The sequence below is a fragment of the Melozone crissalis genome, unplaced genomic scaffold, assembly GCF_028551555.1.
Source record: "Melozone crissalis strain CALT ecotype California unplaced genomic scaffold, PUWL_Pcris_2 ptg000013l_1, whole genome shotgun sequence".
Taxonomy (NCBI): Eukaryota; Metazoa; Chordata; class Aves; order Passeriformes; family Passerellidae; genus Melozone; species Melozone crissalis.
The window spans coordinates 36,163,794-36,305,940 of record NW_026535791.1 but is presented as its reverse complement, the minus strand read 5'-3'; the positions used below and the strand labels follow the sequence as shown (position 1 = coordinate 36,305,940).

Genomic DNA, 142,147 nt, shown 5'->3' with positions numbered 1-142,147 from the left:
AGGACCCCCCTGGTGGGAAGGTGGCCTGAGCAGTCCCGTGCCTGGGCCACATAAAAAACTGGGCCAAGTTTTCCACATTTGGAGCACTTACCTGGGCTCAGCCCCTGCCTGCAAACACTGGGCTACGTGGCTGATTCCTGCCTCTCCCACTGGGGTCAGAGCAAGTGGTGCATGGCAGGAGACAACTGAAAAGGTCAGGAAACAAGCAGCTATCGACTGGTGACTTGTGCTGGGAGGCAGCAGGCGAGTAACCTTGCTCCATTTTATGGTAGCGCTTCACCTGCAAGTGCCCGCTGTGAGTGAAATTGCCTGGGCTGGTGCTGTCCTTTATCAATTTCACTCTCAGCAGGCTCTGCAGGTGAAGCATTTCATTGTAGGAGTCAGACTCTGCTTTCTCCTTGACAGCCTGAAATAGAAAGTGGAGAAAGGGAAAAAATAATAAGTGGAGAAAAGCAAGACAGAACCACAAAAAGCAGGATGTGTGTTAAATGGTAATGGTAATGCAGTGCAACTAGCCCTTTAAATTGGGGAGAATTTGACACTGAAAAGAGTTTTGCTTAGCTCTTGTAAGCTCGGCACTTAGAAGTAAAAGAAGTGAAAGGACATTGCAATTAGAAGTGAAAAATTACTGTGAATAATATTATGTTTAAAATATCACATAAGATGATGTGGGTAGAACTAAAAGATAATTTTCTTGATCATCAGCCCAGCAGAGAATTTTTGTGGCTGTTTCTGGGAGAAATCCAGACAAAAATTCTTTTTTCTTCTTTTTGTGAATTCTGCATTCCAGATTTATATGCCTTTCTTTTTGTGGATTTTGTTGAGGTTTTTTTTGTTGCCCTTTCTTAAGACAATGTGTGTGACTTGCAGCGTTGCTGGTTTCCTGATGCCACTTTCCTTGGCTTCAGAGAAAAATTCCGCATCCAGGATTAGAACTGCAAAATCGGTATCTGCATCTGAACATCTGACTGCCTGTTACTGGGGAAAGAAGTGCATTGGTTCAAGGACAAGGACGCCAACACAACTTTGAAGTTCCCAGACTCATCTCTTTCCAATCAGTTACATCCCAGGGCTTACTGGGAGTAGGGGACAGCACAGAGCCAAAGCACTGGAGCTGGTTCCTGGTTCCTAGTGGAACTGCTGGCATAGAGATGAGGAGTCTGATTGCAGAGCCACAACCATCCTTCTTTAACTGCAGTGAGCTTATACCTTCAACCAGATCCCTGTGTGCAGCAGGGAGCGTGGGAAACGTGATGCCTGTATTTCCTGTAGGAGTTCCACAGCACTGGAAACTCTGTCCTAGATATGTGTTCAGGAGGCAATTACAATGTCTAGCCCATCCCTGAAGTTTTGTGGATAAAGAGCAGCTTTTTGCTGCAGTGACATGAGGCATGTGCAGCTTTACCTAGTGACTTGTGGTTTGCTGCTGGTTAATGTGGGAAAACTGGATGAGTGGCTGCTGCTGCTGAGGAAGGTGTTCTGAGTGGGAAAGATCACAAATCAGCAGAGCTCTTGAGTTTCAGGAGCAGAAGCAGTGGACTAATGAACTTAAACCAGAAGACTTCAACCCACTCAAAGAATTGGTAAATGCAGTCTTGTGGAAAGGAATTTTAATGGGAAAGGGAGCCCTGGAGAACTCTCAGCTCCTAAAAGAGGCGCTGAAGATGGGATGAGAAACCACTCTGATGCAGGAGGCTCCCAGCAGGAATGGGGAGAGGCCAGTGTGGCCACCTAGGAAGATGGCCTGACAGTCAAAAAGATGCAATAAAAAGTGGCTTGCAGGCAGGCAGTACAAGAAAGGTTTCTGGTGCTGTCCCATAAAACACTCTGATGGGTAAACTGGGGGCATGTGGTCTTCGTTAAACTACTGCAGAGTGGGGCAAAAAGGAGGCAAGGATCAGACAAGTATGTGGAAGATGGAGGAGGAAGAAAGATGTGGAGAGAGAAGGTGGCACAAAATGGGGGAACTTTGTTTCCGCCAAGACTAACAAAATAATGTCCAGACTAAAAACTCAGCACAATATTACAGATCTACTGTTGTAGTTTCATGCAAATGCCTTTGCCTTCTTGGCAAAGTGTGTGACTGTAAACAGAACGGGATTTGCGGGATCAGTGAATACAAACCTGCCCTAAGCAGACAAAAATATTAAGATCCTTCGCATGAAGATTTTTGTTTTCCCAAGTGAGGGAGAAAAACAAGCAAACCTACTGCAACTCTTCCCATAATTAATTCCCTTTTATATTTTAGAGGGTGGGGTCTCTAAGCACCCAAATTTGAATTATTAGAAACAACCAAGAGATGCATTTTCCTACTGGGTAGACTGCAAGAGGTGGTTTTGCCAGCTCCCACACACAAACTGGTTTAATAAAGTTATGTGGCCTCATTTGCAAATAAACTTCTTTCTTAGGTGCCCTCATTACCCTTTTCAAAGTGATGTGTTAGGAGTGCTTCGATATTTCAGGGGACAGAGTGCACCAGGAGAGGTACGTCCCCCTATAGATTTTTGTATAAATTGTCTGCTGAGATAATGTTTAAAGAATCTTTAATGCTTTAATTTTTTTCTTGTAAATACATCCCAGTCAATAACAGGATGGAGGTTTGCGTAAAACTTAATTAAATTAGCAATCAATGGGTTTAGGATGACAAAAATTGATGTAAAACACTAGGTAGGGGAATTATTATCTCTGCTATTCTGTATTATTAATTCATTGTAAACCAGAGGAATGCTGGAAATTTTGAATTACATGCTGATTAATGTCTTCCATATCTCATAAAAAACAATACGATTATGTAAAATAGAGAAAAAAGCAAAACTGCCTCTTCGATTTATGACTGGTAGGTAGAACGTTGTTCAGATGTGAAAAAATCCATGCATGTTATTTACATGGGAAAGAGACAGAAATGCTTGGGAAGTCCTGGTGAAATGAAGATGGCTCTCTCTGTGGCCTTTTCTCTCTGGAAATTACAGTATGTTCACTGGGAGTTTTACTTACCATGAGACATTTGGATCACTGTGCAAATAGGCAGGAGCAGGAAACAGAGGCTGTAATGAAAGGAATCACACCTGACATGTGAATTTGCTAACAAATCAAGTATACCTGTAATGAAAATCATCTCTAAACACTCCTAGTGGTGGGTAGGTCTGAAAAGGTTACGTGGCACTGCTCAGAAAGAGGTGTTTGTTTGCCATTCTTGGCTTTGGATGAGCAGGAATACAGAGCAGTGCTGCAGAGAAAATGGAAAGTAACACAACCCAAAATCTGTCAACACCAAGAATTTTGCAAGCCAGCTTTCTTTTTCAGTTTCAATGGTCAAGTCAGCTTTCTTTTTCAGTTTCAATAGTGTGACTCTGCAACATGCAGAACAGTTGTAATCCTAGATTAAAATAATAGAAAATTTAAGTGTGGAAGTGGTAATTACTGTTGTGACATTACATGGTACTGCAGCTGTGTTCACAGATACTGAAGCTGGCTGCACTGGCTAGTATGCTGTACATTGGATGCTTCACAACACCGTTTCAGCAAGGATCAGCTTCTGCACTATTCCTCCTTCTTATAAATGGGTAAGGACAGAGTGGTAGTCTGGAAGGCTGACATCGCATTTGACACAGCAACCTATGGTTTGTAAGACCTCTTGGTCCTGTATTTGTGTCTGAAGCATGTTGAGTGCTTCAGGAGTTTTGCAAACCAAGGAAAGAAAGAAAGAACAATCTTTGCTGACTTGGCCTGCCAAAAATGGTGAATCTGGAAGCAATTACAGAAAACCAGCAGCTGAGCCTACTAGTGCCTCAACACCTTGGATGCAGTGGGAAAAGCTTCTTGAAGGACACAACTCTATTTGTGTGATCTGGCTGAATGGAAAATACATGCAGCTGAATATGCAGCCTGTGCATTCATTGATTCAGTTTGGGTGACATGTTTGGGTTGCAGCAAGCTGTCTATGTAGTGTTGCATTGATTGTTTGCAACCTTTCCTAAAATAACATCTGTGATAGTGAAGGAGGCAGTACCTACACTGATAGCTTTATGCCAAGAAATGAGATCATAGAAATGTGGGTTGGATGAGACCCTGAAGATCACCCCACTCAAAGCAGGACTGCCCCCACTGCTAGGTCAGCTGTGCCCTTATCCAGCCAAGCTGTGAAAACTCTCCAAGGCAGGAACTGCCACCTCTTACCTGGAGCATCTGGCAAAGAAACCTTTCCTAATTCCAAGCCTGAGCATCCCCACCTGCCATGTGTGCCTGTTGCCCCTTGTTACATTCTCTGAAACCACCAAGAATCTGGATCTGTCATATTTGTACCTTCTTTTCAGGCAGACATAGGCTGCTGTTCCATCACCATTTGGGCTCCCCTTCACTGGGAAAAACAAGCCCAGCTCCCTCTTCCCTCTCATGCTACATCTGCTCTCCAGACACTGGGCCATAGTGGCACCCTTAGCTGGACCTTTCCAGTTCATTTCACATCCTCCTTTAGACAAGAGTCCCAAAACTGGATGTTGCACTCCACCTGCAGACTTACCAGTGCCGTGCAGATATCCAGCTCAATCTGCTGGCCATCCTCCTCCCAGCACTCTGGCATGCAATCTGCAGTTAGTTATCTGCAATAAGATCACATTCTAGTCTCACACTCCTCTTGTCACCCACCATATCCCCCAGGTCCTTTCCAGCAGAGCTGTTACTTCACAGCTTGAGATTATAATGTCCCACATGCAGAACTTTTTAATGTCTCCTTGTTGAACTCCATAGGATTGCTGAGATTGCTGCTGTGGTAGAGGTACATAGTTCTTGCACTTGCTCTTCTAATTTTTCACATTTTTAGAGAATACTGGTGACACAGCAACATAGCTCCAGGCACAACCAACTCTTTCAGCTGCCCAGGGCCCCCAGAAGTCTCTTTGCTCCTATCAGTGAAACAACATACCTTGATCTCACAAGGACACTGAAAATCCCTCTTCTTTACTGTCTTGATTTCCACACCCACCTTTGTTTTTTTTAGCTCTCACATATTTATTCATTTCTTTTTTTTTATCCAGATGGGGTTTTTGTTCCTGAATGGTACCCACTTCTGCTGGCAAGCCAGTCCTGTCTTAGCATGGAGTATTAGTGCTGCAAGAGCAGCTCCTGTGGGTGGAGGAGTGTTGAAGCTTTAACCAAAATCCAACAGGGGAGTGCCTGTGGGAGGTCATGGCCATGGCCCACTGTCCTCACTCCTGCTCTTTGCTCCCTCTCCGAGCCAAATAACAAAGCATTTGTTCCTGACAAGCAGATGGAGAGGAATTGGCAAGGAGCCTGGATTCCTTATAACTTAATCTCTGTCTACTCAGCTGTAAGTAAAGAGAGTTTTGTCTCAAAAGAATATGATTTCTTTGGCTTTGCCACCAAATATTTGCTCACTGACAGATTTTTATTCTCACACTGTTTTCCCGAGAGAAGACATGGGTAGTTAGATTTCCAGCTACTGTGAAAAATGATCCTTGGCTAAGAGAGGATGGATAAGAGGCCATTCACTAGAAGGCAGGTTACTTCTGATGAGCATATTGTGCCCATTACAAGGTTTTTTTTCTCTGTACAAAATGCTATCCTACCTCAAATATTATAACAGAAGGAATTCAAGGCATAGAGAAGCATGGTCTTTCATTTACTCCAAGGAAATCCTGTTGAGCTAGACGAGTTGAGGAATTCACATAGAACGATTATGAAGTTTCATGGTAGGCTGCTCTGAGGAGTTTTGGAGACTTCCTAGAATTTTTACTGCATTGTAAAGGCCATTTTATTAGAAATGGACAAAAATTAACCTTAAGCTGTCAAGTGACAATATTTCAACATGCAAGAAATCATAATCATATTCCTTTACCTAGAATATAGCAACAAACCTTTAAACATCCATAACCTTTCTTTGTCAGACAAAGTGCAAATGGTCATTTAGTTTTTCTCCCCTGACTGTCTTTTTCAATTCTTACAGAACTGGAAGAAGAATTGGACACATGTAACTCCTGCAGAAGCTACAGGTGGAATGTAGCCCAAAATCCACACAGGAACATGAGATGTCTTCCCTCTTCCCCAACTGCCCACTTTTTGAATAAATTGCTGAGTGAAGGGGTAAGCATTGTCTGGCAGTGAGTAATTGGCAGGTACAGGGATTCTACTGCCTGCCATCAAGCCAAGGCTGAAGTCAGGAACCTAATCATACAAATATATCAGATATTCCCAATATGTCCTGAAAGTTCCCCAGCAAAGGCAATAGTTTAGTTTCCATTTTACCTGCCTGTATAAGATTCAATCCTTCCCTGCTAAGAACAGAGAGCTCCCAATAGACCCATCCTAGGTAATGAGTGACAACAACTGCAAAAGCAGTCAGGCTTTGAACTCATGGGTTTTACCCAGGTTGGCTCCACCAGGATCCTGGTTTCTCCTAGAGAGAGTGATATTTTTTGGTCAGTTGATTCAGGAATGAAGGGGAGGACAGCACAGGGCTGGCAGGAGCACAGGAGAAGCTGGCTCCATTCCTGGGACTGCATGCTTTTCCTGTGTGCAGCAGGAAACCTGTGGTGTAAATTATCCATGTGTCCCAGGGCTGAGAGCAGAGGGCACCAGACAAAGCACAGATCAGGTGCTGGTGCTGCAGGTAGGCAGACAGCAAAGGCCCAACCACAGAGGGCACCCCCCATCTCTTGCTACTGCTAGTCAGGGCTATATTTAGAAGCTTGGTTAATGAGTAAAAGATATATGAGGAAATAGCTGGTCCTGCTGTGCACAGGAATGGTGCTTGGTGGCACTCCCGAGGCCAAGGAGCCGTGCCTGAGGCTGTCATGCTCACAGGTGTGTGAGCTCCTTGAGCGCCGTGCCATGGCTGTTCCCTGGTCCTGCACAGCATCAGCAGCCCCCGCAGAAGGAGAAGGCTTCCCCAGCCAGCGAGCCACCATCCTGCTCTAAGCTCACCAGTGCCTGCTCGGAGCGGAGCAGCCGTGCGTGTCTGCCCCGTGCTACCAAACAAAAGGCTGCCAACCCGCTCTGGGCCTCGGGCTGGCCCCTGAAGTGGCTGCTGAACGCTCCCTCACTGCCAGCTGATCAGCTTTGGGGCTGTGCAATTCCCCTTTCCAATTACTGGCCCTGCTCCCGGCGCTGGCTGGGCCTGGTGTGTGCCAACAGCCAGGCAGCGAGGCAGGGACTGTGGGCTTAGGGTGGGAAGAGATGGGAGAAACGGTGAGCCAGAGCAGGGACCTGCATCAGCCACTGGGAGGGCATCACCTCCCAGCCACCTTCTCAGGAGCTCCTGGAGGTGCCTGCTCCACTGAGGATGGAGTGATCCGGAGGGGCCATGCAGAAGCAGCCCTGGTAAGTGTGGGACAGAAACTCGGTGGGAGGCAAGGGATGTCGTGGCATGGGGATGCTGAGGCCAGGGGACACACAAATAGCTTTCTGAAGTGGCTTGGGTATAATCGAACATTTGGGGGGCATGGAAACAGAGAGGGTGAGCCCTGCTACCCTTTTTTCTTTACCTGCATTGCCACATTGCTAAAAGAGGCTTGGGGGAATTGTCCATATAAATCTGAAGATTCAGCAGTTAAATACCAACACTGCTGTTCCAGGTACTGTGGATCTGATCTTTTCCCCTATCATAGGCACAGTGTAATTTCTATAATATCCATTTAAAGTGGCCTGAAGCTCCAGAACTGACCTTCTGTGACTCTGAGTCAACAAAAAAGTGATCCTGCAGTCATCAGGTATCTGCTGGCTCACGTCACAGAGGCACCAACATGAAGCAGTGTGCCCAGTGAGGATGTCTGGTGGAAATTCCAGCTGGCATAAGACTGGAACCCTCTTCTCATCTCCTTCTGAAGCAAGTAGAGTGCTGCTGTGTGCCAGACATCCCTATGGAGTATTTTGTACCTGAGACTGCTTTGCAAGCGGGACAAACCATGGTGGAGCTTGTGCAGCCAGAGTCGCTCACCAGGGATGGATGAGCAACCTGTGGAATGCGGAGGGCAAAGGTGGGGAGTTAGAATCTTCATTTCCCCACTTCCCCAAATTCTCTTTTCCTGGGAGCTGGGCTCCTCACCCAGCCTGGCACTGAGGTTTTATTGGTGTGAGACTGGAAGCCAGCTCAGACTGCCACTGCAGGGCCTGCTCTTCACAATTAGCTGAGAAGACAGGTCTCCAGAGGGACAAAGGGCTTCTCACCAGGAGAAAGAGCTCTCAAAGTGTCAGTTCAAAAGCAAATCCTATCTAAGTTGAGAACAAAGAGACTGCTGAGACTGTTGGATGGGTTATGATTTTTAATACTCCAAAGAGATGCCTTTCTGGAAAGACTTTTATGAAAAAAACCCAAACAACCACGAGTGTGAACAAATCATGAAGATTCAGTCTTGGCCTGGAAAGAAAAGAGGTAGCATGCATGGCCCAGCAACTATCCTAAAACCCCTGCGGCAAGCAATAATCTTGAAAAAGCCAGTGCAAGCTATGTTTTCAATTTATAAATTAAATGTGTTTAAAATTTATGAACTTTGACTGCACGAGTAACTACTTCATTAGACTTTAGGGCTGCATGTTTCCTTGACTTTTTTCACGGTAAAGTAAAACACATTTCTAATAAACATGGAAAGAGATTCCAGGCTAGAGTCACCACTTTTATGTAAAGGACCCTCCAGACTCATTAAAAAAGTTTACCACCTAAATAAAGCAAGCACATTGTAATTCTTTAACTCATAAAGTTGGTAATATACAAAGAATATTGGCCTACTCTTCCATGTACACTGCTTGGTATGGGTGAATGACATACAGTAAGGGGTTTACTGGGAGGAAATTAGCATATAAAACTATGTTTTGCTAAGTCTTAGACTGAAAGATCAACTTGAGGAACAAGAGGGAGTAAGTTGGGCTCTGCTCAGATTTGCTGAGTAAGCATGGAAAGTTATATACAGATACTGAGCCAAAGCTGTAACCAAAATCACTCTGTTTCTCCTAGTTTATATCAACTGTTTAGTCCTTTGACAGTCAGCAGTGGAAATAGGGATGGAGGTACAATGGTGACTGCACCATGCATTGGCCCACAACACAAGGCTGTGGCTCAAACATCTGGCACCAAGCACTTCCTTTTCCCAGCACTCATGCATCCACAGCTGGAGTTTTGGGACTTCTGCCTCAAGGGGAACATGGAAAAAAACTGGAAAGATCCAACTGAGGGCTGCCACCATGGCCCAGCATCTGGAGTGCAGATGCAGCGAGAGTGAGGTGGAAGGAGTTTGTTTTTCCCTGTGAAGGGAAACCCAAAGCAGATCTCCCTGAAGAGCAGGTACAAAAAGGACAAATCCAAAGCCTTCTTGGTCACGTCAGGGGACTTAACAAGGGGCAACAGGCACATGTGGCAGATGGAGATGTTCAGCTTGGCCTTTTCCATCAGATGCTCCAAGAGGTGATGGTGGCTCCTTGCTTGGAGGCTTTTTATGACTTAGCTAGATAAGGCTAATTTAATGTATGGTGATTGTGGTAGTCCTGTTCTGACAGAAGATTAGAATAGGTGAGCTCCAGCAGTCTCATCCAACCAACATTCCTGTGATTCTGTGGTTCTTTTTCCCAGAGCAACAGAGAAGCATGTCCCAAACCATCAGCCAGCTCACCTGGCCTGAAGGAGAGGGCAGCTCTCCCAGATTCCATCTCCTGAGGGCTGCTCTCAGCCTAGCACTTACAAGTGAGCATTAGTCTGTGTGGGGTTCAGAACCAAGATTGCAAACAAACCTGTCAGCCTTAGCTAGCCAGTGCCTTAAAGTCATTGATATCTGACTTCCATGTGGTTGTGCCTTGCAGTAGTCACAGCTCAGTGTATTTGTGCATGCCAAAGCAGCACACTGGCAGAATCTTGGGTTTTCAAAACTCATCTTTCAGCAAGAAGTCACTAAATTTTCAAGTCCAGTGATGAAAAATTCCTCATTGACTCTTACTCTGCTTTAGCAGACACTTTGGCCTTTATGTGAAGCTTTGTATGTGTCATTTGCATTCAATTCTCCTGCACTGGAATTAGTCAAATGAGAATCACAGGCTTAGCTTTTTTCTGGTTAAAACTCTCCTCTGCAGAAACCCTTTCCTGGGTGTCCTTAGAAAGTGTCCCTGACCCTTCCATGGTCTCACACAGCCAGTTCTCTCCCTACCTCACAGCTTCTTTCCTTTTAGGCTACAGGGGTGCTGAAAATAACACTGGAAATCTCAGTTCACAGTTTCTTGCATGACAGCAAGCAACAGAAACCACCCAAAAGAGCACCTTTTCCTGAGCCAGCTCTCACATGTTTGCAAAAAGGGTGGGACTGCTGAGCAAACAGACCTGTTCCCTCTCTGATTACTTTGATACTAAGACCATATGGGCCTCCGAGCTGGTTCCTACTCCCTGGAGTTTTGTTTGTGGATATTGCATGTTCCTTTGGAAGAAAAAACCAAAAAAACAACAAACCCAAACCCCAGTGATTTTACTAAGTGAAACAAGCAGGTACAGTAGTTCTGCATATGGTGCTAGTAAAATTGTAATAGTGAAAGTTGGCAAGAGTCAAGCAGCCTTTGTTTTAATTCTCTGGAGCTTCAGGTAGAGCCTAATGTAATTACTTGCTTTACTTTGTAGCATTTTAAGAGAGAAGTGTGTGTTTTAAAAAGTTATATTTCCAAATAAAGTGGTCAAGTCTGGAGAAGACAAAGTGCCTGATTCTGGTGCCTCTGAATTCAATAGCAAAACTCCCATTGACTTAGGGCAGGATTATGTCCCAAATCTAAGAAATAACAGCAAACAGACCTGTGCAGTTTTTTAATTCACTGTCCAGGCCACCAGTTTGTAACTTTTTCCTATTTTTTATCCACTTAAGTTCCAGAAGGTTTGTTTGTCCTCAGCTCCACTCTCTGCATCTGAATATTAGAGCTGAATTTTTTTTTTCACATGAAGACAGCTACTTTGCAGTATCTCAGTGTAAGTGGGTGAGTCCAGAGATGCTGAATCTCACCTACACAGACACAGTGACTTCACTGTCATTTTTTTCATGGAATAACAGAATATCCTGAGTTGGACAGGACCCACAAGGATCATAGAGTCCAAGTCCTGGCCCTGCACAGGACAACCCCAAGAATCACACCATGTGTATGAGAGCATTGTCCAAATGTTTCTTGGACTCTGTCAGGCTGCTGCTGTGACCACTCCCTAGAGAGCCCACTCTGGTGTTCCACCACTCTCTGGATGAAAAACCTTCCTAAAACCCAACCTAAACCTGCCCTGACACAGCTTCATTCCAGTCCCTTGAGTTCTGTCACTGGTCATCAGTGGGAAGAGATCAATGCCTGTCCCTCTGCTTCCCCTTTTAAAAATAATTCCCCTTTTTAAAATAATTTTGTAGACCACAAAAATGTCAATTATTTCAAAATTCTCCAATTTGTCAAAATGTCACAAATTTAATTTTCCTAGGTAGATTCAAAAGCCCTAAAATTGAAGTCATTGACATTGCACCAAGAAGAATAAAGTGTTTGAGTGACTTCTAGGAGGAGCTTTTGATTTTTTCTGACTGTTTATTTTTGTGATTGATTGAGGCATTAACTAGGATTAACTTTCTTGTTGATAGCAAGCCCATGAGCTTTAGAACCTGCCTGTAATTAATTGAAATCTGTCAATCTGTGTTGTTTACAAACTCTCATCAGAAGTCAGGCTGGAATAGGTCTTACAGCAGCCTAACCCAAGCTGCTGTTGATAATATCAGTAAAGACTGACCATTTGATCACCAAATTAGAAAATAACATGGATCTATTACTTTTATCTCTTGGGTTTAGTATGTAACATATAAAGACAGCACTAGTGGGAATAATTTTTAACTTGGATGTACAAAATCATCTCACTGTACATTTTTTTCTTTAACTAGCTTGTGATTTGAAACTTTTTCCACAGTAAACTCCTGAGTATATGTATGTCTTCCTGATTTTCACTTAATGCCTGAATAACAAGGCTGAAATGCACCAAGATCCTTACTCTGCCTTAATGTTGACTTAAGAATTAGTCTTCAGATCCCCCTGTACAATAAATAGTACATGAAGGAGCCTTCCATGGCCATCTGGTGCCAAACAGAGCCTTCTATCAGCTGCAGTTCACCTTCTCCTATGGTTCCTATGAGGAATGGATTTTCCAGCACCTTGGCTCACCCTGTGTTTTCTATTCAGGTGTTTATGGTCTCTAATCAGCACCTAACTTGCCTGTGCTGGAGTTTATCCCATACCTACAGTGGGGTTTTCCTCAGGGCTTCTCCTGGCCTGCTTTCAATCTCTGGGGTCACGTGCTTCCAGAGCGAGATGGAAAGCACCTTTTATTTATTAAATGGACAAAACCCCCAGTAAAGCTGCCCTGGCTTTGGGTAATTTCAGTCCAGTGAACCACAGGGTTTGTTATTGAGGTTTTCTTATAGATTCTCTGCAGCCTCTGTAGGAGATTCCTTTACAAGATGAGGGAAAGTGTCCTGAGCTTGAGGTGGCAGCTGCTCCAGCTGAGACTGGTGGGAGCCTTCCCCTGCCTTGGCTTTGTGTGCCCTGTCCACCAGACCTCCTCCACACCTTAGGAAATGCATCAGCCTTGACTCGGGGTGTGACACCTGGGGCTCTCCCACATCACAGGGGCTCTAGTGACAGAGGACACCTTTAAATCCCAGATACCCTTAGGTGTCCTCCAGGAGCCAGGGCCTCACTGCTCTCAGGGTGTTTTGCTTCCTGCCATTGGTTTGTTCCTCTCTCCTCCCCACACCTGGCCTTGTGTAAGGAGGACTGTGAAAATAAATTAAACTGCAGCACCTACACCAGTGCCTTTATTTTTACCAGGAAACAATATTCCCTCCCCTGACATGTGCCAAGTAGCTGCTGCAAGCTGGAAGGCTGCACAAGTCCTTGGGACTGCCTGTACAAACAAAAGTTGTTATGATGTGCCTGCAAAAACTTGTGAATATGCTTTGGGGACATGGAAATGCCTGCTGGCCCCTGGGGTTCAGAGGAGAACATAAGGGACATAAGGGTCCAAAAGCACCCTGCAGCAGCATCCTCCCATCCAAGCCTTCCACACTGCAGGGCCCTGAATCACTTTCTCCCTCTCCTCCTGCAAGCCCAGACAGCTGAGGAAGTATCTGGTAAATAGGAGTTTGGAGACCTTTTTACAGTGATAAGATAAAGAGCAATGGCTTTAAACTGAGAGTGGGCAGGTTTTGGTTAAATATCAGGAAGAAATTCTTCACTGTGGGGGTGGTGGGACACTAGAACTGTCCCCAGAGAAGCTGTGGATGTCCCATCCCTGGAAGTGTTCAAGGCCAGGTTGATGGGACTTTGAGTGACCTAGTGTAGCAGAAGGTGTCCCTTCCCATGGCAGGAGGGTGGAAATAAGATGAGCTTTAAGGTTCTTTTCATCCCAAACCATTGTGATTCACTCAGAGTTGTTTTACACACTGCTCTGAGTGAAAGGGAAGGATTTGCCTCCACCTGAGGTGCCCACCAGCATCATGGTATCTGCATACAGAGGCAACATCGGGGCAAAACATTTCTGTCAAACCCTTACAGCACAAGGAAAATGCATTTTTCTATGGAAAATTTCATGGGAAGAGCTCCTGAGGGCATCACCCTCACAGCTCTGCAGTGTGTTGTCTTTCATAAGGAAGGATATTTTATAGTGGCTGCACTATATTGACCGGGTTTTGCTTCCTGACACTGTACACCCATCACCTTCCACTGGCCAAAAATCCCAGTTCTCCTTATTGTGTGGCATTTCCCAGTGCAGTGCAGGGCTGGAGGTCCAAGTCCTCCCCAAAGTGTCCCCAGAGCAGCAGCTTGGCAGAGGGTGCGAGTGTGGAAAGTGAGAGTGAGTTTGCTTCGTGTACTGGTGAGTGCTACCAGCATTTCCGTCAGCTAAATTTGGGGGCAGCCACTAAAAACAAATCCCGAAACCACTGAAATTGAGGGGGTTTTGTCTGGTTTCTAACAGAAGAAATAATTGCCAGCATCAGCTCTGAATAATTTCACGCTAAGTCACGACGTGCAACAGTCCAAGGTTTGAGAACACAAGAGTTAGCCCAGAACTTTTTCTCAGTTTTGCTTTGAGGTAAGTTGGTGATTCAGAACGAAACCTGGCTAAAACCATGATGGTTACTTAGTTTTAAACGTTACCCTACCCTACCCAGGAATATTTGGGGCTCATAAATGAGAGCTCTCTGTGCCCAAAGAGGCTGAAGCACACTTCAGGCAGGAGAGCAAACATCCAAGGAAGGACATGGGGGAAGCTCTAGGGGGATTGTAAGTATTTCTCTCAGGCAAGTTTAACACCTCATTTTCTTAAATGTCTTTAATTCATACGCACTACGAAGCAAAGATTTTAAACCAAAAATTTTGGTGCAGCACCTGGGACCCCATTTCTTGCCCACATCTTCGCCGTTGGGTGGAGGTGAGGAAATGTGAAGAAGACGCGTTTGATGGAGGTGCCAGCGTGGGAAGACACTTGGCACCGAAGCTGTTGGAAAAAATCAGCTTCCAAGCGCCGTGGTAGGGAAGGTTTTGCATAGGATGCTGCGCACTTATCTAGAATTTCAAAACTCAAAAAAAAAAAAAAAGATAAAATATAAAAGAAAAAAGAAAATACAAATATGTATTTTTCACCTGATTTCTCCCTCCCTCCTTTACGTTAATTAAATTAGCGTAATTAACCGGCTGTTCTAACTCCGTGCCCTTGCACAGAGCGTTCCCGGGGCGCTGGCAGGGGCACGGCCCGGGCTCTGCCCCGCACACCCCGCACTGGGAGCGATGCGCGCCCGTCCCGCTCCGCTCCTCCCTCCCTCCCTCCCTCCCTCGCTGTGCCGGGGACCTCTAGCGGCACCGGGAGCCGCCTCTGGCCGCTCCTCCTGCGGGCACCCGCCCCGAGCTCCGCCATTCACCCTGCGGCCGAGGAGATGGAGGGGGAACCAGAACGGGCTCTGGCTCTGGGCTTTCTGCAGCCCGGTGCGCCCTCAGCCCGTCCCTGTAGTTTGTGCTGTCTGTGTAGTGAGGATATTGCCCCGATATTGAGCCTGCTTCCCAAGACAGTGGGCAGCAGATTTCACCTCTAGGTATCCTAAAATGTAGCTTCTGAGGATTAAAATCTATTTTTGCTTTCTCTCCTTTTTCCTAATTTCTTGTTGTAAATCGACATTTCTTTGGCATCGGTGACTATGGAGAGGATGTGGTTTAGAAGTTCAGTTTCCCTCCATGTCCCCTCCCTGCTCCAGATAGGCCCAGAAAGAGTCCCCTCCTTCTCCTGCACTTCTTCCCACCTTTTTCCAGCACCCTGCTGACGCTTTCACACAAGACCAGACCCCTGGACAAAACCAAGCTCCTGGGCCAAAATGGACTGATGAATTCAGCCTCATCTCCTATCTGGGCATCCTGGGGTGAGAAACAAGTCCCAGGTGCCCCTGTCCCATCATCTTCCACCCCGGGCAAGGAGGTTTCCTGTCCCCCAGGCCAGCTGCTGTCACCTCAGCAGCCCCTGTGGTCCCTGCTGCATGGAGGAATGCCTGAGTGGCCTTTGCCATGCTCCATGCTCCATCTGCACCAGGCAGGGCTTGTCTCAAACCCACAGGTAATGTGGGGTGACACATTCCCCTCCCCCCCCCTTACTGAAATCACGTTTCTTCCCTTAAATGTGGGGGTTTTTCACCAACTCCTCATCCTGCCTTGCCTGTGTGGGGCAGGCTCTGTCACGAGCCCCAAACACGGCTTCACAACTGGTGTGCAGCAGCAATCATGCAGACATGAGAGCAACCACTTCCTCCCTCCAGCAGCTCTGTGAATCCACACCAGGACCTGCAGACAGTTCTGCACACCCTCCTCAGCTCAAGCCTGGAGAAACATCTGCCTTCAGAAATTCAGAAGTCACTCAGCTCTCCTTCCCTGCTGCACCATGCACACACAGGAGTGACAGCAAAGTGGCTTTTCCCTTTGGAGCATCTTATATGGGGAGCGGCAGCATCACTGCAGCTGTGGTAGGCTGGGGTTCCTTCCTGTGCCTCCTGGAAGCCCTGGAGGTGTTAGATAACACATCACCCTGCTCAGGGCTGAGTGCCAGGGCCCTGCAGGCACCCTGCACCCTCAGGAGGCCAGAGAAAGTTCAACACCACCTGAGAAAGGGGAACTTGCCCCTTGGCAAACTCCCTTCAGCAGGAAAGGAAGGAAAGGAATCCCGATGTGCCATCCCACTGTGGCACTGCCCCGTGCCACCCGGCTCCTCAGCGGCAGGCAGGACAGCAATCTCACCCAGCTGCATTTCAGGGAAGGTTTCCCTGCAGGAAACAATCCTTAAGGAAACATTTAGATTGGCCTAAGGACGTGGTTTGCCACCTCTTGAGCTGGGTGGCTCAGCAGACATCCATTGAAGCTGCTCTCTGGACCTGGTCTCCAGTGGCCCAGCAGGGAGCATGGTCTGTCTGCTCTGGGCTATTTCTGTCACAGAGGCCCTCACTCCGTGCATGAATTTGCATCTAATTAGCATTTGCTTAGTGGACCTTACTCAAGGGCCTCAATGTGATGCCTTTCTTTTACCTTGGACTGGTTTTTGATGAAAACTGAGTCATCCAAGTGGTAAGCACTGTCAAGCTTAGTACATTTTACAAGACTTTCTCCTTTCACAAGAATTCCATGTGAAGGTACACGATCCCTTGGCCCAGCCAGCCAAGGGGAATCTACCCACAGATATGCTCCACCTCAAAGAACAGATGAAAACATTCACATCTCAAGAAGAAAACGTGTTTCTGAACATAAAACCACCTTCCCCCTCATCCTCACTTCAGTCAGCCACTAAAAACATTACAAATATTAATCACATTGTCAATACATATCACACCAGAAAAGGTGTTTGTGGTTTTTAAGTAACAAGTCAACCATACAAATCAAATACTGGGAACAACTTGTCTGCAAAATAAAAAGCATGCAAGCAGTGAAATAGAATGATGTGGGTGTTGGGTGATCCAGCAGCATGAAGCCTGTGGGCAATGCAGCTTTGGCAGCGGAGGGGCAGTGGGAGCTGTGTTGGGAAGCACTGGGAGCCCTGTCTGCCTGTGGGAGGATGGCAGGACCAGCCCCCAGCAGGCTTCCCTCTGGAGCCAGGCTGGCTTGGCTGTGACCAGACCTTTTGTTCCCTGGTAGGAGAAGGAGCTGAAGGCAGAAACTGCTTTCTCACCTCGAGGCATTCTGTCATGGCCAGGCCATTAATTCATGAACCAGTGTGGGAGGGGAGACTGTGCATGCCCTTATCTACACCTTCCGAGGAGGAGCAAAGTCAGGCAAGTGAAACTACACTGTCTCCATTTCTAGTAAATAACTAATTCTACTCTTCATAGGGGCTGGCATTTAAATCAAATTAGAATGATTACTCTATTGTCCCAGAGTAATTGAATGCATTAAAAAACACAATTAAAAAAAAAACCCCAAAAACCAAAAAGAAAACCCAGCCAAACAGAAAACCCCTCAGATAAGACCACTGCAAAGAAGTGCCTTTGCTCACTTTGTGAATTGTATAATTAATGGTCAAAGCCAGCTGAAGTCATCAGATGACTACCACACCAGAGAGATGGGAAATTACTGGTCTCCCTCAAATTTCCCCCAGCTCTTGAAAAAAAAAAAATCCCCTTTGTTTCTTGCCCTTTTAGAAATATTCTTCCTTATTCCCATTTGCTATCAGCCAAGCTTTAACTCATTCTGACACCAACCATTTGCAGCCACAGCAGTCACTTCCCCTCCTGAGCAGGGGCATTCACATGCTTACAGGGAGCCAGACACTGAAGACACACTTAGGAGGATTTCCTAAGAATCCTGAGCTGAATTCCTGCTCACCTGAGGGTAGCCAGCAGTAGATGATGTGATGGCAGCACTGCTGTAAGAGCTGGGTAAGGAAGGAGACCTGTTCTGCACTTGAAAATGATTTCAAAGTAGCAGGATTTTAGACATCTTGCTCAGACTTTGATTGTGGGTGTGAAGAACAAAACACTTCTGTCTGACTGCACTTCTCAAAATGACACATTTTAACAGCACCAAAGTGCCTGGGCTGCTGCAGACAATTAATGCTAGTTGAGAACCAAATAACAACAACAAATTAAAAAATAATAATTGTCACTGTCATATTTTCTGAAAAATTTGCCCAGGATTTTCTCCTAGGAAGCTGAAAAGCCTCAGAGAAAATTGAAAACAATAATGATCTGATTTGCTTCTCCTCTGCTTTGCTGCTTTAGAATGTAATTTAGAGATTGTTTATCCAACATGTGAATTGTTTTAACTTAAGGACCAATCACAGTCAAACTGTGTTGGGACTCTGGAAGGAGTCACAAGTTTTTCATTATTATCTTTTAGCCTTCTGTCTGTATCCTTTCTCTATTTTTTAGTATAGTTTAGTATAATATCCTTTAATATAATGTAGTATCATAAAATAATAAATTAGCCTTCTAAAAACATGGAGTCAGATTCATCATTTCCTCCCTTCATCTAGGAACCCTGAAAATACCACAAATAATTTGTTTCCATAACATGCAAGCATCACAAACAAAATACCAGGGGAATATTTTAACAGTCCCTAAATATTTCCAGCATGGCTCACAGGCAAGGTCCCTCTTTGGGATTTCTGGCTTCCTGGTGCTAAACTCTACAACTGCAATTTGTAAAGAAACCAATGTATACCACTTAATTCCCTCCCTTGGATCCCTGTCCGTGAGATGCAAATCATTCCTCTGTGTCTCCTGGCAGAGGTAAAATCTGTGCAAATGCTAGGGTGGTAAGCAGGGGGGATGCTTGGCCCCTGATGGAGAGGAATTATCCCTGCCTCTGCAAGGGGCTGCCTTGGAAGTGCTGGGGCTTCCCACTTGTGCAAAGCCTTCCCAACAGGAAGGAGCTTACAGCCATGGGGCCTTAAAAGGCAATTTTTTTTCCCTCTGTGCTGAGGTCAGGCGGGAGCCTCGTTTGGCCTGGCTGAGCTGTAGCTCATGGCTTTGGGGGGGTGGCTGAATGGGATGCTGAGCAGGCTGTACTTTTATGTGTAAAGAAGGGAGTTTGTTGTTTCATGGAAGCATCTTCCCTTAAGCTAAGATTTGATTCTGGTTTTTTCCTTAAAAAACTTTGTTTTGAGGCAAATTTTCTTTATCTCCCATGTACATAAAAAACTCCCCTGAAAAGGCAAAAAGCTTGTACCATTTCGTTTCTGGTTTTTATGGAGTGCTTAGAAGTCTCTCCACTTGCAATTATGCTGACAGATCAAACCCTTCATGATCATAAATCATTTAAAGCATGAAGCATCAGGTGTAGCTACAGTACAGCCCAGAGACTCAAGTGTTTTCAGTAAGCATTAGCAGCTAAAATGCTGCAGTCTTCATGAATACTTTACTAGTAAATGAAACCCCAAGAAGCAAAATTTCCTCTATGAATAAAGAATTTGGCAAATATATTCCCAGGCACGTAAGGGAGGAGACCAACCTCAACTTTGACTCAGGAGACAAGACTGGAGAAGCAATGGCATGTAATAAACATATTACAACAATATTTAGTCAGCAAAACTTGAAAGGTACTGTTTAAGGTGGAAAGGATCTGTCTGGTCTTACAGGTAAGCCCTAAAAGGTAAAATTTGATGGCTGCAAAAGAAATTCTTCCATATAATCCAGACCTTTACAGCATATCCAAAATTCAATCTCATTGAATGCTTTGGTTTAGATCAATCTGCCTTATGCAGTACATTTTCTTATGGAGACACACAGAGTTGCAACACAGCAAAGAGAAAAGGAGCAGAAGGTGTGGAGGGTTTGGTGAAGTCCCCTGCCCATGGCAAGTGGAACTCAGGGGAGATCTGCTAGGGAAGGGAGCTGCAGAGAAATGTGAACCCAGGCCCTACACAGGAGCAAAAACAACACCCAAGGGCCACATGAGAGGCAACTTAAACTTGAATATTTAAAGAGATTTATTAAACCTTAACAAAAATACAACAAAAGGACTACATAAGGAAAAAGCTGCAGCCCTGGGAACTGCCCCTTGTGCATACCACATGGCCAGTTCATCTTCAAGATGGATGCTCAGTCTTTTATACCCCTGGGGCTTGCACCAGCCAGGCCTGGCCTCTCCCAAAGTCTGTCAGTCAGCTCTCCTTTGCCATTTATCAATGGAGATTGCTTTCTTGTAACTGGATTGGAGCTCAGGTATTGCCATGCCTCACCCCCTAAGCACCAAGCTTTTCCATTCCCAGCTGCCCCATGCAAGGGACACATGTGCAGGCTTCTCTTTACCTGTCCTAGACAGCCCAGGCTGTCTGGTGGCAACAGTACAGGGGGGAAAAGGGAACTCTGGGGAGAATAGAGGGCATCTAAACCCCAATAACATAACTATACATTACTAAAACTTTTCTTAATATTCACACAATGGTCATCCCTAAATTGCAAGAGCCAATCATCTCATTATCCATCTATGATAGCCATGTAGAAGTTCTGGCCCTATAAATGAAGCCCTTCCTGCATGAGGAGTGTGTGTCCCAAGGCAGCCCAGGTCCATGCAGGCACACAGCACGTGCAGGGGTGTGTTGTCGCAGACATTTTTTCATAGAAATCCTTCCTTTGGGATTTGTTCATCTTCTGGGAAGCTGAGGCCCCAGAAGAAGAATGTAAACAATTGTTATCGGCTGCTGTGAAATGTAGCAGGTGCCCTGTGATTGGCTCATGTTCCATGTTTATAATTAAGGGCCAATCACAGGAGCAAGCTCGGGGATAGATTCCCTGGACACAGAACTTTGTTATTCATTCTTTTCTATGCTATTCTTAGCTTAGCAGCCTCTGCAACTTCTCTCCTTATTCTTTTTAGTATAGTTATAATGTATTATATATCGTATATCAATAAATCCAGCCTTCTGATCATAAACTAAGATTCTCGTCCACTTCTCTCACCCATGAAGACCTCATCAGGCCGCTGTAATAGTGTGTGGCAGCTCCGGCTGGGTGGCACCTCTGGCTGGGTGGCTGCTCTGGCTGGGTGGCACCTCTGGCTGGGTGGCACCTCTGGCTGGGTGGCTGCTCTGGCTGGGTGGCACCTCTGGCTGGTTGGCTGCTCTGGCTGGGTGACACCTCTGGCTGGATGACAGCTCTGGCTGGATGGCAGCTCCGGCTGGGTGGCAGCTCCGGCTGGGTGGCTGCTCTGGCTATGTGGCAGCTCTGTCTGGGTGGCAGCTCTGTCTGGGTGACACCTCTGGCTGGGTGGCAGCTCTGGCTGGGTGGCTGCTCTGGCTATGTGGCAGCTCTGGCTAGGTGGCTGCTCTGGCTATGTGGCAACTCTGGCTGGGTGACACCTCTGGCTGGGTGACACCTCTGGCTGGATGACAGCTCTGGCTGGATGGCAGCTCCGGCTGGGTGGCAGCTCCGGCTGGGTGGCTGCTCTGGCTATGTGGCAGCTCTGTCTGGGTGGCAGCTCTGTCTGGGTGACACCTCTGGCTGGGTGGCAGCTCTGGCTGGGTGGCTGCTCTGGCTATGTGGCAGCTCTGGCTGGGTGACAGCTCTGGCTGCTTCCTCCCGGCACTGCGTCCTGCTCGCGCTCAGCGCCGCGTGGGCCACTCTGCGGGTGAATCATTGCTGTGGGGCAAACAGATTTGTCTCTTGGCTCTGCCCTCACCCAGTCTAGGCTGCAATAGCCACAAAAGCCAGACTTCACTCTGATCCCCACCTTTGTTAAGAAAGGTTTTCATTAACAAATGTTTTTATTCCGCAACAAGCTGGTCCCACCCTCCCCCAAAAGCCACAGGACTCTGCAGGATCAGAGCTTGAGGAGGTGGAAATACACACACAGAGGGGCTGAGTGCTTGGGGCTGCCTCTGCACCTGTTGCAGGCACCCTTTGAGCAAGCAAGAACAAACCACTCTGAAAAAAAAATGAAGTGCCAAGATCTCCAGCTATTCACTGCTCACAGTAACTTCTCTGAGGTTTGTTTCCTTTCCCACAATAAAGCACAGAGCACCTTGCTCTCTCACATGCAAATGCTGGGTAGATAAATCAGCAGACAAAGCTGAGGTATTGGGGTGGGTTGGAAAGTGCACAGGCAGGCCCAGAGGGTGAGGGTGGGCAGGACAGGTTCTAGTTGGAGGCCAGGAACTCCTTGTGTGCCCCAGGGGTCAATATTGGCTCCAGTCCTGCTCAATATCCTCATTAATGACATGGACAGAGTGGCAGAGGGCACCCCCAGCACATTTTCTGAGGGCACCAAGCTGGGCAGAGTGGCTGATTTGGCACAGAGTCGTGCTGCCATCCAGAGGGACCCTCACAGGCTGGAGAAGTGGGCTGGCAGGAATTTCATCAAGTTCAGCAAGGAGAAACACAAAGAAGAACATCCCCAGGCACCAGTACAGGCTGGGGACTAACCTGCTGGAAAGCAGCTCTGCAGAGGAAAGGACCTCAGGATCCTGGTGGACACCAAGCTGAGCACCAGGCACCCATGTGCCTTTGTGGCATAGAAGGGAAATGACATCCTGGGGTCCCTTAGGCAAAGTGTTGCCAGCAGGTTTGGGAGATGATCCTTGCTCTGCTCAGCACTGGTGAGGCCACAGCTGGAATCCTGGTTTGGTTCTGGGCTCTCCTGTACACAGAGACATGGACATACTGGAGAGTCCAGCAAAGGGACACAGAGATGATGAAGAGACTGAAGCAGTCTCCTGAGGGGAAAGGCTGAGATCTGTGACTGTTCAGCCTGGAGAAGGCTCAGGGGGATCTCAGTGATGTGTATAAATTCCTGCAGGGAGGGTGCAAGCAGGACAGAGCCAGGCTCTGTGCAGTGCTGTGCAGTGACAGGATCAGAGACAACAGGCACAACCTGAAGCACAGGAGGATCTGTCTGAACATCAAGAAACACTTTTTCACAGTGAGGGCGAGGAGCACTGGCACAGGTTGCCCAGACAGGTTGTGTCTTGAAGATATTCACAAGATGTCTCAACACAGTCCTGGGCTATCAGGTCTGGCTGTCTGCTTTAGCAGTGTGGTCGGACCAGCTGCTCCGCAGAGATCCCATCCAGCCTTCCACTCTGTGATTCTCTGAGGCATTGGTGCATGGAACAGAGCACCCTGTGGCAATGCTCATGCAGATGCTAATTTTTGCCATAGGATTTCCCTGGTATGTGTTAAACACGGCCAAAACCTGGCCGTAACACGGCCTAAACATTGACCGCAAAGAATAAATGGAAAAGACTCACAAGTCACAGAATATGAGGGTGCCCTGCCTAAAAAATTGTTGTATAGGATCATAGAGATCCAGACTGAATGAAGATGTGCATTTTTGGCACATTTTCCATCACACACACTCATTTCTGTGGTTTGTGATCATCTTCTGTGTCGGTTGTGTTTTGCTCATGTTGTAGCTGTACGTTATGAATTTGTGTGCACATATAGCACTTGTGGCCCTGGAAAAAGAAAAAAACAGATAAAAATAGGACTTCAGTTCTCCAAATTTGCCTTATGATTGTGTTTTTTTAATAAGCATTTAAACGTTGTTTTTAACCACAGAAATCAGATACCAAGAAAACTTTCATCTTATTCCTGCAGAAGCAAAATGGAGTTTCTAAGTCATAGCCCAGCGTGGGAGAAAGTGTGTTTCATGCTCACTGGAGGAAGTTATTTTAGAATGTGAATTTCTCCTGCTAAGGTGCCCTTGCCCTCCTGACCAAGAGCTGCCCCTGTTAGCACAGCTACCCCCTCTGCAGCCAGGCTTAACAAAGCCACAGGCACATGGAAATAGTGGTGGTTGCAGGGCCCACCCCCAGGCTCCATGCCCACGTTTTGGGGCTGGAGTCAAGGGAATGTGGAAGGAAGCAGCTCCCAAAGCTCCTGCCATATTGTGCTCCACTGCTTGGGATGCTGAAATGAGCTGTGCCACCTCTCTGACTGCTGACTGTCATGACTTGGTGCTGCCCCATCATTTCCAGAGCTGGTGCTGCCTGTGCAAAACAAAATCAGTCATATCATGCAGAAGCAGATTTCAGCCGCTTTGTTATTCAGTATTTCCCACTTAGATTTAGGGCCAGATTAGGTCTCAAACATATCAAAACTCCAGTAATTGTTTTCTTCAGATTTTTATCACAAATTGGTAGGAATCAGATTTTTATTCATCTACAATTCCCATCATATCAAGTTAAAGCCTCTAAAACATTGTCCTCCCCATGCAGATGCTGTTACTGAATGAGTGAATGTCAAAATCAGGGATTCTCCTAATTTCTGCTCTTCTGCCAGATGAATAATGGTGACCTGGGATGCAGGGGCTGAGCTGTGGAAAATCCCTGCCTGTTGCACCAAAACTGAAAGCATCTGGAGATTTTTGTGTCTACACTCAAAGCTTCCTGAAAATGTTTTGCACTAGAAGACAGAAAATGTAACCAAAGCCAATGGGGAAAGCAAGAAGGGAGAGGAGATGATGATAGAATGGAAAGAGGAGGCGCAAACTTCCTGCTGTCTCTCTGTCAAGGGGCTCTTACCTCATTTGTTGTGCTGCCTTGCCCTCAGAAAGTCCAGCTCCAAATCATCTCTCAACTCTGGGAAATCCCAGCAGGTGTAAACAGCTACCTGAGGTGCTGAGTAGCAGCCCTGGAGGGAGCACAGTGATGGAGCCCCAGCACGTGCCTGCAGGTGCAGCTCCGGCTCCTCCTGAGCTTCCTTCGCCACCAGGGCCGGGCTCAGCTGTGGCCTCAAGGACCTGGTCCCAGAGGAGCTGCAGCCTGGCTTTTCTGCTGGGCTGGGAAGAACATCCATGGCAAGGTCTCCAGCAGCAAAAGGAGGCTGCAGGGAGCCTTTGTGAGATGGCAGAGAGCGGTGTGCTCTGAGCAGGGTGTGAGAAGAGCCACAGTGACTCTGAGGCGCACATCTGTTCTGAAATACACAACATCTGGCTCTGGAGGTAGCATGCAGAGGGTGCCAGGCTGGGACCTGGCTGGAGATATGCCATGGTTAAGGACCATGGTACACATTTCAGGAGAGACACCCTCCATGCCAAGTGTTTGGGCAGGACCCCCCAGAGGTGTCCCCTGTGCCCTGGCAGCAGGGACACCCCGGGACAGCAGGTCCTGCTCACCCTGGGATGGATACCTGGGCTGTGGGACTCTGCTTGCTCCCTGCCAGGCCCAGGGAGGTGTCTTTATGCAAACATGGACACAAGAAAGCCTAGACCCAGCTTTGAAGTTGAGCCTCACTCCTCCAATCCCACTGGGCTCAGTCAAGGGCAGAGTCTCCTAAATGAGAGGGCTGCAAACTGGGCTGGACAGGGCTTCTCTACCCTGTCTGAGGGGAGATCCCCTTTTGGCTCATCCAGGGCTGCAGAGGCAGGGAGTGGATCCCCACAGGTGGGAAGAGGATCCCCCAGTGCCCTGCCCCATGGAAAGGGCCTTGCTGCTGTGCAGGGCGGGGAGCTGCAGCCGTGCTGGAGCCGTGCAAACGGGTGGAGCTGGGCTGCGCTCCTGTAGCACAGCACCTGCTGCACACAGGGCAGGAGCGTGTTTTGCACAAAAGAAGAACCCACTTCCTTTGTTCTGCACTGCAAAAAGAAAAATAAAATCAGGTGGAGAGCATTGCTTTCCCTCTGTCTTATTCCCTGGGCCCTGGGCACAGTTGTCACCCTGGACACGGCTGTCACCCAGCAGTTTGGGCTCTTCCATCTGTTTTTGAGGCTGGTGATGCCACTTGGGCCATCTTCCCCCTCTGGGGAGGAGGGGCTGGGACCCCACCGACCCTCCTGTATCCAGGCCCCCTTTACACAGGGCCGGCACTTCCCGCTGCCGTGGGCTCCATGGGAAGCCCTCACGCCCAGGCAGGCCGCAGCTCTGGGCCAGCAGCACATGATTCCCCTCCTGGGGTCTGCAGCTCTCCTTTCAGAGCCCGGTGAGCCCAGGAGACAGGAGGGGCTGTACAAAGGGCCTTGTTTGACTGCTCGGAAAAGTCCCGGGCGCGAATTTGCATCGCAAACCTCCCCGTCCATCCCTGCCACGCTCGGGTGCTGCCGGCCCGAGGCGCTGCGGGCCCCTGGGTGGAAGCCAGCGGCATTTTGCTGAGCTTCATCCAAATGTATTTCCTCGACGGTGTTAATTTGTGGGGACAAAACTCTCCCGTAAGGAGGGTGGGCAGGAGCTTTGCAGCGGCGGTGCCGCAGTGAGCCCCGGATCGATGGGAGCGGTGTTTGTCTGTCTGAGCTGCAGCTGTTTGTCCTGTTTGTCCTGTTTGTCCTGTTTGTCCTGTTTGTCCTGTTTGTCCTGCAGTGCTTTTGGGAGGGGAAGGGACGGTCCTGGGCCCACCCGCTGGGGTGGGCTCAGCATTTCTGTAGAAGCAACACTTCTGTAATGTTAAATCCATTGGCTGCTTTCACCATCACAATGAAACAGCTCAAGAACATTAGTGCCCCACGCAAGTCTGATTAGCTTAACTCTTGACAGATGTGCAAGTAGAAAACCCCTATTTTACTCCTATTTTACTAGGGAATATTTTTAATAATTTACTCAGCAGTTATTCTGTTATTAGCTGACCTTTCCCTCTGTGTAATATAAACCCTCGAGCAACAAAAGAATCTTCATTAACAGATAAGCTTGTTAGCCAATTTTCACTATTACTCTTGCTAGGTACCTTCAACTTCTAGTAAATTCATGACCATAATGTGTAATTTCCATACAGATGACTCACAGTACATGAGTACACAGATTAGTACTGAGTTTAATGTCACTGTTTTAAAACATTAGAAATATTATGCAATTAAATAATTAGTGGAGCTTTACTGACCCAGAGGGAAATATGGAAGTTTAGCTTAACTGTAATCTTAATCTTTGTATTTCTTGGCTTCAGTTTTTCATTAGCATCCTGAATGCCCCATGATGGGAATTTCCTGGTTTATTAGGAATTTTTTTGAGGGATAAAACCAGACACTAGCAAGATCATCACCACCACCACAAAAAACCCCCAAACTCTAGAACCATTTAAAAAAGCATAAAAATTCCTCTTGGGATATGAAAACCCTAGTGGTCTCCGGTAAAAAAGCCACCATGGGGAAGGCCATCCTGCTGGCCACAGGGCAGGCTGCACTTCTGCAAACATTTGGGAAGTGCTGGGAAGGAAAGAGCTCTCTCCATGCTGTGGGACGCACACATACGGGGCTGAGGGGTAAATCACAGCCCTCCATGCTGCAGGACACACACATACAGGGCTGAGGGATAAATCACAGCCCTCCATGCTGCAGGACACACACATACAGGGCTGAGGGATAAATCACAGCCCTCCATGCTGCAGGACACACACATACAGGGCTGAGGGATAAATCACAGCCCTCCATGCTGTGAGATACACACATACAGGGCTGAGGGATAAATCACAGCCCTCCATGCTGCAGGACACACACATACAGGGCTGAGGGATAAATCACAGCCCTCCATGCTGCGGGACACACACATACAGGGCTGAGGGGTAAATCACAGCCCTCCATGCTGTGAGATACACACATACAGGGCTGAGGGATAAATCACAGCCCTCCATGCTGTGAGATACACACATACAGGGCTGAGGGATAAATCACAGCCCTCCTTGCTGTAACACACACACATACAGGGCTGAGGGATAAATCACAGCCCTCCTTGCTGTAACACACACACATACAGGGCTGAGGGATAAATCACAGCCCTCCTTGCTGTAACACACACACATACAGGGCTGAGGGATAAATCACAGCCCTCCACTGCTCAGCACTCTGTGGGTACAGAGCCCATCGTGAGAGTTCCAGCTGGGACAAGGGGCTTTGCCCCACTTTCACCGCACAATGTATCGTCTTAATAACAAAAATAGTTTTCCACTGAGGGCAAAGTGTTTCATTCAACTCGATCTCTGCGCTAAGGAGCCGTGCCTGGTGATGCCTGTGTGTGTGAGAGGCAAATCTGGGTTTCACCAGAGGCACAGCATGGCTTGCACTGGGCACAGGCACAATAAGCTCCTTCGAACATGTGCCACAATTTATTGTAAAAGCTGCCACGGTCCGACCGTGCTGCCGCGGCCATGTGCGTGTGCCCGGGCTGAGCGCTCCGCACCGCACGTGAACCAGGGCTGAAGATGTTTTTGTCGTTCGGTTGCATTTTGCATCCCTGTAGAAGTTTTCAGAGTAAAACCCCAAGTCGGCTCAGATGTCGGGAGCGATTGCCGCGCAGGTACAGTCATTTATCTTCTCCAGAACAGCCACTACTGAGAATATCCCCCGCGGCAGCAGCGTGCCTCTCACATACCGAAAGAAAAAAAAAAAAAAAGCCCCACCCAGAAAGAACACAGTTTTACTAACCCTAAGGAAAAAAACCCCAACAAAAAACAACAAACAAAAAACCCCCAAATCTCACGGTGCTTTTATAATGTGAGCGAATCCCGGGAGGCGCTCACACTGCCGGGGAGCCCCAGTGCCGGACGCGGGCGGGAGGCTCCGCGCTCGCTGCCCCCCAGAAGTCGGGCGGGAGGAGGAGGAGGAGGAGGAGGAGGAAGAGAAGAAGGCGGCGGCACCGCGGCACTCAGGTTGGAGCCTCTGACCTCCCTTTCGTGCTTGTGGGTTTGAGCATCCCAGCCCCTCGGGGTCCGCGCCGCCGGGGGAGAGAAGAGGCAGCGCTGCGCCCGTCCCGTCCTGTCCCGTCCTGTCCCGTCCCGTCCCATCCCGTCCCGTCCCGTCCCGTCCCGTCCCGTCCCATCCCATCCCGTCCCGTCCCGTCCCGTCCCGTCCCGTCCCGTCCCGTCCCGTCTCGTCCCGTCCCGGCGGTGCTGGCGGCGGGCGGCAGGCGCGTCCCGGGAGCTGCCGCAGCCCCGCAGCCCAGGGGACGCCGCTGTCACCAGGCGTGAGCGCGGACCCCGTGCCCAAAGCGGGGAGAGCGGCGGGAGGGCGTGCGGGGAGCGGGGCTCGGTGCCGGGCTGCTCCCAGCTCCCCGATCGGACTAGCACGGGTCACGGGATTTTTGGGGGAGGTTGGGGTGTTTTTTTGGTGGAAGGCTAGGTTTTTTCCTCTGAATTTCTTCAGTTTGGTTGCTGCTTTCGTCCTGCCCTAGGGTTGTGAAAGTGATCCTCAGCACTTCTGCCTGCCGGTGGGCATTTTCTCAATGAAGCTCCCCATTCCCCTGACAGTAATGAAAAAATGATATCATTGCCACCAGATGAGTTTGGGACCTTCCTTGTGTGACAGGCAATCCCCCCTCCCAGCACCTCCAGTCCTTTCTCATATTGATTGGACTTGTGAAGAAACAAAATTAAGAGTAGCTCGTGATAAGAAAAGGGGAATGAGTCACAGCCACTGTTGAGATGCTCTCACCAAAATCACAAGAGAAGCATTTTTCCAAATGACTCGAGCTGTGTGCTGCTGGGACGGAGCAGGGGACAGGGCTTTTGCTTTGTGATGAGGGCCAGCTCTAAGAGTGCCACTCCTGTTATCAATAAGCTGCAAGTTTCACGTCTGTTCTTATTCCAAGGGAGAGAGCAAGAGCTCGTGAGGCACCATGGAAATGGCTCTTGTGGAGGACGTGCTCCTGCCCACCAACCTCACCTCCAGCAACCAGAGCAGCTGCAACGTGCACAACCAACACTTCTCAACCAAAGTCATCTTCTCCCTTTTCTACACCGTCCTGCTGGTGTTCGGTGCCTGTGGGAATATCCTGGCCCTCTGTATCACCTTCCAGCGCAGGAAGAAGAAACTCAACTCCACCGACCTCTACCTGGTGAACCTGGCGCTCTCCGATGCCCTCTTCACCCTGGCACTGCCGGGCAGGATCACCTACTACATCCTGGAGTCTGACTGGCCCTTTGGGGACTGGTTCTGCCGGATCACAGCTTTCCTTTTCTACATGAACACCTACGTGAGCATCTACTTCATGACCTGCGTGAGCGTGGACCGCTACGTGGCCGTGGTGCGCACCCGGCACCCCGGCAGGATTCGGAAGATGAGCCGGGCCAGGGCCGTCTGCGTCCTCATCTGGGCCTTGGTGTTCCTGCAGACGGCTCCGCTGCTCCTGCGGCCCATGACGCGCAGGATGGGAGACAAGCTGACCTGCATGGAGTACTTCAACTTCGAGGAGATTCCCAATCTGCCCTACCTGCTCCTGGTGGCCTGCATGCTTGGCTTCTTCCTGCCTGTGGGAATCATCTTGGTGTGCTATGTGAGGATCAATCTCAAGCTCTGCCAGACAGCCAAGGAGAACCCGCTGACGGTGAAGAACGGGCACCACCACCGGGCCTTCACTGTCATCCTGGTGGTTCTGCTGGCTGTCCTGCTCTGCTTCAGCCCCTACCACCTCAACATTGTCCAGTTCATGGTCAGGAAGATCCTCTACCAGCCGTCCTGCCGTGAGCAGCAAGCCTTCAAGATGTCCCTGCAAATCACGGTGGCGTTCATGAACCTCAACTGCTGCATCGACCCCATCATCTACTTCTTCGCCTTCCGGGGCTACAAGCGGAGGCTGCTCCGCATCTTCAGGAACAGCGGCTCCCTGGCCACCTCCTCCACTGCCAAGACCCCCTCAGAGAGCAACAGCAACAGCCAGCCGCCCGCCTCCAGCTCCGTCTAGCAGCACCAGCCCTCCCTTTGCCCCGGCCTGTGGCTTATGGATCATTCCTGATGGCAGGAGGTGGAGTGGAGCTGCAGGACCAGCACCTTCAACAGGCCCATGGCTCCCCTGCCTGGAGCCAGGGGCTCTCACAAAGCCAAGCTGACAGGGACAAAGCCCTGCCTGGCTCTGTGTGCCTGGCTCTGTGCTCAGCGCTGCTGCACCTGCCAGCCTGGAGCACGGAGAGGCTCCTTTTCATCCCAACCCAGAGGGGCAGCTTGTGCAACTGCCCTGCCTGGCACACCCAGCTGGAGGTGTCCCAGCACTGCACTGCACCCCTCTCCCATGCCTGTCTGCACCCCCTGTGGGGCTGGGGCGGGCTGGTAACCACCATGGGTGTCCCTCTGCCCCCTTCCCTGCACTGCCCCTGGAGCACTACAGCAGCATCCCTGCAGGCTTCAGGGCAGGCAGCATGAGGAAATGGACTCAGGGCACTCCAGGGAAAGGCTGGGATATTATTTGCATGCAGAAGATGGCCTACAGCTCCTTCTCCACACTTACAAACAGCAGCTCTGCTCTCTGCCTGCCCAGCATCCTGCTCCTGCACCAGGGCTCTGCATGGGGCAAGCAGTAACTGTGGGGCATGTGGGAGATGCTGGAAAAGCCCTCTCTCGAGCAAGATGTGTGAGGATGTGAATTGTAGAGCTCCTGGATGTGCTGCTGCCTACATTCACCATTTGTGTGGCTGCTCCTTCCCCAGGGTGCCCTTCCTCGCACCTGACCGCACTGCAGTCACCCTGGGACCCACTGCCAGGAAGGGGATGGTGGGAATAGCCTGGATCCCAGCCCAGCTCTAAGGCTGCAAACCTGCCCTGCATGTGCTCATGGGGCAAACCTTCCCATTAGTCCTTAGCAGAGAAATAGGAACAAGAGCTGAGAGTGGCCTTTTGTGACCTTGACCGGCCTAGAAGCTCGTGTCCTGAGGAGTCTGAGAGCCCTTCTATGGGAGTGTACTTGTGACTATTGCCAGAGCAAGAGAAGGAACCCTGGGACATCAGGTTCCTGCTGAGGTTTGTGCCTCTCAGACAAGGAGAAAGTTGGCAGGAGCCTCCTCAGCTCTTTGCTGAAATCACTAGACTATGATAAAAAACCCACACAGAGCATTTCACAGTTCCTGGCATGTCTAGTCTTTTCTTTGAAGTTGGAAGGGACAGACACACACACAGACATGAAAGGAAAAAAAAAAGCTACTTATTTTACTGAAAAGTATACCTGAAAATGCTTCATGAACAGACACTTGATTAATACAAATCATTCTTTAAGGTAATAACCTTTTTTAGGCCTAGAAGGTTAATAATACTCACATGCAGCCCTTCATTGTTTTAAATGCACATGAATGAGCTTTTGGACAGGTTTTACTTATGGTATGGGTTTGAAGGCTGAAGGCATGCTGAAGGCTAACTAAGAGGGATGCCTAAAACAACTCAGGTGGGAAACAGACTCCACTAGGTCCTTTCTGGAGGCTGAGCCCTCCTCAAAGCAGGTTTAACCTCAGTGCTGACCTGCAGAGGGCCTTTGTCTGAAAAGCATATTACAGTGGACAAGAAAGAGCTGGGATGCAATAATATCAGGATGTCAGTGGTCTGAATACCCTTGAAGGAGTCTGGCTAGGTTGGTAGTTGCTGTACAGTTACATTGCCCTATTAATATGTCTGGGAAGTGGTGGCTGGAAGGGAATCTCTGCATCACCAACAACCATCATCCAGCAGCCCACCCAAAGCAGGACTGTGGTTGGCACAATGTCAGGCTGGACATGGCTTCATGCAGACAAGGCTTGGAAACTCCAGGCAAGGAGGGTCCCCTTGCTGAGGTGACAGTTCCCACTCTGCATTGCCCTCTGGATAAAACCATTTTTCCCACTGTCGTGTCTGAACTTCCCCATCCACATGTGGTGGCTGCTGCCCCTAACATCACCTACTCGTGCTATGAAGAGCTTGGCTCTGCCATCTTTGTAACTCAAATCCCACAGGACTGTGTTGGGGCTGCCAGTGGTTCGTAGCTGTTGGTTTCCATGTGAGCACCAGAGCAGTGGCCAGCCCTCCTACTCAAGGTGAAGATGTTGAGATGTTTTGCCAAGCTGCAGCCCACAGCTGAGCAAAAACCAGTCTATGACCAAGCCTTCTCAGGAGAAGGTGGAATATAAACATAACCTTGTTTGCTCCTTATTGGACTCTGCTTTTCTCAGACGTACTTTATCAAGAAAGGCACCTCCACCTCTTGCCACCAGTAGGAGCCTTTGGAGTAGGAAACAGCCGAAGAGTTGGGTGTAGTGATGCACAATACAGGAGGGATCCAGCCTTTCTCCTCTGGATGGACACCAGCCTCGGCTACTTTGCTTTTGAAAGTACAAATCCAGGGACAGCAGGCAATTAGCTGGAGCTGAGGGAACATCCATGACATGGAGAAGGAAAGGACTTGGCCAGAGTGGGTCAAGAGGAATCGGGGCAAAGAAGAACTCTGAAGAACCCTCTATTGCCCAGACTAGCTTACCCACCTGTGGGTGCTCCCAGTCTGCTTGCAAAAGGAGCATTTCTCTAAAACTGAAGAGAAACCATACACATTTTGTCTAGAGGCACAGTAACATTTTCCTACCCTTTGCTGTTCACCTGTTCAGTCCAAGCTCCTTGCATGGTTCTTGCTGTACGCTGCTAGCCCAGCGCTGCCATGCTCAGACCCACCAGCGATGCCTTGGAATCACAAAAACGCATTAGCACAGAATCTCATTTAGGTTGGAAAAGACCTCTGAGATCATTGGGACCAGCCATTAACCCAGCACTGCCAAGGCCACCGCTAAACCATGTCCACAAGTGCAGCACCTGCCTGTCTTTCAAATACCTCCCTACGGGCTCTGCCCGGCCGCTGCTCCTGCCCTGCCCCGGCTGGGGGTACCCGTGGCGGAGGGAGCCCCGACGGTGCCTCCGGGCGAGAGCAGCAGCGCCGGTTCCCTCCAAAAGAGGGAGTCGGAACCTTTGCTCGGCGATAGAAACACGCCCACGGGTCTAAGCAGACCGTGACAGACGGGGCTGTGCTTCCCCCACGCGTCCGCTGCCGCGCAGAGATGCGGCGCCGTTGCTGGTGGAGGCTACGGGAGACACACGGGGACCGAAGGCGTTCCGTGCAGAGAGGTGTAACTGCACACTGTGCAGGCAATTCCTGCTTCTCTGCAGCCTATTGGTGCTGCGCTGTCTTCTAAGAGAAGTGTGCACTTTTATCTGAGGGCAGAAAGTACCCTTTGTGGACACACAACAAATGGATAATACACGCACAGATATAGCATATAGAATGTACTGTCTGCATCAGAAGAATATCCTGGGCTGCGTCAAAAGCAGCAAGACCAGCAGGTCAAACGAGATGATTTTGTCCCTACATTCAACTGAGGTGCAATCCCACCTGGAATACTGCATCTGGAGTCCCCAGCACAGGAACAACATGGACCTGTTGGAGCAAGTCCAGAAGAGGGCCACCAAGATAATCCAGGCTGTGGAGCACCTCTCCTTTGATGACAGGATGAGAGCCTTGGGATTGTTCAGCCTGGAGAAGGATCCAAGGACACCTTAGAGCACTGAAAATCTAAATAGCTAAAGCCTCCAAGGCAGCTGGAGAGGGACTTTTGACAAGGGCCTGTTTTGACAAGAGCCTCTAACGACAGGACAAGGGGAAATGTCTTCAAAAAGAGGGCAGGTTTAGATGAGATATTAAGACAAAGTTCTTTACATGGGGGTGGTGAGACACTGGAACAGGTTGCCAAGAGAAGCTGTGGATGACCCATGCCTGGAAGTGTTCAGGGGCTGGGTTTGATGGAGCTTTGAGCAACCTGGTCTAGTGAGAGGTGTCCCTGCCCTTGGCAGGGGGGCTGGAGAGAGCTCAAACAGAACAGCTTTTTTCCCTTAGCAGTGGGTCCCAATTTACACACCTCTTCAGTCTGTGCTTCAAATTGTCCTGAACTGAAACTATTGCACGTTATACATGATATCTGTAAGCCATCTTTGTAAGCTAGTAAAATATTGCGATGTAATTACGCACAAATCTACTAAAAATAAAAGCTTCTCATGGCCAAGTAACAAGCCCTGGTGTGATTGATCAGGCCAGGAGATGTGGGCAACTGTTTTCTCCTAGAGGTGCGCCTGTGCCTCTGCCTGCCCCCAGGCAAATGCCCAGAAGCAGTGAGGGGCAAGCACAAGCTCTCAATCCACTTCCCTTACACAGGTGCTGTGCTCTCATGGAACAGGGAATTATAAATCACCTTCCATGGGGAAAGCTGCAGGACCTGCAAGGAGCTGTGTCCTTTCTGCTGCAGGTCTCTCCACATCTGGGATGGAGAGGTGCCAGGAGAAGTCAGGCTGGCAGGGATAACTGCTTTGGAAGCCAGAACCATCTGCATTCTCACATATGAGTGGCTCCTGGGTTTGCTGCACTGCCCAGCTGCTGGGATTACACTGCTTTCTCACTCGCCACATGTACCACCTCCTGCAAAACTCACCAAATAAAATGTGAGGATTTCCCCATCAGACAGCCCTAAACAAAAAAAAGAGTGGATTTTCAGTACGAGATTAGCCATAACCTTGCATATTTTCATTTTCCACATGAAATTCTGCAAATTCTTTTAAAACTGAACTAAGTGCAATGCAATATTCTGTCCCTTTTCTCTCAGCAGGCCTTCTCTTTCTGTCCTCAGTTCTACTTTGCTCCTCTTTCCTAAACTCAGTTCCACCTGCCTCAATCTTTCTCAAGTCCTTTCCTTTGCTAATCTTACATGACACTTATGGTCCCTACCCATCCTCAGTCAAAAGGTTGGATCCTGCTTTCACTTCAGCCAGGATCCTGCAATTTTTTACTCATTTTTGATGTGTATTCCTTTTGGAGTGCTTTCTCCACTGCAACCATTCAGGTGTAGAAACAGCCTCCTATAAACAGGTATGAGTCAAACTAACTTCTCCTTCCTCTTGACAGCTGAACTCCCAATGTGTTGAGTTTCTCAACAGTCACACCCATTTGTCCAGCTCCAACATTCCTCTGCTCCCACCGCTGGTGTCTCACGTCATATTTGCACCAAACACTGCTGGAAGCACACACCCTCTTTGAGTTTCAGAGTGCACTTTCTGTGGTGAAAGAATCCTTTTACATATGGAAACAAGAGGAATGTAATCCTACTAAAAATTAAACTAGTATTTTTTTAGTAAATGCACACACATTTTATATATATATATAAACACATACAGTGTTTGTGTATTCATGTGTCTCTCCTAGTAAAGCAGTTCATTTGCTCATTTATATAACATACTGATTACTGTGGCCACACAGTTAAAGAAAGCTGATCTCACTTGTGGAAGAATAAAGGAAAAAACAAGAATTTAATTGCAATTTTGTATCAAACCCCTCTATCAGTTCAAATGAATGCTGTGCATTTATTTATCCTCAAACAGATGCAGTTCCCCTCCTAGCATGGGAGTTGTAGTTGGGGTGTTTCCAAAGCTTGGTGCCATTGTAACTGCACAGATACTCCAAACACACACGTTTGAGAGGGGGGGGGTCTTTGAATACAGACTTTTAATTTCTTTTAACAAACTCTTAGCTCCACTAAAATTCATTGAACCAATACATAAATATTCTGACCCACTCTCTGTATATATACACATGCATACACACATATGCATATATATAATCATATATATACATATACACACAAACAGGAGAGCCAGAAACGCTGTCCTTTGCCCAGTGCCTTGCAGTAAGTTTTTCTGGCTTGTTCTTCTGTTCCAGACAAAAATAACAAGATCTTTTCTCCACCATATATTCCAAAAGGCACTGGCAAGTGCTAGACAGCACAGGCTGGTGTGTGAACCAGCTGCAACAGTCCCTGTGCTCTCTCAGCAACAGGCAGCCTTTAACGCTTGTTTTGAGGGAGAAAAATTGTTTGGTAGGTCTTGAGACAAATCAATCTCCATCTTGGCAAAAAGTTAAGGCTTGAGAACCTGAGCCTGGTGGCTTATCAGGTAGATTTACACACGTATCAACCTCACTGTGGGTGTGTTTCAAAGTGTCATGTAACTGTCTAGGAAAGTCCCCCAGTAAGTTACTCCAGTGCTGTCTCACGAGATGACATTCCCTGTCTAGTAGGGAAATTTTAACAGCAGCAACTACTTTTATTTCAAGATATCAAATCTTGGCTTTACTAGAACTAGAATGAATTTTCTAGAGACTTGAAATCCAATACGTAGAAAAGTATTCTGCCTTTTTCATGGTGCCAAAAAATATGACTTGTGTCACAGAGATTAGAAACTGTGTGATGAGACATTCAAAACTGTATCAGACAAACCCAGCGTAGGCTGTGAAGAACACGCTCCCCACATTCCCAGAAACAGTTCATGAAAATTTCACCATCAAATGGAAACTGAGTTGTTTTCCAGCTCTAACGTGTGAATCTTTCTTCTATGGTTCTTGCATGAAACAGGAACTGTTTTCAACAGTGTCTCAGACCCTTCTTTTACCACTTCTTTTTTTTTTTTAATTGGAAATCACAACCCTGGAAGAATTTTGAATACAAATTTTTCTCACAATCAACTGGACTTTTCAACTGACATCACCAGGACCTGCATTTTACCCCTTAGGTTTAACCATGTTTTGCAGAAGACCCAGCAAAATAGAATTTTCCAAGCAACCATGGCATTTGAATACCCCCTGTACAGGCAACAGTGAGAGAGGATTTAGACTTGGAGAATATCCACTTACATACCCCATATGCCACTCAACATGTTTTAAAATTCCAAGGAATACTCTTTGTGCTTGTCCCTACAGCAGGGCAATGTCTGAAAAGGGCAAGTTTATTTACTCTGGGATAGGTATTTTATTTCCTACAGACAAAATTTGACTTATGAATTAATTTAGCAGTCTTTATTGCTATTTTTGGATAAAATATTTGTGAAGGAAGAATCAGTATGTTTCAAAATTAAAACCTGTACTTCTTTCAAAAGATTTAAGTAGTCTGCATATACAGATTATGGTAGGACTTCTTTTTCTTACATGTATGCTTTGCTTTCTAAGACAGCAGGTTTCCAGAGTTCACTGGGCACAGAAGTGTCTGTGGTCTACACACACACATAGCTTCAGCTTCATACAAACAAAACCTTTCAACTGTTTTTAAAAAGCAGACCCTCCCTAAATAATATGATCACAGAAACAAGCTAAACCCTGAAGGAGATTGATCAAAGCCCAAGAAAATACACTGTCATTCCAAACACCCCTTACTTAACCCACTGCAAAATACCAAATAAATACATACAGAACACTGACTTAATTAAAAATTATGTCATGTACTGAAAGCTGCACAAATTTGATGCAATTTCTAGATAATGACTTGTATGCCCAAAGGACTTTTTTCAGTTTTATCAGTCAATTAAAAAAGGAAAGAGAAGTACCACTCTCTCCCCCTAAATCTTTTCCTGTAATTTCCTGCTATGTTTTCCAGGCCAAGTGAGACTGTAAAGGTCTGTGCTGTGGTACACAGTGTTCATCTGGATTTCCAAAACATCCCCTATGCACCTGTTATTGCCTCTGTTACACTTCTTATGCCCAATGCCTTATTCTAAATGTATACTTGTAATAAATATGCCTGTGTGTGTATAAACAGACACACATGCACATGCTGCACACACACACACAAGTACAGACAGAAACATACGTGAAATGTGTAAGATACACGTGTAGATTGGTTCATGGAGTTGCACTCTGGAATCCTGCATTCCTTCAGATTGCTTTTATAGAGATGTTCCCCTTTCTGCACCCCACCTCCAGCCACTCCTAAGGTGCTGATACTGAGCACTTCTGAGAGTCAAGCCCACAAAGCTGATTCAGGAATCAATCCAAGCTTCAAACCCAGCATGGCACAAACTTGGCACTTCTGTCCTGCTGCCTCTTGTGCCTGGATCACCCCTAATGTTAATGCTCCAGTGGTCAACACAAAGTTGACCAGACAGTGAGGATTCAGCAAATGCACGGCCATCCTCATCTCTGACACTAGAAAACTAGACTTATATGTAGAAAAGTTAGTTTTTTATAATTTCCTTTTAAGACAGTATGTAGCCTGCTGAAAAAACTGAAAGCAGCACATAGGACACCACATACATCCACTGTTCTAGAAGTCATCTCTGAGTTAGACATGGAAGTCATTCACATCATTCCAGTTCTGATCTTATTGCATCATTCAATTCACCTTTATTGCTTCCAGTGAGTGTCTTCATGACCCGTATTTGAACAGCAATTCACTCTGCTTGTAAAAATTCAAATTTACAGTGGTCACTTGCCATAGCTCACCATACACACACGAATCTTCTCTCACCTTATCTGTCTATGATGTGCTGAATGACAACTTTTATTCAAAAAGAAATTTGAGAAATAAAATATTACAGGCATTAACAAAACTTTGCAAAGAATGACATAATAGTCCCATAACCCTTTATTGAGTTGAAAATTAAGTGATCTTCAAACCTCTTATCACTGTAATAAAAAAATCAAGTACTGTAAAACAACATTTAAGCTAGAGAAATTAGACTTGTAAATGGAGAAAATATGATTTTTCTTGACAGGTAAATCTAGTTGTTGTAGTTGTTGGAGCTTTTTTTTCCTAGTCATTAATTCTGATAACGTCTAACAAAGATTTACAAGAAAAAAACCACCTATTTTATTTAAAAATAAATTTAGGTGATATCCAGCAACGAGTAGAAACTAAAGTTAATTTGAAAAGGATAACCAGACTAGAAACCACCAAGTGATCCAAAGGCTTGGGAACAGTTCACATCATTTCTTAACATGGCTCTGAGTCACCTGTCACATGGAGCTGTGTCTCTCTCGCTCTGCAGGCTGACCTTGGTGAGTCTGCCCAGCAGGTGGCTTTGATCCTCTCCCAGGCAGGTACAAACCCATCGGGTGAAGCTCCTTCACACACAAAACCATCAGTGCTGCAGTAGAAAATTAGTGGCTACATTTAAGTCATTATTTGAAGCCCTCAGAGCTTCTAGAGCATCTCCTCTGGAAAACCCCATTTCCATAAGTCGTGCAACCTGGAAAAGAAATGAAGTAACACCACTTTAAAACCAGAGTTTTGTTCACACTGTGTGCACATTAGTCAATAATGTCAGAAATCACTTTTCCACTGATCAAATACCTATCAGGGACAGCGTGCTTCAAAACCTTGCTTTCTACCACTTAATTCAAAGCTGATTGCAGAAAATGCCACACCTGCATTTTCCTGGCTGGTCCAATTTTGAAAGAAGAGTAAAATCTAGAGTCTGGTACCACACATGACAACTACAGTCTCACCTGGGGGCTTACTGCTCTCAACTAGAACAGGATCTCAAGAAACAACACTGACCAAAACACAGAATTATAGAGCAGATGAGAAAACCTATCCAGAATGCATCTTCAGCTCTTTTCCTTGAAAAGATCTACTTCTCCAGAGAGCATAAAAAAACCCCTCAAAACTATTAATTCCAGGTGTTGGGGTTTTTTAAATAAACCTTAAAGTTAGTTTTTTAATAAACCTAAAGTAGAGGAAGTACAATACTTAAACTGGTTTAGGAAAATTCTTGCAGGGCTTCTACATATACTCAAAAAAGCAATTTTTTTGTCAAAAACTTCTGCAAAGCAAAAATCAATGACATCTGACAGAAGAAAAGCATGGAAAAGGGCACATTAAGATAGTGATTTGTTAAATCAATAACCACTTGATCAGCCCTCTTTAAAATATCACATACTTGACACCTAACCTTTGTGCTCTGTGTTAACAGATATTTAAAGCACCACATGTAAAAAGACAATGCAAATTTAATTTGTGGTCAAATACCAATTTAAATTACATTTAAAATCTGTAAGTCTCACTTCGGTATGACTGAAAGTCACAATATAACTAATTCACTTTTATAATTAATCTTCCAGAAGTGGAAAAAAGGTGTGGGAGGGCAGGGAATGGCATGTCAAAGTAACTGTGGCTGCTGGCAGCATAAAGATTCCTATTCCTGCTTCAAAGGGTCTCATGGCCAGACACCACAACGCCTGAACCTGGAGATCCTGGGCTACAGAAGCTGTCAGAGAGCCACTGGCACTCCTCCTCCTCTGCCTGCAGTGAGCCTGCAGCAGCAGAGTGAAGCAGGAACGCAGAGGAGGCTGTACACATCTCGAGAGGAATTTTCCCAGGGTGCAAGACCAATGTGCAGCACTAGCACTGAAAGTATTTTTAAAAGAAAGTTGCCACCAAAAGCAGCTTTTCTTTCCTCTAAGACACCTCCAGAACTTTCAGTATTTTTAGTCATCCCTGCTTTGGTGACTTCCTGAGAAATATACAAGTGCCAAGTTTGCCCAGAGGCGCAGGTCCTCCTTTTCTTCATATAAATACACCCCCACAACACATTTGAGAACAGCTACCTTGGATGTCAGAACATCAACCTTACAATCCACTGCCACGTTTTTTCACCTTCTCATAGGGAGAGAAATGAATTGTTACTTTCAACACTTCTGCAGCAACAATTTAAGTCCAAACTCAGCTTTGTAATCTGTAACTCTTATTTTTCATCTAAGATTGTGGGTTTTTTATAAGAAAAAGGGCAGGCAGTGGAATGAAAGCTAACCACAGAAACACACTTCAGAAGTAAAGCTTTAATTGCAGTTGCCATGAATTCTAACTTTAAGAAATGGTGGATGGAATTGCAACGTTCCTATTTGCAGAAATACTCATCAAGCACCACAGGGAATAGTAATAACAAAATCCTCTTTTCATCTGAGTATATTTTAACCTCAGGAAATGAATCCAGCTCCAGGAAACAGTGTATAACTGGCAACAGTAACTAAAGGTGCTAAAACCCCACAAGAAATGCAGAGATTTTTGTACCACAAGCATTGCAAATGCTCACAAACTTTAATGTGATGAACAGATGAAACCCTTGCATTTCTGCCATTTTAAGACAACTTTTGGCATTATTAGTACAGTCTTGAAAAACCAAAGGTGCTTTAATGACTTCTTCTTTGCAGGGTAACCAGAGAGCCTTGGAAATGACAGCAATCAAGTGAGCCCTACATCCTCAATGCATCAGAAAATATAAGTGCATATTGCTTTCATAAATCTGGGCTTTGGGAAGAATCCAGACTGGCAACTATTTCATTACTTTTGGCCCAAAAATATAAGTCCCCATAAGCAGAATTTGCCAGTAATTAAAGGAGTAAGCCAACCCAGCAGGGAAATCTTTTGGTCCATTCCATACTGGCACTAAGTAGGCCTTCAGGGTAGCCAAAGTTTCTGGGCTTTGTCTCAGGACGTGCTTTTTTGTGTGGGTTTTTATTACTATTTTCTTTTTTGTTGTTGTTGTTAGTTGGGGTTTTGTTGGTTTTTTGGGAGTTTTTCTTTTTGTTGTTGGTGGTGGTTTTTTTCCCCTTTCCAGATGTAGCCCTGAATTTTTGCAGTCAAAAGTGCAGTAAAAAGTTTTGAACATTTTGAACACAATCTAACATCCAATCAAAGCTAGAAATCAGATCATAGAAAAGACTTCTGTTTGGGAGAAGCTCAGCTTAAACTAAAAATGACATTGCTGCTACCAAGTGTTGACTTACCTCCTTATAAAAAAGGAAAAAGGGAAAGAAACCTAATCTTGTTTGAGGGCAGCAGAGATCTTAAACTATAAAATGGCCAATACAGCTAACTGCAGATAAGCTACAACCTGGAGAACTTGACTACAAGCAATAAATTCTGAATGCAGGAATAACACCAATCTTAAGTTCTTCAATTTCTAAGTAAATAATCATCTATTTTGAAAATAAAACTATCAGAAAAAAAGTCTAGAAGTGTAAATCTATACTTGATAAAAAGGACACAATCTTGTACGTGGCATCAATATAAGGAATTAGTCGGCCACATTATGGAGGGAAACATCAAAGTTTTAGCCCAAGTGTGTTTTGCATAACATTTTTATTAAAAAAAACCCAAAATTACTGAATTGGAAACTTAAGCTGGGGACTTCGAAGATGATTTCTACATGACAAATAATGAAATTCATTTATCATTCTTCTTTCTTTGAAACATTTCTTATATGAGATTTGAATAGTTTCCACTACTGAAACCATCAACATCTTTAAATACAAAATACAAGCAGTAACACATAAAAGTAGAAACTCCCAAGTAGCTCTGTAACTCTGGTTTGGATAGTAATGACAATATGCTGTCTCTGTATTGCAGCCATTACCTTATATGCTCATTTTTGCTGCATAGAGAAACCGTGTAAACAGATGATAAAAAATTAGTAGAGATTAATTCCTAACCATTTAAAATACCATTTTAAAATAGAAAGTGTTTACCTGCTCTTCAGAAACCTCAGTAGGTGGAGGTATGCCTTGTTCAGATGGGTGATCTTGATAATTTGCGTTATGTCTATGACGTAGAGGAGGAAACAGTCTATTCCAGTTAATCATCCCGCCCTGAAAGCAGACACCACTGTCAGCCTTTGCAAAAAGAACTACAAATGTTTTAAGCAAAAAATCATCTGTACCACATTATATCAAAGCAGATGTTTAAGTAAAGTACTTTATTTTAAAGTACAGAAACTGCTGTAGTCTCCTGTGAAGCAAAAACTGGACTGGTTACGTCTTTACTTGTTAATTGAAGTAATCATTACAAAGTAAGGAAAAGAAGGAGGAAAGGATGTTTCAGATCCATTTGGATAGATCTGTTTAGTACAGTGCTAGGTTTCTGAGGCTGAAAGACAGCTGTCTTTACTAACAGGGGTTGTAATGGCAAGAGGGGCAACAGCAGGTCCTGCAAGTACTTTACAAAATTGCTGCTGAAGTTAACGAGGGAAAAAGAGTACAAGAAATAAGTAAGGGAAAAAAGCAAAAGGGGCTTCTCAGTGCATCAGTAAAATTACATCAGGAAACAGAATAAACCCAAACTTCAGGACACCTGGGACTTCCATGCAAGTGACTACTTCTGTGACACCAGTGTGACTTGCAGACCCACCACATTTACCTAACTTCTGTGTATAAAATATTGTTGCAAAATCTGGCCATGTTCCAGTGCCAAAACATCTTGTAACTGCACAGTAATAATGCAAATAGACAGCAGTAACAAACATAGGTCTGGTGCAAATCACAGAACTGAAACTTCCTCTTAACAACCACACTTCAACTCTTGTAACAGCAAGGTATTTGGAACATAAGAAATACTAAAATACAAGCTTTATAATAGTCCAGAAATAATTAATCCTCATTTCATTAGCTTAAACCGACATTTTTGAAGGGATTTTGTGTCACAAAAAGCCCATAGATCCCATAAGCAGGTAACAGCAAACCCCAATCTCTCTTTTCTATAGTTGAAACATTTTTTGAAGCCTGTCAGTCTGTGTTGTCCTTTCCCTCCTCCCCTGTTACTATGGAGAAGATCCCCCTCCCTTTCTGTATATATAGGACATGGCCTTCCTTCCTTTAGTTGCTCTATTTTAGTTCTATAACGTTGTTTCTCAGAAGGCCTTCCTCTTACGAGAGCTTTTTCTTTTCTTCCCTCAGAGTGCTCTTCCTGCCTTTATATATCCTTAGAGCATTAAATACCCTCTGCTCAATCAGATCAGCAACAGCTAAATGCGCTCACAAAAAAAAAAATATTTAGCATTCCTGCCCTTTCCTTTGTTTCCTTCCGTTCTGTCCAGAGGAGACTCAACCAGCCCAGACACCACAGGGGGCAGTACAATGGCACACTTAAAAAAAGCATTTGAAGAGTCATGAGACTTGAAACATCAGCTTGAGAAATATTCTAGTCCCTTCTATACTAGAGTACATTTTTCCTTGTGAAGATGTGAAATAGCCAGAAGCCATCACCCATTTTCAAGACATAGATCCCACTGTTAGTGAATTTGAATTTTTTAAAAGTATGTGTCTACATTTCCCATACTGTATAAAATATTTGCTTAACATTCATGAGGTTTTGATCAAAGAATTCTGTGTAAGTCTCATGTTAGTCAAACAGCACAGTGTAGTAAAAAGGAGAACTGGTTTGGTGCATCAGCCTAAGGAGAAAGAGGGATCAGATCTTCTACTGACACCACTGCACTCCCTTGTGGTCTTGGGGAATCGCCTCCTGTACTTCCCCACATATAATTTCCCATAACTAAGAATTACTTTGAGTTTGAACTTTGAACTTTGAATTTCTCAGAGTCTACTAAGCTCTACAGTTCAGTGAGAGCACTGCGCTAATGCTGCTTTACCTGTTTTTACTATTTAGAGATGACTTGAGAAGAAAGTAATGCTGCCACAAATCATTCACACTGAATTGGTAAAAATACTAACAGGACTATGACACATCCCTTTGAGGCACCATAAGTCATACACAATAATGTATATCAAACACAAAATCTACAATATACCTTAATTTGCCTTTATCTCAGTGTACCTGAAGACCAAAATAAATGTACCTTTCCAGCAGTGCCCTGAGCTTCAATACTGAGCTGCCTATTCCAGTTTGGTTTTGCATCTTCTCTGTCCTGGGCTCTCTCACCTAATGCTACAGACTTGTCTACTTCCTTACCTTAAGCTTACAATACAGTTTGCATTAACATACACAGAATTCATTCTTTTCAATAAGAACTGCCATTTCCTTACAAATATTTTCTTATAACTATTTAGTTTTGAAGGTTTACAGCAGATACCTTAATAAATTACAGATGTTGACTGAAGCATTCAAAAGAGTTTCACGTGAAGACCTCTTCCCAGAGAAAACAGACTAGACCAATTAGATCAAAATCAAGTATTTCAATTACCTTTGGAAACTGTGGTAAACATAATGTATCAGCTCTTAGCTATATTAATGAGAGGGAAATATTATATTCACATACCAACATTAATGGTATGTGAACACTGATGGTTAAGATTAACCCCAACATTGTGATGCACAGTTCATCTGTGTAGTCTTTTAAACTTCACCAAAACCGGGTGCATTAGGATCATTTATCTTAACTGAAAGAAAATTGTTTCCCTTCACAGTCTTGCTTCTAGTTAGATGACACACATCCACAAGGTCAGGCTCAAAAGAGCAGGGATTCAAGGAACTGCAGCAGGAACTATGGGACTGGTAATGTGGTCAGTCTCATAAAGGTAAGGGAAAACTGGGAAGCGCAACAAATGTCTTAAATCCACAGGAGACTGAGATCAAGGCTATGGATTCACAGTATGGATGGTGACTGTGCAAAGACCTTCAGACAACTTTAACTATCACAGCAGAAACATGAAGATCTGTTTTAAATTGAGCCATACCAAGCACCAAATAATGTCTTTACATAAATAATGTCTTAACATCAAGTAAGTATCACAAATTCCAGTTCAAAAATGCACAGAAGGAGATTTCCAAACCAATATTCATTCTTGCCTTACAGAAATTATTTTGCAGACCTCCCCTTCATAATTTCATTATCATTTCTGTAGCACAGTGGTTTTACACTGTGCCACCAGACTTACTTGTGAGAAGTCAAGAAGATTTCACATGAAGATATCCAGTCTGATTAATTTATGTAAGTGATGCTTCTAAACCATCTGAGACTCCCTCCTGGGAAATCAGCAAACCGTATTTAAGCATTTCACGCCACACTTGACCCTCAGCACCAACACCCAACAGCACCGGGGAGCTCACACCAATCTTCCCACTCTCCACAGAAGCTTTGTCTCAGGTAACAGAGCTCTCTGGAGTGGTCCAGAACACTAAGTAGTGGAGATGCTCCAGGGTCAACTATGGAAGCTCCTTTCCTGAGCATCATTTTCAGTGATAACACTTTCAGTGTGCCAGTCTAATCCATTTAGTGAAATCCAGGCAGTTCTTCTGTGATTCCAGTTAGCAGTTTGTTATAAAAAGAATTAAGTTCAACTCTACATGGTTTGGGGGCTGAGACTTAACATGACCCAGGACTAGGTCAGGAGGATGCTCTAAGCCTCTTACATCCAGAGCTAGATCCTACAACTGATAGACTTAGGATATCTTGCACTGAGATTATCTTAGGCAATATTTTTCTTGGTCCTGATCTTTGGTGTTGGGGAGCAGCCAGTGCAGGTGTTCCGCTAGAGAATGTGGAGCACTGAAAAATTCTAGACCATGATTCATAAAAATGCTGTGCACAATTTGGTGCCTGGGCCCTTATCTCTGTTCCCAGCTTAGTCTTTGACATGTCATCAGGAGAAAGATTTGACAAAAGCACTGCTTCATTAATTATTTGACTAGAAGGGTGACAAGACAAACCTAAGAAAGGTCTGTAAGACTTTCTTCCCCCTTTAATCCAATGCTGTAATTTTTTAGAAAAAGTCAGAAGTCTCCTCTTGTTTAGCAGCACAGACTGGGTGAATCAGTTGATTTTAACTTCTTTGTTACTGCCTGATAGGAGACAAACATACCAAGGAAGTAATTTTACTGGTCTCTAATAAATCACTATTGGAAATGGATTAGGAGAACGCTGGTGATGTTGGAACTTCTGTTACAGGACGACAACAAACTCATCACAAGTTTAGATGACCAAAGAATGAGATTTACAAATGGAGTGAACTAAAGAAATGGGGAAAACAGCAGCTCTTCATTACAGAGAAGGTTTTAAGGAAATGCCATATTGATGATTTACTCCTGGACAGCTGCCAAGCCTTTACGTACAGAAGCTGTGTCTTCTGAAGTCACATCCTTGATTCTGTTTTTCTTTTTTAAAATTTGGGTTGTTGTTTTTTTCTTTTAATGGTGCCTGGGACAATTCTGTTTACAGGAAAGAAGCATCCTCCTTTCCTGCAGAATAAGGAAGAAATATCTAGAACTAGCAAATGTCTCTGATTGTACAGCCTGCTGAAACCTGGCTATGCCACTTCTTTTCAGATAATCTCCTTCTTCTCTGTTTTGAAAAACAGGTCAACCTGTTTCCCATATACACACCTGCCATGGCATATTTTGTAAAAAAACTTCTTATCCAAAGCTTCACAAATTAAAGTGTTGAATTATGGACAATTAACAAATATCCAGTTATGTAGCCTTCAGATATGCACATATTTTAATTACATTAATTTCAAAAGAAATTAAAGGCCTTTTAAAAATCCTCTTGAAAGTGATGCACGTGGTTAAGATATTTTGATAATGTTATCTCCTGTAGATGGTTAATGCCAACTTGCCATCTCCTTGCACAAACAGGAAGAACCTCCTGATAGGTCACGTTCACCTTTTCTTAACATAATAACCACAGTGAGAAAAAAGAAAAAGGAAATTGCTTTGCATTTCACCTTTTAAAGTTACATTTGTAAAATATTCCACTCTGTATAGAAGTCTTTACTTGATAAAGACATAAATACCATCTTATTTTTTTTTTTCATATAAAGCTTCATAACAAAATTTACTGAAAATAAGAAACACTGACTTGCTTTTCTGGCATAAATTTTTCAACAATGTATTGACTCCAAAGTCCATATACTGATGATATAAATAAACAAACAAAAAAAAGCATAGCCTTGGATGACACGATATCTGCTGCCCTAAACATTGCATAAGAAAGAAAAATGGTGAAATTTCCAGCACACTTACTCAAAGTCTAGCCTGTCTCTTTTTGTAACAATAAAACTCTTCTGTTTTTTGGTTGTTTGGGGAGAATTTTTTTGGTGTTTTGTTTTCCTCTTACTTTAATAACTTCCCTCTTTTAAAAGGAGGTAGAAACATAACAGCATTAATGTTGTAAGCGTTGTTTTTAATGACAGAAAGAATTTTTCACCAAGTAAAGCACCCCAGCAATTTCTAATGATATTCTAATTTCCTGAAAAGTTATTCTACAGACAAGTCTATTCAGCCAAAAGGCTCTGTCTCCAGCTCTTAGTTTCTGCATCCTGAACTTTGATGCCTGCATTGTCTCTGAGGAGCTCATATGTCACACAAGTTCAGAAATCCACATGTGGTCTTTTCTGAAGCCTGATCAGCTATTTCCTTTGAAATCTAGAAGGAACACCTTAATCTGGCTTCTGAAGCTGCCTGAGAGACAATGGAAGGGATTTCATGCACTGGCATAACACTGGGAGTGTCCAGTGTTCCAGCTACTGAAGGCAGGTCCACCAGCATGAGCATGGAGTCTGTACTTGAGGAAATAACTTTAGCTCTGTATTAGACATTTTGCACAAAACAGAGTCAGTTTTAATCCTTACCCCATGGCTCTTTGGATCTGGACTTGTGACACTGAACTGGTATTGAAGCATAATGATTAGATAATTCTTCACTTATCTCCTATGCAAAAACCCTTTCAAAGAGTAATAAGGAATAAGAAGAGATTGGAATCAAAGTGAGAAATCAGAGTTCTAAAATTGTTTTGATTTAACAAGCTGAGATAAACTCTTGGCACAAAGGAAACTCAAACCTAAATCCTCAAAAATACTACATAATCATACAAATACTACATAATGTAAATATACATCCCTTAGTATATAAAAGACTAGTCTGTAATGACATAGGGAAAAAAACATATCAGGATCCCATTCTGGGATGTGATGGTTCAAGTTCTGTCTTAGCTGCAAATAGGATTAGCTTCCATTTATTAACATCTCAAAGTCAATATTAAAGGTGTCCACACTTTGCACCTGTGGCACCTCTTAAGGTATCTGTCCTGATTTCAGCTGGGACAGAGTTCATTTCTTCTCAGCAGCTGGCAGTGCTGTGTTTTGGATTCAGTATAATGTTGGTAATACACTGATATCTGGGGGTTTGCTAAGCTGTATTTATCTTAATTCAAGGACTATTTTTTGTGTGTCTCATGCTCTGCCAGTGAGGAGGTACACAAAAAAAGGCTGGAAGGTTGCATAGCTGGGACAGCTGAACTGAGCAGGACAAAAGGACATTTCACACCATAGAATACCATGCCCAGGATATACAACCGTGTGAGTTAACCAAAAGGAAGGCTGATCCAGGTTAGGGAATGGGGTTTGGCCTCTGTCAGCCAGTGGTGAGCAATTGTATTGTGCATCACATATTTGTGGGTTTAAAAAAGTTATTATTATTTTTATTATTATTACTACTACTGTATTTTACTTTGTTTCAATTATTACACTGTTCTTATCTCAACCTAGTTTTGATTCTCCTCACCCCTCCACCAGGGTGGCAGGCAGAGGCGTGAGTGGCTGTGTGGTGCTTCATTGCTGGCTGGGCTTAGGCCACCACAGCAGCACGTTAAGGAACAAGGGTGGAACCAGCTCACAGTTGTTATGTGCAAGTATCAGAGTTCAAACCAGAAAACCCACATATTAAGGAGGACCATGTACTATCTGAAGCACAGGCTTCTTTTTCACTACATACTATGGAAAATGGAAGAAGAAATTAGCCATCTGGAAGAATAGCACTCTGGAAGAAGAAATTGGCCATCAAGTCTCTCTAAGTGCAGACTGGAAGGACAACAGAAGCAGACCTGGCATCCAGTAACTGACTGCCCCCAAACCAGATGCCTTATTTGCACCATGTTCATTAGAAATGAAGGGACAGGTACACCTAAAAAACCCCTGCCTCTGTAAACAGAACTTGATTCAACAACAGTGGAATAAATACTCTGGAAATGTATGGGGCAATTTGGTATCTCATAAGCTTTTTAAAGAAATTGTCTTTAGTTAAATTGCCAGAGGAAAGAAATATAGACCAATCACATAGGAGAATAAAAATATTCTATTTTCCAAACTATTTACTTGCTTTGAAATAAAACAGTGTTTTGCTTTATGAAATTGTCCAATCAATGCTTCTCTAGGGAAGCTGATTACAAATATTAAACCAAATTCAAAGGCTGTAGCTCAAAAGCTGAGTCAAAATGAAAGAGAATTTCATCATTCCAGTCCAAGAGAAAAAAGGATTGTTCAATATATGAGCAGGGTGCTACCAATGAGTAGGAAATAGAGAAACTCAATCCTGTGATTGTGACAGCTGGCTGTTAATGAGACACACTCAGCTTATTCTACTTGTACTAGGGTCTGCTGGCTCTATTTGTGTCAGCTTGTGGAATTGCCAACTTCCATAAACAAGACAGAAATCTGAAGTTTCTGTGGTAGTCTGTAGAGGAAATAGTCATGAATTGTTCATTACCGGGAAATTCAACAGGAAATTCAACATTTGTAATTTCACATCTAGAATCCATAAAAGAAATCACGCAGCAAAATAATCCAGAATGTCTAGACAGCAGTGGGTTATCAGCTGCTGCAAATACATTGCTGAAATGAAACTATTAAAAACCAGAGTTCAGGCATGCCAACATCAGCAGCATATGCAGTTTTTACACCCTATACATTCTTGATATAAATACAAGTTTATTTTCAACACAAAGAAAATAGTTTTAAACAACTACAGAGAATAACCAAGGCTTGAAAAATGCCAGAAGAGCATAAAAAAGCAAAGGATGAGTTTAAGACACACAGGTCTGAAGGAAAAGATATTGTTCTCTCTACAAAAATGGAAACTGTCTGTTATTTCAAAATGTGTCCACATGTGTACATTGGCATGCAGAGGAAGGGAAGAGTGATGGAATACTGAGTCTAAATTTAGCCACAGTGATTACTGCTGCAGCATACAAGCGTCATTCATGGGCTGAAATGAATCTCTAAATCACTCACTGCTTAACAGAATTCTTTAAAAATATGATGTCAAATCCTGTGCACACATTTCCCTGGAGTCTAGGCATAAAAGCTTTTTTATCCTATTGGTACCCTACATATCACTGTCTTTGGAGTTTATGCAAGTGTTGCTAAAGGCAGTTTCTATTAAAATATGTCACAAAATCCCAAAGAAGCCTTAGTACCACAGACTGATTGGAATGGAAACCAAATTAGAGAAAAGACTTGTGTGATACTTGGCTAAAAGTCTCACTCATTTATTCAGGTAAAGCAGTCTGGTAGTTTTCTTCCTGAAAATGATACACGCATTTGTGGAACAAAATGGAAAAGCTGCTTCCATCTGAGGTCTTGGCTGTGACAACAAGGGGTTTTGTGGACTTGGCAATGTATAAAGTTGCAGAAGGTCCTCATGGTTCAAAATATCTGTTGGACAGACTTCTTGCTGGTACTCAGACTTGTGAAGTGATTCAAGAAAACTTCATTGAAGTGCCACCTCAGTACCAGTAGAAAAGCTAAAAAATAAGCCGGGTCTAGCTCTTCACTTTGAAAAAGCAGAATTGGACTGTCTAGGAGTATATTCACTGGGGGATTTCCTTTCTACCCTCCTGAATGAAGATAACATTCCTGAGGAAGAATTCTTGAGCCAGGAAAACCTTTGCTCCATTAATCTGTCTTTTTCCAAGGTCGGGAGTTTATTCCTTAGATATAACCAGAAGGTAAATTACCAATTTAGACACACAGTCCTTAGTTGACAAAATCTGAAACTTGCAAATTGTTCAGGATATGAGGCTCCCCATAATAATGCAGATACTAAGAGTGCCTACCCACAGAACATCTCTCCTGTGTCCCAGGAGAAAGACATCTAATGAACGAACAATTAGAGGAAGTCCCTTTGTTATAAAAGTCTGGTCTTTGCAAGCAGCAGAATCTCATATATGATGAAGATGAGATATACATATGAGATACCATGTGGTATGAATCTAGGAGATTCTGCCCTCAGTGAAAATTAATGGCAACTGGAAGAGAAGAACAAGAATACAGGAGGGAAAAGACAGCATAAGCTTGAAGTGGCCAACAGGTTAGACAGAGAGGCAGTGAAATGAAGATTTTCATGTATGGCTCTAGGCTTGTTACAGTCTGGAGCAACCTGGTGAAGCCCTTCCCTGATATAAGGTACTTAAGAGAATTAAAGAAGGCAGCAATATGATGTCCTTAACATGCTCAGCAAAAATGCTCTGCAGATCCAAAACCCATTCTTTCAAGACGAAGGGACTGAGGCTGATACACCGCCCATCCTGAATGGGCACAGCAAGGAGTGCTCCAAGGGGTTGTACTTAATGCCAACACAAGGTGCTCCCCACCTTTTTGCAACCTTCCACCACCTCCCTATAACAGTCTGTAGTGACATCAGAGTAGCCAATATCACCTAGGCACAATCTTCCCTATCTGTTCACAGTTTGGTTCTCTGCCAGCCTCCCTCCACATTCTCAATGGGAAGTGAAAGTCAAGTTTATGCCCTGATACTCACACTGGTGCACAGATGCTGCAGTTGCTTCCCTTTTCCCACCAGTGTTTTATTTGGGTTACAATAAAGATAAACTTTAGAAAAATGCTGAGAAATAAAAGAGACCTAGAAATAGAAACATCAGGAGAGGAAGACCAACTTTTATCAATATTACAGCAGCAAAAGGATAAAATAGCAAATGATTACTGGTGGTCAGACATGACAGGAGAGAACTTCTCCAAAGTGAAGAAGCATTTTATATAGGAGCAAATACAAAGTATGGGAAACAAGAGAGATGAAGGAGAAGAGGTAACAAAATTTAGGAGGAAAATGGCACAGTGGGGAATGAAAATGTGACAGTGATATGAAGGGGAACAGAAGATCAGATAATGGGAAAAAAAGAAAAACAGGACAAACTATTTACAAAGTAGGATAGACAAAAGAGTGTGAAAGAAAATAACTACAAAAGCAAAGTTTAAAAAGCAGCAAAAAAATTGCAAGCTGGTATTTTCAGTAAATGAATACATATGGCACACATTTTATTCTACTGCCTTTAAAGGTGAATGCTGGTGATGCTATGTAATTCATTTGGGGCAAGATTGTAATTTCTCAGCAATATCCACAGAAGCAAATAAAGAACACAGTAAGATCTAGAAAGTTTTCTAGATGAACACTACCATGTGTTTAAGGGCTGTATCCACAGCAACTAGAAACAAACACAAAACCAGTCACCATTTAACCACACTCCCCTGAGAAACTATCAACATAACAGCTTCTAGCAACATATGCAGACACAGTGCCCGCTGAATTTTTAAGAGCTAAAATGAGGTACATCGAGTAATGAACTTGGTGGGTTTACTTTCAAATTCTACCACACACTCAATCCACTCATTGAATTCAAGGGTGTTTGACAACCCAGCACTCACACACACAGTTCCATGCTTCAGGTTCCTCTAGACCAGAAGAGTTCAGCTAGAAAAAGACTGGGAATGGTAAAGCTCAAAGAATTGCCAGCAAAGAAATTCTGGGGTGATTGTGCCTTCCTTTTTCTTTTTTGTAGAAAGCATTCAAAGTGAATTTTGCTTTGGATAGAAGTGTTTAATGAACAGCAGGGGGAAAAAAAGATAAAATTATTTACATCTCAGTATCATAGAGGTATACTATAAACAACTTTTGAGAAAGGCTTTTCCCCCCATTTTCTTCCCCCCCCCCCTTTTTTTTTTATTTAAACTTTTTAATGTTGGTTTGCATAACCTGTCAGGCTCATGTTCTTCAGAATTTCTTATGAAGACTCAAATAGTAAACTTACTTATAAATAGATGCTTATAAAAAGTATCTATTTAAGAGAAGAGCCTCCCTTATGAGAGTCTGCCAAAAGTGCCCAGACAATGGAGCCCCATTAGAAGCACTGATGTTCTCCATCTACAATGCTACCAACATCCAAGGAAACTGCATTGTCTCATTTCTCAAATAGATGAACTGAAGGGTAAAGAAGTGGGAGGAATGAGCAGAGCACCTTCCCAAGGGGCAGTTGAACAAAATTCTTGCACTATGGCATAGAGAAGAAAGTTAAAGTTCATTTCCCTCACCAAGCAAAGCAGAAAGTGTGAGAGAAAATGTTAATTTATCTCACCTATGGCTCACTACCTACAGACAGCATATTGGGACAACAGAAATCCACACAACATTTATCCAGAATATAATTAAAAGCCTGTTTTGATGACTGACATATACTTCACAGCTTTCATTATTTTCAATTTCACAAAAAAACTATCTAAGAAACTGAGCTGAATTCTTTATAGCTTCACTCCCACAGGTAAAATTACCATCTAAATTCTTTTCATCTCTAGCATGATCTCTTCCACTCCACTGTCTTTAAATTACACCTTGCCAAATTTCTAAAGGCAAAAGAATTGCCCAAGTACACCAATCCAGAAGATGGTTTTCAACTTTTCAAATATTATTTTGAGATGAAAATAGTCTGTTTTTCATTATTACCACTGCACAGCAACATTTGTGAGTGATGCTTTTTCCGATTTAGCTGATGACCAGTAAATTCTGTGAATGAGTCATTAAAAAACACCAGGTGGGTCAAAAGCTTTCATGACACACCTTTTCTGCAGAGCCTCTATGGAACATTCATACATTGATCCTATGGCCTATGGATATGATGGCCTATGGATATGATCACGGGTTTCACAGATTAGCACTACCAGTTAAATAAAGGCTGTGCTCAAGTTAAAGGCTAAACATGAAGGTAACTTGAAAGTGTTTCAGCAACTTGTAAAGGGAAGCATCTTACTGATGTTCAAACAGTGTTCCTGCATTTTAGTCAAACCCCTCCACCTTTTTAAAGAATTCTATTTGAAGTCAAACATGAAAAGACATTTTTCCACTTTCATTGTTCATAGCCTAGGGAAAAGACAAGATGAGAAGAAAATGTTATCAACAGTTCTTTTATCATTTACCGTTCTCAACTTATTTACCACTTTTTGTAATTAAAGAGATATTAGAAAGACTGTCCTTCATAACTGGAAGTGGCTTCTTTCTCACATCTGAAGAAACCCGGCTGCACTCCTCACAGCTGCTTGTAGTCCAACATACAGTTTCAATTCATTTTCTATTACAAAGGCAACGTTCAAGAATTGAGTAATTTCTAGTTCAGTTCTTATGTTAAAACTGATCAGCGTTCTAATAGGAATGGAGAAAAATAGATTAGAAGTTTCTGCTTGAGGAATAATTTCATCATATTGAAATGTTAAGGAAATAAGAAAACCAGAATAATGTTATCAGGGACTAGAAACAAAGATTCATACTCCAGCTGCAGGCCAAAGCTTTATGCCATCACACCTCTAATTCTGGGAATGCATTAAGGGTAACACAGCTATATCTGTTTGCACTGCACTACCCCCAACACAAAAAGAACTTGTGTATCAGTATACAACTGTGTTTCAGGCAAAGAAAACTCAGTGAAGACAGAGAACGTATCTAAGATACAGGAATTGAGACACCACCTGCCTTGTTTTGCTGCCCTACAACACAAAGACTGAGAATATCTGTATTTGTTAGTTTGTATAAAACAGAGAAAATAAAAAGACTCTGCTATTCTGTTCAATAAGGAAATAAACCAAGAGGATTAAACATGGCAAAAAGAAAGTCACTTGTGGTTTACCTCTGTAACTTAGAGATTTTAATTTCTGCCCTTAAGAAACAACCTATACACCTACAAACAAAGGAATTTCATAGAAAATTTTCAGCCTCTCTGAAAAGGCTGCTGACCAGACAGATACTCAAAAGAGTAAGGAGCATTTTGACTTTCTAACTTTACACAATGGCTTTCACTAAAGACACCAAGAAGCAATCACTTTACCTTTCAGCCTCACTTTTTGTGACAGAATGCCAGGAGTACTGATATCCCCACAAGATTGTCTGACATCCTGCTCCCATCTTGTGAAGCAGTTTTAACATACAAAGCTATACAAACCACTTAAATGGCTATCAGCAGTACAACAGTGTATGAAAGACTGATGGAGAAAAATTTAAAAATAATTTTAAGAAACAGGAACAATGCAAAATCTTTGAACCAAAAAGATATAATCCTTAAAGAATGCATAGCAATACCTGCTGCTGTCTCTGCCGCCTCATTTGGGCAACCTGAGACATCATGATTTGACGATCCAGTAACTCCATTCTCTGCTGCCTCTGGATGTCAACTGTGGCTCCCATTCCCACTCGAACTTCATTCGTTGGCTCCGCAGATGAGAAGACTGGTTCAAGAGTCCAAGAAAATATCTTTGCTACCCATCTGGGTACACAAAGAATTCGATGAACTTTTAACATACTGCTATTGTAGCACATCCCAGAAATCTAAAATAAAAAAAAAAATGTTAAAAAAACCCTGAAAACCAAAAAACGTAAGTACACCACATTTACTTTGAATTTGGCTGCAGGTAACAGTCGGTCTTTCTGGTTTTTTAAGCACTTTTACTGTATTTACTCACAGTTCTCAGTCAAGAATCAGAGAACAAACAGGGGATTTCTTTACTTCCCTACAACTACAAATTGCTTTTTTAAATCTGTGTGGTGCATTGCCTGTGACTCATAAAGGTTCAAGGGTTTTTTTGTTTGTTTTGGAATTTGAGCCCAAGCCAAATGACCCTTTCTAAAACTGGTCAAAATGAAAATAAAATTTTAATTTCTAGTAAAAGAGCTGGTCAGGGTATGCTGCATGCTGACCTGAGAAGATTAAGACAGCTCTTGAAAATGTTGAAGCACTCTACACACCCCTTCAAAAAAAAACCACCAAACACCTTTAAGGCTTCTGTCCCCACCACCTGAATCTCTCCTTCTAGTAAAAATAAAAGCAAACCAGTGGAACTGAAGTTAAATCTAAGACTATGCACACACTCATTCCAAAAGAAGCCCAGCTGCCTTACAGGAGGGAAAAAAAAAATTAAAAACCAATTCATTAAAAACTGTGATACTGAAAAAGCCAGTTTTCGTGAGGCCCTTCTCCTGTCTATAAGAAAAAAACCACACTCCCTGTGTTTGTGCCTGCCTTGGGGCTTGATTTCATTTCAGATTCTGCACAAGAAAGAGAAATTATGAGCCCCATAAATGGAATTACAGTCATCCCTCAGCCATTATTTTGAATGCCATTGTGAAGCCACAGCACTTGAGCCCAAAGCGGTCCCATCTGCATTCTGCGTTATGCCACATTTCAGCATTTGTGACTCTTTACTGTCTATTATGCCACAAGAATTATGCTGTCACAGCACAGTGAAATGAACAGGAAGAGATCTGAACCTCAACAAATCTGTGAACATACCCCAGCAATGAAATTATGCGAAAAGCAATGTAGAAACTCTGAATCTGATGTATTTATTTATTTATTTGGGATTTGTTGTGTTTCCCTGACATTTGTATAAAGATACTAAATGCACTGCTGATTATACGAAGGGACACAGTATAGGAAAAACCAACATTCCTTAGGAGTGGGGATATTTTTCAGATTATTAACAAGGTTATTGTTAAATATTCAATGAGGTAGCGAGACTTTTAGCAAAAACACATTCTGCTTTTGGAAACAATGATTTATGTTTTATACTACTTTCATTTTATGACTCACAGTTGGATGTACAGCCCAAGCTGCTGGTTGCTTGACAGCCCAAGCATAGGCTGTCATTTTAAAATGAGAAAGAACAGTTCTAAACTGGTCTTAACCTCTTCAGTCTTTCAGTCATGCTATGAGAAAGGAGGTAAATGCGATAAAGGCCATAATCACATCAGAGTGAAGGCTGCCTTTAATTAAATCTTCCTCTGTATTCAAAGGAAGATCCTAACTGGACAGGGCACTGTAACAGAAGCTTTTTCATGACCTCAGAGATCCTTTCCTCAGCTCTAGTGAAACTGTTCCAGATGACTGTAAACTCATGACTAAAACTGTGCACATCAACTGGAAACTAAGGCATAGCTATAATTGCCAAAAACAAAAGGAAGAAAATTCTTATCACTTCTGCAATTCACTTGGTTTTGGTATGTACTGCTTGAGGTGTCTGCCTAGCAAGAAGGTCCCCCAGAAGCAAACCCCCTGATCCTGAGGGAGTTAGGTAGACAGGCCCCTCAGTCAAGAAAACCTAGATTGCACAGTAACTGAAAAAGCAGTTCTGGGGGAGTGAGAATTACTGAACCAGACTGCAAATATTACATACACATTTAATCTCATTGTTTTCGTCAATGCGAAATGCACAAGCAGCACTAGAACACAGAAATTATCTCCCTTCCTCCCACCTTGTTAGGTGTAGGTACAGGTAGTATCATTAGGCTATGGAGCCAGGACTCCTCTTTCGTTCCAGGGATTCTGCACCTGATTGTACAGGGGTTAACTAGGCAGGGAAAGAAATCCCACTCAAAATACTTCGTCCAACATCACACCAACATTCCTTCACTTCTTTCAAATGTCCCTCCTAGAACTCATCTCTGCTCTCTCTTACCACCTTTGAAAAGGTCTAATGTTTTCAAAAATCTTGAACGGGTTCAAAAAGTCACAAGAACAAAACAAAGCAAGTGGTGATAGGAAAATCTACATCTCCCTGAATATATGACAAATCTAGACACGTGTCTGAACATACTAACCACAAAGAGAATCATTATTTATCAAGTCAAGACAGAAAATAGAGCAATGAGACAACAGCAGCCTATCTTTGGTGTCAGTGCTTTGGAACTTGTTTGTCTCAGAAGGGAAGGCATACTGCAAGCCTCAATTAACAGCTGCATCAGTAAAATCATTCTTGTATTTTTCTTAGCGGAGATGGCTGGGGATAGACTCATTTAGGTTGGAAAAGAACTTTAAGATCATCAAGTCCAGTTGTTAGCCAGTACTGCCAAGTCCACCATGTCCTTAAGTGCCACATCTACTTGTCCTTTAAACAGCAATAGAGATTGTGACTCAACCTCCTTCTGCCCTGGGCAGCCTGTTCCAGTGCCTGATGAACCTTTTGGTGAGTAATTTTTCCTAATGTTCAATCTAAACCTTCCCTGGCACAACTTAAAGGACATTTCCACTTATCTTACTTGGAAAAAGAGATTGACCCTCACCTCATCACAATCTCCTTTTAGGTAGTTGTAGAGAGCAAGTCATTCCAGAGCACTTAATCAGGAGAAAAGGCTTCATAAGGCTAAAAGTTTATGGACATGCTAAAATGAAAAGCTATTATATGGAAGTATAAGATACTTTAAAATGTTGTGGTCAGTTATATCAAATTTTCAATAAGTTTCAATTAGTGAGGACAAGATAGCTATTTCCATATTTCCAATAAACCCAGAATGGAGACATTTGTAGTTAAAAAAAGTCTCGTGATTCAGTCTGGCTCAGTGTCATACTCTCATCTTAATGTCAAGTATTTCCAAAGAACTTCCTCTATAGCTGGTTCATATGCAGAACTTGATAGATATAATTTTAAAAATCATAAGCTTTGACTAAGTAAAAAGCAACTTTTTACACTGTTTTTGTTACTGACATTGAGTGAATTTTTAATGTTTAATAACATAAAGCAACATTGTTTATTCAATGAAGATAAAATAACCTCATTATCTTCCAACTTCAGCACTGTACATCAGATTAAAGGGCTACTTCCCCCAAACAGAGGAGCTTCCACTGTATTTTAGCCGCCAAAAGTCACCACAAAAAAACGTTGTGGTTATGTTCACACTGTTAAAATGGAGAATTTGTGGCTAGCAACATAAGGTGCATCTTAATTTCTGTTAGTCACAACATCTTCCACCATATTGTATGTGGTACAGTGCTAAGAAGAGGAAATGGAGGATGCTGGAAATTCTCTGGCACACTGCAGAATAAGTGTGTGCTTAGATATTTTCAGTTTCTTAATGCTGTGACTTACTACTGATTCTTCACATGAAGTTTCCTAACCTTGTCCTGCCCCCATACAAAGCCTGACTTCCCCTCCCCTTCCCTCAAGTCCTTCCAAAGTTGTACATTTTTGAGAAAAAGGAAGTAGCTGTAGTTTCTCTGCAATTAGGTAAATCAAACATAGAAGCTCTCCAGTATTTTAAATTGCAAAGATACATATGCTCCACAAGTAGCTGGAATAGTATTTAAAATTTAAATATTTAAATTCACTGTACTTGATTAATACCAAAAAAGGAAATCAAACAGAAAAAAAGTAGACAGACTGGTGTAGACAATTATGTTGAAAATTATTTTAACTAATAGAACATGACATCAAATACTCGATTATTTTGTTTGGAAAAATGTAAATACATTCATCATATGTACTCAAGACTTTGCTATTTTCAGATACAACAAATGAAAAGCAAATAGTTTTCTTAAGGTGAAGTGACATTTTTATATCTATTTTATCTGCTTAATCCTTAGTATGTTCTGAATTCTAAAAATTAGACTCAAAAGATGGGTTGAAATTTGTGTCAGGATTCTGTATTTATCTTCATTAGAGAAAGCATTTATCAAACCAAGAGGGATTGTGTGAAAACCACCCAAGAAACAAAACTACCCAACAAATAAACCACACTACACATGTATTTTCAACTTCTGTTACAATTCTAACAGATTATTTGGTTTGGGTTTCCTTTTTGGAAATTGTTGCAAATACTATAAACAGCCTTTTGTAAAAGTTACCCTGAAAGAAAAATAAGATTATAGAGATACTAAAATATTTCTCTTCAATTTTGTTTCCCGTTGATTTGGCTCATAAATTTTCCAGATACCTTGAAACATTTTTTCAGAGTTCATCAGTGCTTAATTGGTCAGATGGAATCATTATCAGCTAAAAAACATTGTGTGTGTGCAAGCATGACTGTACTGCCATTTCAGCACAGTACAGCTACTCTTAACTAGTGCTGGTGTCCTAAGCATAGGTTCCCTTGGTCTCTGCCAACATTCTGTAGGTGATGATTAACACATTGTTAACCAAATCTCTTTAATTACAAGATCAGGATTTGATTAATCTGACCCAACATAGATATCTGTAATTTAAAAGCCTACTTAACAAGCTGCTTATTTAAAGTTGGTGTCATAGTCACCAGAGAGAAATGGGCACTCTTAGGATGTAACTCATCCTTTGGCAGATGTCTCCAAAGTACACACACAGCTGAATTACTCTCATGGATTCCCTCTCTGAAAAAGGGCAACACTGCTGCCAAAAAAAGCAAATACTGATAGAACAATCTAATTCCTAAAAAAACAGTTGGTATAGCTGATCAAACAGACCATAATTTGGACACAGAAACTCTTCCTCAGATCTAAGAGAAATTTAGAAGTGAAATACAAACTGAAAACCAATATCCCTTTTTCTACAGAAGCCACAGATATTACAGATAAAGTGCCTTATGACATGTTATTACCTTTTCCTGTCCTTTCTCACTACTTTCTCCTTCTTCCAGAGCTGGAAATATCTGCATTTCCCTCCTCCCCAGACAATTACAACCTCATTTCCAAACCAACATCCCCCGTATTCCAGATGAATCAACTCCTTTTTTACACAGATGCATTAAGTGATGCAGGAGTAAGTGCTGGTAGCTTAGTCAGCTGTCACATGTTCACACCTTGACGTGGGCAGGGTGTCACAGCTCCCACCACAGGGAGCATTAGGTCAGTAAAGTCAGTGGAATGTAGTGGCACTCAGATAAAGTCACTTACAGTCACTCAGCTGAACACTGAGCACCGTCCACACAGAAATACTGCACGATAGTTTTGGGCAGGATTCAGCACATGTGTTAATGTACATGGACTTGCTGGAGCAAGTCCAGTGCAGGGCCACAGGGATGATCAAAGGACTGGGAGCATTTTTCCCATGAGGAGAGGCTGAGAGAAGTGGGGCTGTTTGGCCTGGAGAAGAGAAGGCCCAGGTGATTTTACCAAAGTAAAAAAATGCCTGAAGGGAAATGAAGAGGACAAAACCAGGCTTTTCTCAGTGGTTCCCAGCAACAGGAAAAGAGGAAATGGGCACAAACTGAAATATGGGAGGCTCCCTCTGAGGATCAGGAAACACTTTTTCACTGTGAGATTGACTGAACACCAGCAGAGGTTGCCCAGGGTGGTGATAGAGTCTGCATCCTTGGAGATACTCAAAAGCCATCAGAACACGGTCCTGGGGCAAGCTGCTCTGGGTGGCCCTGCCTGAGCAGGGAGGCTGGACCAGGTGCTACCATCAAGTGATTCTGTGAACTGAGTACCTGCTCTTTGGGAGGTAGTTCTATCAGGAAAGGGGAATCACATCCATTACACACAAAACACATGGTTTTACTTAGGTAAGTACTTAAGCATGGGCAGAATTTTTAGTATGCGAGCAGTCTCACTGATATTAGCAACACTACTGATATTTATACTGTAATACCAATGTCAGATATTCAGAAATTAACTAGATCAAACATTTAGCAAACATTTACCTGAATCCACTTACAAGCACAGTTACAAAGTGTTCAAAAATCATACTTTGACTAAAGTCCTACATGAGACTGAATGTGGATGACTGAAGGATACCCAGACTAACTGGAGGATGAAGGACAATGAACAGCAGGACACAAATGTGGAGGTAACTGCATACATTAACAGACTCTGACCAAAGATTCTCTTTGAGAAAGCACATATTTAATGTGAATTTTAAGTATGTAGAAGGGATGATATTTTAAACATGAACACTATACTGTGAGGTAATACAAATGCAAATACAAAATGTTTTAAAACAACAAAGAATTCAGGATGCATTCTTCAAAATCACTCAAGAAAGGTGTGAGAGAGGAAGAAAAACAACAAGAAAATCAATTATTCCTGATCAGCTGATCAGATCTGATCTGATCAGATATTAGCTACATAACAGTATTTTTAAGACAGGAACTAAAACAATTAAAGACTGGTTTAATTATTTTGCTCTCCCAGCTGAATCACTTTTTATCCTATATGAGTCCAATTATAAAGGACTTGAATTCACTATACAAACACTCCTCAGCTGGATGAACAACTAACAGCAATGATGGATAAAATTCTTAACAAACAGAACTCAAAAGTACTACTGAATTACACTTGAGAGCATTAAACAGTATCTGTAGTCTATGTAAAACTAAGTTAGCCACTTCAAAATTATGAATAATAACTAATGTACTCAAAAAAACAGAACTGAAATTAAAATCATGCACTCAACACTGTCTGAACTTTCCATCTTAACCTTAAGCTGTTAAAGTATAAGCTCTAAATTACAGATTCTCTACATTTTCCAATATCTAAATATAAAAAGCACAACTTTCCATACATTCTGAGAAAAGTAAATCCCAGCATAGTAACAATGCAGAAAACTGTTGCATTCTGCTTAGTGAAATCTCCAAGTCAAGCAGGGTTTTAGAAACTTCTCAATTTCAGTTTCCTAAGGTTTGAACTGAACTCTACATAAATTCAAGGCAGCTCACAGGAGACTTGGTGGGTTCCAAATTTTAAACTTTATGCAGTGCAAGTCATCTTGCAAACAAATAAAAAACTAACATGAGGTAAGAAGAAAGGCTAGAACACTAAAATCACAGAAAGGGCCTGAAAGATACATTCCCCCTATCAAATATAGCCCTAAGCTACTCAGAAAAACCCATGGCCTGTGATCTGTCTGATGACATTATCCTAGAAAGTGGAGGGAACTGCATGCCTTCATGGGACATGTCTTCTGCTGGTCACCAACCTGAGATGACTTCTTTAAGCAGATGAGCTCAAGCTATGAATAAGCCTTGACACACTTCTCAAATTTCAATTTCTACAAAAGTATGGCAGGGAAAAATGTAAAGTGGGAATCCAAAAGATTTTAAAGGGGTGGGAAAAAAAGGGAGAGAAGATGTCTACATCCAGTGAAACATGAATACCACTTCTTAAGGTGTTTTGACTATTTTAAAGAAAAAAAATAGTGAAGAAAGTGTTTCAAGCCTTCACTTAACTTAGCGCTATGTACGACATGGAGGCACTTCTGTAAACAACTACTGAAAGAATTTTGGGCATCTCTAGTATGTTTCCTAATTTTATGGCACAAACCCCAAAAAACTCTTATCACAAGAAACAAATTTTGTCTGTATGCACCAGGCATCATATATTCCTGGCAAAATAAATCACAAGAAATTAAATTAGTCCTATCAATCATAAGATGATTACAGATTACTGATGACATCAGATTTGTGAATTTCTTTACAGTCTACTTCATAAATTCTATCTTCCTTATACATAAGCATAATGTATTTAAACAGCATGTTTTATACAACATACCAGCAACTGACATACCAAAAGTACAATAATTGATTGTCCAGTTTCATGTGGACAGTAAAGAAACTGCCTTTAAGACCGTAATCCTGTGCTGGTTTAAAATTGGATCTAGCAAAATATACCTTATCACAAAGACAGACAGAGCAGACTTTGTATTCCAATAACAAATCATGAGCTGTAATTTCTGCACCTGAGAAAAATTCATCATCAAAACCACAAATTGTGAAATATTCCATATCACCAGGCATATTACATCAATGCCCACCTGCCCACACAGACTCATACATGCATATCTGTAATGATGGCATCACTCAAAACCACTGAAAACAAGAACTCAAGGCAGTAGAGTTCCCAGTACCTCTATACCCTGCCTAGAATTCACAAGGAGGTCTCATGACACTTGCAAGGATGTAACTAGAAAGTCAGATCCCATTTAGTCATGTTCAAATATAGACTGTGAGAATTTAAATAAACTTAAACCAGGAACACTCTGAAGACAAAGTGGAAACTGATAACAACTCAAATATTGTGCTGGCACCATCCATTTTAATATTCCACATAAGCAGAAGTGTAACAAAAGCTAAATGACAAAACAGCATCATAATGCACTCAATATGAGTGCCTAAGTGATCTTCAGTGCTTAAAATACAGTGAAGTGTCTACCAGGCAATGAACCAGTGACTAAATATTACACCTATCTGACTTGGTGCTCATGCCTTTACTCATCCTTTCTGTACAAATACCTGAAAATTTGAGTCCACAAAGACTAAGGCAGTAAGCTAGAAAAATGCTAAGACTTATAAGAATTACATAACATAGGTTATCAGAATGACTTAACATTCATTTGACAATCTATTTCTGTAATTGTACATATACATGTGTTATCAACCAACTACACCTTTAGTACTAAAAGGTACCCTTATAGTGTTGCATATCCTTCCTCAGATTATCTAATATACCGTGAAACTTTATTCCTTTATCAAGTTTTCACAAAAGACACCAAATTGTAATTTCTAACAGAAGAGAAAAAGAGACTTCTTAATCACAGAAATGTGGCAGATATACTGTGCAAAAGAAATGGCTGAAAATCCTAACATGAATTTTTTTTCAAACTGCAGCACTTCTTATCAAGTCATGGACTGCAGAAAAAAATTGACACTGAAAACACATCATAATTGATGATGACTTAATTCATGCTGACTGAAGCAATATGAAACCTTGAAATGATTTTTTAGCCATCCTGTGACACAGAAGTAACTCAATTTAATCCTATGGGTTTACATCTAAGTAAAACATACTGTCAATCCTTAATTAAAAAAAGAGATAATTCATAAAAAAGATTACTAAGAAAGTTCAGCAAGTTTCATTATATAGAAAAATAAAACTTTATATTAAGAGGGAATGAAAAGAAGAACTGTATAATGTATAATGAAAAAAAAATGAGCTACTCTTTATATGTCTGTATAATCAAGTATACACAGAGCTTCTGTCATCAGGAAAGAGGGAGTTAAAATGCCTTTCCATTTCTTTCCTTTCCTTCCCTCTCTAATGAACACCTGTTAGAAAGGAAGGGCTATTAAAAGAGCCAGCAGAGTAACAGGAAGGGTAGTGTGTGTGGAGGAAGTCACAGATCCTTCAGTGGGCACAGAGGCTTGGGCTGATTTCCAGGGGAGATGTATTCTGATTTGTTAGTTGCACTGCTTTCATCGATATTTATAGCAAGATCAGATCATGAACAGACATCACTGCTGCTCTGTCACTCCTGTTATGAGTTATCCTAGAAACTCACAGTCAATGCAAATGGTAAGAGATCAAATCACTAAGTTGTAGCAGCATTTCCTTCTGAGCTCAACCCAAATTCAAATTAGTAGGTTCTATACAGCAAGGGCATGATTTGAGTTCTCCATCAACTTAATAATGAGTTCCCTTGGAAGTGGCGGCACTCCCACTGTTGAAAAAGGTTACAGTCCTTTGGGCCAAGAAATCAGCCTGAGCTCCTAATTTCTAAGTCTGTAAAATTTAAAAAGAAGCTTATCAGTATCTAACAATCTGAAAAATTTAGCACAATCTGTTCCAGCACTAAGCACTTTACCAACAACAGAGTCAGAAAGGAAAAAGATCACAGCTCCTTTATCTGACTGATGTGATGAACATGATTTTGTGCCCTTACTGCCACTGTCATTGTGAGAAACAGCTATATTATAGATTTCCTTGGAGAACAGCAAAGCATGAAAAACCTTCACAGCAAAGTTATTAAAACCTGAGTTTTGGAATCAAAGCTTGAGGCTTGCTGAAATCTGAAAAAACAAACCTCAACCTGGGGTACACATTTCTACCATTTCCTCAATGATCTCATTTGTAGTTGTGGGTGTACAACTATATCCATGGCAACAAAATTAATTTTATGCGGGGAGCAACGGCACCCTGAAAATATTAATCACCAATTTTGTTGTCTATCAGTTTGTCACCAGCTAGTCAGTGCTTCACATATTTAGAAATTAAAGAGGAAAACTTTCTGGTTAGCAACACTGAGTGTTACTTAGTAATTTCTGTTCTTTTTGAGCTCAAATACACTGTGCTGCTCACAGACATAACAGAGTGTTTTAAGTAACACATGATTTTTATAACAGTAAGACTTACCAATCCACTTAAGGCTAAAATCCAGATGTAGGAACCGGAGGTTAAGAGCTAGAAGACAAGAGCAGGGATTTAAATTTTTATTTTACAAAGTTCTTGCTATATGAACCGCTAAGTTGCAATATGATACAGGTTATGCACTCATCATGACAATGAGAGACGTCAGACTTTTACCTTTGTTAAAATTCAGTTTACCATTAAAAAAAAGAAGTATTCCATAAGGAGCAAGTGGAAAAAACACAGGGATCCAACAATTGTTCTCCTTCTAGAGAACAATACATTTTATTTTCATATAGCTTACTAAGTATAACAGGATGTCAGTTATAGGCTGCACAGAAAAACAGGTCTGAAAGACAGACTGAAGCAAAGGAAATGACTCAGCAGCAACAGGAGAAGAGTTCCAAGCAGGCAGGCACTCCAAGTGAAGCTCTCAGACATGCAGTCACAGACAAACTGAGCACCAGCATCAAAATTAAGGAAATAAAGTTCTTACCCAGTGACATATTTGCTGACATGAAACCACAGAAATAAGTTGGAGCACTTTTTTTTTTTTAAATCCTGATAAGTCAACATGGCAGCCCACTGTTTCTAGCAAAGTATGTGATTAATCACCTGGAGAAGGTTATTACCAACTGGAAAAATGGACTGAAAATGGTCACTAAAATGCTTCTGCGTGATGCTGACTGCACCATGAGAACACCTTCCCTCCAGAGTTCAGACTACGGAAACAGCGACTTGAGATAAGGGCAGAGTTTCCAAATGAGAAGAAGGCAAATGAGTCTCCCCTCAGGCTCTGGGTGATGGCAGCAAGTGTTCAGAGCTCAGCAGGGAGAGATCCCACAGAGATACAGGGCTCAGTGACAGCACTGATCCGAGCTGGACGTGCTGTGTGCACGGAAGCAAAAGGCAAAAGACCCGATGGAAAACAGCCCACACATCAGCATGGCTTTCCCAAAGACTGCAGTAATAGTGCAAGTGATGGGCTCACAAGAGAGGAAACAAGATTTCTGAGACCAAGAAAGTAAAGTGCTGGAGCAGAAAGTGAAGGAAACCAAAGTCTGAACAGGAAAGAGGATGAATAAAATGGTCATGTGGAGCACAAGTCAATATTCTGAAACTGACTACTTATTCTAAAATACTCTCTCCCACATTTCACATAGCTGTGGTGTATTCCCCATTGCACACACCAGAGCTATTTTTGAATCTCTAGAATATATAGAAGTGAGCCTAATTTCTCATAAATTTGCACACCTCATCATTCAGGTTGTGACACAAATGTCCATTCATTTCCAGGCTGCTGGGTCTTGGGGTTTTTAAATTGTTTTTTGAATAATTACTGGCTTTCTATACCAAGTTGCTATATTTTTCCAGTCATATTTCACAGAATACTACATGATGTTGCTGTGCTCTATGTTACACTATTCTAAGTTACCTGTCACATGGTAAGGCATGATATACAAGTAAAATTAATTTATATAAAAGTGAAATTCAGACAAAACCTTGATTATTTACTGACAGTCTTACCACAAAAAACCCTGTATTCTACAGCTTTGTTTGAACTCTTATAGACAAGGGAAAAATAAGCAAATTCAAGAATATAAGCAAATTAGAAAGGTAAAAGATAAAAATGCTTTAAGATCAGGTTCCATTTTAATCTCTTTTTGTCTAATTCATTTTACTGACCAAAAAAAAAAAAAAAACAAACCCCATGGAATTGTCTATTACATTTTCCCATGTAAGACAAGGTAAGAACAGATCACTTGCTCACCACTTCAGCATACTAGAAACACGTTTCTCTATGTTTTAGCTGATGGGATAGTTACTAGCTAAATGTATGCTGAATCATGCACGTGGAAGTATCAAAATTCACAGACAAACAGAAATACAAACTTACTAACAACATTATTAGCTTATTAAAAGATGAACAAGCAAGTACATACCATACCTGTAAACCCAGTATGTAGACCAGAGACTTGTTTGTGATAGAAAAGTGGCCCAATACTTGTGTCACCTGCACTCTTGGAATGGAGGAATAAAACGGAACAAACAGCGCAAACACAGGACCCAAGCTGCAAAAAGAAAGGTCCAGATGGTTATCAGAATGATACTAGCAACAGTAGTGTCAAACAATCAAAGGGAGTTGATTTTTGAGTACATAGTAATCAAAATGTTACACCACCTTGCAAACAAAGGTCTTCCTTGGGAATACACACTAGGTAACTTCTGGCATTCTAGGCAACAGATTCATTAGCAAATAAGAACGAGTGACAAAAAGTATTTTATTTCCCAATGTTTAGGACTGGAGGCAGAAGAGAAGGCAACATATTTCATCTAATAGCAGATTCTTCCCATAAAGCACAACACACAACAGTGTGAACAGCAGTAATGTCCTACATCAGAACAAAATATGATTCAAATGGACAAATGGCAAGGATTTTACTTTTCCAAAAAGGTTAAGGAAACCACTTCACTTATGAAGCTAAGCTCCTGGTATTTACCCAGACTTAATGTGTTAGAGGATTGCCAAAGACTACAGTACCTAAGATGGGAATAATGACAGTTTGATTTAACTTCCCTTTGCCAGTGACTTGCATGGCCCTACAAATAAACTCCCTTTAGGGTCCTCACCTTAATCACAACACAAGATGTTTTTTAAGTTTTAAACCATCACTGCAAGAATGACATAGAATCTAAGACTTCAAGCACTTTTTACAATGACCAGATGCCTAGACTGAGCTTGTGAACATGAGCTAGTGCATTTCATTCAGACACTCAATTTTGCATATAATCCTTTTTACACAAACAAAATACACCTGTATAAACAGACACAACACATTACTGAAATAAACTGAAATTACTGAAGTTCTAAGAGTCAAAATGCTATAAGAAAGCAACATACAAAAATTATTCTTCATCTGAAGTTATTCCATTGTACGCAATATTCACTGAAAAAATCAGGTTTTACAAGTGAAGATAGAAGAAAAACAAAGAAAAAATTTATTTTCTCTTCTAAGAAAAGTAATTTTAAATTATTTCTTTCTACTCTGACCAAATTAAGAGAATACCACAACTGTGGCATGCTTTTCAGGTTTTATTGATCCCGTGATAAACAGTGACTCAGAGATAGAGATTCACATGCAACAGTGCACTCAATCATAAGATAGGAAAGTACAAAAAGGAATTTCCCAAGACTGCAAGTGCATTTAAAAAAGAGATTAGAGAATGCTAAAAGGTTCCCTAAATGTTAGTACTTACCAATTATGTCAACAAAGACCACAGAAAGCACCACCCCAGCCCAGAGTAGCTATCAGCCAAATTCCAAGTCTAGTGTCTGACACTGCTCAGTACCCAACAACCTAGAGGAGCTGGAGGAAACTTAGTGATGGCCCTTTTCTGCTAAAACAGTAAGTTCATGGGCACTACAGAAGTATGCCCCTCAAGGAATCAGTGTTTGTTTTTTAGACAGAGCTCATATCTAATACAAATAGGTATTACCCAAATATCCATTCAGGTATCTTTTTCTTAAAATGTCAAAACTGGTGCCCTTCAAAATGCTGTGTGAAACTCATTTGGACAGGCAATTCCACTGTGTGAAAATTCATTCCAGTTAATTTTAAACTTTCACCCTCAACTTTCTTTATATGATTTTGTACTTTGAAAATTTCCCTTTATTTTCAGTTGTCTTTCAATAGTTAACTAATGCCTTTTTTTAGAATATCTATATGGGGATGCTGCTCTGTCAGCAGCTCTGTCAGACAAGTCATCCACAGAATAATACTAGAATGTGGCTGACACAGTAAAGTACAACAAAAGGATGGTCAAGGAAAATGTGGACCCAGTGGTGAAAAAAGGGACCTAGTGACAAAGGACAAGAAAAAAGCCAGGACATTCAATGTCTTTTTGGGTCAGTTTTCAATGGTTAGTTTTGCCTTCAGGCCTTGCAGGTCCCTGAGTGTCCTGTGGGACTGGAGCAAGACCTGCTGTGAAGGAAGACATTTTGGAGGCTCTCGAGCCCAGCTGATCATACAGGAGGCAAAAGGACCACATAGGCTGCACCCCAGGGCTCTCAGGGAGGTGGCCAATGCTACCTCACTGGAATATCATGGTGATTAGGACAGGTTCCTGACTGGGTAAGTGCAAATGTCACACCCATCTTCAAGGAGGGCAAGAAGAGGATCCTCACAGCTTTCTATCCCTGGGAAAGTTACAGAGCAAAGCTCCTAGGAGCCATTGCCAGCTACACGATGGACAAGATAGCTGCTAATATCCCATCTGGATTTACCAAGAGTGACTCTGGTGCTGTGGATAAGGAAGGGGAAGATGGCAAATGTTGTACACTCTGACTTCAGGATGGCCTTTGACTTGGTTTCTTCTTCAGCCCTTAAAGAAAAACAGGGAAGACATGCACTGCATAAGCAGATTAGAGGGAATCTGGCTGCACTGCTGGACTCAAAGGGTTCTGATCAGCAGCACCAACTTTAGGGGCAACCACTTACTAGCAGCTTCCCTCAGGGATCCATAGTGGGATAAACGCTATTTATTGTCTTTATTAAACAACCTGGATGATGGGACAGAGTGCACTCCCAACAAGCTGGTGAGTGAAATCAAACTGGAGGGAGCCGTCAATACTTTGGAGAGCAGGACCACATTCAGCTATTCCTTGTGAAAATGGGCTGACATTAGAAATGTTAGGGAGTTCAACAGAAGTAACTGTGGAGTCTCCATATGGGTTAGAACAACCTTGTGCAGTGGCATAGACTGGTTAGAAAACAGATTTGCAGATAAGGAGCTGGAGAATCCTTTGAGTGTTAGCCAGCCTTTGAGTGTCATTTTATCCTTGCAGAAAAGGTCAATCACATACAGGGCAGCATTATCAATGTGTTGTCATCAGGCCAAGAGAAGTAATTGCTCAGCACTTCTGAGCTTAAACCTAAATCACTGTGTCCACTTTTGGGCTTCATGCTTCAAGAAAGGTTTTCATATACTGGAGCAATTCCAGACAGGATAAAGATGGTCCAGTATTTTACCAGGCTGCCCAATCTCCATCCTCAGAGATACAGCCTGGACACACAGCCCAAAATAACCCATTTTTGTTGGACATGTTTTGAACCCAGGGTTGAAGTAGACAACTGCCAAAGATCCTGTAAAACCTAAGCCACCCTATTGCTCAGTGAAAAATCAAAGCCTTATTCCTGAAGCTCAAGATCACTGGAGGAATTTCTGTTCCTGTATTTCACTGGACAGGTACAAACACCCATCCACATACTGGAAATAAAAGGACTGGCTCTTAACTCTTTTAGTTATGTCAATTAGCTGTTTGGTACCATATATCAGATTCAACATCTTCAAGTGGAAAACATATTCTTATTGAAAGACTACTTCAGCGTTTTCTTTCCCTTCACTTCTTTCTTATCCTCTTGTATTTGCTTTTCCTCTCATCTCCTTTAGTCTCCTTTTCTGTGCTTTCTCTCTTTTAGTAGAGACCTTTGCCCCAGCCATTTGTTCATTATACCATAAGAATATCAGGAATGTCCTTTCACGTGCCATGATTAACTTCTACTAGAAATCTGTGATGTCTGTATGCAAAGAAGGGCTATAGACACAAGCATATTCTGACTCTGAACTGAGTTTTTGCCCACTTCATATTTAGGAAGTTAATTTTAGTCACATGGGTTAGAAAATGAAATTTTCAAACAACCCAGAAAACTCTAAAACCTGAAAACTGAATTCTAGAGTTTGAACATTCTACAAATCCATCCCAGAGATGTACTGTAATAGCCATCTCTACAATAATTACATCCCCATTTTTAAGAGCATGCTAAATTTCAACATTTGAAGTGAAACAGAAACACAGTGACAAGATAGGAACATTCGACATCATATGAATCTATGACATTGGTTTTGTAAAAAGAAATAAAAAAAAGTCATATACAAACAATATTCTTGAAAAAAATAAGTCAGAGATATAAAAATTGTCTGAGAAGGAAAAATCAGGAGCAGATACATATTACAAGAGAAATATACTATTTAAAGTCTAAAAGAGTGACTATTAAATGCAGATTAAAATAAATGATTAGCACTAGCAAATATATGCAAAATACAGAGGAAAATATATACAAAACAGAGGAAAATGGTTCTAAAATGCATGAACAAAGGGTTAGAAAGCTTAATAAATGTAGCTTCTGCAAAAATGCTTGCTGCTGTCAATAGAAGTTCTGTGGCATTAAGTTTGCAGAAATAACCTATTTTATTCATAATGACTCACTACACTTACTAACTGCTGGGCTGTGTTTTTCTTCATTCAAGTTCTCCAAAAAACCATTAAACTGACAAATTCACAACCACATATTTTTGGGGGGACTAAAAATATCACCTATAAAAACAGCTGCAGATTATACAGGCACGCAAGCAGGACACTTGCAATTCAAGTTACTAAGTCACTTCAGTGACCTGCATTCCTACAGTCAGTCCAAACACTGCCACATTACACTTAAGGTTCCAGCCTTTACTCTGAAGATGCTAAATATTCACAAAAACATTCCTTAAAATTAATGAACTCTGTGGAATGTGACTACCCTTGATGGTTTTGTTCCTCTACCTGCTAGAGTCCTGGACTCAAAGGACTCACCTACTGCACCCAATTCTTTCACTACACATGAGCAGGACAGCCCATTGCCTGAGGTCTCTCAATAGCAGCAAAAGCCTTAGGCTTTGTTAGCCAGTACTCACTAGCTAATGCCAACATTTCACAGGAAAGCAGTAAGAATGCAGAGAAAAATTTAAAAATGCATCTCGAGGTGAAAAGAAAGGTTCCTCCTGTCCATGGATATCCCCACAGAATCCATGCAACTTGCAGTTCATGAAAATTTGAGACTAACCATCTAACCAACAGCTTACAATCCCCTCATGAAGGCACAAGTCAGATACCTATCCTAAAGTAAGCTTTAATTTTTAATGCCAAGACTATCCAACAATATATTTTGTAACCTGGGTTCCATGTTCCTCACCTTGTCTGCCGAAATCTGAACAGTGTTTGCACATACATGGTAAACACAAATGTATGTCTGCACATATATGGTAAACAGAAACACTTTCTGAAACACAGCAATTTGTTAATTTACATGTTCAAATCCTGGAGCAGTCAAACAGATATTGGACCAACAGCAGCTGTATCAGACAGAAAACAAACAGCTAGAAGGATAAACAGTTAGTGAAAGAACATTTAATTTATCATCATGCTAGGCTGGATTGGTAGCTAGTACGCCAGTGTGACTCAAAGGGTACAATCTAGTACTGCATCTTATTCAAAGGAAGGCAATATTTTATCCGATCAAAGCAGGAAACACATACTGCCGTTGTTTTATAATGATAAAACAATTCTGAAGCAAACATTTCCTTTCATAAGAAGCTGGGGTACTAATGTCAGCCCTTGAGCAAAGACATGAGTGCGTATCTCAAAATTTCCCATTTCCACAGCAGACCTTGGGCACTGGGCACGGAACCACACTGTGGTATCACTTTGCGTACATATGAAGCAAGTTCCCTGTGCGATTTCCCTTTAAGCAGTCCTGAATTCTCATTACTTCATTGAAAGCAATTTTAGTCTCTGATAAAGCTGAAAAATTAAAAAATTATTCAAAAACAAGTAAGGAAAAAAAGTCCAGAATAAGACTGGTAAGTTTTCCCAAAGACTTTCTGAATGTGATGTTAGAAGATGAATGCTCCATTAAGACTGAGGAGCTGAAAGCCCTAGATAGAGCCTTTCAGCTCTTTGGCATCTAAGGGGAATCATGTAATATGTACAATGGGAGTTCAACAGCAGAAAAATCAGTGTACAGTCTCTACCAAGTGCTCCAAGTAAGTACAAAAGTAGCTCACAAGGCTCTATGTTCTGCTATAGCAAAAACATTTCCTATAATACAAAGTACCTTTGCCATTAGATCTGTGTTTACTTGAGGCTTTCTGATGAGATGGACGTATTAGCAGAGATCCTATCTCTCTACACACCTTAACCACTACAATGTCAGCCAACACCTGGGCTGTGAACACAGCCCCAACATTTCCAAGGAGGCATCCTGCACTCTGCATGGGTTGGACCTGCCAAAAATAGCCTTATCATGCCTTGTTGGTTGTTTAAAATTAGGTCACCAAATGAGGTCATGAAACACTCCTTTGCAGTCATGAATGATCAGTATCAGTTTTTGGGGAAAAGCCCAGGTAGCTCTCAACCACAACCTCTAACAGCAAACAAAAGGATTTTCCATCTGCCTCTGAACTCCAAAACCCTCTTAACACAAAATTTACCTCTTACATTAAGACTTCTTCACCCAGAAACAAAGTTATTTCAGGTACAAATGGGTTAACTCAAAATTTGACATTCCATTCCTTTCCTACTCCTTAGCCACTCATTCTTGTCAATATTATTTTAGGGAAATCAGGTTTGTGTCTTAGAAGCTTTTTATCTTTCATGTATTTACCTTACTATACTATACTATATTATTATTATTATTATTATTATTATTATTATTATTATTATTATTATTATTATTACTACTACATATAAATGTAATAAACAGCTTACAAAGGCAGACATTCTTACTAATCTCTCAAAGTCCCAGAGTTCTTTAACTCCCTCATACGTTTTTGAAAGGCATTTCTGTAAATCCTCATCATTATGATACTAAAACCGTGCTGGGAATGTCCACAGGCGTTTGAGGCGTCTTCTTTAACACCACATCTCGGTATGTCTCAGTTTTGAGGTTTCCTCATGCTGCATCAGATCTCCTCGGTAAGAAGTTGTTCTAAGTATGTACTGATTACACAGCTCTTTGCTGTAAGTTAAAGTATTTTTACATGCAGATGGAATATAAACAAAGTTTTTCTCAGACGAGAGGGATTTTAGTCGGTCAGCAATTACTCAAGTAAACCTCTGGTAAAGTCCCTTCTGTGAAAGTCAGCAGTGCGTAACTTCAGGGGGGAGGTGGAAGTGTTGTTTCTAATTACTCTCTTTGAGCAGACTAATTGCAAAAGGATCTAAAATAGATGCTTTCACATCCCATAAAACAGTAGGCAGCAAATCAGGGCTGGGTATTTTTTGAAGCACTTGAAAAAACCCCACCCCTCCCACAAAAGACTCACGTAATCACTCTTGAGAACAATGTGCAAGGGTAAACCTTCTCAGTCAGGCCATCCTGTCAATGCCCTTAACTGCTCAGAGGATCCAAGAAGCTACAGAGATGTAAGTACAGAAAAGAACTAACTTTTTACTTTTTTCCTTTGCCACTGAGCAACAGCAAACAATTCCAGAAATATTTCCTTTTTTGCATTATATTGGATATTTTCATGTGGTAGTAAGGATAAATGAGCTTTGTATGGGAAAGGCCCATGGAAGAAATTCTCTGATATTTTATATTCCCATATTAATATGCTGCTAGTTAGTTTCCACTTAAAGGATCTGTTGATCTACAGCATCAACAAGCTATTCCAACTCCTTTCTCATAGTACAGCCTTCTGACAATCACAGGGAAAACATTTCATACTGCCTCAACTTAGGCAAATTTTTAGCAACACTAATTCAAATTATACCAGTGCAGAAGTAAAGGTAGAAGTAACAAAGGAAGCACTGAAGCTCTAAAGTCACTGAACCTCACAGAATAATAGTAAGAGAAAGCCTTAAAACAAATCCATACTGGGTTGTGAATGCATAGCTTGCTTTTATCACATGCATTTCTTGTCTATGAAAACAGCCTTTATTATCAGCTTGAAAACTTCTCACTCTTCTCATGTCTGAACATTGCAACAGAGCATTTTAAGAGTGCAAAGTTTTATGAGGTAATTCCTCTTTTAACTTCTAGTGCACATTTCTTTCAAGGTTTTTAGAAGGCATTCTTCTTCTGAATTGCAATGACCAAGTATCTTTCTCCTTATTACTGATATTTAGATATATTACAAGTAGTATGATTTTTGTGCACCTCTTTTGTGCACTCCCAATTTAAAAGGATACATTTTTCCTATTATACTGGCAAAACAAGACAGACTGTTCAACAGACAGTAACTAAACTATGTTTTATCTTAAAAAGTAAGAGAGAGTACATGCCTTTGAGCATAAAATACAAGAGATCTGTCTAACGTTTTCATGGCTGCTCCTGAAGACACAAGGCAATTGAAAATTTACCTGGCAATTAGTTTTTAAGAGCCCAAATATTGGGTTTTTCCTGGTCAAAAGACTCAGGAGCATGTACCGAGAATAATAAACTTAATACAGAAGCTATAATCTGAAGCTGTAAATCTGAAAATTAAATATTATACCTTTATGGGTTTCATGCAACTCAGAAAAAAACCCCAAACTCAAATAGGTGTGCATGTTTTCCAGTACTAAAATACAAATCTTCATTTGAATACTTTTTTCTTCTGCTAGAAAGAACACAATTTTCAGTGGCTCACACTATTATTCTGCTTATTTGCTCCAGTTTTAGGCTCTCTCCTTTTTACATTTGGTATACCTAACAAGTGTAAACTGAAGGGAAGTTAATCATCTTAGCATCAGTACAGCTCTCTAAATCAGTATGTATTTTAGGCAGAGATGATTTATGTTAGATAGGTCTCACACTTTTTGTAGAACACATCATCCTTGTAAAGAGATCGAACAGATAAGACCAGGGTGCACCCTTCAAATGAATTCCACTTTTTCTTTAATTAGTTATGCACTTCAACTCAACTCCTTTTATTTCCATCTCACTTACTGTAGTTTATATTATTTTTAGCACCAAATATAACTGTCATACAAAATCTATAGTAATAGACTATAGACTATATAAAGATACCACAGTGTTGTGCACTTGCATATTCTGTTAAGCAACTAAAGAATATTCTCATTCTTTATAGCCACTGTTAAGACAATTTAAGACACTGTTAAGACAATATTTGGGATTCTCTGACATGTGTGTTACAAATTTGGGTTTACTATGCCAACAAATTTGGATCTATATCAAAGAGGGATAAAGGCAGTAGCCTGGAAACTGTCATCAAAATTAGCTGTGGGTTGTGACCTGAGGACTCAATCTTCAGGTCATTAGGCTGACTCACTGGCCTTTAGAACACAAACCTCAACAGCTTTTGAACAGAAATTAACAAACAGCACTAGAAGCATATGAGTGTTAAAGTGTTAGAAAGAAAGAGGAAGCTTTAGGACATGTCTGTCTCTCGCCTCAGCTTTTATTAAACTACATGCAGTCCCCAGCTGCCAGTCCACACATGCCATATTATGCACCTTAGGTATATGTTCTTTCTATTTTAACAAGGTGTTCTGCTATGCAATGCAGCACATACACTTTTTAATACGCATAGCTTAGCTGAATCAAGCCCTTTTCTCAAACAGAGAACACTCCACAATAGAGATCACCTGTACAGTAAAACTGAAATACAAACAGTAAATATGACTGCTCTACAGGAAAAAAAATAGTTTTGAGATTAAGGAAAAAATCAAACCTACAAAAACACAGCACTGCATATTTCCCATCTTCTTCTGTTTTAAAACAATGTAAGACCTACACAGATTATATCTATAGAGAACTGTAAAATCAGAGAATCTTGCACAGAAGAGAAGTCTCTTTCCTGACCATTCCTTTAAAATAATTTATACTCTTTAAGCAGAGAAAAACAACATTAACCCTCAATATGATTTGTTAAGGAAATATTGTCCATCTCATAGTGATTAAACCATACTGTGTAGCAAAAGCCGGTAGAGATCTTTCTAATGCTGTGCCTTTCCAAGAATATAATTAGTATCCTTAAATTAGCAACTGGACCAGGGACAAATGGACCAGGGATTCATCTTCAAAGAATGAAAATTATGAAGAGACACAGAGAAATCACACATTAGACTACAATAGAGTAAAAGCCTTCTACATGTCCCCTGTTCTGCCGAAAAGACAGATGGTGCTCCTCCGCAAAAGCAGGAGATGAGAAGAATAAATTTCATTTAGCATACAGAGAGAGCTTTGTACCACTGCTTGCACACAGTCTCAACCCATGTAATCTAAGGTGCAAAACTGCAACTGCTGGCTCACAGCTTAAATCTATTCTTCTTAACAGTTAAATGTATGTAATATTATGATACTACATACAAAGCTCATCACACACAAACATGTTTGTGAAGCAGAGGTTTGGATTACACAGAACTTCCAGACTGGGGTCACTATCCTGTTCATCAAACACCTTTTGCTGTGGGGATTAAACACAAAACAAATGTATAAACATAAAACAAATGACTGATGCCAGTCAAATGTTTTCACACAACATGCATCTCCCACACAAGCTATTTTTCCTTCTTTGATGAGATTACAATATCAGTTTAGAAAGACACCTGCACAGATTTCAGACATGCTAGATTCTGTAAGCAGCTTGCCATTGTGCTGTGAACTTTTCCCCCAGATGGATGCTATGGCATGAAACATCAAGAACCACAGAGAACAGACTAGCAGCTGCCTAGCTAACAAACCTCATAAGTAACTGACTAAAGAAATTTGCTGGTCAAAAATGCAAATATAGTCCTAAGACTTGAAAATGGCAAGGGAAAGAACATTATAGACCAACCTGCACTGGTTGCAAGCCTGGGCATAGTATTTAACAGTAAAATTAATTTTAAACTCTCCCAGGCATAAGGTCCTCCCAGGTCAAAGCAGAGAGCAATGGCCATGCCCTTACACTGGAGATATCCTATGACAGTGAATCACAGAAATACTCCTGGAGCAGAGTGACCTAACTTCACAAACTCCCAGTGCACTGCTACACAGCTCTATCTTGCATACATAGTGCACTGAGCAGAAAAGGCAGGGATGGAGTGGTGAGTTTGCCTCCAGGCACAGTAATACCAAGAGGCATCTGGAACCCCAAGTCCTGTGGGGGACACAGCTGCAGTTTGAACAGACATCACAGGACCATTTCACCTTGTAGTGAAATATTTGAGAAGCTTACCTCGAATTGCCTAAACCATGAGATTCTGTAAAGAGACTCAATGAAAACAGCAGTTCCAAATTAATTTTAGAGACATATAAGACAGAGACACACATTTTTTTAACAGAGAGGTACTGACCAAAGACTAGAGTGCAAAAGGGTAATTTGCTTTCTCTTCAGTTCTCCAAGACAAACAGCATCATAGAAAGTATGCTTAAAAGAAAAGTTACCAGAATACATACACAATAACTAAAATAATATAATCTAAACTACACAGAAGATTACATTAACTGAGTAAGTGGTCTGTGTCACTGAGTGTTTACAGACTCAGAAAATGTGAACACCTGAACAGCCTTCTTTACAATACAGATATACTGACAGGAACTCTCAATACTTTATACCTTAACATTTTGGCATGTAACTCTAAGCCAAAAACCAAACTGGTAAGGGATATTAATATTATCTTTCTTCCAAGTATATACTTCAAAGTAGTATAATTAATAAACCTAGAAAGCCACTGGAAGGGTCTTTAATCCAATAGTCTAGAAGAGCAAAAGTTTTAGTAGTGATTCTAGAGTTTTAGAGTGATTCTAAATTCATTGGTGCATCTGGATTTGGGACAGTACATGGCCATGTTCTCATAAGCTATTCAGGCACACAGCTCATTAAAACAGAGTCATGTCCAGCTAATTTGAGGTTTGCAGCAATAAGGATGTAGCATTCTCAATTTATTCTCCAATAATACAAAACTCACAAAAAGTATTCAAAATGTTCTTTTTTTAGATACATTCTGTAGAGGATGTCATATGTTGTATGTGTAAGTGGATCACTCAGGATTGCTGTCAAGAAATAAAGAGCAACCTGACACAAGGAGTAGGTTTTTTTAAAAAAGATGTTATCTTACTTAATAGTCCAGACACTTTTCAGGAAGAAAAGAAAATGCAAAATACCTGCTGAGATGAATGGAGTTCATCCAAAAACAATTAGAGTTCAGAAGTACAAAGAAGTTATCACAGCTTGGGTGATGCACATTATGATGGATGCTATCAACTTTATCATCTGTGTGGGCCACAAAACAGCTAAAATCTCTCCTTTTTTTTTTTTTTTTTTTTTTTTAATGAATATATTCAGGTACTGTAGCACCTAAACACCTTGGTGGCTCTCAAAAATGCCCACACATACCTACAGGTAGATAAAACACTAATAGTAATCTACAGCATTGTAAAATATGCTCCCTACATTAACAGTCAAAATATTTTGGGGATAACAGAGGATGAAAAAGAATACTTTTTGCCCCTAGGGCTGACTCCCACAGCAGGCAGAAGAGCCTGCCAAAGAGCACAGCTTGGCTGACTGCACGCTGCCCCAGAAGATCCATGAGCTGTGCTTCTCCAGCTTTCTTCTCATCCATTTGTGGCCAGTTTGTCCTGCCATGGAACTGCTCCCAACATATATCCATGCTAGCACCATGGATAGACACAAACACTTGTCTCAGCTAGGACTCCCTCTCAATATAGCCACACTAATATGTGAGGATGAACAGGCTGTTTTGAACAACAAGTTCTGGATTAATTTATTACATTAAAGATCCAACTTCATAGCACAAAATTAGGTAACATGCAATTTATGAAATTCTACTCTTGATGTAAAAAATTACACATTTTACTGAATATTCAGGTTTCTTCCTAAACTATGGTTCAATATATTTGTATAATAGATATTCTACATTTTACTAGAAAGACATATGAATGGATGGGACAATTATGTGCACTCTTTTTGAATCTAAACTATTACAACTTTAAAGCAAAAAAAACCTCATGCACTTAATATGCTGTAGCTAGTTACTGCAATTGAATTGTTTATCACAAATCTTAGATTATCCTTTCCTAAATATGTTGACAAAATTATTTTAACTAAACTTCAAGAAAGAGATTAATAGAAGATAGATGTGATGCTGGGAGTGTGAACAAAAATTAGAAGCATTTAAATATGAGAAATAAAACAAAATACCTCACTGACTCATATACAGGTACCTACACAACCCACACCATTTTAAGCAAAGCCTGTTACACTTAGGTAAAACAAAATCCATCCTAAAAACTTCTACAAGGGAAAAGATGGGAGGAAATCAAACCAGAACTATGCTCAGGGTAATAACTACTGCATTAATCAATCACCAAACACACTAACACCAAGACAGCATGAACAATGCAGAATTAACTAATATAAAATTACTGACATTCCTAAACCTGCACTACAGTTGGAACTGTTATTTACCAGATTGGTTCCTTTATTCAAGGCACAGAACTCCCAATTCAGATTTGACATACAACCCTGAATGCAGTATCCCCATGTCTTGAAAGACAGCACTTACTTTACAAATACCTAAGAATCAGAACACTGCACATCTGTCAGTCAGAAATTACTCACCTGTCTTCCCTCCTATCTATGGAATGCAGCAAACACACACTTAATGTACTACCTGGAAGTCAAATCTCTTCCTTAAACATGTAAGGTAACTAATTTACATATTTTAATACACATCATCCACTATCTGCAGGTTTACCATTTACAGAGAACCATTAATTGTGAACATCCTGAAATAAGCAGTACAATCTCCTCAAATCATGAAAGAAAATACTAGCCTTTAAATGCTTTCACAAGTTAATACAAGGATAATGAATGCTTTCTAAAATATGTGATTTAAATCCCTTAAAATTGAGAGGTATTTCCCAGAAAGAGTTTTTGCAAGTGCAACAGGATACAGTTGCTTGTAAATATCGTGTGTTGAATGACAGATCCTCAGCAATAACATAGATACGTTTATAAAAGGTACAAGACAGACTCAAAATTCTAATTACAACAGCTTTTATCTTCAGGTAGTAATCTTTGTTAAAACAGAAGCAATCTTGTTTTGATTGCTGTTTAAATTCATAAATGGGGCCTCTAAAAGGCACCCTTTTGTAGAACAGCTGCCTGAGGAGTAACATGAGATGCCCCATCCTTTCTGAGCTTCATGCTTACCCACACAACTGTCAGGTAACAGCAGACCTAGGAAATATTTGCACCTTGAGCAGTATCAACAGAATGGGGTTCTTCCCATTTCTGAAATTCTGCTGGATCATTTTAAAATATTTTTTAGCCCCCCAAATCACTGCCACTTTGCAACTCTTCTATGCTACTTATGACTGTACAGATGAAACTATTTCTGAAATCTACTAAACTGACAAAGTATAAAATAGTTCACCTGCACTCTCTCTCTTTAGCAGGGTCACTAAAGAGTGATTAAAGTAGTAGTCTTGAGAATTTATGTATGCAACGATATTTGAATTAGATTCCAAAAGCCAATTCTTAAAACTAGAATTAAACAAGTTGTGGTTGGAATCTATGATCTCAAAGGTCTTTTCCAACCTAAATTAGTCTGTGATTCCATTATAACGTCAATATGGTAAGAGTGCTGAGAAAATAAATGTTTCTCTAAACAAGTTAAAGCATCACAGTCTGAATTTTTAGCAACAAAAATTCCCTTAAAATTATGTAAACATATTTAAAACATTTTGTCTGCTTGTCTAATCCTTGGGGACTCCATTTGATGCTTTTTCATGTAATTTCTTCAGACTCTTTTTTCCCCTCAAGGTGCTTTAAACAGTCTCCCAACTCCTGAGCATCTATAGACTTTACTTCTAAATATATTACATCCCTGGTTTACTACACTGTCCCCTGTCTGGTTTTCTTTATTAGAGAGGCAATTGGGAACAAGACAGAAAAGCCAAAAGGAGGCATCTGTTTGTTTTCAGATAGAGTCTTGAAAAGTATTTCACAGCAATTAAGTTTCATTTCATTTTTTTAGTCTTATTTTGCAACAGAGGCTCTCCATTGTTACGTAGAAGTAGTTTATCTGCATTTCTTACAAAATGTTCCCTTTTGTTGTTTTTTTTTTCTCATGATAGGTCTACTGAGCTTCCTGCAACAACAGTGGTGGCAGAAATGGACCTTTTCACAGCCTCTGAGACCAACATTTCCACCTGTGACTTATACGAGCACAAAGACACAGCACGGATATTATTGTCTGTCTTCTACGGCTCCATCTTGATCCTTGGGGTGCTTGGAAACACCATTGCCCTCACCGTCATCTTTAAAAACAGAAAGAAGATCAACTCCACTACCCTGTATTCAACAAACCTCGTCTTCTCCGACCTGCTGTTCTGCATTGCCCTGCCAACCAGGATCGCCTACTACGGCATGGGCTTCCACTGGCCCTTTGGAGAGGCGCTGTGCCGAATCACCGCGCTCCTGTTCTACATCAACACCTACGCAGGCGTCAACTTCATGACGTGCCTGAGCATCGACAGGTTCTTCGCTGTCGTCCACCCCTTCCGATACAAGATCAGAAGGATTAAATATGCCAAGGGCATCTGTGTCTTTGTCTGGTTTCTTGTATTCAGTCAAACTTTCCCATTACTTATACAATCCATGTCACAGAAAGAAAATGAAAGGACTACATGCATGGAATATCCAAACTTTGAGAAAATAGAACATCTACCACTTATACTTCTTGCTGCCTGTTTAATAGGGTACCTTATTCCTCTGGGGATTATTCTATTTTGCTACACTCAAATCAGCTGCAAACTTTTTCAAACAGCCAAGGAAAATCCACTGACTGAAAAATCAGGGATAAACAAAAAAGCCATCAATACAATCATATTCGTAATTATAGTGTTTATAATATGCTTTACTCCTTATCATGTTGCAATCATACAACACATGATTAAGAAACTTCAGCGAGAACCCTCGTGCAGTGAAACGAAAATTTTCCAGAAGTCACTCCACTATACTGTATTTCTGATGAATTTTAACTGCTGCCTAGATCCTTTCATCTATTTCTTTGCATGCAAAGGATACAAGAGAACTGTACTGAAAATACTGCGACGACAAGTGAGTGTATCAATTTCAAGTGCTGCCAGGTCACATCATGAAGAAAGCTCCCGTGACGCAGGAGAAACGCAAATGACGGTACTTGCTAAATCCCCCAATGGAAAGCTACCTGAAAAATAAACTCTGTAGTACTCCACAGTGAACCAAGACTAAAAAGCCAGGGTCCACAGCAAAAACTCTTAGTCCTCCCCTACATTAGCTTAAGTAAAATTCTGCTTCTCAGGATGTCAGAGAATCAAGGAGTGATGGACTGAAAAATATTTGTCACAGGACAGCAGGAAAACTCAGCATTATAATCTTCTTGCTGTATCCTTTTGACCGATCTCTTATTTTTTCCAGGAAATATGCACCATTGAGGATGTTCAGATTCCATGTTGCACATACATATGCCTGGATGTTACTAACTCAAGCAGAGCCAAATCACAGTTAGGATTGAGCTAACAAATACAGCTTACAATTCAACCAACTACAACCAGAACACCTGAAAATTTCAAGACCTCTAGCTGAGCTCCAATTACAGCAATGGTTTTGTTGGACCACTCACACAGACATAGGAAATAAAATTTTGAGATAAAATGGACAACTTCTTTGCTCATTTGACTATGACAAGTTTATAGCTCTTTGGAGGTGAAACAACATTTTACAGTATTTGGAGCACAAATGCCTTATTGGACAATTCACATAGAAAGCATTGTCAAATGTAACACATGAAAAGCTAATGAACTGTTTGGTTCTTCCCAACACTGAACATCTCCTGCATGTAAAATCACTCATCTTCACAAGGTGCATTATCTCTTTACTCCTTTTCCTAAAGGAAAACTTTCCTTTTTAGTGTATATTGTAAAAAGTCACTCTCTACTCCTGTTGTATATAGATTATTTATAAACACGAATTGAAGCAAGAGACTGTAATATGAAAACTGCACCATTTCAGTTAAAAGAACAGTGATACAGTGTTCTTCAGAACTTCTGCTGAAGTCAGCCATGGACATAAGACAAATGCTTTAGAAACCTGAATAAATGTTCATAGTTGAGACCATTCAAAAAGTATATTAATGGATTAATTCTGATGGTGTGAGATGGCTACCTCTCTTTAAGCACTGTTTACCTGAAAGATCAATAAATGAGAACAGCAGAACTAGCAGGGAAAGAACAAGTTTTCCCATCATGCCTTCATACAGCATATCTGGGATCCCCTTAGGCATGCTGAAATTGGCTCAGGAAATAGACCAAATGACTTAAACACATCCTGCTGGAATCAGCTCAATACCAGCTGAGAATCCAGGATGTAAGCCCTGGGTTCCTGCTGATGTGCCCTTCCGTCACGTTTCAGCTTCCTTCCCTACTTTATTCCTGGCACCTCTATCTTTTCTTTAGTGTTCTATCTTATTAGTATGCCTTCACTGGCCAACACAACTTGGTAACTCAACCAGGAGGCTGTGATGGAAAATTAAAGAGTGCCTGATAATCATCAGTAAAGGCTATGCCACATGTTAGAACAAATTTTATTTATTTCAGCTGTATCTTTCTGACACTGAGGTTGTATTGGAAGTCAAACAAACATATTACATTTGTTGTCTTTGCAATTCCTTCCTTCCTCACATGCTGACCCCTGCCTACCTGCAAACACGGAAGGGCTGTACCTGACGAGCAGTACAGAAACATTAAATTAACCATTAATATTTTATGGCAAAGAAACCACAAACCCCCTATATTTCATACCACTTAGACTGCCAAAATTGAGTTTCTAATTCTAAACTACTAATTCTCTCTTTCCTAAATATAGAAGACACTATGCAGCTTCAGAAAAGCAGTGCAAGAAGAAGAACTTATCAGAAGTTCTACTTAATTCTGTATATTCTAGTGGTTCTGTTCTTGTCAGCTTTTTTAATAAACTGTTTTAAAACATTATTTAAGAAGGTGTTCCTATTGAATTAAGCAAATGGTAACCAGATAAAATCATAGACCACTGATGAATACCTAGAAGTGGTAGAAATAAAATATATGTATTGTTAACATCTCACTAGTAGAAGCTTACTTTATTCTACTAATGTCTAGGCTTTTTGAATTTTTAGCATGCATTTAATCTAACTATGATTATAAAATCTTAACGACAAGAAGCCTTTTTTATATTTGCCTGTAAAATGTAACTTAAGTATGTATTAAAACACCACATACAGCAGGTAACTACACTTTTCTAGGTGAAGATGTCTACTGAACATCTTTCTCTACCCCATTTTCTAATATTAGCAATTTTGTTATTTTCAATATTGGATTTTGTTTCTAAATCACACCAGCATTCCCAAACAGCTAACACTACATCAAAATACTGCTCTAGCATGAGTCCAGTTAGATATAGGTCTGAGAAAAGCTACTTTTTTCTCGTTATTTAAATGTTTCTCAAATGAAGAAGAAACCAATAAAATAAAAACTTTTAAAAGCTAAGATAAGCTCAGTTTCCTGACAAAAATCCTGCAAGCACTGACATACAGATGGACAATGACAATTGACATCTCTGGCAGCTGATGCCAGTGTTCCTCCTCACTCCTTGTCAGGATGCACTCACAGCTCAAGCACACTTGTGTCAACGAGGAGACTCTTTTCTGTCATCTGCCAAAAGCAGCAGTGAGGGATTCACTTGGCTTGGGACACTGCACTGAGGCAAAACATTTAGAAAGCATCTGTCCTGCTCCTTGTACCAGCTGTGGCATGGGGTTGGCAGCCATCCTCAGAGAGATGGTAACAATTTGCGGCATGGGAGCAAAGGAGAACAGTGAGAGTAAAAAGTTACAGATGTTCTCAACCGGTTTCCTCCATGATGCCCTTATCTAACTTGTGGCTTGAAGTAGTGTGAGCTTTGCAAGAAAAAAGAAGCTGTTTCTTTAGGGGAAGCTTTTCACACATTGTAAGCATTGTTCCTTTCTGTGTGATAGGCTGGTAAATGGTCACATAGACCTGGGGCTCTTTCATGCTTTTCACGTACAAATAAAGTAACTGACAAGTAGCAATAGGTTTAAATGGCATGGTCATTGTGAGGATCTGACTGGAGCATTTCAGAAAAACTGGGTCTCTATTTGGAGGGTGAAGTCTAGTCAGGATCCTGAAACACATGTTCTTGAAAAAACAACAGAATCTCTTTTATCTCTCAACTTTGGAGTGTCAGTTGCTAAGAGAACTCCAACTCTGTGGAGTCCCAGTTCTAGTACTAATACTGCATGTCCACTGCTGACATCTCTCTCAAACCTACCTGGTAGGGAATGTGACAGAGCATATAGGAAACAAAAATTACGATGGTGGCCAACTGGTACATTTTAGCTGTCTCTAAGTCCAGAAAAGAAAGCTGGATGGGCATCTACTGTCAAACACATGATCAAGTAAAGGTGCACCATGTGAAAATTCCCAAAACATGCACGCTTCCAGCAGAAGAGCATTTGGTACCTTCATCTTTTCTTTCGCTGAGAACACAAAACTAAACAGGAATAGTGCAAGTACCCTCAGCTGCCTTGGACTCTAAGGTATTGAAGACTAACTGAAACTGTGGAGATAAAGAAGGCAGTCTTCTGTGGCTTACAGTCCCAGCAGAAGAAGACAGGTATCTCCCAGAGGATTGCTGTGTGCCTGTGTGGTCTGTGGTTCTGAAAGCTATATGGATGAGGAAACTGTAAGCAGCATGGTCATCTAGCAAAAGACAGTGACAGCAACTGTCTGAAGTTGTAAATGTGCCACCACAAATAACACAATTCTTGAAAGTGGTAAGTGACTCCTCTTAAATCAGCAAACTCATTAGTGTAAAAAAAAAAAAAAAAAAGGAAGGTTTTGAGCTTTTTTACATAGACATTCCGTTTAATGAAATTTTGTTCTGAAATTTAAAAGCTTTTACATAAGTAAGGAATGAAAAGACTCCAATAAACCAATGAGACAGCCTGCAACATAGGAAAAATAAATAGCATGCAGCTGAAGAGAAAGAGAAGAAAAGCTTTGCCTAATATGACCACTTCTGGAGGAACTGAAAAGCAGTGACATACTCTGTTCTCTTCTATCACCACGTCTGTGGTACGGAGCAGGGGAACAACTGGAGATAAACTAAGGTTTGTATTCAGCAGTCTCCCACTGTGCTGGCTCAATACAGAGCCAGTGTGTCAACAGACACACTAATTACTCAAAAAACAACAAATTCATCTGAGTGCAATATTTCCTAATACACTCTTGGCTAATCTGCAGCCTGCAGACTAAGACTGTGGTACAAAATAAATACAAAAAACTCTGCCAAGCTGCAACCCTTCTCTGAAGAAAAATGGGAATTACTGTTTGTGTAGTAAATGCTAAGATATATTTCCTCAATTTTTTTCCCCTTAGAATACTCCCTTGGCTTCCTGCAATGTCTAACTTTGGACTTCCTGAGGCAGATGTCTCATCTTTGCACATGACAGCCCTCAATCAATGTTGTCTTCCATCAGCCTGTCTGGTCCCTTTTTGAACTCAAATAAAATATCTGCAACTGCAGTGTTTTGCAGCAAAAAGCTGCACAGAACAACTACCCATGGTGTCTGGAGCCATTTTTTGTTCACTTGTGACACCTGCTAGTTTCATCTGAAGTCCCTTGCTTCTCGTACCAGCAACGAATGAACACAGTGACTTTCTATTTACCCTGCCCACAGTAGTTGTGACTTTACAGACCTTCACCAAATCCCCTTACTTCAAGTTGTCTTGTCTCTTCTCCTGTAAACAGCCAGATAAAAGCTGTTCACCACTTCATTCAAGCTCTAAAAGAAGGAAAGAAGGCAAGTATAAATAAAGAATGGGAATCCAGCTGTGTTTGTGCTGTGTGGCAGAAGAGAACAGGGTATCTCTATACACATGAGATCAACAGCATACTGATCTACTTTTCTTACCATATTTGCATAAAGGTTCTCTAAACTAGGATCTTGCCACATGACTGACAAATTTGGATAACCTTGCTCCAGGGCACTAAATAAGGAAGAACTGGACTTCAATGGATGGGAAAAATGGACTCACATTAGCCAGCCAAATGCAGAACCAAGCTAGAATAACTCCACACAACAGTGGAGGCTGGGCATGACCTGGCTAGAAAGCAGACTGGCAAAAAATTCTGGGGTCCTGGTAGACAGGTTAAAGAGGAGCTAATAGCGTGACCTCATAAACAAACATGGCTGTGTTTAAAATAAATTCTTTCCCTTCCATTTGGTACGTGAGATCATGCCTGGAATTCTGTACTAAGTCTTGGGTTTCCCAGTAGATGAAAGATATTTGGCATATTGGAAGAAGCCCAGCAGACTGCCACCAAAAATGTGGAAGGAGCTTGCAGCACATGTTACTGGAGGAGAGGCAGAGGGAACAGAGATGGTTCACACTGAAAGATGTTACTGCTATCTCCAACAGCTTAATGGGGAGGTGCCACAGACATCTTTTATGAAAAATCCTTTCCTTAAGATTTTTTCTCCTGAGAAGCTGAGAGTCCTCAGAAACAAAATGTAAACAATTATTATCTGCTGCTGTGGAATGCAACAGGTGGATCTTTGACTGGTCCATGTTGGTTGTTTCTAATTAATGGCCAATCACAGCCCAGCTGGCTCGGACTCTCTGAGAGTCAGGAGCTTTTGTTATCATTCCATTCTTCTTCCTTTACTTGCAAGCCTTCTGATGAAATCCTTTCTTCTATTCTTTTAGTATAGTTTTGATTATATATATATATATATATAAAATAAAATAACAAATTAGCCTTCTGAAACATGGAGTCAACATTCCCGTCTCTTCCCTCTTCATGGGACCCCTGCGAACACCACCACAGGGAGGGATACAGAAAAATGGCAACACCCACCAACAGGGAAAAGTTGCATCAAGGACCAATTAAACATTAAGAAGCATTTTTTCATCATTAGGAAAGGTTCCACAGAAAGCCTTTGAAATATCTGTCCTTAGAGATACTCCAAACCTGATTTGACACAGCCATGCTGAAATTTGTACTTCCAGGGCTGGGCAACATAATCGCCAGTGGCTCCTTTCAACTTGCCTCTGTTATGACCAGCAAATTAGTCCAAGTTAGACAGGAAAGCAACATGAAACTCAACTGCCTTGCAGTAAAACTAGCAAATTACATAACTTTAAAATCTTCTGGTCTTGCCCTCTACTTATGCCCTTATCAAAATGCTGTCATTAGCATCGTCCTAAAATAAAAGAAAGGTCAAGACATGGCACAGATTTATTTTCACAAAACTGCATTCATTTTTCCTCACTGCAAAAGTATGAATTTCTCCTCTTCCTCTTTTGTTTTCCTCAGTTGTGACAGATGTTGTGCAAAGGGCTAAACTAAAAAAAGAAAGTTTTGCACCTGTTGGAAGGCAGCAAAGTTGTGGTTATCCTATCCCCTCCAGAAAAGTATGCATTGTCTTATACCATGCAAAGGGAGATCTGTGTTCCTCCCTCTAATCAGCTAAGCTTAGCAGTTTCATCCTTCCTGCATGTAACTTTCAAGGGAAGTTGTGGTTAGTTTAACTCCAAGGCAGCCTGCTTTAAATATAGAGATGCTGAAGACTCATTATTCTGAACTGACCAGCCAAGAGTAGCCAGAGAGTGTTTTATTGGCAGCTACTGATACCAAGGGACTTAAGTACTAGGTATCTTAGTATCAGAGCTCTGAAGTATGCACAGTTACAGCAACTCTGTCTAGCAGTAACAATGACAAATCATTGCTCCCAGTGGGACAGGGAGAGATGAACCTCCCCAGCCAGCTGCATGTGTGAGGCATTTTTGACAAACAGGGACAACTGAAGGTTCCTCACATGTTATCAGACTATAAAGACAATTCTGGGTCAATTCTTTGTTTTTGTCTTTCAGATAAAATCAGTGCAGTGTATTCTCAATGCCAGCTATTCAAAACAACTTGAATACCCACCAGAACCTTACTTCATTCACTCAGATGGGGGCAACCCAACTATTTTAAATGTGCAAGGAGCAGCTGCCAGGATAATCATGTCATCTGAAATTACTGACATAATAGATTACATTGTATTAATATCATTAAGCAAAGGTGTTTTAGACTTTAACTCTTTTTAAGCCAAAAGCTAGAACAGAAGCTCTACAACTAACATACTCAGATACCAGCACCAAAACTAATGACCACGAACACAAGGGGTGACTGCAAGATAAGCAGCTCACAACTCCAGGTACAGCCAGGACACCTCCGCCCCTCCTTGCTGCTCTCCTGCACCATTCCAGCTGTTCAGCCAGCACCTGCATCCCAGGCCCTTGGCATCCCTATACCCAAGAGCACAGGGAGAGCTGCCCACAGCTGGCAAACCCAGAGGCCAAGCTCACGGCTGAGAGGCCACTGCAGATGGAGAGCCCAGGGTCAGGAAAATGCCTCCTGATATCTGAATTGGTTTTACTGCCTCCACAAAAGGTCTCTCTACATGTCCTCCACTGCATGAGGAAGCTGAACTTGGAAAAACTAATTCCTCTGGCTACAGCCCTGCCTTCCTAATAGTGTGGCTGCTGGTAGTGTGGGACCACTTCACTGTGCAGCTCAGCATCTCTATTCAAGCAGTCAAGCACAACTGCCATCACAATCCCTTTGCAGTGCTTCTTGTGCTGCAGCTTGTAAATTCCTGTTGAAATTAAGTGATTACTGATTGGATTTGTAATTTTTAAATACCCCCAAAAATAATTTTTGGAACAGACATCAATAAAGAGTTAGTACCATAACGTATTTTAACTACAGACGAAGTCTCATTTTCATATGGTCCAGACAAGGTCTTCATAACATGAAAAAAAAGGGAAAAAATTCTCAGAAATCTGATTCAAATGCTCTTTCAAGAAGTGCCACTTTCTAGTCCCAAACAAAAACAGGAAACAAGTGTGCCTCACTGGCCACAGACCCACAAGCAGAAAAAGGTTTTGCTACTCTCTTTTGACAGTGTTACTCAACTTTGTGAACATGTTCACAAAGGCAAAAAAAGGTCCAGGCAACTAAAAACCATGACTTATACTCCATTTCATCTGATGATACAACACAACTGCTCACAGCAGGATTCCTCCATACACAGGATGCTGACAGCACTGGCCTGGGAAAAATGTCAGGGTGTACAGGCAAGACATACCAACAACTGCAGAGCACCTCAGAACTATACAGAAAACTTTATTTTAGTTAAGTGACCTTTGCTTAGAACAGCAATACTTCTTCACTTGATGAGAAAACATAAAATCAGCTGTGTTTTAAACCAAAATGTTGGCAGTTGCAGAAATAACCTTATCAATAATGATTTACCCACTGTAGCAGACAGCAGTAGACAGCTATTTTGTGAAGAGGCAGTGACCCACATAACTACTAGTTGAGGTGCAGGCCTCTGGATCACACATACTACATGATCACTACTTACTCAAGGCACATGTAATCAATATTATAAGTAATCACTATATGCACAGTCAATATATAATTACCCAGTGTGTAGTCAATGCACACTGAAGTATATGTGTATAATGAAATGTCTCATTCATATGAATTATCTGAAACAGTTTTGTGACTGCAGCTTTAATAATGATATAAGAGTATATATTGCTCAAGGGGGTCTTGAAAGCCATGTCCTTACTCCCTGCTGGGTTCTGCAAGTGAATGATCAATCTGTACTGTGAGATGACCCTGAAGGAATACAGGTGATGTCAGAGCTGGTGAACCTCACCACAGATGGGATCTGCACCGTGTGCTGCCCCTGACCTGAGCTCCAGCCAGTGCTGTAACATCTCATTGTTCCAAGCACTGGAAAAGATAAAAGATTTCATAACTTGTTACTGGCTTTTCTAGGCTATTAATGAACAGTTATCTGCCTTGCAAGCATTTGTGCCTTTCTTACAGGGATTCAGTCCTCTCCTTAGTGCAAAAGACCTCCTTGGTCTTTTATTTATCACCTTTCCAACTGCAAATACCAGAAGGATAACAGATGAGTTGTAATTCTTTTTCTCCAAGAAGTATTCTATCAAATCAAAAAGACCAAAGCCACTGAGCTAAAAAAATTTAATAAGTTAATTTTTGTTATGAGCAAAATGAACAAACAAACTAATGATAAGGCTTTGTGGGAATAAAAAAGGAATAAAAACATAAGCAAATTACTAGTCATGGAAAACCAAACAGTGAATGATCTTAAAATCTGTGAGACACTCAAGCAGTGCTCTCTCTGAGAAAAACTGTAATCAAGCAGTGGTTGTAAGAAAACAAGGAATTATAATATGAATTTGAAAAAAACCCCACATTTATGGTCTAGGGATGGTAAAAAACACACAAAAATGAAGCAACCAATTAAGGCTACATGAACTGGGAAAAAATGGCTAAAATTTTTAGTGATTCCTCTCCTTCATATGTAAGAGCTTAAATGTTGGTGTAAAAAAATTCACAAACACATCATAAGCTGAATAAACTTGTGTTTTATTTGTTCAAAACAAACTAGTGAAACAAAAAGCTCCCTAAATATAAAAATTCAGATTTTACTAGTTGAGAACTCTTGTCTGTGCTTCCCAAAAAACCCCACTTGCTGGTCTTTGGTAACAACACCAAGCAAATCAAATACTGTGGGTAACATCACAGTTGTTGGGCTTAAGTTTTACGTTTTTAATAATTTTCAATAAGCATAAGATTCATATAATCCATATAATTCAATAAGACTGCCAGCAGAGTGGTTAAAATTCTCTTCAAATTTATGCTTTCCACTCTTAATATCTACCTCCCTCTTACAAAAACTGTTTGTATGGAGAAACAATTTCTGACTAAAATGTCAGGTTTTTCTTTTAAGTATATTATTACAGAAAAAAAGTCTGCTTTTATTTTTTTCAAGTTTTGTTAAAAAACAAAAGATAGCAATTTATCTTTTCCCTTCTTTTAATTTTTTTTTTTTAGTAAGTTCACACTGTTGGGACATTGTGCAACTCTCAGTAGCAGCCAACTCAACCCAAACTTCCTTACCATTTCTGTTTGTTCACACATAACAAGAAAAAATTGAAACTGCCTCACCAAAGCACATTTCTTTCTAATCTGCTACCCTGATTTTAACAGACAGATACTAAATCGCTCAGACATGCAGTATCTCATCATAATATGCCTACTGTGGAGTTTCTTCATAACAACTACTGCTTCTAATAGCCCTTGTTTAAAATTATCCAGTGCAGAAATCCAATTACAGCTCATTTATCTTCAAAGAGTTTAGACAGCTGGCATTATTTAGCCAGGTTGGCAGAGACACATGTAATGTTTACCTCCATAAGCTGCTTACAGAGTGCTGACCACAGAGATTAATCCTGCTGCAGGGCAGACCAGTTTCCAATTGGAATAAGTAGTTCTCAGATCCCTAACCATGCTTGGTACTTTCCACCTAACAAAAGCAACTAAGCAGCAAGTGTGAAAGTGATGAGTGCCTGCAATTACAAATGCCACTCAATACGCTTAATTTTAAAAGCACAGCTCATTTCAGGAAAGCCTTTAGAAGATGTTCTATCTTGTTTCCAGACATATTCAATCATTGGTAATTTTTTTTTTACTTTTTGCCAAATTACCTCCCACAGCTTTCATCCTCCAAATACTGTTACTGAACATGAGTGTGCCTATCTGAGAGGTGCAATATCAGATTGACTTCACGTCCCAGCTGCAAGGCAGAGGTAAGTATCCTAATTATTGTGAAAATGGAGCATTGCCACATTTCAAGATCATCCTCAAAATCCTCAGCAAATCTTGACACCACTTAAAAAACACCTGATTATGCATTTGTTCTTACATGTGATATCTTGAATGGCATAACTTTGTACAGGGCAGAGCTCCTGGGTGATAATGACTCCCCTTACAATTACTAAAATCAGAGTTTGTGATATACCACAGAGAACCCCAGGTCATAGGTTATGATCTTCTGCCTCATCTACCCTCATCCTCTGTCAGGGGTTACCAACTCTGCAGCAATTTGTGCCTTAACATCAGGCACCTGAGGCTGGGCTGATGTAATCAACTGTAAATCTTGTGGTACAGAGCAATGGAAAAAGAAAGTCCTGTTCTATCTCCCAGCTACATGTTTCCATCACTTTCCTTGCTCTGGTGTTGGTATGCATCCACCCCAGAAGTGAGCAGGTTTAAAAATTTAAGCTGGTGGGAAATTATCCCAAATGACAAAACATACGTACATATACGTTTTATATTCAAACATTATCTCCTGATAACCACTGCCTGTAAGAAGTCAGATGACTTGTGCTGCAAGATGTAGATAGGAAAGTACACGTGAGAGCCAACTGGTAGCTCTGTAAGCAGCAGCCCACACTTCAACCAGCTCAGCCCTGCTACAAAACTGCACCTTCAGCAGGTGAAACCAAGCCATGCTTGTTCCTGCTGCCTCCTGTGCAAGGCACAGGCAGAGGATTGGAGAACATGGCTGGGAACCATGGTTATGGTTTGAATGAGTTCCATTCTTTCCATCAGTTGAATGCAAGTCAGAGCCCTCAGTCCAGGTGCCTCAGACTCCCTTACACTGACCAAGTGTCACTTTGTATTCGATATGGGTATTTTTTGTCTACCATTGCTCTCTCTCTTCTGCCCCATGTGTTAAGATCTTCCTATTTCCCTCAAGACTCTAAGTATGTTTGGTCTCATTTTCTGATCCTGTCCCCTTACTTTTTCAGCTCTTTTCACAATCAGTCCTATATTAAGCAGAAATTACTTTAAATGAGTCCCTGCTATACATTTTTGGCACAAGATTTTTTTTTTGGATGGTATTAATCAGTGACAATCTAGAAGTGCATTACTTAAGCACTTAAGGACAAAGACATTTCAGCTTAATGCCAGAAAGGTGGACTTCTGACTGTCTACTCCCCTTGTTGGTTAAACACAGTGTGAAAGGAGTGAAACATACCCTAACGTTTCCATTTGCTTACCTCAAACTTCTGACACACAGAAGGAGTTCAGAAGTAGATCTGAAGACAGAGATATGCAGACAGATATTACGTCCCTGTCTCCAGTTATAAGCAAGAAGTCCTTTTTCTCCTTTGAATGAATCTTTGCAGGAACATTCACTGGGATTACTGCAAACATTCACTTCTTTTAACCACAGCCCAAAAAAATGTTACTTGAAGAAGGAACGTAGTGATCCCACTGTGCAGCCCCAGCCTTGTGTTTGCCCCAAACTCCCCTGTCACCGCACAGGCTGCTGTTTATTGTGTCAGCCTGTACAGAGACAGTTATTGCACTGAAGAAGCAAGAAAAACTCCTGAACAAACTTTAGAAATATAAAAAGAATAAAGTACTTGATGTCCAGGAGGTAAAGAAGTGCTCCAGTTCTAAAAAAAAGCGGAGTTTAAATGAAACACCAGCAGGTTGATTTTCTGACAAGTGATACAGGAATGTGGGATGAATTCTGAGGAAATCTTAAAAAAGAAAAGAGGAGAAGCACAGGATGTTCTACTTTTTCAGCCACACAGGTTTCAATCTTCTTTCAAACTTGTGGCAGAGCACACAACCACCAAAACACTATCAAAAGGTGAAAAAAGCTGGTGACCACAGTCTCAAAGAGCTGTGATGTGAGGAAAGATTGCATCAAACAAACATCTCACTAAGAAGAAGGATCATTAAGTGAAGGCAAGACAAACAAAACCACCTCTCATCAAGCCTTTGCTAAAACCCCTGGTGACAAGAAATAGAAAAGCTCTTCACAGAAAAGCACAGAGATTAAAGCTGAGTATCCCTTTATGGAACTGATTTCATTAAGTGTACAAGACACAGAAATAAAAAGCTAAAAAAACTGAACTAAAGTTTTAAAATTGAGAAACGTATTTTGTCTCATACTGATGGGAAATCAGCTCACTTATGAACTACAAAGGAGTAAGTGCTTCTTCTTAACTGTTTCTCAATGAAGAATTTTAGTGGACATGCTTTACGAAGCCCAAAAGCTATCTGCAGGCCAGAAGAAATTTACAAAAAGCAAAGAAGTAGATGTAGTGTGACTGCATTGCTAGCTGAGATAGTCCTGAACAAAAGCTCCCTCTCAGATGGAACACTGTCATCACAGCTAATTCATCTACATCCTGGCCATTTGTCAGAAAACTGGAAAAAGTGTCTGTAAGAATCTGTGCCTGGTGGGCTGTTTGGGTCCAATTCGGCCAGCTATGGACCCCAGCCCACAGGATCTTACACAGGATAAAAGGAAAAGATGAGAAGCGCTCTTCTCCACATGGGGACAAAGTCCTAATTTTATTTCCTTGATAGGAGACACCAGATCATCCAGGTGACTCCCCAGGTGAAGAAAAGAGAGAGATGCCTCATGGCGGGGGGGGACATTTAAACTCAGGGGAATGGGGGATGGAGGAAGAGGACCACAGCCAATGGGATACAAGTGAGGAGGGGGTGAGGGGAGGAGTAAACCTGGGACAAACCATCACCACCAGAGTTTCTGGGAGAGGGAAAGACCATGGGATATAAAAGCGGAATCCCATGAGGACACAAACATACGATTCTGTACAATAGTACAGAACACAGTGCAAACCAACTAAATAACTATTTAGTGCAATACAACAGGCGTCCACATATCTGACTGGTTCCAGAACAGAGGAAAACATTTTTAAAACAGCTCTGAGAAACCTCAGATTTCCTGCTCATGACACACCCAACTGAAGCATTCAAAGTCCCTCTCAATAATTTGTCAATACATAAAGTCAGTTCCACCAAATGATCAGTATCCCTAACCAAAGCTGGAGAGTGATGTGTCACCCTTCATGCCTGTGTAATGCACCATGGCACTGTCAGCTTTAAGCTGTACCTGGATGGACAAAGGGACCACCCAGCCTGAGGTTGCTGCCTAGCTGATATACAGATAGGCAAACTAAAGACACAGGGTCTCTGTTTCTCAAAAGATGTCACAGGCGGTTCCTGATTTAGGCCATGGAAATCTGTGACTGCACACCTGGTAATGATGACAATAGGCTATAATCCCATGGACACTGGCTTTACTGCCACTGTATACTCTCTCTCAAACTGTGCCCATGTGCAAGGCAAGCAAGGAGCAAAGCATCACCTATGGACACGGTGCCAAGGGGCTCACAAAGACACTCACATCCAGAAGGATGTGAGGCTGCACACCACAGCCTGAGTGAAGTGCCTGCCCTCCAGGCCTGGACAGGGATAGTCTGGAAGCAAACTCATGCTTCTATGAGGGACAGCCAAGCCTTTTATAATCTTTCTGAATCTAAAGAGAGCTGTCTAGCAGATCTTAAGGATCTTGACACTTATTCTGGTAAACTGCCACTTGGGAGGCACTCTACTGAATCAAGAAGAGCAGGTAACCTCATTTAAGATAAGCACCTACTTCAAAGGCCCTTCAGACACATATAACCTCAAAAGTAGAACCCTATACTGGGAATGATCCAACTTGTAATGGAGATAGCTTTAAACTCTAATACATATAGTTTTATTCTGCAAACTTCTTGCCTTAGAGAAAACATATCTGATAAGTAGTGATCCAAGACCCTGGCATGTTACACACCTGAATTTCCAGGGTTAAGATTTCATTGACTTGCTTTTCATCATTATTAGATTCACAGCTGTTCTTACTTCACCTGAGAAATATTTTCAAAACATGCAGATGTTACCTGAACTTACAGCTCCCATAACTTCACCTGTTTAATATTTCCTGGAGTAAAGGAAGTGCAGAGAACCCCCTGGGTAGCATCAGTCTCACAGAATCCTTTGCATGGACAAGCCTAGCTACATGACAACTGCCTGTGCTGGGGAGGGAGAGGTGGGCACCACACATGAATGAGAGCTGTAGCCTTTCCTACAATCTCCTGATATCTGATCCTTCACTGCACTATGAGCTCCAACATTTCAGCACAGAAACCGTGCTTCTCTCTCCACTACTGATCCCTCAAACAGCTCAGATCACCCAGGCCACACCTGAGTATGCGATGGGATGAAGAGGGTCTTCACTCCCAGCTCCCATCTGATACAAGCATTAAATGATCTTATCAGGATCTGTATTTAGCATAATGCTTGGGCAGAGTGGAGCCAAAGTGCAGCAATTAATGTTGACCTATGTGGCAAAGCACACAAGCTATTTTTGCCTCATTTACTATGACCTATTTTCATGGTAGAGACAATAAGTTGAAGCTAAATACAGAATGTGACTCATATATTCCGTGTTCAATATTTTAAGCATAATTCTGTAGAACAATTAAGTTATTGGCTACTCCTCAGTCCTCTTCTACAGTAAATATTATTAGTAAATGTTGTGCTATTTTTTAGCTGAGCCATTTATTTAACTACTTTTGTACTCTTGGTAAAAAAATCAAATTTCTTCTAACCACATTATGATGAGGATATTGTAACAGACATCATAACATATCTTCAAAGGCTGAAGACTAGTAAAGGCAGGTTTTAATGTTTATCTTAGTCACACAGTTTGGCTTACTTCACAATACTTGAACCTTAAAATGTTTCCCACCATTTTAGGGCTTTTTGGTCAAGAGACCATTCACACCTCCTTGTGATTCATGGCTGCAGTTCGACTTTTCCAATGAGTAAGTACTGTAAGGCACAAGTTGCTGGCAGGAAACTCTTTAGCTCGTTCATGATAAAACAGTAACAAAATAGAAAAGCTGTAGCAGAGAAGTGATTTCTTTGCAAAACAAACTTCCCCATTAAGACCACCATATATAACCCTTTTTCTCAACGACAGACCAAGGTATTTGAAGCAAAGTGATGACTAAACAAAACGAGAGTATTCAGTAAGCATAAAATAAAAGCAAAGAGGAAATTTTAAAAGATGTTGTTACTTATACTGGATGTCTTCAAGGTCATTTAACTCTGAAAAAGAGACATTTTTATTTCTAAATTCTTTAGAGAAACAACTGCAATACTTTTTTTATTAACTGCGCACAATATCTTCTGTTTCGTGCACATTTGTTTTTTAAAGTCTCAGCCATAACAACTGTACCTTCTTAGATACCACTGAACTTACTGAATCAATTTCTGTTCATTACTTTGGTAAATCAAGAGGGGTTTCTTTAAAGCATTAGTCACTGCAAGACCTTCTTTGTGAAGTTACTTCATTACCCTCCTCATCTGTCCTAGGAGACCAATCCTAGCACCACACTCCATTTTGCAAAAGGCTACAACAGGCAGAGTATCTCCTCACACTAAGAATGTCTTTAACTGCTGTGAAGAATTAGTCATTCATTCTTCTTCCTTCTTCCTCCACTGCAATCAAATAATTAACTGCCCTACAAATACAGGGAGAGGGAAGAGATTCAAAGAACATCACTGGAATGGAAGCAGTTCATTCTGTGATGGAGGACAATATCATTTACATGAAAGGATATCAGATCCTTAAAACAAAATGTAGCAATGTATGCTCGTAGCAGAACTAGACAGGAGACAACTGATGTTTCTAGGATGCAATGACTCCTTTAAGCTGGTTTCCCTTCAGATCAAATGACAGAGGGCACTGCAGTGAGCCAATTTGCAAACAATAGCTGAAATGATAACTTGTACAGAATTGTTTGGCACAGACATCTACAATTAGCTGCAGGATTTCCTTTTAAATTCCAGAGGGACTTCCACATCCCTGTCTTTCTTTACTATGGCTGAACATGACGAACAAACAAGGTGTTCCTAACTCCGGAAAGAGGAAGGGAAGAGAGGGGAAAAAAACCCCAAGCTGCCAGTAAAGACAGAAAGAAAGCTTGATCATGCCCACGTGGACTGAAAATAACCTCCAAGGGTCAACTGCTGAGCTAAAAAGGAGGCCCCTATTCCCACATAGGAAAGAAGGCATTGTTTATTCTCATGAAATAATTTAATAATAAAACTTTCTGAAAAATGGAATGCTGTGCAAAGAGAGTCGTTGCTATTATGTCTTATTTTAATAAAGACGTATCAGACAAATACAACAACAAAATCAGAAAAAGGATAGCTTAAAAACACAGAGTTGCTTAATTTCTATTATTAGTTTATATCCTTGTGCTGTATAACAAAGCCAAAAGAAGAACGGTAAATGTTTCCAGTCTTTCTTCTCTTCCTCCACTAGGTGTCTTCTAATTCTTCACTTTTTCGGGGTAAACTTAGACTATGTTCAATAAGAAAGTCTTTGCTTACAACTCATTCTCAGAATTGTATCTTAATGTACAGAATTAATTGAACAGAAATGCAAAGGGGAGACCTGTATGAAATGTAACTATTTGAGCAATAACAGAATTTGAAGTTCCACAACTATGGGAACAATCACAGCTTCCATGCCACATGGTATGTCCCTTTCATAGGAGAGACAAAGTGGCTTTCATTCTTTATAATCAGTTTTCCTGAAAAACTGGCCAAGTAGTGCAGGTGTATAAAGGAATTAATCCATCAGCCATTTCTGCCGTTCCAAAGATGAGTTGCTATGCTTGTTGAAGATCTGCAGATGGCAGCATTGATGCAGTAATTAGTCCTCACCACAGCAGAGGTCAAATCAAAACCATTTCACCCAACTGTTTCATATTTGAGGCTAAACCCCATTTTCCAGAGTGAGAAATCCTAGCACCAGGCAGTACAAGCACTGGGCCAGGAACTGTCAGGCAGTTAAAGAAAAGCCACATCCAGGATCACTACTACAAGACACTGTGTCAATCACTCACTGAATAACTGCGACAGGTTAGGCCCCATTACCTTGGAATCATCTAGACAGTAATGAATGCTGTGAACCCCGGGCTGCTGGTTCAGAGACAGCCAGAGCTGCTGTCCACAGTTCTTATGGTCACCTCCATATGCTGCCAAATTTGAAAGAAGAAGGAATACAGAGATATCCAACATCCTGCCACCTTTACTGCCCTTTCTTCTCTCACTGTTCCTTGTTCAAAACAAGGTTTGCACTCCCTCTCATTTCTGCTATTTGTAAGTGATATGAATTTGGTGGCCTCAATCATCAGACAGCACATAGCTCAGTTACAAGCAAATAAAGGCAATGTCCTAGATGTTCTAAGACTAAAATAAAAAAGCATTGACAGGCAGTATGGCTTGGAGGCGAAGGATGAAAGTGGCAGAGAATACGGAGCACACAAGTCCCAGTTCAGTTTCACTGCTCCATCCTATCTTAAAACCACTTTTACCAACACAATCACTACATAAGGAAAACAGCTACTTAAGTTATTGAACTTCAGATTTATGCCCTGACGTACTCTCCTAGGCCTCTTGTCATGATAAAGCTTGGGATTTTCAGCCCCTTCCCTTTAATGTGCATGTGTGTGTGTGTGTGTAAAGGAGATATAATTTTTGTAGTTGAACAGTTAGTTGGGAAATACAGAGTCCTCTGACTGGACGTAGCTCTGTAGCTAAAAGACAGTGACTCTGAAATCACCTGCTTGCAGCCAGCTCTGCTGTCCACCATAGCCAGCTCAGAGCACAAGCTGCCCTTGTCCTGGAGCACTGAGCACACTCACACTCAGCAGTTCTTTCATTTCCCTCCAAGGACAATGCTGAGCCTACACAGCAAGCAAACCTGCCCAGCAGAGCTCCTAACCAACCAGATTCACTGCTGTGCAGCAGGCAGCAGGCTGCTTTGTCCCAGCCTGGATTATGCCAGCCCCTTTATCATCCTGATGTTCCTCCTGTGTCACCTCAACTCCACCACAGCACCCCAGGCTTCACAACCCCAACACACTGCTGCTGGTTCATCTGTGCCAGGGACAGGTGGAGCAGGCAGAGCAGCATTAGGAGACCATCACTGTAGGACACTGTAAGGCACTCTTGAATTTGAAGTGCTTATTCTAATTCACACAGCTCACTCTCACTTCAGGTACTTTTGATTAAACCCTTCACTGCTCTGCTAAAGCCTATGTAGCAATTTTTAATTGTTTAATTTCTGATAACATCTACTTGGGCTAGTTACTGACAGAGCTTGTCCAAACTCCTGAACTCTGGAGGAGTCAGAACAACTCTCCCTACCCCTGCACTTGAGTTCATCAAAGGAATCTGAGTACATGCAAGTCCAAATAAGACATTTCTTGTGAAACACTAACTCTATTCCTGGGAGGAATATCAGGTTTCAGAACAATACTTCTTATGCACCTGAGACCTTTAAGAGCAGTTTAATAGTAAAAACATACGATATACTTAGTAAGGAAAGAGTATTGGGAAACAACCCTCTCCCAGACACTTCCAAACTGGAACTAACTAGTTCTTGACAATGCAGCTTTAAGAAAAGAAAATAAAAAAGTTGAGCATTCATGCCAGTTTTAAAAAACTGTGAAATATCTGTCATGAGAATTGTGCACTTTTTGAATTAGGAAAGCTGCTTCCCAAAAAACAGAAGACAGGAATTTGTCAAAGGCAACGTGGGGTCATCAAGGAGCATGGAACTGTGCAGGTATTTGCCATGAGCTAATATTAGACCATGGACACTCTGAGATTGCTGGTGTGTAAAAGACCACTGTCTCCAGCCCACTACCCCACTGTCACAGACATCTCAGAGATGCAATTTTCACTTTAATTAATTTGGAAAGTATTGTTTCTTTCAAAGGCTGACTGACAGTGATAAAGAGATGAACTACAGGCCAGATGCACTGTATATTTTTAGGCTATTTAGTGACACAGGGTGTGTCTTGGCTGTACAAGAGGTGGTGTACAGGGTGGAGGGAAGGGAGGAGGGGTAGGAAAAACCGAAATTACCCAGGAGAAACGTGGAATGTTGATTTTTTTTTTTAAGGGAAAAAACAAGATCTCCTTCCTCAAACCATAGCATGTACTAGCAAAACAGGGAAGAGAAAGCTCACTATAACAGTAAATAAGACATGTCAGGTACAGCTAAGTAGGCTGCAGTTCTCTTAAGCTGCTCCCTTTTCCATTCCTTCAGCTCTGCTGCACACTGCATTTATACCTCCTCACACATGAGTGGGAGAGGAGGGATAGTTGTGCCACAACACAGCCTCTGAGTAACACACACAGCAAAACTGGAAACAACTGCAGTGAGTTTATGCATTCAGTGCCAACTTTTAACCAGTAGTTTATTCTTTAGTATTCACTGTGGTGAACACAGTATGGGAATAAAAAATGAGGCCAGTTTTCATCAAGGTTGAGAACAGTAACCCAAAAGTGCATGTGAACTCACCCACAACAGCAAGCCAGTAAGTTAACACACTGACATGGGAGAGTTGCTTCCTGCACCACTGGTGCAGTGAGCCATGCAAGAAGCTTCAGTTCTTTCTTTTCAATAGATCCCAACGGTGGAAAGTTTGAAAGGAGAAGAAGAACATGAGCTCAAGCCAGCTCCCTACCAAACTGAGGCACAGGGTAACCCTACTGTCCCACTGCGTTCAGAACTTCTCTGTATCAGCTGGACAAAGCTTACATTACACAGTAAGTGAACAGGAAAAGCAGACTTTTCTGTACCATGACTAAACCACTGAAAGAACCAGCAGCGCATTAATTCTGCAAAAGCAACAGCATGAAGGCAATCTCTTTAGTGCTGCACTTTGAGGTCGTTGCAAGTGATCAAACTCATTTCTTCTGAGGCTTACTACCAGTCAGTGAAGACACCATGGCAGACCACATGCACTCTGCCCTATCCTCAGACAGGAAGCACATTGGCTTAGCTTTTAACTACTTAAAACCAGCTTTAGCACAACATAATGCAACTAAAATTACCTTGTCTACTGCTCAAAGTTCAGAATAGCAAAAGAAGACCCCAGATGGAACTGAGCATTTAATTCAGTAGAGGCTGGAGCAGAGGAAGTACTCACCCATCTGTGGGAAACCAATGCAAGGCACTCATTTCTAAGTTATAAAACAGCAAAGGAAATAAAAATAGAGCCAGGTGCTTCCTACAGCAGAAACCAAAGTAACAGGGGAATGTGGCACTGCAGAGCAGCCCACTGCCTCACAAACCACAGGCAGTGCAACTTTTGACTTGGGTGTTCACCTCCAAATGCTTAGCACCCTGCAGCTGCAGCCAGCTGAGCACCTAGACAAGGAGTATGCAACTGCTGGTACTGCAAACACCTCTTTTCAGCCTCCTGCTGCCAAACACAGCTGCCTCTCCATGCCTGGGGGAAGGCCTGCCAGCCTACAAGCAAAGAGGTTTGGCTGCCTCTTCTCCACCAGGAAGGCTGTGAAAAGCCTGAGTGAAAGCAGAACACACACTGACATGCTGCAGCAAACCAGATGCATGGCTAACCTGCCAGCAAGCTCAACTGGGCTGCTGCTGGCCACCTGTGTAAACTGTGGGATTTGATCTCAGCTGCCCTCACAAGGCATGACCTCCCTTGCAGGGTCAGAACATCAGCCACCCTCCAGACAAAATGACACAGCTACAAGAGGTCACACTTTCCACCCTCCCCCAAGCAGACAACAAGCTTAGAGACAACTCAGAGCATATGGGTTCTCTGATCCCAAACTCAACATCTGCCTGCCTCCTGTTAAACCCAGAATCACTTTTGTACTTCCTCTTTTGCTAGGGGAGGCACTGGCTGTCCACTTGCCTGTTCTGGCATAAACATAAATGCATAAACTGCATTCACAGAGCAGTTCAGCTTAGAAGGTGCCTCCACAATTCTGTATTTTTACCCAAAATAAAGTACTCTTGCCCAGGAGAGTGCAAAAGTCCAGTTCTTCTCTTCCACAAGATAGACATATGGCACTGAATTTCACTGAACAGTTGAAAACAGTGCTTTGTTCTGCTGAAGCATGCTCTGGAGCTGCTTTACTAATGATAAAGCCACTGAAGAGTTTTCAGCACTGGTTAGCCCTTTTAAGATACACCTTAGTCCTAAAATATTAAGTGCTTTTAAATAAATTTATATTTCCCTAGGGTGATCTGGGCAGGATTTTCAGCTCACTGCATTGAAAAGGCCTTTGGAATGATCATAAAAGAACAAGTTTCATATTAATTCCCCTGAACAGAAAAAACCCTAAATATTTAAAGGTTATCTACACACCAAAAATCATGCCCAGGTCCCTCCCTATAATTACTTTAACAATCACACTGACCCATGCAGACACCTACATGGTAACACAAACCCATTCAGCTGAGATAAATTACATTACTACAGTAGAGAGGGGTTTCTTTTTCCAGAAGTTATATTGAGCACTAAGTGAGGATCACCTCACCACATTAGTTTTACAGTCAGTGAAGAAAGACATTCCCACAAACAAACCTGATTCTGGCAATTTCTGAACTGCAGGGCTTTGTTGCTTCTGGCACCAAGTGAACATCCTGGCAAATTCTTGGCCACATGTCAGGTGGAGACCAAAACATTATTGCTCCCCTACTCAACACAGAACTCTCTGCTACTACCTCCCAAAGACTGCCAGCCAGAGACCTGAAGCAACAAGCACTCTACAGAGAATATGGCATGAGCTCCTTCTCCAAGTTGCTCTTCTAAAGGGTGGATCGTTTCTCAAGCTAACAAGAGGTAACACAGGAAGTTAGTCTTCTCCACCTATAAACCTTTGTGACTACTCCCATGCCACCTAAGATGTCTGTTGCAGTGACACAGCTGAGAGATTTTTACTCCATTTTAACACAGGCTAAAACCTCTTTTCATACAGCATTTTTCAGCAAAGCTCTCAAATTAGCATGTTATTAATTCAGACAGCAAATAAAAAATAGAAATATTGCTGCTGTGTAAATAAAATGTTGTAATTACAGGCATAAACAAAGTTGTGCATTCAAGTGAATCAAACTTCTCATTTCAAATGCAGTGACTTTCTGTCACTTTCAGATTGACTGCTATCCAAGGCAATATAAAGAAAATGGGGATTTCCACAAAAAATCCACCAGACTATGCTCTACTGAAAATACATTTACATTGTGCTTATTACAAACTTATGCATAACCAAGATGTGTATTCTTGCAGATACCTTTTTATGGAAACTTTAAAATACGCTTTCATGATACCACAAACATTTAAAAGTTGAAAATATATGTAGTACAACAGCCCAGTCTGACCACACTGGAAATATTACAAACGTTTGACTGTTGAAAGGTAATAGAAATACCAGTTCACACACACCCCATCTATGTGAAATAGTAACTTTTAAGTATGACCAATAAAAGAGCTCAGCACTAGTGAGATTACGTCATTGTTTCCTGCCTGAGAAGAGGAGCTATTTTAGCTAAGTGAAGCTGAGCAAAGAAGAGGAAGTCTAAACCTTCTACAGATTTGGGGCCATGAAAGAAGCATCTCTGAAGAAATTTTGTAGAGCACAAAAGGTGAGTAACAATCCCTTATGCTGTGCTAACAAAGTAACTTGGATGTTCATACATGTTGCTAAGAGACTTTGTTCAGAAGCAGAACATGGGCATTAATTCTAAAACTAATGAAAAGATATTTAATTTTTAATGCACTTTCAAAATATCAGCAGCATTCTATAAATAGCATTTAAAGAGAAATGATTGCATTTGTAAAAGCATAGTACCATAAATACTGGATTTTAGGATTTTAACAAAAATTTTAAGAGTATGCAATAAACGAAAACATTGGTAAGTACATTTATCACTAAAAGAAAAATGCTTGTTTTCATGAAATGAAAAGCAGGAGATCATGTTACTTGGTGCCTCTGTGCTTCAGTGAAAGCCATGTTATCCTTGGGGAACTGCAAACCAAATATAAGGGACAAAGTAAAAAGGGGGATTGGGAAGAGAGATACACACATGGCCCTTTAAATGGAACCACTGTTACCTAACTTACATTAAGAATCTGAAGGAAAAGATTTAATTGTGATTTTGCTCTCAACATCTTTGTCTTGTACAGGGCACCTAGATGGCCTTCACAATTCATATTAGACATTCAGGATGTCAGTTATCATTAAAAAATTAAAAGATCAATAAAATATAGAGATAAACAACAGAGTAGTCATTCAGAATTAACACAGACAAGTCTTCCAGAAACCAGTGAACCAAGGGCTCTTCAACAAGTGCTCTAATCAACACCAGTAAGTAAATGTTCCCATTATGAAAAATGGCAACCAGGGCAAAAACATCCACTCAGAGGCACCCAAAGATATGCTTGGGCTGACCTGGGAGGTACCAACCTGAACTCCAAGCAGAAAAGTACCAACGAAAAAGCTAAATATCTCCAATCGTGTATAAATGCAGACAGGTAACATATGCTTTTCAAAAATCTCAATATTTCTTACCTAAATAAATGCTACATTTTAGGTTCTTAAAAATTAACTGGCATGCATTTAAATTCACAAAGTTGGGAAACAGTCTCCAAAAACCAAGGAAAAAAAAAAACACAACAAACCCTTTCTGTTACAGCAAGTCAGTTCTTCGATATATCTCAAAACTGCTGCAAACTTGGAATAACCAGCAAACAAGGCATGAAAAGTAGATGACACCAGATTCAGCTTCCTCTCTTCCCATCAACATCAGGCTACTGGTTATTTTAAAAATATGATCTGACCAGAACTAATTGCAGTCACTGCAAGTCCAAAGGAGACAAGAGCAAAATCAAAACTAAAATCCATGATGTTTCTTAATATTCAAGTGAATTATTCTACCTGTCTTATACATTACTATCCAATTCACCTGCCAAATCACTCAGGATATTGAGCTTAGCAGCTCTGAACTGTCAAACACAATCACTAGCAAGAGAAAAAAAATAACAGAACAAAAGACGGGAAAAAAACCCACTTACAATGTGCAAGGGCAAGGGGGAGGTGTATATTAAGCAACATTTGGACAATTTTGTGCAACAATAGTGAAAGTGGAACAATGTGCCAGATAATATTTTAACTATGCTGCTAGCACATGCACAACATTTTTAGCATATGCCATCTAACCTTCAATAAAGTTTGCTAGCATTATTTAATTATTTTATTTTTCTTACTTTTTGGGTTCTTCACACAATGAGGAACTTGAGAGGCATTTATACAGATGCCCCCCAAACCTCTTTTTTGTATTACGTACATGGCTTTTCCCAAACAAAACATAAATTCTGTTGCATGTTCTAATGTCCTCATCTGAGCACAAAACACACCTTTTTTGTTTTGTACAGCTGGAAAAAAGACCTCAAAGTTAAGGGTTAAATATTTCTATGCATAACTTTATTATATCTGTAAACTGAAGAACTGTAAGAAAATTAGAATTCCAAATTTTATATTTCAAAGCAGAAACTAACCTACATAAAGATTTAATAGGTCATATTTAAGTTAGTTACTCCATGGTAATCTTCTCAAATGCAGCTGGTATTTGCCAGTGTCAAACCAGGATGCCAGATTAATAAACACTAGTTCAATCCCCTATGCATTCCTGTAGCACTGAGAAACACTGGGTAACATTACAGAGAAAGCATTAACCAGATGGGCAGTAAGAATAAACCTGGGTTTCAATGCATTCTTCACTTCTGGAGATAAAACACACAGAACTAGGCACCCTTCTGCTCTTGAGAACAGTTCTGGTGCCTAACAGATACTGTGGAACTTCCTTGGCTGTTTGTCACAAGTGGGAAGATCAGACAAACAACTAACTTGTTCCTCCTCCTCCTCTTCACAAAGCTGCCACAGGGCTGGGTAAAAGGCCAGACAAGAGGAACCCTCCCACATAAAGTCATGAAACTGTGACCACACCAAGGGCCAGGAAAGTGCTGGGGGTGAAGGTTAAACAAAGCACTCATGCAAGCACCAAGTAAGGTCTGCCATCTTCCAGAGAAAACCAGGGACCCTCTCCTACACCTCTCATCACCTCAGCCTGCACAGGGACATTTCAGATGTCCAACCCCTATGATCAAGAAGCAGGATGAAGGAACATAACTGTGCTCTGGGGTAGCTGGCTACCAGACAGCAACTTTTCCCCCAGACAAATACTGTTCCTATATGGCCTGGCTGGAGACTGTGCTGCTTTCCTCCTTTTTAGTTTTTTAAACAGGAAGTCTATTAATCTATTAATTTTACTCATATGTTGGGCGGGTGGTTCTGATGCCCTGGGATTAAACACTAATTAAACATGAGAAGCTATGCAGATACTCAAAGAGTTTTTTTAAGTGTCTTTAATAAGCAAGCACCTGCTCTTTTGGGAGTTAAGTAGGTCCTACACAGATAAAAGGCAAAGTCAATACTCTTTGCATATCCAAATGTCACTAAATGCCATGCTGACTTGTTTCTATTCATAACTAGTTTTAGTCAAGAATTTTTTTAACAGAGACAGCTTGAAGAAATATTTTCTTTAGAAAGTACCTGTCATAGCTCAAATACAACTATTTCAATCCAATTATCAGCTACTGATGCACACCTGAAATGCCAATCTTGACTTTTTGATTCCTTATATTAAAAGCCCTGTAAGCAATAAAGATATTATATTCAAACATGCTTATAAATACTATTTTCACAAGTCTGACAATACATATGTTTCCCTCAGAGGATGATAATATATTTGCAGTCAGAAAAAGCAACAAAACTAGCACATTTCAGAGTTAAACAATAGTTTCATCACTAAACACCATCCAAAAACAAGGATGTTTGTTTTTAGGATGTTTCTTCCTGTTTGTTTTTAAAGACAGATTTTGTCTGACAATAACTTCCCATATTTTATCTAATTTTAGGGGATTTATGGAGTGCAACAACTATTCCTGAGTTCAATTAAACTATGACGCCAGAAAACTCCCACCCAGAAGAATACAGGATTGCATCACTGGTCTTCTACAGCTTTGTGTTCACAGTGGGATTGCTGGTGAATGCCACTGCACTGTGGGTGTTCAGCTGCACGACCAAGAAGAGAACAACTATAACTGTTTATATGATGAACGTCGCATTGCTTGACCTGGTTTTTATCTTTTCGCTGCCTTTCCGGATAATCTACCACGGGACGGAAGCGTGGCCTTTTGGAGATACCTTGTGCCGGATCCTCGGGGCTTTCACCGTGTTTTACCCAGCCATTGCTCTGTGGCTGCTCGCTTTCATCAGCGTGGACAGATTCATGGCTATTGTCCAGCCCAAACATGTCAAAGAACTCAAAAATACAAAAAAAGCTGTGCTGGCTTGCGCTGGAATCTGGATAATGACCCTCTCAACAACATCCCCGTTGGTGTTTTTACGATCTGATCCAGACCAAGCCTCAAATTTCACCACCTGCATGAAAATGCTTGATATCATCCATTTAAAGGAAGTAAATACACTGAATTTTTGTCGCTTGATTTTTTTCTTTCTGATCCCCTTGTTTATCATGATGGGGTGTTACCTAGTCATTATTTATAATTTTATTCATGGCAAGACTTCCAAACTGAAGCCTAAGGCCAAGGAGAGATCCATAAGAATTATAGTTACTCTGATTGCTCAGGTACTCATCTGCTTTGTACCCTTCCACATCTGCTTTGCCTTTCTGATGCTTCAAGATGAAAATACAAGTTACAATCCCTGGGCAGCCTTTACCACCTTCCTCATGAATCTCAGCACGTGCTTGGATGTTATACTGTACTACATTGTTTCCAAACAATTCCAGGCAAGAGTCATCAGTGTAATCCTTTATCGAAATTACCTTCGGAGCGTGCGCAGGAAAAGTTTTCGAACTGGAAGTGTCAGATCACTCAATAATATTAACAGTGAAATGATATAAAAAGAGGAAAAATGTCAGGGGACTTTTACAATGCAAACAAGGGATTCTTTTTCCAAATTCTAGCACTCAGCTACACAGAAGGATGTTTGATAACCAAAGGTAACAGCTATATTTGTTGCATTGTAAATGTGACAGAAGCAGAATAATAACTGCACTTCTTTTTATTTGCTCAACATCTTTTGTTGTTTCACCTGAAATGAACTAAAACCTAGCACCAGTGTTAAACTTTCCAATGCTTTTATCACCTCAAACGACTGTGAATATTGTCAGATGTGAAAGAGACTATTAATATAATAAAGTAGACAACACTGAAGAATTATGATGCAATGCATATATGAATTTTTTATATTTGCATAATCAAATGCTCCTGAAACTACTGTATATCCCACATTTCTAAAATTAATTTCATTCTCTCAATATCAAAGTCATTATGACTTAATGAGAAGGCATATGTAGATAAAATTTATATTTCACTTAATTAAAAACTTCTTTGATGCAAATTTCTTTGTAAACGACTACATTCTGCAGTCATAAAAATACCATCAAAGGGTAAAATGGTCAGACTGTTCATCACCTACCTGTGGGTATGATGTGCAAATTTATTACACCTTACTTTTGCACAAAACATCTTTTTACATATAGGAAAATATTAATTTCTCCAGACACATTAGCAGCCTATGTCCTAGCAACAAACTCTACGTAACAAACACAAGTAACTGCAGTAGCTACTCACTCAAGCTTTCAACTTCTTTTGAATACTCAGACACTACAAAAAATGTATTTTTATAATATCAAACACATGCTTTTTGTCCCTTATAAATCAATCTTTAGATACTTTCAACAGATTCTCTGGAAAAGCAGAAATAAAAAAGAAAACATCTGATATGGTGTTTAATATTAAAAATCTTACTCCAAGAGCTTTTATTATTACCTCAGAGTGTGCAACACATGGAAACTCAAGTGTGTGTGATCTCATCTGCCAGAAGTTTAACCACAAAGGGCTGCAAGCTCTGTGCTCCTACTGTAATATGCATCTATTTTATTAAGTGCAGAAATCTCAAACATAGGTTATTCAAAACTGAACCACTGAACACCTTAAAGCTGTAAGAACTTCAGCTGCAAGCACGAAATGGAGTAACAACCTCTGGCACTCAGTTTTTAAAAAACATACAAAATACCAATATGAAATGCATGTTCATTTACAAGTGAACATAAAGCACATGACTTACAGTCCTGTTGCCTTTCTGACTTAAGACAGTAATCAGCCCAAACTGATTGCAGTTTTTACAAACTGAATGGATGCAAACAATTTAGACTGAACAAATACAGCAATAATTTGTGTGCTGCAAGCCATGTTGCAATCATGTTAACAGAGGAAATGAGACTAACAGATTGGAAACTAAACATTGTATGGATAAATTATAAATTAAACACAAATCATAGCTAATAAATAAATGTTTGAAATTACGGTAGTTGTGCCAAGAACCTTTACACTTCAGTTCAAAAGAGGATTAAATTAATTTGAAGAGTTACACGAAGAAAGGTTTTTTCAAAATAAAATCTTGAGAACACAATCCCTTGAAACTATATCTAAAGGAACCAATTCATTAGGAGCTACTTACAAACCAGAAGGCAAGCTGTTGATGGTGATGCCAAATACATACTGAGTGATTTCTACAAGGAGAAGATCAAAAAAAGCTGAGAGCATCCAAGCGCCCAGTAAAAAAGACTGGAAAGAAAAAGGTTAATTTGAATCAATTCAACAGTTTCAAAATAAGGTTTTAATATACCTCTAAATATAACAAAAAATAAGAAAACCTCTATAGTAGTTAAATTAAGATAAATTCAATCTTTAACACAACGTAATTCCAGGTCTACTTGTCTAGATACTGAAGAATCAAGAGTAAGATTGTTTCCAAAATTAAATTTGATGAGTCTGATCTTACAAGTGATACTGCAAATAGAAATCAGAATAATCCACTGACTGCAAGGTATTATCAATATAAATTTAAATTTATTAAAACCAAATTATCTTTACAACCCTATAACACATTTCTATACAACACACTAGAAATAAAACTTCAGTATTCATCCAGGAGTACAAGACTAAACTGTATAGAAAAGTTTCTATTAAAAAACTCTCAAAATTGAACTTACTGAAAATTTTCTGCTGCCATATCTTCTTTCAAATATTCGGAAGTTGTAAATGAGCAGAGTGCTGCAGAATGTGTCTTTCAAATCAAGACATATTGTTCTTCCACAGACAAGTCTCCAAATCTGGAAGGTTAATATCATCATGTTAAACCACTCCTCCTTCAAGGAAATTCTTTACAGAATTTGTGCTCAGAGAGAATGCAATACTGGAGTCAGGTAAGAGAAACACCACACAGTTAAGGAGGAAAATACAGAGAGTCTCTAAAATATTTTCAAAGCAGATGTCTAACTGTTAAAATAAATAAACAATTGAAATTAACTCAAAATACACTTTGAGGTTCCTAGTTTACACTTAGAAATACAAATGTAAATCACATCCCTAGTGAATTTAGAATTACAAAAAAAAATTTTTGAAGAAACCTCAAGATACAAACTAGTACAGCGTAACTGTTCTAAGAAGGTCTAACCAGATCAGCTTGCTGGGCCATGCCAAGTTGAGTCTTGAACATCTGTAAGGATGGAAACTGTTCCTCTGTTCCATCAGTCTTACCGTAAAAACCTTTATCTTTAAATGGGATTTCTCGTATTTCAATTCTTGCCCATTGCCTCTTTGTCCTTTCACTGGGCTTGGCTCCCTCACATGAGGTATTTACAAGCACTGGTAAGATCTACCCTAAACCTCCTCTTCCCCAGGTTAAACAATGCCAGCTCTCTCAGCCTCTCCTCATACACCAAATCCTCCAGCCCCTGACCAGCCTGGTGGTCCTCCACTGGAACTCTCTGCAACATGCCAAGGTCAATTTTGTATTCAGGAGCCCAGCACAAGGGACAACACTTCAGACTGCTCCCACTGAGAGTAGAGATGATCACCATCCAGGCCTCCTTGTGAGGCTCTTCCTACCTAATGCAGCCCAGGATGCTGTTGGGCTTCTTAGCCTCAATGCCGCATTTCAATTTAAGCCTCCACCAGGACCCTCAGGGTTTTTCCTGTAAAGTGATTTCCAGCTGCTCAGCCCACAGCCTGTACTGGTGCATGGGGCTACCCCTCTCTGATGCAGGAGTTTGCATTTGTCCTTGCTGTACTAATGTTCCTATTGACCCTTTTCTCCCCTCTAAATGGCTGCAGAACTAACAGGTGTAGCAACTCCAAATCCAAGTTTTACATCACCCACAGGCTTGCTGAGGGAACACTATGTCCTACTGTCCAAGTTATGAATGAAGACACTAAACAGTACTGGCCCCAATCCACTCCACTCAGCATTCCCACTATCCCATGTCAACTTGCCCAGTTTTAAATGCTAGCCTGAGTATGATCCCTCCTGAAGTCAAGACTGGCAGGGCCATGACCTTGCAGCTGAATATTTCATGCACTAACTGAGCAGCTCTCACACAGGCTATGAAAGGCTTCTAGCCTTACTGCTCTTTGCTTTAGCCAGCTTAAAAAAACACATAGATGTAATGAAGATCTTTTACACACAGCATTTTCACTGCTCTTGAAGGCCCTCTGTATGGAGACAATGACCTTTTAGTTTTGGACAGCACATATTTTGCCTTCCAAATCAAATGTACTCTTCTTCAACTGTTCACTTTAATTTGTGTGCTCTCTACCAGATTTAAGAAGTGTTAAAATCCAACATCCAAAATGTTTGTTCATTCCTTGAAAAAATACCTTTCCACTAAACACATCCTTGCAGGTGAATTTATTCTAAACAAAATTTCTTTAAAGAGTTCTCATTTGAATATTAGCACCAGACAGGAGTTAAACAATCTGTTCTCTCTGATCTCAGAGGTACTCAGTGATATAGTACATAGCTTGCTCCAAGGGCTGTGGCAATAAATGAAATGATCTCATGAAATAAAAAATCCAAACTCACAAATTCCCCCAAAGCAGCACAATAAAAGTGTCACGGCTTTTACAGATACTTGCAAGTGTTTATGGTTAAGACACGGTAGAGATGTTTTCTTTGAATAAAATGCAGCTACTACTGCTTTTCAGCAGATCAAACATATGGAAAAAGAGGATTCCTCTGAAGACAGATCTCAAAACAAACAAATAAACAAATCCCAAACCCACACAATTTCCATTAAAACTTGAATAGTTTCTCAGACTTTTTCATTCTCCTCCTCAAATACTTGGCTGTAACATTTTTAAAGGGCAGACATCATTTATGTATTTTCACTGCACTGCATCAGCAAGATACTTGGTAAATATGAGCAGTGCTCTTGCAGAGTTGTAATTTATTATTACAATAAAGCTCTTGTTTCTGACAAGAAAGATTACAGAGACCACAATAGCACAGAGATCACTAGCTAGGTCTAATAATCTTTTAATGCTTACAGGCTACAGCTGGCATCCTCAAAGACATTAATTTGACTACATACCTTTTGTTTGATGCAATTGTAATATCTGTGGGGTAAGATAAACACAGAGGCATTTGCTAACCTTTCTCTATTGAGCAGCAGTTTGCCACTTCCAAAAATTAAAAATATCCCAAAACAAATACCCACAGAACTTATGAAAGTGCATTATTTCAACATTTAGAGCTGATACTATAGGATCCTTAATTAAATTTAAAATAAAATGTTACAAGATACAATATCTAAAAGATGAAGTGTCTTAGTTTGAAACAGGAATGAGTATGAAATTAAACAATTCAGCCAATTACTGAAGAGCACCACAAACTCCCCCATCATCTGGAATTTTCAATTTAGAAGCAGCAGTTCTATTCAACAAGCAAAGTTTAGTTTTCCACAACTGACTACAACAATTAGTTAGAGAATGAAAATTATGGCCTCTGTTGTTAAAATAACTAATTTATAATCAGCATGCCTAATCAAAGTAGCCCTCTTCAGCCTCAAAAATTAGGCACAATAAGACACTGACATTCATATCAAAATACTTGTATTAATAAATGGGTTAAGTCACACTTCATTCACAGCAAGTTTACATATGCCAATGCCTGAAAGGAAAAACAACACAAACCAAGTAGTTTCCCAGACAAGAAAAAGAAATGAAAAGCTATGTTGATTGTTTCAGATCAGTTTTTCTCATGTTTTCCAAAAAGCAGCATACTGGGGAGATATAAAAAAAACTATAAGAACAAGCTGGTCTACAGCAGTGAACAAAGGGAAAGAACCAAAGGACAAACAGACTGTGGGGGAAAATTGCACAGAAAACCACAGTTTGCAGTCTCTTTCCACACAAAGTAAACAGACTCACCTGAAAATCCTCTTTTACAGCTTGTAGGTTATAAGCAAAGAACTTCTGATAATGTTGGAAGAGCAGAGTCAATAGAATCGAGATGGCACTTGGGACTAGTAACAAACTCTTTGACAAAGGCGCTTTATCTTAAAGACAAAACAAATAAACAATCAAACCATTTCAGAGAAAAGTCTTTCACATTCAAAAAGTGACATATTTAAACAGGTGACTGGAAGACATAATAGCAGTGACACCATCTTGACTTTTTAGCTCAACAACTTCCCAAGTTCTCAAAAACTTGTGAATAGATGGGAAGAGCACACTAATCAAAGGAAATGTTTAGAGATATTAATGACAATTGAATATTAACAGACATTTTGTTTCCAACATTGTGCCATGAAATTAGCTCAGCTAAACCTAAGCTCTTTGTACCTACTGAGGTGATGTCCTCCTATACTGCCCTCCTAAGGCTCCATCGCATTTCAGGAAATAAAATAATCACTCTGTTTTTCTAGCAAAATATACATGCACATCTGTTAAATACTTCTGTTTCCATTGCCTTAGGGATTAAGATTTGATTTTTCTTAGAGGCTATGAAGCAGGAACCACCTGAATAAACGGACTTTCTCACCACTGCATTTAGATCCACCATTCAAGCAATCATATCTAAGTCAATTTATGTGATACTCATCTTCCATTCAATCATTACAACTATTCATAAAGAAATTACTAGATTCAGAATGTTTGTGAAATGAGAACTTCTTTCCTTCTAGGGGCATGACTTTCAGAAAGGACACACACAAGAAAGCAGGCAAAGAACAGTGAAATCTGCAATACATATTTCGCATTTACTAAAATCTGCCAAGTAGAATATTCAGCAGGAGCATAGCAGCAATTCAACCTAACCTGCTGGTGCAGTTGGTGCAATAAAACACAAACTCTTGCCTAAAAACTCAAGCCAACATGGAGATTCTGAAATGTTATTCATTCTATAACTTCTCTCCTTCTCACAAATGCAACCTGAATCACATTTACTTCCTATCCAAACACCTCAGCTATGGCACAAGATCCATTCTTTTTCAGACAACTGTTTTTGCAGGGTACTACAAAAATCCAGAGTTCTGTTGTCATTCTTCCTAATATAATAAAAGGAGCAATGAGATTACATTAAAAGTACTAATGGGGAGTGAAGAGCAGGAACACAGCAGGAACAAAACTGCATGAAACAGCATAATACAATAAACATTTACTACCTGTCCAGATTAAAGTGAATATCATGAATGATTTTTTCAACATCTGCTGTGCACTAGAACAGTAAACTGCTAGAAAAAGCAGATGGCAATAGGCACCAAAGAGAAGACTTTAATCACGGCACAATCCCACTGCCATCAAAAATATGGCTCTTGCTACATAGTATAAGCATGATCCTCATCCAAGTATTAACTGATGACATCAAGAATTGCTTTGATGGGCACAGTGAGCTGTTCACCACCTTGAAGTCTGCAGTCTTCTGACGCTCACCATGGGAAGAAAACATCTATGTGTATCATAATGAAAACTTGTACTTAAAACTATTAATTCAGTCCACATCCATACCTTTGGAGTTCATTATTTAAAAATGCAGTTTTCATTTAAGCAAGTATGGCCTTGAAGAACCATCCTTTTATAGAAATTAGGCAGTGACTTGGATTGGCAAAGGTTGATGTTACTATGCTAAATATAAGCTTTACTTTTATGACTGCATCAGACACCAGTCTGGCTGATTCTTTTTATTTTAATGCAAGAAAACTGTCCACATTTCAATCTGCTATCTTTCCTTGGGTTTGTTTTTTGGGTTTTTTCCTCCAAAAATAGTCTATATTCTTTAGACATCCTTTTTTTATTTAATTATTCATTCCTCTAATTCAGTTGGACTTTTCAAAACCATCTGAAGCCATCACAGAACTGTACAACACTGGGGAGGAAAAAGAAGCTGGAACTTCCTGAAAGCTACTACACAGACAATGCACACAGACATTCATTTGAAACCTCACACAATACTCCCTGAGTTAACTTAGTTAAATTAACATTTCTTAATGTGAAAAGGTCAATTTTATAATCAGGATACAGATTTTTCATACTTGGAAGTACAGCCTAATTCGGAAGAACTGCAATAGTCACAACAGTAAACATTTCTGAACCAAAGTTTGATAAAAATTGTTACTTTACTGTATTTTAAATTTAAATTTTACTTTAAATTTCACTTTAAATTGTTATTTTACTATATTTTACTAAATGCATTTACATTATTTCATTAATTTTAAGAAACTAATTAGTTCACAAGAACTAATTAATCCTATAAAACTTTTTACACAAGGATCACATTACCACAGACACACATGAGAACAAAGTCTCTAGATATCCCACCATGACTATATTTTTCTATACAGGTTTAATATGTAGATTTTACTGCAATTTTTTATTAGATCATTTTTACATTACAGGTAATATACACTGAAATACTTCATCCTATCAAGTTAATTCCTAATTTGAATGCTTTCAAAAATATCCAACCAACAGAACCTTATCTGTTTTCTCCAAAAGTGTGAACACACATTTTTATTAAAAGTCTCCTTTTAGCTTTCATCTTAGACACTTTAAACTCTGATACAGGGAAAAAATAATTATTATAAAACATGTCATCAAGTGAAAAACCACAGAAGCACCTAACCCATGAATCTGACTGTCACCCACAGGAAACATCACATGAGTGATGTAAATTTCTACTCTCCAGCTTCTCATAATGCCATCATGGTTGAGAAGTTTATTCTTGTCTGGTGAACTTGAAAAATATAACAATGCATCCTCTGAAATTCTTTTTCCAAGTGTTTCACTGCACAGTGTAGCAGTTTGCTTTATCCCTCAAGAGCATACAGATCCTTCTTGAGGACTGCTGTGAGATTGTGGGGAAGGAATAACCTTCCCACTACTGTGGAATGCCTCAAGCATGTCAGACCAAAAATGACAACAATGCCAGATTTTGCACAATCAGGCATTCTGATATCCAAGTCAAATTCCTGGCTTACAATGCAAAGGTAAAATTTAGAAAGCAGAATTCTAATCCAATGAATGTGCAAGCATGGATGAGATGGAACTAGTTACCACAAATCTACCAGGGCACCAGTCTGCTGGCAGCACGGTGTCTTTATACCACATAGAGAAAGAAGAATGAAAGGATAAACACTCATTTTGACCTTGAAAGTTCAAATATATCAAATACTGTCTTCAAAGACCTTGGAATAAATTTGCAATCCCAAAGTGCTCCTTAAGTGGCATTTCTTTCAAACAACAGGCCGTTACAGCACTGGTGCTGCAACACATCTACTGAGCATCCACCTAAGTACCCAGAGAAATTTTGGTAATAACCAGCAGAATACACTGACACTATGATGAAGAGCAAGGAATTAGCTTCCACTACAGATCTTTGCTTCCTCCTGGTGCAATGGAGAAGTTCTCCCCCAAAACTGCCCTCATAATCTCATGGGCAAGTGTCCCAACCTTCATACTACCAACTGTGCAATGCGAAGCTGATCCCAGGATGTGACATAGGTGAGAAAACCACTTCTAAGCCTCCACATTCCACCCCTGCACTTACTACAAAGCCCACAGATCCTCTTCTTCCAGAACCTACTACTCTGCTGGTTGCCAGTGCCTCTTTTACAGTACAGAGTGAAGGATACAAGTGTCCATCTGTCACAAACAGAGGGGGAGGTTTATGGCACAACTGCCTGAGTTGCAGCTTCAGAAATCAGCACTGCACTAACGGCAAGAATGAGAAGATCCAGCAACAGCTACAGTTTTTGAAATTATTTCCTGTCCCTGCCTGTTCATTACTCACAGATGAAGAGACAGCAGATGGGCATAGCAAAACAGGCAGCCAGACCAAGCTACTGTGGCAGAAGAGCCCTTGCAGGAACAGCTTCACCCTCTGGACTGCTACTCCAGGCGCAGGACTCAAGTGTTGACCTGGGACAGGATCTCACTGCCGGTTGATGTGAAGTGACGAGCCGGCTGATGAGCAGCGGCTGCAGAAGCTCAAATCAGCTCAGGGCAATTTCTGTGGGGATCCCTACTGAGCTTACACAGCAGCTGCAGAAAACATGCTGTGTAACAACTCTTTTTTTCCACTTTCACCTGCAAATTTCCCAAACTCAGCTGCTATAAGGCAGGCATGTCACTTTCAAACACACAAATAAATGCTGGGTGCTACTATAATAGCACAAAATACCCACAAAACAGTTTTGAAATGCTCATACACAAGATCTGTGAATTAAACCATAACTAATAACAACTGAATCCACAGTACTTCCCAAATGCACTTATGCAATCTGCATTTTGAGTGGTTGCTTTTCCTGCATTAAGCCACCATGCAGATACGAATCTATTGTATTCCAAGATCTGTCCAAGAACCTGCAGTGGGCTAACCAACCAGCAGTGATGTTCATTTGCAAGTGAAAACAGTAAGAGTATCACTGCAGGAACAGTTCTTCACCAAATGCTTCTAAATTCAATCCAGAAGCTGAGAGGTGAATAATATTAGTATTAAGAAAGTTAATAGAGAAACCTGTGATCATGCTTTAAATCTATTTTTTAAAGGTACAGGCAAGACTGTAATCAAACCACTTGCCTATACATTGACTGTTTAGAAAACTGCTAGGTGTAGCCTAGGTCACAAATTAAATAAAAAAGGAGATACAAAAAGAAAAAGAAAAAAAAGAAAATCTTTGTTTCTAAAAGCAATTCTTGGAATAGAAACTGAATCAGGTTGAAAGTATCAAAAATATTCACCCTATTCAGCAAACTTTTCCTCCTTCCAACCAGAGCTGTTACCATACTACTTTTAGTATACACTGTCAGAAATAACAGGTACCACAAAACCATGTGGAGATCCCCACACAAGCTTGAAATGAAATGAGCTAGCTCTGCAGAAGCAGAATAGCCACAGTTTTGTGGCCTTCAATGCTGTGCTGCTTTCAGGGCTCAGGCTAACCAGGCTGCACAGTGGCATGCTGATGTACAAGCTAATTTGCTTTCCCATATAGTACTGTACTGCATAACACTGTTATGCACAAGTGTTATGTATTCAGTACATGCTTCACTTTTCCTTCAGTCATAGCACAAAGCATTAATTTACATCGCTTTATTATTTTCCCGACGCCTCTGCACAACAGAGTTCAGTCCTGCCAGTTATGCAAGCAGAGGAGCACAGAGATCCCTTCTTGCCTTGGGGATTTTTAACAAATTGCTAGCTCTGCACTACAAGGTTCACAGAGGTAAAAGGCTAAAGTTGCACTAGCTAGTTCAAAGGGTTCTCCTCCCTCCTACTACAAGAAATAGCTTGTGTGCAGTAGTCAAAGTAGTCAAATGTTTTTCAGGTGTAACAAGTGTATATGCTTTAAAAGATAGACTCAAATTTTACCTTAATGACTAACTCTTAACAGACTTTCCTACTAGTACATAAACAGCACGAAAAATATTGGGAGGGGATATTACAATGTCTGCAGAAAGGTTTCGTGTTGGTCTAGCTGGTTTAAACTGCTGGTAAGGCCTTTGTGTCCTATAAGGGAAAGCCTTCCTGTGTACCATCCTCTGCTCATGGCAAACTAGGCAGCACTACAGTAAAGCAAACAGCCAGGCCATTCACACACTCATGTGAGCCCTTGCAGAACTGCTCAAGTGTTTCAGCAGCATAGTACACGGGACTGAAGCTGCCAGCAGACTGCAACACAAGCAACCAGCCTGGGTCTGGCACCTCAGCCCAGCTGTCAAGCACACCTAAAGCCAGGCGCTGCCAGGATGTCCCCTGAGCACACTGCAATGCCCTCTGACAAGTCAGCTCACCTGGGTTAGTGCTCTGATAAGCCATCTGCATATATCTGCACTGTCTCTTACTAGTACCCAGAGCCACTGGCTCTTTTCTCCACAGCATACCAGCTCCTCCATTATTCCAGATAACAGAAACAGTTTCCACAGCACAGGCAAACTATCTTTGTCCTTTTAGAAGGTGGTGTCCTTTGTTTCCTGGCTTCCCTATCTCACAGTCGTACCGTGTACCAGGTATGTTTATTTTTACATTTACATCTCCTTGTCCCAACATTATAGATGTCAATTAGTCTGTCAGAGGTTGCACAGCAGGCTGCAGGAGCCTTCAGTGTGACCTGGCATGATCACTGTTATTGCTGCTGAATCAGGTGTCCACTTATTTTATTCAGGATCACTGGCACAGGTCCCATAGCCCACCAACACTGCCTTCTGCCAGAGGCTCCCAAGCCCCAGGGCAGAACACACACACAGAGTTCCCTGATACAACACCAGGCACCAGCTCATTAACTGCCTGAACCATCAGATTCTGTGCATCACTGACAGAACCCCACACTCCTGCTGCTACTGCAGCAACTTCTGCTACACACACAGAAACAACTCTGAGGGCACAGGGACACCTGAGACTGCCACAGTTGTGCCCTAGGTGAGCATATGTCACTGCACCTAAATCCGTGCCTCTACTGGAGTTTGTCAGTGCACCCGTACCAGCCCAGTCTTACTGTAAAAACCCACTTTAGGTTAACAGTAAGGTCAGTAAGAACATTTGCCTATTTATTTCTGAGAAGGAAAAAAAAGCACAACACTGAGTGTGGAGCTGTGTCAGGGAAGGTTTAGGTTAGAAAGGTTCTTTACCTAGAGAGTGACCAGGCACTGGAACAGGCTCCCCAGGGCAGTGATCACAGCACCAGCCTGACAGAGTTCAAGAGGCATTCAGACAATGCTCTCAGGCACATGGTGTGATTGTTGAACTGTCCTGTGCAGGGCTAGAAGCTGGACTTGATAATCCTTGTGGGTCTTTTCCAGATCAGGATAGTCTATGATTTTCTTTCTGCAGAATAACATATTACCTAGGTTCTTTTCCCTACCATACATATGTTTCTTATGACAACCATTTCCCACTCATCCTTCTGACGGATCATACCTAGCAAAACTTGTAAATACTGACCACTTTCCACCCATTCAGTCTAACAAGGATACTTTTCCTCCTCCATTCTTTCTCATAGAATTATACAAAGACACATGCCATTGAAAAGTCCCTCTACAGTATCTGATACTTTTCCTCCTCCATTCTTTCTCATAGAATTATACAAAGACACATGCCATTGAAAAGTCCCTCTACAGTATCTGTTGGGGGGCACAGGGAAAGATGAAAAATCAGGAGCTGCAAATCAAGGTACAGTATTATCAGATCCATCTGAAAAAGACTCTTCCCTTCTTTGGATTCCTCATACAAAATACAGCTACAACTAATATCCCTTTTTAAATGCCAGAATTATTCCCCCCTAGTCAGAGGGTGCTTTCACACTCAAACTGATTTCACAGAATCAATTACGTTAGAAAAGACTTCTGAGATCATCAAGTCCAACCTCTGACCAAACACTACCTTGTTGACAAGACCATAGAACTGAGTGCCACATTCCAGTCTTTTCTTAAACACTTCCAGGGATGGCAACTCTACCACCTCCTTGGGAAGCCCATTCCAATATCTAATTATCCTTCCTGTGAAGAAATTCCTCCCAATGTCCAACCTGAACCTCCCCTGGTACAGCTTGTGGCTAAGTTCTCTGGTGCTGCTGGTTACCTGCAAGAAGAAGGCAAGCCTCACTTTGCTTCCTTTCAGGTACTTGTAAAGAGTGATAAGATCACCCCTGAACCTCCTTTTCTCCAGGCAAAACAAGTCCAGCTCCCTCACCACCCACTCCTCATAGGACATGCATTCCAGATGCTCCATCAGCTCCACTGCCCTTCTCTGGACATGCTGCAGCACCCCAATGTCCTTCCTAAATTGAAGGGCGCAGAAATAGAGACAGTACCTGAGGTGCAGCCTCACCAGTGCTGGGTACAGGGGGACAATCACAGCCCTGCTCCTGCTGGCCACACTATTGCTGATACAGGCCAGGATGCCACTGGCCTTCTTGGCCACCTGGGCACACTGACTCATGCTCAGCTGGCTGTCAACCAGCACCAGATCGTTTTCCTCCGGGCAGTTTTCCAGCCCCTCTTCTCCAGACCCGTAGTGCTGCCTGGGGTGGCTGAGACCCAAGTGCAGGAGCCGGCACCTGACCTTTTTGCACCTCCTACTGCTGGGTCTCGGCCCATTGATCCAGCCCGTTCAGAGAGCTCTGCAGAGCCCTCCTGCCCTTCAGCAGACGGACAGACGGACACTCCCTCCCGTTTTGTAAGGAGCACGCAGTTAGTCAGCAAAGCTTTGACTTAGCATTTGTCCTCGCCTGCTCTTAGGACTGTGGTGCCCAAGTCCACAGCGCAGGCAGGTCAGCTCCCCACTGCTGCTCCCAGACGCTGCAGTCTGTCCTGTAAAACAAGCTCAGAGCCAGCCCCACACACCTGCCGAGTCAGTTCAGGCAGCACCGGGACACGAAATTATTTACATGTGCCGTGCAGAGCTAGGGGCACGTTACGTTTGCCTTATCAATAAACTGGATTTAAAAAATAAGTTAAATTTCATATTTAGAAAAGAGGGGTTGCTTGCGTTTTCTGATACGTATCTTGGCACGGAGATCTATATCGATGTATGCAAGTACATATAAACACACAGAGAGACACGGACAGGCAGACATACACAGGCAGACACACAGACACATACACAGACACACCCGCGGCTCCTCCCGCCGTCACGTAGTTTAAAAGTCCAGCCAAGGGAGGACCGAAGCCAGCGGCTCCCCCGGGGCCGACGGCGGCAGCGCCGCCCGCGCTCCCACCCCTGGCCGCCGCCCTCCCCGGACCGCGGCGGGGCCGGTACTCACAGAACCCGTTGGAGCCGGTGCTGGTGAACATGGCAGCGGCCCGGCCCGGCCCGGCCGGCGGGCGCGGCTGGCGGAGCCCCCGAGGTCGGGCAGCCCCTGAGGAGCCGCGGCGGGCCGGGGCCGGGGCCGGGGCTGGGGAGGGCTAAGGCGGCCGCGATGGGCCAAACGCCGCCGCCAGGCGACCGGGCGGCGCCCCCTGCCGGGCCCGCCGGGCGAGCGGGGCCGCGGGCGGCGCTTCGGTGTGCGTGTGTTATCTGTAATTACTCCTGTCCTCAGAAATGGGAGTAACTTCTCTCCACTGAGGGTGGCGGAGCGCTGGGACAGGCTGCCCGGGAAGGGCCTGGGGTCTCCCTCTCTGGACACATTCAAAACCCACCTGGGCACTTTCCTGTGTCACCCGCTCCCGGTGACCTTGCCTTGCCTGGGGCGTTGGACTAATCGATCTCCAGAAGCCGCTTCCAGCCCGAACTACTCTGTGATTTCGTGGTTCAACACGATTTACATTTTAAATTTGCAGGTGCCTTGAGGAAGGCTGACTCCTTACCCTTGGGAAAACTCTGGCCCTCGAGGCTCACCCTGATCTGGGGAGTCCAGCAGGTAAATGTCTCATTAGGAGCCGTGGGCGAGCTGTCATTGCAGCTAACGGAGACAGAGCCAACACAGACAGCAGAGTTTGGAGAGAAGTCTGGAGGGCTTTTAAGGTGACCGAATTAAGGTGTCTGCTTTAGGATCCAATTAATTCCTCCCCAGGCTCCACCAAGGGACCACATTGAACAGATCACCACGAGCTCTAATGGCACATCAGACCCCAGCTCTCTAACAGCAAGGTAGGCACTCAAAATGAGGTGAGCCAAATTCCCAATTTCATAGGAGACATGGTATCATAAGGCTGAAACTGTTAGGGCACCAAATGTCACTGACATGTTCAATGAAAATGCAGAACTCAGACTTTACTGAAATAAGTCATGCTGGGCATTTAAAAACGTGACAGTGCTTTGCAGCACAAGGTGTGTGCGCTTTGTGTTCATGTGGTGATGGAACTGTGGGCCTCAAAGTCACATTTACCTTACTACAGTGCAAGACTGAAAACAAATGGCACTCTGAAACTGCAGAATATGACTTGTCAGCTAGGTAACAATTTTGAAGTAGGCAACCAATAGTAAGAAATTTTAGGTAAGTCATACATTTCTTATATTCCATAAATATACCATAAAAATGCATTTTAATATTTGCATTCAAATGCAACTATTAACTAGCACTCAGAAATGCTGAGTTCCTGAATCTTTGTAAACATAATCTCCTAAACACTGCCAAGGGGACGTAAAAAGACCTTTTGCTTTGGTTCACAAAGGCTTCAGCTAAGATCAGCATATCAGCATGTCTTTTGAAAATGGCCAATTTCCAGCACTATCTTCAGATTTGTGTTGCTCACTTGTCCTCTCTGTACAAGGCCTGCATCAGGCAGGTGGGATTGGGAGTTACAATCCGCTCAAGAGCAGGAGGTATGTCTAAACCAGCCAGGAGGAAGAGACAAAGAGATAGCACATTGGAAATCCTGACTTATCCCAAGCTGAGGTTCTTTCCTCTGAAAAGAATCTAAATTGGATTCACAGCATGAAACCCATCCATACTTTGTGTCTTTGGCTACAGACAACCAGCTTACTCTCTGCTGTTAAAGCGCAGCTGGAAGAAATGATTTGCTACAGAAATTTTCCTTCTTTCTTTCAAATGCAAATGACTCTGGCTGCTGTATGCTACATATGCAAACTCTGTCTTGCCAGTGCACTGCTGAATGCCTGTAACCACACAAAAGCGACAGGCAACCCTCATTTCTAAGGAATGGAAGGTAAATAAGGAGGTGCAAAGCCTGCAAAGCTTGTAATACCTCCAGCGTGAAACCTCTTTGGGAAAAGCTTGGTGTCTCCTGAAGCTTTAGGGCTCTAATGAGGTACTCATGGATTAATTAATTATCATTTTGAACTTTTTTGACTAACCTCCACTTAAAGTAATTAAGCCTTTTTGTGGATCTGGCTTTACTATAGGTGAGGATAAAACCTGAAAACTTTTCCAGTATTGCCTGTGTAATAGGTTTAGGAATGTTGTTTCAGTGCTGAAGATAAAATTTGCCTTTTTTTCTTTTCTTTCAGTCTCACAGAATCAAGTGACAGAGCAATCATTATTTAAAAGTTTACTGTCCTAAGAGCCAAGGCCTGGTATTTTTCTGTTTTATAGGCTCTGTTTTGAAGATCTCCCTAGATTGATGTCCTGCAAGGTAATCATATTAGAGGGATTCTCCTCTGCCACGTCAGGCGCTAGAATTGGATTCAAGTCATAATCACTGAGCGTACTAGAGACTTAGGCATGTATTCCACTCAATGAGGATGCATTTGAGAAATGTTTAAGGGCCTTTTTGAAAGCAGCTCTGTGGACTTGTTATCATTGACAGATACAGCAAAGCTGGATGAGTGGCAATAGTTGGCAAGCTTCTCCCAACAGCAAACCAAAACCCTTGCAGATTTGTCAATACTGCTGGAATACAGGCAGCTGGCTCTCCATCTATTCGCTGCTATCTTATAAATGTCTACAAATACATTACAGAGTCTTTGAAACCCCTGATGTTTTTATCTCTTTTTTTTAATGATTATGTCAATATTTCTGAGAATACAGCAGATGAGTTTTTTCTGTGAGAAAACTGCACACACCTTGCTAATAATGACAGTTTCACATACTGATTGAATAGTAGAGGAAATGTAGGTTTTGCCCTCAAATAGAGTGCCAAGCAGAGAGGTATTTTTATCACAACACCATCACCATCAACTGGTAGTGTGTCAAAAGAATTAAGCAAATTATTTGCATTGTTGAAGTATACAGTGTTGACTACTTTGGAGTTAAATGAAATCATCAATCCTCATGCTTGCCTTGGAACATATCCCAGAATAGGAAGGCTAGCACTTATCTACTAATCTACTCAGAACAAGCTTAGAAGGCTTTGACACTGCTCAAATGTCAGCTTGAATATCTCCCATTTGTTTATTACATCTAGTTAGTGGGGTCAATGTGGTATGGTCAAAAGAAAGTTATTTAAATTTCCTGCTCAAAAGAAAATCCCAGGAGACTGGAATTTAGATTTCTATTTTCTAATATGATTAGGTTGCTTTCTTCTCTGAATTTGCGATGTTTCTGAAGCAATTTTTAATTACTAATTAATCTCCAACAGTCAGATTCTCCTCTGGCGTATAGAATGAAGGACAGCAGCAGAGTAAAGCAGGATGGAAATGTAACACCTTGCTTAGGAATTTTCTGACTAAACTCAATGCAGGTTAATGATTCTGCAGGTTAACTGCGAATGTTCTCTGTCTCTTTGACATCTAGGGCTTTCATGGCATTCATAGTAGCTCTGGCAGTTATTAAAATTATCTGGAATATTAACAGATACATAGATAGGTTAATGCTAAATTTAATTATTTCAGTAAATTCTCCCTACAGTTTCTAACCTTTGTATTCAGTTACAGAAGATGTTAAGGAAAACAGCTGTGCAGCACACATGCCCTGCAGAGGAAAATTCAGCAGCAGTGCAGCTTGCTGATAGCAGCTTGCATAGGAACAGAAGGCAGAGACTCACGCTACGGAAATCAGACTGATTTGACCTGTATGTTTCCAAAATTAGTGAATTTCTCTCACTCCTTCAGAAGTGAACAAGACTTTATACTGCAGCAGACCTCCTGTCCTTTTAAAGTCTAGTGTGATCATTTTATTACATAGTTTTGGGGGTTTTTACTGGAGCTAGAAGATACAGAATGTTTTCTAGCTCAGTTCTTTCCATGTAGAGCTGGTAGGCATATAGTTAATAAGGGGCAATGGAGTGGCTGAAGGGATATTGGGCTTTGTTTGTTATTTTTGCAATTGATTTGGCATCATACTATAATAAAAAATTTAGAATGCTCAAATATGTTCTATTAGTTAAGGTGCTAAACTTAAAATGCCACGTTAAACCTGAATGCCATGTCAGTGTCTGGTAACATGAATGTGGGCAGCTATTGCTTCAGTAACTCAAACACATCACTGGCTTGTTTTCCCACTGGGCCCCCTGAATGGCAAGCAGTGACAGTGCAGTAACAGTTTAAGGTGCTGGCTTATCTGGAGCTGAGCCACATGCACTTTTACACTGCAGGTCTTAACCATCACTTCCCTTTTAACCATCAGTCATGTGACCCCAAGCACTGGCACCAAATGCACCCAGATTTTGGCATCTCTGTGTTCAAGGTGCAGCACCAAGCACTTGATCAGCAGCTTGGTCTCTAAGTACTCATAAAACACTGCCTAAAGGTACTTAAATTCCATGTCACATTTATTTTCAATAAATTTATTTCAATAAAGGTTGAGATCCTGTGAAAAACAAGAACATATGGCAGGCATAACCAGGGACCAGATCCTAATGCAAACATATTGGGAAAGCAAGGTTAAGACAGAATATTAAAAACTCAGATTAAAATCAACAATTAAGAAGCACCAAAATCAATCTGCCTATGCTCATGTTTTATTTCACTTAGATGAGACTTCTTGTGAGAATTAAAAATGCACTGGTCTGGCTGCCCTTGTTTAAGCAGCTGTCGCTGCATTTTAGATCACTCATTTGAAGGCCATTAATTTACTGCAAAGTAAATTGTGAAACATAGTAAGCATTAGCAAAATGATAATGTTTAAGCATAGTGCTCAGAAGACCCAATTAAGGAATCCATTAGGAGGGCAAATAATTATGTATAGCATTGCATAACATGATGTACTTTGCATATCTGTGTTCTCTGATGCATACAAGAGATCAAGCACTAGTCATCTATTTCAGACTGAATTTATGTCAAAGAGTACCTTTGAGATCTGGAGCATATGCTAAATTACCCAAGATAACTATCAGTGATAGCAAAAACACTAGAGCCTTTAAGATGCAGAAAATTATTTGCACAGTTCCACACAGGTACAACTGTGCTGAAATTGCCTATTCTGAAAATCAGATGTTAGAAGATATTTATGAAGTTTTTAAAGGCCTTCCTTATCTCTGATAGATACCCATATTTCTCTGTTTCTCAGATATCCTCATCCTCTTGCTTCACATCCATATTGCAATGTTATCTGTGTATCTCCACACAGTGCAAAGATTATTAATCACCTGTGTTTACACTTGGAGGCAAATCTGTGTTTAAGGGAATACCTGATGAGCCACATCATGATGTTATCAGGCCTGTAGCATAACACTGCTAAGAGATTAAAAGAACCAATAAAACTTTAAGCAGTTCTCATTATCTCATTTGTATTTGAGTTAAATTTGAACATGAAGGAATAATCTTGTCTTTTTTTCACCTAATTACTGAAACCAGAAGTTTGTCTTCATACAATTTTATTGAAATACAATGATCTCTCAGAAGACCTTGCAAAAGAATAGAGGATATTCATCCCAGCAATATACTTGCACAATATTTGCAATAGAAATATGTACACCTACAGGAAATAAGCACTCCAGGTTTTCTTTTCTCCTCCATAAATGTTGATAATGGCAAAGTTAGTTGTCAAAAAGCTTTAGCATACAAAAGTGTAAAATTTTGCCCAGCTGTGTCCTTTAAATAGCTATCAGAAAACCAAACTGCTTTTCATTATCAGAAAGAACTACTGTAAAAACAATCAGTGTATTCATATATAATGTTTAGGTATAGTAGGGCTATTAAAATCACAGAGAATCTACAGTTTATTACAATTATTCTTGATTCTTTGCTGTACTCTTTCCAGTATGGACCATTATCTGTTTTCTGCTACAGACATTGTAACACTAGGTAGATTTCTAAAACTGAAGATTGGATCTAGTCAGAGACTGAAATATAAAACTCACTAAATGCAAACATTGGCATTCTTACTGCATAATTGCCTTCTCTGCACATAGGAAGCATTTCTTGCTTTACTTGCTGAACACAATTTAATATACTTAGTACATTTCTAAAATACCTAGAGCGCTTTATAAATTGGGGCACTATAAAATTCTCTGGTTGTGGGGCTAATTGTAGTAGAAATCACCAACAGTGGCAAAGAAATCTTTCTTGGTATGATGACTCAGCTGCCGTTCTGGGCTCTTCCTCACCTCACCCAGGAGGTGGGACAGTGTCACTCTCCGGTCAGCTGGCACCACAGTGAGAGCACTTTGCCACTGAGCTCCCAGGACAAGCTTGACTGGGGTGTTAAACCAGAGAAACAATTCATGTCACCACAATTTTCAAAGTAAACCCCAAAATGCCTGGGTGATGAAGCTTCCAGGGGACCTTCCCACATGGCCTTCAGCCTGGACAGACCAGCCTGGGCTGCCCTCACTGCTCCAGGGTGGCTCCTTTAAGCAAATGCAGCTGCACTGAGGAAAAATGAGGCAGCAATTGGGAATTCATTGCAAGAGGAGGAACTGGAAGGCCCTATTTGAGGAGTATTTTCCTTTAGTATTTTAATATTTTCTATTTTACATGTGTTGGAGCTCTTGCCACAGACTCCTCTGGGAACACAGGCAGTGTTGGGTAGCTGGGTAGCTGGAGCCCAGACGTGTCCTCCTGGCTCATATATTGATCTGGCAGTTGTGCTAAAGGTTGAGGCCATTTTTGGCCCCTAAGAAATGGTAATGAAATACTAAATCTGCTCATACTAAAACTCAAGTTTATTGTTTTGTTCCTACTGTAAACTAAGCTAGCAAACTTTTCAAGTGGGAGAAAAATAAACCAGCAAAGTCAATACACTTCTTTATATGTACCAGGCATGCATTCACTGCAGCATTTGTTCCTTAGATATGTATTTGTTCTCTGAGTATTTATACTAATAACTATATATTTTCCACATAAGACTTTACACAGGTGACAAGAAAGGGTTAGTACACATACTTCATGAGTACTGGATGGCACACTGCTGTTGATTAATTTTGTGTGTGAAAGTAAATTGTAAAGAAAGTTTTCTTAGCCATTCTCCTATCATTTTGATTCCAAATTTCACAGCAGTTAGTCCCTCCACAACAGCATGGTTGAGGTCTCAATAAAAATGGATTTGAACTTATTGTGCAGTCAATATGAGTAAGAGCTGATATGTTTGTGTATAAAGGAGAAGCAGCTTTTCAGCTGAATTCAGCATCAATGATTTTGCTGGTGACATGTACATTTGGGGATAAAAATTAACCATTTGTATCCTAGGCTGCCTCACACAAACCCCAGAAATTTTGCTTGCTTGGAAGTTAATTGCTTTCTTCTGAAGGTCCTTGTGTAGCTGGACACCATGCCCAGGAAAAGCACCAATTTGGGGCTTAAGTATCTGCATTTGATGCAACACTTGAGATGCGTCAGTACATTTTGCTGTAAAACAGGAAAGGAAAAAAAAAAAAAGGCAACAAAAAAAGAGCATGTCAGCCCCAGGTGATTTACGGCCTGATTCACAGTGCCCTGAATTCATCAGCCAGAAGCCTGCGATGTTTTCAGCAGACTTTGGCTCAGATGGGTGCACTTTAAACTTGCAAACCGCAGACAGTGCAGCGGCAAGCTGGGGCAGATGGAAAGTGGCCGTCACGGGCGGGATGATTCAGGGAGCAGATGGGCTCTGCCGCGCTCCGCCTTCCTGCCGAGCGGGGAGCGGCGGGACACGGAGCTGGCATCCGCCGGGAGGCCGCCTGTGCTCCGCATGGATGGATGGCCGTGGCATGAATGGAGATACTGAGGCCAGAACAAAAAGAGAGAGAGGAAGGGAGCGGTCCGGGAGGAAGGCTGGGTGGAATGTGCGGAATTAGCGCAGGGTGGAGCAAGAGACAGGAGAAAAAAACAGAGGCACTCTTGGGGTTATGCAATTTGGCAGGTCTTAACCCCTGACACAGGCGGAGGAGGAATCCATAAAAAGCTCCGAGGAGGAGAAGTGGTAGGGGGGATTGACGAGAAAGGTAACACCAATAGCATAATAGCATGGAGCCCATGGTCTGTGCAGGGTGGCACGATGACTGAAAAAAAGAGAAAGAAAAGATGAAAAGGAAAATGAGATAAAGGAAAATACTAAAAGCAGCATTACTGAATTATGTTGAAGAACTCTGGTTGCTTTAAATGTGGTATCCACTGTGTCTCCTTTTCTGTGAGTTCATACAACAAAAGTTGAGTTTTCTGAGCTGCACTAACTAGGGTGTTCTGTACTCTGAGTAACTTCATATTCCACATAAGGTACAAAGAAGTGCAAAAAGTGTCTTTCCTGTGTAAAATACAAATATTATAGGACCTTGTGAGTGTGGGTATAGGCAACACCCAGGAAAACCCTCCAAATAACGTGCAGGTAAGTAATTTTTCTTGGAGAGTACTTGCCAATAAATGTTTCATGTGCATGCACACAGAACTACAGTACACACAATCCATAATCTGTGAGCTAAAGGAGGTGCTGTGAGGCTGCAAAAGAGATCAGGGTACTTCTCCAGCAAAAAACCCTACAGTTTAAAAAGTAATTTTGTCTACTGTTGGTACTTCTGTCATAGAAAACACTTAATGAAAACCTGGGCTGATCAGTGACTATGTCATAGTAATGGCACACGCTAAACAGCCCTATCAGCAGCTTCAGCCTATGGGAATGAGCCTCTCCCTGATATGAGCAGAAAATGGGACAAGATCTCATTGTGGTACGTTAGAAAAAAAATCCTAATATAATTAAAAACTCGATTTATGAACTTTGAGCTGAAATTTGATGACTCACTGGTGTTTGATTACTACTAGCGCTCTTAAGGAAGTTTCAAGGTTCTTTGCAAGTAAGAGGCAAATACTTTCTAAATCCAGAGAGCATGAAACTTGGCTTCTCCCTTCTCTGAAAGAAGCACAAGGAAGAAAATCAGTAAGTGGATCACTTAATTCAAGTGACATTGTGCAACCAGCTATGGTAAGAATGTGGGGTGGGGCCTGAGAAACACCATTGACGTGGAAAATTGGAAAAGGTGTGTGTGTCTTTCATCACGTATTAGATTTCTTCATTTTGTCCTGCTGATATAGTAACAGCAAAGATGATCTTGTCAGACATAGCCATAATTAAAAAGACATTGGCCTGGATTCAAGATAAGACTGTTTCAGACTTTGAGAACAGAGCTGAGATCCAAAGGGGTAGTAGATTAGTCACTGCAGAATTAAGACCTTCAAGGATTTAATTAGAGTGTGGAGAAAAAAATCATATAGACTTTCACAGTGGGTAGAGGTAAAGGTGGAGTATTTTCTCTTTCCTGCATTGTCACATTTAAGAGGTAAGCTGAATTCATGAAAAAACCAGACAACGTTGCCAAAATCCAGGTTCTAATATTGTCTTGGCTAAACCACAGCAATTGTGGTCCCTCTGTCAGCACCCCGGCTGGCTTTCCTACAGATCTGAGGAATGAAAGAGAATTGATTAGATTTACAAATAATAATTTAACCAAGGAAAAAAAAAAGTAAGTATGTTTAAAGGGAACTCTAGATTTTGGCCTATTTGAGAAGATGATTAAACAACAGATGTTCCTGTCTCCTACAAAGCTTTATTGACCAATAACCCTGCCCCCTTAAATCACAGTGTACAAATGAGTGTCTTGGTTTTTATTCACAGTATGATAACAAAATGGGATAGCCTGACTGATAAATCACTTCTAGGCCTGGGAATCTTTGCCAACAGCTTGCATAATCAAACTGTCTTCAGATCCAACAGGGATTATTTAATCTCTTTCCTGCTGTGACAGTTCTCATAATTTGACTAATTGGTTCTGCATATTCCCACTGCCCAAACATGAGGGAGCAGGCTGCTGATATGACTGTGTCACAGTTTCTTTGCACAGGTACCTGGTCTTTCAATCAGCAGTGCTGCTCTATGGCAACAGGGAACCCTTATTAAACTGTGTGGGCTCCAAAGAATGAAAATGGAGGTGTGACCTCAGATGCTTATACCACTTTAGCACACATAAATTTATGGGGCTGGATGGGAACCACCCAAGGGCACCGAGAGACTTGGTGGGACTTGTCACCAAGCCATTTTCCACCATTTACCAGCAGCCCCGGCTCACTGGAGAGGTCCTGGTTAACTGGAAGTCAGCAAATGGGATGCCCTAATTACTAAATGTGACACCCATCTGCAAGAAGGGCTGGAAGCAGGAGCTGGGGAGCTACAGGCCTGACCTCAGTGCTGGGGAAGGTCATGGAACAGTTCATCCTGAGTGCTGTCATGGGCTATTACATAATTAATATTACTGTTCTCCCTTGCAACCCTGCAGCAGGTTGTTACAGTCTCTCTGGTGATGGCTGCCAGCACCACAGCACAACTGGTAGAACAAACATGCAGGTTGGCTATTAGGAAAATTTTCTCCACAGAAAGGGTTGTCAAGCATTGGAACAGGATACCCAGGGAAGTGGTTGAGTCACCATCCCTGAAGGTATTTAGAAGACAGGTAGATGTGGCACTTAGGGATGTGGTTTAGAGGTGGATGTGGCAGTGCTGGGTTAATGATTGGACTCAAGGATCTTAGAGCTTTTCTTCAACCTGAACCATTCTATGATTCTATGATTCTGTGATTCCATGATTCCATGATTCTATGCTCAATGACTTAAGTGCCAGAGGCCAAATGCCTCATCCACTCTCCTCCCATGTCAAGTGACTTTTTTCCAAGACTTCCTGTGTGGAAACTCTTGTGCAATAGCTATGAGACATAATTAGAGTTTAATTATTATTTAATATCTGCCCTCTGCATAGACTTTCCTATTTTACAAGAAAAGCTGTCTTGAGGTTTAGCATAATCTAACACAGAATAACTTTTGCACATAGAACACCAGCAAGAGACTCAGTACTATCACTTGATGAACAGAATCTTTCTAGCACTTGTTGTTTCAGGCTTTTCCTTCATGTAAACACATTTAAAGAACTTGTCATAACTTGTGCTCACCAACCAAGAAGATGCTGGGAACAAGGCAGTGGTGGTAAAGAGGCTGCTCTCCAGCCCAAGTTTACAAGTGGAAATCAAATGTGGGGTTAAAGTGCTCACTCACCCCATCCACCATGACCTCCATCAATACCACCTCCAAGAGAAGCACCACCCTGCACAGGAGTCAAACACTGTGGTGCTGTCCTGCTCAGCTATTTCATGTCTTATACCACATGATCCATTAATATAGTACTCAGATGGGATTATTTCTGCATCCTGGGTCAACATCTTGGAAGGTTACATGAGAATTTCTCCTTGTCTGTTAGCCCCATGTTATGACTAGGTTATGTGCTGATTATAGTTCCTTCCTTTTCAGTTTTGGCTGTCCCTTGTGTAGACAAGTACTCAAGGATTAGGCAAAGGTAAAGGTTTGGTTCTCCTCTCATGTTAATTTGATTTTAGATTTTGTTTTGATACCTGTAAGCATGTGTATATATATATATATATATATATATATATATATATATATATATTTATATTTATATTTATATATATAAATAAATATATATATATACATATACACGTATGCATATATTTTGCTCATCACAGCTTTCAACCCTGAAGCATAGAAATATTTGTTTGGAGGACGTGTAAGAACAAGCTGGTAGCAGAATGTGTTTCAGTACTGCCTTTGCCATTCTGCCTCAGTACTGCAGGCGCTGCAAAATGGAAAAGCAGCCCAGATGTATTACAATGTATTACAGCATCCCTTTCTTATGAGATTTAGTACCTTCTGTGATCTTCTTTTATGTGAAATCCAGATATTTTCAGAGAATTCCTGCTTTTATGTTTCTAAATGAAAGGTTTTTGAGGCCTTGACATGGCAAAGAAAGATTTGAAAAATGTGATTCAAGTTTGGCCCAGAGATTCAGAAAGAAAACACCAAAGCTAATAAAAGGCACTTTATTATCTCTGGAGGCTTACTCATGTGTTTTGGAAAGTGCAATTAGCAGTATTTTGTAGGGTCATCTCCGCCCTACTTCACCTATGCAAACAATTGTACCAAAAATAATAATTATAAAGCATTACTACTCTTATTTTGTAAAAGTAGCAATGCTTTCTCACTCAGACCAGCTATGCAAAGGATAGAGCAATGATTCTGTTTTGTTCTATTGAAATTCTTGGGCAAAGTGATAGTGATGTTAAAACACAGCTAACTGACACAGCTCTTCTTTGGGGAGATCAGAAGGAGTCAGAAGCAGCAGACCAGAAAATTATTAATGATAAGAAATTAATTGTGGCTGTGTACATTAAAAATAGCCTATGTATGCAGAAACTCTGTGCTCAGATTTTATGTTCACTTCTCTAGGTATTTGGGGCAACATCATCTTGCCATTGTGTTGGTGTGCACAGCTGACATCCTGCTTTCTGTGTGCCCCTTCTTAAATGGAGAACTCTCCAGAAACAATGAAGGTGCCCATAGGGGCTGTGCACTTAAGAGCTGAACTCAAGGATCCTTCGGGATCCTTTCTGACTGAGAATATTCTATAATTCTTTCTGTGATTCTGTGAAGCAATTCAGTTAGGATAAAATGTCCAAAAGATGAGATACTTTTAACACAAACCCACCAGCCTCACAGGATAAAATACTTCATGGCTGGAACAGAGAGCAGAAATGTTCAGTGACATGGAAAATGAAACAAAACAACAAATCTAATGAAATTGGCCAACAATTTCTTTAGTGTTTAGGCAAGATTTCTTTCAAAGCAGCCATTCTTTCCCCACCTGTCAAAATGAATTTCAGATTGAAAATGTCATATATTTGATGTAGATCATTAGATGGATTTAAAAAATCTAGCTCCATCCATTCATTGCCTTAAACCAAAATCACTTTATTGCAGTTGAGGATTTGCCCTCTCCCTCCTCCAAAACTGAGAAAAGATATAGCTTCCTCTTATCACTTCATACAAAAACCAACTCACAAAATGTGTGAGTTTTTTTAACTGTGTTAAAGTTCATTTTGTTTAGGCATGCAAATCTCTTTCCTGAACAATATGTGCAGCTATAATTTTCCTTGCAACTAATTCACCCTCAGAGTTGTGGATGATTAAGTGTCTTTACCACATTTGATTGGCAGAGAAATAAGCACTTTCAAATTTATTGTAATTGGGCTTTGGGTTTGTTGTTTTTTTTTTTTTTTTGGTCTAGCCTTGTTAAAAGCTTAGTTACCTCTCTTGGAACTGACTTCATGAACACACTAACTAAATACTTCTCCAAGTTGTTTTGTGAAGCACAGCTAATTAATGCAGTGAAGTACAATTGAGTTAAGTAGGAGAATCACAGCTCATAAATAAAGATAAGAAAATTATAAGAGGTATGACTGATATGCATGTAATTACCTGCTTGGGAGGCAGCCTGATCTGGAAGAACCTGAAGACATTTGGGAGGCAGGAAATCCTGTCTCATCATCCTCATTCCATCCATGACTCGAGCTGCTGCAGGCAAGTTGCTCTGCCTCTCCCTCCCCACATGTTTGTCACTCAGTGACAGTCACGTAAGGGTTTATTAATGAAATAGACAAAGCACCTGAAACCCTCAAAGTGTGATTTTGGTATCTGTGAATATTAGAATCATAGAAGAGTTTGGGTTGGAAGTGACTTTAAAGATCATTGAGTTCCAATCCCCTGACAAGAGCAGGGATACATTTTGCTAGACCAGGTTGCTCAGAGTCCCATCCAGTCTGACCCTGAATACTCCTAGGAACAGGGTATCCACAGTGTCTTTGGGCAACCTGTTCCAGTGCGTTACCAGCCTCAGAAAGAAGAATTTCATTCTCAAATGTAATCTAATCTACTCTCCTCCTTCAGTTTAAAGCCATCCACCTTTGTCCTCTAACTACACGCCCTTGTAAGAAGCCCCTCTCCAGCTCTCTTGTACCCCTTTGAGGTACTGGAAGGCCACTACATGGTCTCTCCAGAGCCTTTTGTCCTCCAGGCTGAGCAGTCCCAACTCTCTCAGCCTGTCTTCATAGAAGAGGTGCTTGAGCCATTTGATCATATTTGTCGTACTCCTCTGTCCTTGCTCCAACACCCTTCTTACCTTGGGGACCCAGAGCTGGATGCAGCATCCCAGCATCACCATCCCTTTTGATGCAGCCCAGGATGTGGTTGGCCTTCTGGACTACAAGCACACATTGCCCATGTGGAGATTCTCATTCATCACACCCCCAAGTCCTTCCTCTCCAGGCTGCTCCATATTAAAGGAGCTGCTCCAAATTTTCTTTCACCATTCTCCATATCTCTCAAAAGGAGGAAACAGAAACTCATAACTTCTCCAGTGGCTGCTCCTTGAATGTCAAACAATTCTGACTTCTATTATTCTAATGAATCATGGATCAGGTTGCAAAAAAGGAATATTGACGGTAAGGTGCATGATCCTGAAGAGAGTGCTGCCAAAGAGCTGTCAATAGCACAGAATCAAGATCTTATATGTCTTTCAACCATGAACAACAAATCAGTGTCAATCCTCAAAAAAAAATTATTCATGTCTCAGTTATTGCCAGCTAATAACTAATAAAACTAATTTTAATCATTTTATAATCATTTTATAATGCTATGTTAATCCATAGTTTTACTCAAAAGCAATGTTTATTTTTATATGTCAATGCCTGTTTTGTAACATTTCACTCCTACAATAGACAGAGGAAACAAAATCCGAAGATGGGGAAATCCGAGAGGAAGTAAACTGGAGGTTGAGTCAACACTGTAACCTTGCAGTCAAAGGGAAGGTGTAAAATCCTGAAATGCACACATCTGCTTCAATGAGCCCTGCTGATCCCAATCCACATGCACTTCGACAGATGAGGGAGATTCCAGTCATTTCTGCAGCACTATTCAGGCCTTGCTATGTGTGAGGTGTTTTAAAAACACATCTGGAACCTCTGTGTTTTCCCATGTTACAAAGCAACTACCAAGTTGTAATACTGTTTATATTGTCTAATTTAATAACACTTAAAGTCTGAAAACATCACCTTTCTAATCTATTGGGGTTTAGTATGGACCTGGTGAGAAGATTCCTGTGTGAGCTCCTTCCAGGAGTCAGTGCACAGGTTTTAGGGCAGAGGAGGAGGAGAAAAACCTTTTTGGGTTCCTGGCAGCACAGTCTGTAAATTATTTCTATTTCAGTGTGTTTAATTCAGGGAAGATTTTTACTTCCACTCAATTAATCTAATTTATTTGGCTTATGGAAGTCACCTTGCATGTGTGCCAGGCTATGGCATAGTGGCTTCTCTTGCCGCTATAACTCTGTAACATCCATTCACAAAGTCTTGAATTTCCTGTTGGGGTGGATAACTGCACCTTTAGGAGGCTGGGAAACAAATAGGTTTACCTCTTTCATAGTTTTATGTTCTGAGTCATCACTGAGCAAACAAACACTGTAGTGAAGAGAAGAAACCAAGAAAATGTCTGAGGAGGACAGAGAAGCTGC

The 142,147-nt window shown here is 41.5% G+C and overlaps 4 protein-coding genes across 4 annotated transcripts; 3 read left to right on the top strand and 1 right to left on the bottom strand.

The window, feature by feature from the left end:
• The first annotated feature begins 29,494 nt into the window (after positions 1-29,494).
• Positions 29,495-30,559, top strand: LOC128934526 (G-protein coupled receptor 183-like). Its single transcript, XM_054272140.1, has one exon. The coding sequence runs from the start codon at positions 29,495-29,497 to the stop codon at positions 30,557-30,559; it is 1,065 nt and encodes a 354-aa protein (XP_054128115.1).
• An 8,227-nt stretch (positions 30,560-38,786) lies between these two features.
• UBAC2 (UBA domain containing 2) lies at positions 38,787-126,846 on the bottom strand. The gene is made up of 9 exons (XM_054272107.1): positions 126,758-126,846; positions 117,930-118,057; positions 114,713-114,832; positions 114,178-114,284; positions 69,059-69,182; positions 67,117-67,164; positions 56,331-56,576; positions 42,935-43,054; positions 38,787-39,654 (listed from the first exon to the last, which is right to left on the bottom strand). The coding sequence occupies exons 1-9, from the start codon at positions 126,786-126,788 to the stop codon at positions 39,547-39,549; spliced, it is 1,032 nt and encodes a 343-aa protein (XP_054128082.1). The 5' UTR covers positions 126,789-126,846; the 3' UTR covers positions 38,787-39,546.
• Positions 76,311-85,122, top strand: GPR183 (G protein-coupled receptor 183). The gene is made up of 2 exons (XM_054271561.1): positions 76,311-76,351; positions 84,018-85,122. The coding sequence occupies exons 1-2, from the start codon at positions 76,311-76,313 to the stop codon at positions 85,120-85,122; spliced, it is 1,146 nt and encodes a 381-aa protein (XP_054127536.1).
• On the top strand, positions 108,175-112,808 carry GPR18 (G protein-coupled receptor 18). Its single transcript, XM_054272108.1, has 2 exons — positions 108,175-108,214; positions 111,546-112,808. Exon 2 carries the CDS (start codon positions 111,590-111,592, stop codon positions 112,553-112,555), a length of 966 nt encoding a protein of 321 aa, XP_054128083.1. The 5' UTR covers positions 108,175-108,214; positions 111,546-111,589; the 3' UTR covers positions 112,556-112,808.
• Positions 126,847-142,147: the final 15,301 nt, after the last annotated feature.

Coding starts and splice junctions, on each gene's coding strand:
- LOC128934526 (XM_054272140.1), top strand. CDS start 29,495: ATGGAAATGGCTCTTGTGGAGGACGTGCTCCTGCCCACCAACCTCACC.
- GPR183 (XM_054271561.1), top strand. CDS start 76,311: ATGCCCTTAACTGCTCAGAGGATCCAAGAAGCTACAGAGAT. Junction 76,352..84,017: donor ATCCAAGAAGCTACAGAGAT/GTAAGTACAGAA, acceptor TTCTCATGATAG/GTCTACTGAGCTTCCTGCAA.
- GPR18 (XM_054272108.1), top strand. CDS start 111,590: ATGACGCCAGAAAACTCCCACCCAGAAGAATACAGGATTGCATCACTG.
- UBAC2 (XM_054272107.1), bottom strand. CDS start 126,788: ATGTTCACCAGCACCGGCTCCAACGGGTTCT. Junction 69,183..114,177: donor AACAGCTTGCCTTCTGGTTT/GTAAGTAGCTCC, acceptor TTCTTTTTGCAG/CTTGGGTCCTGTGTTTGCGC. Junction 39,655..42,934: donor CTGAGGTTTCTGAAGAGCAG/GTAAACACTTTC, acceptor TTTCTTTTCCAG/GTTGCACGACTTATGGAAAT.